Source organism: Mixophyes fleayi, chromosome 7 (assembly GCF_038048845.1).
Source record: "Mixophyes fleayi isolate aMixFle1 chromosome 7, aMixFle1.hap1, whole genome shotgun sequence".
NCBI classification, from domain to species: Eukaryota; Metazoa; Chordata; class Amphibia; order Anura; family Limnodynastidae; genus Mixophyes; species Mixophyes fleayi.
Genome location: NC_134408.1, coordinates 115,957,044 through 116,078,745, shown reverse-complemented (window position 1 = coordinate 116,078,745; position 121,702 = coordinate 115,957,044). Strand labels below are relative to the sequence as shown.

Genomic DNA, 121,702 nt, shown 5'->3' with positions numbered 1-121,702 from the left:
ACTGTTGCAGACATGCACACGGCACAATGTATGGGCGTAAATACACTATTTTAATGTGCAGCTTTTTTTGAGCGTTTAATTACGTCCAGTTTGAGATCAATTCTGCATCTGACTATATCTTTTCTATATATCTCTATCTACTTCCCCTTTATATGTAATTATTATTAATAGTTAGGAAGTAGTTAGTTAGTTGTGAGTCTGGGTGTCCCGTACGTACAGGTGTGTGCAAAGGACGCTCTGTACATCAGCCAGGTGTAATGACTTCATCACACCTGGCCAAGTACCTCCATTGTGTATGTGCCGTCTTTGTGTGCCTATCCAATGGAGCGCCAGTGCGGTACCCTAATCCATGAATCGCTAGATATGTAGGCAACCGTGTTTAATTTGTACCTTTTGGGTAGTTAAAAATAGAATCAGTAACGTAGGGTTTTTTTTATTGCCACCTGAACAACTTAACCAGGGATTTCCTTTCCTTGATTAGATTCATACAGTAATTAAATCATCCGCATAACTAATTTTTTATTCCCTCCTTGTTAGAAAAAAAAAAGAGATGGCAATCCTTATTCATTTAATGATATTTTCGCTGTTGATTTGCTCTATTGTTAGTAATAAGGCCAAATAGAGACATATATTGCTTAAAAAAATACAATTGGAATGACTGCTTATCAAATCAAATCTAAAATCTGATGTTGAATGTCCAGTACTAGTTTATCAATTGGTGTCATGCAATTTTTGTAGACAAGACAGAAACAGGTCATCTAGTGAACGGGTCACAATCTATATAGCCAGACATCATCTACCCCCATGCAAGCTTCCCTCGATCTCGTCCTCCACCCCCTTCCCATCTGTCTCCCTACTGTCATATCTCTTTTAACTCCTACATGTTCTGTCACATGGGAGAGGGCACATGAACTGTTCTAGCTATAACAATCCGATACTCTTCTGTTTTATACGTAGGATTTATTGTCAGTGTTATGTTCTTTTCAGGGATGCAAACATTGATGTTACTTATATCTTCACAAAGCCAACAGCAATATACTGTTGGGATGTACAAAGTACGTAGTACATATAGGGCATTATAACAATTACATCATTTTAGAATTACAGAAGCAAGGAGACAAAATAGGAATGCGAACCCTGCTTAGAAGAGCTTATAACCTATTTACTTGTTTATTGTATATAGGCAAATTATATCTACAGGACACATTACAGCTCATATAACCTTATTTGAACCTTTGTAAATCACTTGAAGCCCAGGGAAATTCCTATTAGATTGTAGAAGCTTAATTTCATTGACTTGATCCTCTCTGACCCAAGCTGCAGTACATCCTTGTGTGGCTCTTATAGACAAATTAATAAGTCACATCTGTAAGCTTTCCTGGGCACTATAATCACTGCCCTTTCTGCCCGCAGAGAATTTTTGCATTTGTCAGTTTGCCTTGTTTTATCCGTGTTTACGCACTTGTACACTGCTACTGAGTATGTTGGTGCTTTATAAAGATAGGTTTAATTTTATGAACAGTGTTAAGTAGCTCTGTAATTAACACGTTATCAGTTAACTATTGGATCTGCTTCATTAACAGCTGAAGGTTAATTGGAAGGTGCAGCATTGATTTGGGATTGAGACAGCATTGTTTCCTGCCCCGAGGATGTGCGTCCTATGACATGTGCTTGGATTCCCACTCTTGTCTCCCCGCTCCCCTTCACGCTCTTCTGAAGGGATTAATGCAACAGCAGCATGTCCTCCTCCCTCTTATAGACCTGACCTTGCTGGGGGCCATGGCAGAGGTTACTTATAGGGTGACAATGAGCAGGGTCTCTAGCATTGGATGCCACCCACCTTGGTCACAGACACAACTGTACATGGTGAGTTTTTCTGCATCTGAATTGTGCTGAATGAGCATATGAGGTCTTCTTCCTTATCTGTTACATGATCTAGATAAGCAAAACTTGTCAGAAAAGTTCACGTTTCTATGAATTTCATTGTTTTATGGCCTACAAATCAGTCTGCAAAGATGAAGCTGAAGAAATCATCTTTAAAATGTATTTTTTTTAACAAAATTGGCAGTCTATTTAAAATGTCAAAATTAGTAATCAATTAAACAATTTGACATTATAAACAATGTTTTATACCATTACAACATTTAACACATAAAAGATTTGTGAATAGATTTGCTGAAAATTGAACTTTTGGTCCAATCTCTTTGGGAACTGTACAGATTGTTATCCCATTGTATATAATTTCTTAGCTTCATTGTCTTCAAAATTGCCCCTAAATTTTTTTATATCCACATTTATATTAACGAACAATATGTAAGTAAAAACGGGTGGTGGTGAGTATTTCTTTTAATTTGGCTAATATGTTTTGAATGGTTAGCAACCCTGGCGTCTAGACGTTTAAGACATTTATCATAATTCATTTTGTTCTATTTGTGCTGCTTTATTGTTAGTTGAACTTTAAATGAGTTGCATGGACCATAAAAGCATCAAGGTGGAAGGCCTGATGTTTTTAGACACAATATGAATTACTGAGTACTTGTTATTTAATTCCTTAAAATGCAAAATTGTTGCTCAAGAATGCTTAAGTGATGACATTACTAAACCATATTTATTTATTTATATGACTCTATTTATATATTAATGTCACGTGTATTACTCTGCTGTTTAGCTATGTTTGCATGCAGTAGACGCTGATGTGGGTGTGGGGTGATTTTAGTAACAGCAGAGTGAGTTTAATCTGGAGCTTTTAATCCTTATTTCTCTCCATCACTAAAACTGAACACATTTGATAGGAAATTCAGGCTGTCTGTTAACTCTTTGCCTACCATGATGGTACATTGCGGACTGTTGTATTTGATTGTGATTTCTACTGGCTGCAGACCTCGCAGGCTTTGTACACTCACATGTCGACAGACAAGCTTTAATAGTGACTTCAAGTTTTTAGCTACACTCAACAATAACTTGTTTAATTGCAGGCATGTTTTGCATTCGCACTCACTAGCTGACAACTTTTATTACCCCCATGTGGAGCTATCACTGTGTATGTGTGCTGCTAAACTAAACACATGTTGTATCATCATAGAGAACGATTAGAGGGCATTAGACCCTCACCCATGAACAAGTACCCATAGACTTTTTGCAGTTATTCTTCTGTGCCTTTCAGATTTTTGTATTCCCCTCTAAAATGTAGGTGTCTGATGAGCTACAGTTCTGTGCACTTGACGTAGGCTAAACCTGTGCTTAAATCGACGATTGACCATCACCGTTATCATGAGATATTATTTTTTAGACTGGACGTAAATTGGGAATTTGCCTTGAATCATTACGCTCTCCACAAACCAGAGATGTGTTGCATGGGGTTTTCAGCCTGTGGCACTTGCCCCATATATGCCTAAATGGAGTCCAGTCACAGCAATCACAAGCAGCTGTATGAGATATTGTGTGAGCACCTACATCAGTGAATCCCATTTACAGAAAACAAGGGATTTGGGAAGAAAATAGGTCACATGCGCAACGCTGCTGGTCATGTGGCTTTTTCGTAGGGCCAATAAGGTTTTTCGGCATTATGAGCTCAGAACAAAACCTCTTTTGGAATTGACTTATTTTTTTCCCCTCAGCATTTCTGATTTTCTCCCAACGGTGAAAGGAATACATCCCCACCATACAGCCTTACCGAAGGGATTCTCGAAAGGTTACCGCATAGGATCCACCACCGGTCTTTTATACGGTAAGGGAATTCGGGCTGCTTTAGTTTGTGGACATAGTCATCAATGGAAATGGTAGTATGGAACGAAGAATATAAATTAAATTAAAATTGTAATATTCCATGAAATATGGAAATTTGAAAAGATGACTGTCAATATGAAGTATACTTTACTGATATATCACAGTTGTTTAAAACTGATATGATGTTATGTTATATATTGGTATGCTATATCTCATTTTTTTGTCATTATATTAGCCAGCATTACTTGTTTGGGGCTTATCTACTTCACAAATGACACAGATAAAACTCGTATAAGAGCGAATGAAATGATTTAATGAATGTACACAAAGGCCAATATACCATAGCAAAATAAATATGTATACAGTAAAATATCTGGGTACATTTGTTCATACACATGAATATCTCAATATATAAATCTAAGTGTACATATTAAATTTGGTCCCATTCTGTTGGAAAACCCAATAATATCATCTCCCTCAGCCCCTAGGCGTCCATTTTGTGAGACAAATCCAGTGTGCATTTTATACCATTTGCTCCATCTCGTAAGCGAGAACTCACCTCTAAAATGCACTCAGTCTTTATAATCGTATTTCAGTTAGGAAAACCCTAGTAGGATAACAACTGAAATGGCTCCATTTGCTATATATATATATATATATAAATAGGAGTCAAATATAATTAGTTCTATTTTACTGTTGAGAGTATGTCATGATTTGATTCTTGTCCAGTTTACATATTTGTGTCCAAATTATAGCCTAGAAAAGCATCCACACGTTATAATATAGCTTTTAGATGGTTTTATTCACTGAAATGGCTTCTTGGTATACCTGTTATTTCTTCCCAATGCTGTTGGGTCCAGCCATTCTATATTCAATATTATGTCCTATCTAATTGTATGTACATAAATGAGAGGGCAATAGATTACTGTGTCTTGAAAAGGACTGTGTATAAATGAAGTAATCGGAACCTGTGAATATGAGGAATAAACCAGTAAATATGTTTATTCTATAGCGTACATTATATATTTTATGTCTGTATCAAGGGGGTATAAAATACAACAGGAGGCAGAATCCCATATCTGTGTATACGCTCATAGGGGATCATTAAGCTATGAAAGAATTGAATATAGCATTTATTTATTTTTTAAATGTGGCTTTTTTCATTTTTTTAATTATTTTTAAACACAGTTCACTTTCTCAAATTTTTCAGTTAAAATTCATTCCTTTTAGATCATTTAGATTTATATTTTGTTTCCTAAAAATAAATATTCTGCCTCAATTCTTGGCTAAATTGACTATTAATCGTTCATCCAGACAACTAATTTTTCATCTAGATATTTAATATTTATCTTTTAGATTTGGTGTAGGCGGCTGATTCATGTTATCACAATCTATAGACAGAAGCATATCAGATGTAGAATCCATAGCTGCCTGATATGACGTGTATCACATACTTGTATCGTCTCAATATTGAAGGGCTTTTGTACTGGTTTACTATGTTTATTTGTTACACCTGCTTTGTATAGTCAGAAATGTGAATACTCTAAAGAGATAATAAGCATATATCATATATTTGAAGACCAAATGACATGCATATTATTCAAGAACCAACAAAGGCTACTATTCATTTGCAAAACAGTACATGTCATGTCTGCAAAAATCATGTTCACTGGACCGTGTTGGTGCTGTGCATGCCATCTGTATATTAAACAGATTAAGAAACCCCCTCCAATGTTTTTTTTTCCAATTACAAATGCATGGATATGGATATACTGTTGGCACATGAAATAAAGATATACAATACTGTACGAGTCTGTCACATCTGTTTAAAGAACACACTAACCAATAATCCAAAAAAGACAGTAATCTCAATTAATAACTGATGTAGATAGGACTGGAGGGAATCTGCAATCTGCCAGTGTGTGGTCATCAGCCGACTTCTCTAATTGGGTTGTTCTGCCTAAGAGCAGAATGGTGTAATATGTGAAGGATCGGTCCAATTTGGCAAAGTCGAGCATCCAGAACTGCTTTCATATGCTTTCAAATTGCATGTAAGAATTAAGTCCATGTAAAATAGATCTTGCATTTTAGTAATAGAAATAATCATCTTAAAAAATGCATGTTTAAAATGAAAGTAATACACAGTAGCCATATTTTTTATTGTCAGTCTATCGTTCATCCCAGAACTGTCCATCCGGGTAGCCTACTTGTTTGTAACATACAGCAAGAGGGCAGTTATCTTTCTGAAGGGTTATTAGAGGACACACTGTGTAAGGGGACAAGAGTACAGGATCACAGGAGGACATATAGTACAGTTAGTGATTACAGCCAAGATGAAACCTTTAGCATTCTGTACCCAAGTGATGTGAAGTATGGGAGGAGCCAACGATTATGTTGTGGAGTGTTGTTCCAATGGAAGTATTATACTTATAATAAGTTAGACATCATATACTAACTTACATATTACTTAATTGTACATATATTTTTCAATCATATATGGGCCTGAAGAGTCAAAAATAAAATTGTGTTTTATCACAGACATACTGCAGTGGCCACTTAAGCTTGGGGCACTTCAATATATTTTATGGCTCGAATATAGTAGTAGTAAACCAAAAATCCCAGTTCAGTTTTCACCCTACAAAATGATTGAATTCATTTAAAATTTGTATTATATTTTTATTTTCTTATTCTTGTAGAACACTAATGTGTCCTAAGTAACATAAGTTCTAGCAGTAGGTTGCTATAATTGTTTGATTGCGTTTGGCACCCACATAAATGCATATAGTGGCAGTGGCGCACGCAGGGGGGGTTTCTGAGTCTCTAGAAACCCCCCCCCACCTGCGCTAACTAAGGGGCCACTGTCCTATACAGCAGCCGCGGCCCTGTCAAAGAAGCGTCAGCGGCGGTGCTGTATTGTATACAGCACCGCCGCAGACGCTTCTTAGACAGCGCCGCGGCTGCTGTATAGGACAGCGCTGGCGTTTGGCACCCACATACAGCCTCGGACTGGCCCGCCGGACAGCCGGTCAATCCACCGGTAGGCCCAGCGGGGTTGAAGCTCCGCCCCCTCCGTTGTTAGGGCGGAGCTTGATGTTGAACTTTGTTTAGATGGCGGCGGCGGTCACATCTCCTGTAACCACACTACCGCGCAGATGCAGAGAGCCCAGGCGCGGTAGTGTGTTTTTCAGCAGTTTGAGCAGGGGAGGAGGACGTCCTGATATCAACATACTGATCCAAGGTCAGTTTGGTCATCATAGGTTCATGCAACACTGGACGCAATAGACCACGCCCCCTCTGACGCTGCAGAGTTTCCCCAGGTTGTCTGAAGCCCAGCCAGTTTGATCGTGGCTGGGATACAGAAGCTGGATACTGCCGTTTGATCGAGGAAACATATGGACTGAAAGATACCTTTTTAACATACAAAATGTGAGTGTTTTTAACCCCATGTTTTAACTTAATAAATAGAGAACGTAAAACACCATGAGATCTTTCTCTGTTCTCTCCCTGGTCTCCCATATGTGCACTCTGGTGAGGAGAAGAAACAGGTTTAGAGGGGAGTAAAAGTACATCGTGGTGGTGCTTTTTGAAGCAAGAGGACACATTATTCAAATACTGTATGGAATAGAAAAGGTCACATTGATGTAAGTTTACCATCTGGGACATCGGTATAGGTGGAACTAGAAGACCAACATCCTTTAATGACTTTGGGACCGTTTTCCCCTTGACTTATTCATTGACCCAATCCTTGTGTTTCTTTACCCTTCCCCCATTTGCGCCCGTCCTTTGATATTTATATTCTCTTTCATACAACACTGGCAGCATACCAGCATATATGGAATAAATGTGACAGGCTTTGGATGGGCTGTATTCTGTTCATTTTTTTGTTTTTTAAAATTTCCCTTCTCAACAAGCATTCATTGGTGAAGTACGCAACCGTAGTAGCACTGATGCTGTGTGTATGGTCTTTGACGAGTGGCATATTCTGTAAGAGTCCTTAAAAAATAATTATAACAAAGAGTCATTTTAATAATCAGACTGTGTATACAAGATCTGGCAAATGAAGGGTGCTTTTCATGTAGTCTAGTATTCCAATTGCATCCAGTTGAAAATATAATCATTCAGGGTTGTATAATATGTTGGTCTATATTGTATGTTAGTGTAGAAAGGCACATGCATAGGAGAACATAATTATATTTATATATTTTTCCTTTTGCCTATTGTGCATTCTTTTTGATGGTTGTCCTGTTTAGAATTTAGGGGTGATATAGTGAAAGTATTATAGGCATATATCAACCGTATTTAAAATGAAATTAGATGGATTTCACTGAGATTAGTTGAGAATTACAATCACTTGTTTTTTTATGAATTGACTTTTATTCCAGGACATGTCACAGCAACAACAGGTTGGTAACCATTGTACTAAAAAATTAATTGTGCAGTTTATGTCTTCTAATTGATGATGTTATTATTTGGTTTGTGTAGCCCTTGTAATGGCTTTTAATAAGCTCAATACATGATGGGCAATAACAACATATGAGGCGAGGGTTGGAGGTAACCAAATGATGCACTTATCATAAGTAACTGTCTTGGTGCATTAGGAGACGACAGGAGCTGGTACTGGAGTTTCTTCCAAACCACAAGTGTTTTATTAATGGGTCCCATGTAGTTCCCTACCAGTAGAATGGGCAGGGTCTAATGCAAAAGGTGCACATTTAAAATAGTGCTATAAGTTGTCCTCCATAGCCTGACCACACCCCCTTTACTGGCCACACCCACTCCTAAAGTTGGCCACACCCCAATATAGTGGGCCCCTATCACTGAATTCCCCCGGTGGGCCCTTCATGCCCCAGTCCGACACTGCCCACATAAATGCATATAGTGGCAGTGGCGCACGCAGAGGAAGTTTCTGAGTCTCTAGGAACCCCCCCTGTGCTAACTAAGTGGCCACTGTCCTATACAGCAGCCGCGGCCCTGTCAAAGAAGCGTCCGTGGCGGTGCTGTATTGTATACAGCACCGCCGCAGACGCTTCTTAGACAGCACCGCGGCTGCTGTATAGGTCAGCGCTGGCGAAACGGAACTGCTCAACATAAAAAAAAGTATTTTAAGATGGTATGTAGTTATTGTTGTACTCTGTATTTTGTTAATGTTTAACTTCTGGTAACCTGTTACTAGATGGTCCTCATATACAGTTTTGTCGAAGGGAGAAACACTGAAAGGATCACAGCAGAAAAATTATTTGTATTTCACTCCTCCACCGTGTGCACAATTGCTCTCTCTTGTCTCTGCTCCCACATTGTGCAGGGCTAAATGGTAATGTTTCCCCATACTAAATATTAGTGATTCCTTTCTGGAATCCAGGTAGATCATAATTTAAACAGTGGCCTCTCTGGTGTACTGTTGCAACAGTGGTTACTGCAGTAGGAAGATTAGCTAGTAGAGTTATCTTACTGGTTCATTTGTAGCCAATCCGCAGCAAGCATGGCTCTTTGTGTGGTGATTGCTCTGTGGGATTTATGTATTTGTCTTAATCTTGCTTTTCTCCCACTTTGACTTGGGATCAGTGTTTTTTTTTAGGTTAGGCAAATGGTTACTTCATGGATATTAATTATTTTCAGCACCAGTCTGAGAATGTTGGTCAGGTCAGTAGTAAATTGCAGGGAAGTGGCAGGAGAGGGGTGTAATTACATGATGCAGGTCAAGTGGTTAGGGCATAAACAAATAACTAGTTCAACTACAGTACTAACCAAGGACAGTGCCACAAGCAGGTAATGTAGTCAAGAGCAAACCGAGCTCATAGGCTCAGACAAACATTGTAGTGACTAACAAGCCAAGGTCAGAGATCAGAAAACAAGATAACATTGGGAAAGTGTAAATACTGAGGGCTAGATTTACTAAGCTGCGGGTTTGAAAAAGTGGGGATGTTGCCTATAGCAACCAATCAGATTTTAGCTTTCATTTATTTAGTACATTCTTAAAATGACAGCTAGAATCTGATTTTTTCAAACCCGCAGCTTAGTAAATCTAGCCGTGAGTCTGAAAACAACAATTTAATAATAGCCACAGGTACACCATAATTAGCTGTCCAAATACATGGATGCAGCTGAAGATGAAGTAATGATTTTTTTTGACATTTTCCCAAAAGGACAGAGGTTCATTTATAAACAAGTGACACATAACAAGTGACCAGAAATTTCCATTTTAATCTAATAAATTTCTGTTTGTGGAATATGGGTCTATGTTTTACTGGGTCATTCGTGGATGTTCTCTGCAAAGTGGTTTTGATTTCAGGGTGAACAATTCTTGCACATGATATTTGATGGTCTTTGGAAGATGTGAGTTGTTCTACATTGCAATGCACATCTCTGCTCAGCTCCTGGACCCAGTGATCTCAACTATCATAACCAGTTAGTTGTGTCTTGTGTGAGCTCCACCCAGCTTCTGCTTTAATCCACTCAGATCTGGGACTCCCCTTCCACAAACAAAATAGCATACTAGTTAGTATTATCACTCCTGTTACCACTTTGAGCATTCAGGTCCTTTGTTGTTCTAATTTAGTACTGAACAACAAATCTACATCTGTGACTTCGACCTACACTATCCAGAGACCTCAATAGACACCAGGCACAGTCAGATTTATCTGTTGGAGCATATGTGCCTCAAATACTTGCTGTAATTGTGACCTCCGAACAATTCAGCACCACTGTACCTGAGCAGGCATGAAGTTATATCTACTGTTGAAGTACTCTCACCATTTGTCTGAGGCTGCAACTTGGGCCTGCTCCTTCTGGCCTACACCATTCCATCTAGAACTCATGTTTGTCTCAATTACTTCTGGGATCTACAGCTGTGGTTCATTCCCCTGGAGGTCTCAACATTCACTGGACATGGATATAATTTTACCTGTTGGCGAATCTATATCCGATCATAAACTGCAAAAGACGCTCATGAGCTCCTGGCATCGCCACATCAGCATTTGATGGCTTCCCTCATGAGGACCACAATGAAGAACAGTCTGCATTATTTTAATGTGACAGCCGTCTGGTACACTGTCCATCCAGTGGTAGCTGGTAGCTTCCCTACTGCTACTGTAAGCTCTTAAGAAGCCCTGAACCCTGTTGCGCAATTCTGGTGCCTAAGTTCCCTGTCACCAATAGTTGCGCAGCCTGTAAAGCACAGTAAGCCTTTCTCTCTACCTTGACCTCCTTACTTCACCAGTCTTACCATCCTGACCCTCTAGTTCCCTGAGCTGCTGACGCTGCTGGGCTGCTCTCCCCTCCGCTCCTGCATTTGGTACAACTATCCACTATGTTTGCTGTTCACCTTTACCAGTTCAACCCTCAAGTGACTCTTCTACCTTTTCCCTCAGACAAGCTACCTATCCTCCAGTTACATTCACTGGACCCAACAACCCTCTGTTCCTTCCAGCATTCCCCTCCAATATCACTTCTAATATTTTTTTTTTCTACATGTACTGTATTCCCTATTTATGGTTATGCTTTTCACTCACTTCTCTTCAGCCTACTATCTATCTATCTATCTATCTATCTATCTATCTATCTATCTATCTATCTATTGTGCCTTCCATTCAATACTCTTTTGTGTCTGCCTAACTGCCCTCCCTCTCCTTCTCTTCCTTTAAGATTCTATCTTCAAGGCCATACATCTCTCCTTTCCCTAACACTTCCATGTTACAGTCCTCCACTGCACCCTGGGTCCCACCTTCCACCCTTCTTTTCCTTCAACCTACCCATCCTCATCCTTGGGGACTTCAATATCCTCATTGATAACCCCAATGGTACTTCTGACTTCTCCCCATCACTTCTGCCTATGGTTTCACCCAGTGGACCTCTTCTTCATCTGTGATATCTCTAACTAAGCCTTCTCTACTTCCCTCTCTCCCTATCCACCTCTAACCCTCCTGCACTCAATACACTGTGGACACTACTAAATCTGTTATCCCAACCCCTCCTGCTTCTTTGCCACCCTTGAACTACTCCTTGTTCCATGTTTCTCCTTATCCTGCCCTAACACAGCAGTCTCCTTTCACAACTCCAACTCAGCAGTCCTGAATGAATCCACTCCTGCCACCACACTTGGTCTCCATCATTCCAAACTACTACCTTGGCATTCCAAGTTCACTCATTACCTGCATTGCTATCGTTCTGCAGAGCAACTCTGGAGACAGTCCTGTTCTGATGCAGAATTTCTCAATTTTGAATTGATCTTGTCTTCCTATTATGCTCCTCCTCTCTCTTGCCAAACAATCCTATTTCAAACCCTTCTCCTCCCAGGTCAACAACCTCTGTTTCTGCCCCGACCTCTTCCACCCTCCACTCTCCCTCACCATCCATGACTTTGCTTTCTTGAAGAGGAAAATTGGTTCCATTCGTCACACCATCTCTCCTTTACGGCTTCCTTCCAAACCTCATCCCATTGCAAACCCCCTGCCACCCTCTCCACCTTCCTTCCTGTCGTGTACTCCAAAGTGCTTTAACTTCTTCACTCCTCTTTTACCCTCAACCTGTTCTCCTGACCCTGCTCCCTCCGCCTCCTCAATCCTCTTTTCACTGTCACTTTAGGTCACCCAGCCCACCCCTTCAACCTTTCTTTCTCTAACAGCTTATGTGAGAAAGTAGCGTGTGGGATTTCTTGTTATCTAAAACATGACATTGTTGATGTCAGAAAAATAATTATCACTCAGGTCAGTGTAGTTATGCTTTGTCACTTCAGACATGCATTTTACTTTGTTTAAAGAGACACTATCAGGAAAAGTTGTATCTACAGTATGTATATGATGATAGTGCCCTTTAAAGAATACACAATAATCCCATAACCATACTGTAGTGCAATCCACTCCCTGATTGTCAGCAATATGTATTATTTGTTCACCTGACATAAACTTATTAATGTCTGTTTCGCACTGACATTTGAGTCATCTATTTTGTATGTCTTCTGGTAAGCTTAGAGCATTTACATGTTTGGCAATCAAATGCATGCATTCTCATGAAACCCTCCTATACTTACCTTGACGTAGTCAAAGGTATAAAAGTTGTCAGGACACATACATATGGTGGCATACAGCAGCAAATAACTAGGCACCACTTTTTCTAGGTAGATTTGAATAGCATGGTTGCACAGTGGTTACCATTGCTCTCTGACAGTGCTGGGATTGTGAGTTCCATTCCCAGCCATGGCCCTATTGGTGGGGAGTTTGTGGGTCTGATTCAAGTCCGAACATAAGTTGTGTTTGAAAAAAGAGCACGGAACTTGAGCATAGTTCCGACCTTATTTAAATCCAAGTGTATCTCAAGCTCGGTCTCCATTTGAATATGGGTGTAAGTACTCTCTGCCTAAATGGTACTTGCCTTACGTAGACAAACATAACAGTCTGCAGTATATGCACAAGATCACATCAGAATTATTATATTTTTAACATTAAATTCATGAAGATGTTTTCCCAAAGTCAGACTTGAACCCCTACAATCTATTATGCACACAGCGGCTAGATTGATTTTCCTTGCAAACCGTTCTTCCTCTGCTGAGCCATTCTGTCAGTCTCTACATTGGTTGCCTGTATTTCAACGAATCCAATATAAACTTCTTCTACTAACATACAAGGCCGTCAACAAAATTGCACCGACATACATTTCCTCACTTGTCTCAAAATATCTCCCAACTCGACACCTCCGTTCTGCACAAGATCTGCGTCTCTCTTCCACTCTCATCACATCCTCCCATTCTCGGTTACAGGACTTTTTTCGGGCTGTACCCACTTTGTGGAATTCCCTCCCACGCACAGTAAGACTTTCCTCTAGTCTCCAAACTTTCAAGCGTTCTCTGAAAACCCACCTCTTCAGACAAGCTTATGATATTCCTCAACCACCACCTTAATCTCCCCTATTACCACCCTCTACACAGCTAACACAAGACAACAACCCTCTGACCTACATTGGTACACACACAGCCCACTCAGTACTTTTACCTTTGCATTCTAGCTGGTCCAGTGTGCAATATGATGTAGCACATGCCCTTGTGTTTCAAACTCCCATTGTCTCATAGATTGTAAGCTTGCGAGCAGGGTTCTCTTACCTCTCTGTCTGTATGTATTACCCAGTATTGTCTTATAAATGTTTGTTCCCAATTGTAAAGTGCTACGGAATTTGCTGGCGCTATATAAATAAATGATGATGATGCATACTGTAGATACAATGTCTTTTTATATTATGTTTTGTGCTATCTAGTGGCACACATACATATAGTTTTTTAAAACAAATAGTATGTCGTGTTAGTCAGCACTTAAACCTGCCCTGTAGCTGATGCAAATATTACGGATCAAACCAAGCATACTTACGAGAAACCAAGGCTGAACGCTCTTACTGTATATGTCTTACGTTAGTCTGCCCCTTCCCTCCCTTCTGCCCCTCAAGTCATTGACTATTGTATCATTTGCATTCAGACATGAATTGCATTGTATACGCTACACAAATGGCCGTACATCCGAACATAAATCACACCCTGTATGTTCTCCCATGTTTGTGTGGGCTTCCTACGGGTAGGATGATTTTCTCCCACACTCCAAGAACAACCTGGTAGGTTAATAGGCTGATGAAATGTAAAATGTACTAACGTACCCTAATCTGTGTGTGCTTGTGTGGTAGGGAATGTAGAGTCTAATCTACAATGGGGCAGGAATTTCTGTAAATTACAAATATTCTCTGTACAGTGCAGCATAATCTGATTGTGCTTTAATTGAACCTTACTCTGTGAGTAGAAATGAAGACTTGATTTCCATTCAACCAATCAAATTCTAGCTATCATTTTCTAAAATGTACTACATAAATGGTAGTTAGAATCTGATTGGTTGCTGTGGGCAAGACCTCCACATTTCCTTTTCAAAAGTGTTTGTAAATTTACCCCCAGGTTGCTAATTTGTGTCCAGTTCAATTAAAATATAATTTGTATAAAGTGGGAATAACATGTTAAATATATTTGTCAATTTATACAAGTTGTGCTGTATAATGTGTTACAGACCTTTTAGCCTCCTTTTAAGGTTTTGGCCTGCTGGGTGAAGTAGTGCACAAATACATGTCTCTAGTTGCAGTTGTTGAAGTGTGAGAAGGACAGGAAGGAAGCAAGCCAAGTGTAACAGTTATAACCCAGAAAAGGAGTATATACAGTCAACATCTCCTCTATGTGTACACTGACTTTTCCCTACCAGTCCATATGAGAAAGAGACTGTGGATGTTTTGGAAGTTGTATTTTAAAGATTAAGGGCTAGATTTACTAAGCTGTGGGTTTGAAAAAGTGGGGATGTTGCCCATAGCAACCAATCAGATTCTAGCTGTCATTTTGTAGAATGCACTAAATAAATGAAAGCTAGAATCTGATTGGTTGCTATAGGCAACATCCCCACTTTTTCAAACCCGCAGCTTAGTAAATCTAGCCCTAAGAGTTGTATTTATGAATGGGTGAAAAGTACAAAATCCACCACATTTAACAAAGCCCCCTAGGTGGAGAAGACTATCACCGGGGCCTCTGGCAAATCTACCTAATGCAAAGCATGGGTAACCCTATTTATTACCTGCAGCGGTGGTGCTCCTTATCTCTACTGCCCTCTTAGGGTGACCAACAGGAAAAAAGGCTTATTAAATTAAATACATTTTTTTTTACATTTAATTAAATACAACTTTATTATTTATTTATTTTTCTTTACTGAACCTGGAACTAAAATCCCAAGTCCGTTATTTCAATTCCAGTGCTCATGCGCAGGTTTTTCCAAGACTGGCCTGGTGAGCGGTACTCTTACTGCTGCCAGCCAGTATTGCCGGGAGCCAGGGCAGGGCTGGCAAATTTCAGCCCGGGGGTCAACACTCAACTCTGCAGTCTGTTATAAAGGAAAGAAAATGCAGATGTCCCAGTGACCCAGCCCAAGGTAGCCCACTATGGGACCGGCCCGGAGGGCAAATGCCCCCAAGCCCAGCCTGCCTCTGCCAGGAGTTGAGCAACGCTCAGTTGCTCCGGCAAAATTTTAATCATAAATTGGGATAAAGCGGAATTTCTTGCAGTAAAAGGTAATCTGCCTTAATCCTGGCTCTACATAAACAGACCCCAAAGTCTCATAAAGCTGTAAAAAGTAGCTTCTTGTGTGAAGCAGCCTTACTACCCAATTCCTCCCATTGGCATGTGCAATCTTCTGCTCCTCACCACATCCATGCACTTTTACAGAAATCTTGGCGGACCTGCACAAATCAGCACCACCAATAAGTATTTTACATTGCTCCTTGGCCGTTTTGTATCTCATAAATGAGACCTATAGCATGCCTCCCACAATATGTGTTAGAACACACATATAATGTAGGCTATAATAAAGAATAGATGATCTATATGGCATATTACTTCTGAAAACATTAAAATTAATTAGTTCCTATGGTTGTTTGCTGGGGTTGTGGCAAGGATAAATTATAGCAGGTCACAGTGTGTACGGTCATCATACTAATGTATTAATTGAACCACACTGAATCGAGATATTTATTTGTATTCCATACGATCCAGCCATTAGTCCCAGATCTGGCCATGTATGGGCACCTTTAGGGTTTGGGCAGAATGGTGTATGTGAATGTGTAGGTTTCAGTAAAATTAAAGAGTTTACATAACCATACACTTTAAACCAATTCAACTCTAGCATGTATCAATATAGTCATTAACATCCCTTTACAACTCTCCCACTTCATACTAGATGGAGTATACATTCTGGCCTAGTGCCAGCTAGTAGATGTCTTACCCTCTGAGCAATGACATTATTGTCAATTGTACTGAAAGCTCAAGGCCCTGAGGGACCATTTCTGTACATGTTCCATTAGTGTACCTTAAAATGGTTAATGTCATTTGTCAGGATGCGAAGTAGAGAAGAGCAATGATTTATAAACTCAAAATGTATGTTGTGTTTAGGCCTCTCTCGGTAGACTGTTATTGGTAATATGTATGTTGTTATCATTGAAGTAAACCTAGCAATATAGAAACTCACAGACGTTGGGAAGAAAAGCCATAGTCATTATGATGTGAAATATACTAACATTAATTTAATACATCTCTTCTTTATTCACAATGGCAATACCACGTATTCCTATGTCTCACAGTGAACAACACAGGGCACTATTCCATGGCTGATATTTAGTTTTATCTAAGCCATGCAAGTAGTGTGGATCCCCAGTAACAAAATAAAATACTTGATATATCCTGTGTTATTCTCACTTTTTGACTATAATGATCGATTAACTAGGACCACATTCAGATATACTGTAGTTCTCAGTATTTCTTCATCTTCAATTAAGAGTTTTAAAGGTATTAAACAGCAACAGTGAGCACCTGGTACAGGAAATGAAAACATTACAAACAAACAATATATTGTTTAGCTAACTCTTTAACTGAAATAATTGAAGATTTTATATTAATTAAACTTGTCTAATGTGTTCTATTGTTGAGAGCTAATAAAAAACAAAACAAAACAGTGTATGTGTACACTTCAACACTGTGTAATGTGGAAGGAGATGAGAGTGTGCAAACAAAACTTTTGTACATCAAAACTTTATAGACACATGGTTTCTGTTACAGTAGGTGACATAAATGCTTTATAACAATGATGGGCAATATGATATCTTTCAGGGGCTGCACAGTTGCAGTTTGTCTTACAAGTGGTCTACACATTATTTTTGCAGAGATATATTAACCTATAGCTGGCCTAACCAAGCTGGTTGGAATATACAGTATAACCATTCAGCCATGGACTAACCTGCTTCATACAGTCCTCCTGTGGCATCAGAATCATTACAGAGTGGACTAAGGAGTCAATATTACATTGCTCATGAATGCTCTCCAACCAGAGTGCTCACAGTAGCAGAAGCTGTAAATGGTCTGGAAAATTGAATGCTCTTTGATTTTTTACCTTTTTGACCTTGCTTAGCAACCATTTAGTAGATGAGTGTAGGCTTTGTGATTTCTGGAAGGACCATTCTCTACATTTCTGCTTTTAAACAATGCTGAAATAGAAAAGCAGGGTAAGGTTCATACTTGATCAATTTGTAATTCATTTATTGAATATGTTACTGTTAGGGTTTAGATGTCCTTTAAAAGTGAGTATATTTATTATGATGTTTTGATGTTATACTGTTCCATAGTTGATGCATTACCCCAGACTTGCATAGATTCATCTACTGAGCAGAAAAGTATTTCTTAAAGATATATTCAAAAATTGGCTATGGAGAGACAATATGATATTCTGAAATGAGTGTTTCACGTGACTTGATTACAAACCAGTGCAGTAATTTCCTTAGTTTGTGGGTGTAGTTAACTGCAACACCCCCCCCCCCCCCTTCTCTTCACATTGTGTCAATCCCAATCTGTGTCAAAGACTAACTCTGAATTATGCATGTAAGCTACAGTCTCTCTTTACATCGTACTAACCGTGCTTCTGCTCTGAGCCGGAGATCATGGAAGAAACAACATAGAACAATTTGTCATGATTACTTATTTATAACGTGGGAATATATCCTGCAGCACTGTACAATGGGGATTTGGCCAGTTACAAATGTTACCTGATATTTACAAACATGGGGAAGTAGGTTTACATTAGATAGGGAAGTATGCAGCTCCATTGTGATACATTAATGAGAGCATCTTAAACTAGCGTTTCTTTGGGATTTTAGACTGAAATCTGTTGACTAGTTTGTGAATCATTAAGAGATTGTGTTTACTGACAGCTGTACAAAAATTAACACATGCCCATTTTTTTAATGTTATTTAAGTAATATTATTATTCTGCAATTCATATGACAATGTATAAAATATAATTGTCAGTGATGTAGAGGACAAAGGGGCTCAGAGATTGTAAATAAGGCTTTCAGAGTATTACTGATGTCATATATTGTAGTGTACACAGATGTCATATTTGTACTCATCACTGTCTTTTATCCCTGCCACTATTAAATGTGCACATGACGCTAGGAATATAGGACAGCGCATGGATGTGTGAATTTTGGTGCAGGTCATTGTATACATCTCGGGCCATTCTCCGATGGGTAAGAAAAGACTACTGTTTCCGGCAGTACAGAGGAACATGAAGCGTGAGTAATCCAATAACCCTGGAAGATCTCACCGCTTCAGCACATGACCCACTTTTTCAGTCAATTGGAAACATTTACACAGGATTGCAGACATGGGAAATAATTGTGTTTCTGTCAGCATGTGGTGTGCTGGATGTAATGTGTGTTATGTCTGTGCTTGGGATCTGTTCTCTTATATTCTGTTAGAGCTAAGATAATGTAACATTTAAACAACACATTCACAATCCTAAGTTACTGGTGCCAGTCTATAGCTTTGTTTGTCGGCCTCGGCTTCTTATTTGTTGATCTATTTATCTATATAAGGGGTTGAACAAATTTCCAGAATAATTCCACTTATTACTAACAAAAGTCAAATGTGACATAGCCAGTGACACTGTGCATACATTTCCTTTCACAGTCTGACTTGCACTAGAACATTCAAAGCTAATTGCAGATTGGTTACTGTGTTAATTAGTAAAAAATCCTCCATTGTGTTTTGTTTCCACACATCATGTATTTAAAGGAGTTGTGCATCTTTGGACAAGCGCTGTTATTTAGGGTCTTCAAGTACCCCGTCTTCAGGCCTACCCAGCCGACATGTAGTACTGTGGCTGTTTGTCAGCTGTGACAGTTGTCTGTGCTGAAGAACTCAACCCACCCGAGCTGTTTTACTTTTAGCATTTAGAATGGGGGAGGAGGGTTAGAACTTGCAGGAGTGGGTGAAGGAGTCTGAACCTTTTGTTCCGTTCTTGCTGCCAGTGCTAACTGCCCTCTGAACTCCTGGCTGTCAGTGTCTGCCTCCTAAATTGACAATATCCTACATTTCTGGCATATTGCAATGGCATGTTTTTGTATATTGTGGTGTTTCGATGTTGTGTATAGCAAGTTTTGGTTTCGATCATATGTATCCAAAAGTCTGCCTCTCTCCCCCCTTCTTCATCACACTGTGCCTCTCTCTCCCCCCCTTCATCACACGGTGCCTCTCCCCCCTTCTACATCACACTGTCACACTGTGCCTCTCTCTCCTCCCCCTTTCTTCATCACACTGTGCCTCTCTTTATCCCCCTTTCTTCATCACACTGTGCCTCTCTCTTCCCCCTTCTTCATCACACTGTGCTTCTCTCTCCCCCTTTCTTCATCATACTGTGCCTCCCCCTTCTTCATCATACTGTGCCCCTCTCTCCTCCCCTTTCTTCATCACACTGTGCCTCTCTCTCCCCCCCTTTCTTCATCACACTGTACCTCTCTCTCTCCCCCCCTTTCTTCATCACACTGTGGCTCTTCCCCCCCTTCTTCATCACACTGTGCTACTCTCTCCCCCCTTTCTTCATCACACTGTGCCTCTCCCCCCCCTTCTTCATCACACTGTGAATCTCTCTCCCTCCATCTTAATCACACTGTGCCTCTCTCCCCCCCTTCTTCATTACATTGTGCCCCCATCCTTCTTCATCACACTGTGCCTCTCTCCCCCCTTCTTCATCACACTGTGAATCTCTCTCCCCATCTTTATCACACTGTGCCTCTCTCCCCCCCTTCTTCATCACACTGTGCCCCCATCCTTCTTCATCACACTGTGCCTCTCTCCCCCCTTTCTTCATCACACTGTGCCACTCCCCCCTTCTTCATTGTACTGTGCCTCTCTCCCCCCCTTCTTCATCACACTTCTCCTCTCCCCTCCCCTTTCTTCATCACACTGTGTCTCCCTCCCCCCCCCCACTGGCGCAGTGATCACATGGATATGTTTGTTTTAATTCTTAACTACCCTGCACCCCCCACCAACGAACTGGGTGGAATAGGCGGAGAAAAAAAAAAATCAGAAGCAAAAAATAATTGGGGTTAAAAAAAAGATAAAAATAAAAAATTCGGCAGTGAGGGCCCGGGCCAGACCCCCTGGCATGTTCGGGCACAGGTAAATAGTACCTCCCCGCCTCTCGGCGTCCCTGGTTATAGGCAACATCTTCACTGCATCAAACTCGTAGCTTGATAAATTTATCCCTTTGAATCTTTAGCAAGCATGTATAGCAAATGTTGACAGAATATCATTCTGGTAGATAATAGCCCTTATATTATAGTATTTAGGAGCAAAGCGAAAAAAGGAGCAAATTTGCTCCTGAGCAAAACCAAATTGCGCTGCTCCTCTTTTTGCTTTACTCTTACCTCTAAATGAGGCCCAATGTGTTATTATTACTTAATGCTTTCCTACCTGTTTAGTTATTGGAACTGTTTGCATGCAAATGAATAGCATTAAGTTTATAGAAGGTAACTTTCTATCCCATTCTAAACTATGATAAAATGTAATCCTTCATGTTACAAGACATTTAACTTCCATTTACGCAAATGCACAGCAAAATACTATTCATTTTTCAGTTTAACGTTGTCTGATAATGCCTGCTATTCAATATGTGACCATTGTTCTGTATAACCTCACTGAATTATATTTATTCTTTCCCACTTTGGGGATGTATGGCACATTGCTAACATTTATGCTGCTCTTTGAAAATGGGGCTTTGGAATATTCTCTTTTTTCTTCCCAAGTTTTATCTTTTCTTTACAGTCTCCATTGTCTCTTTTTCCAATTCTTGTTTTTATTGGACCAGCTACTTCACCGTTGTTTCACTACTGCAACAACAGGATGGCGCTGTTCAAAAACTGAACAATTTTCCCCTACAAGAAACTACAGTTCGGTGCTGGACCGCACAATTTTTTTCTTCATCCCTGTGGGAAAACTACAGCACATGTATACGTTATATATGAATTTGTTGGATTAGTATGATATTTATCTGAAACCCAGAATGTTAGTGAGTGGGAAAATTAAGAAAATATGAACTTTCATTTTTCCTCTTCTAAAACAGCTGTAAAACTGGAAACTGTCAGCGTGTATACTAGATTTGCTTTACTGAATTTTGTGATTTCCTAGTACAGTGTTTCTCATGAATTCACATATATACAGTTCTATAATTTTCCCAAGTTGAATTTCATTTAGTAAAATATTTAATTGATTTGGTGTTTTCCACAGGTGCCCCATAGAACTGTACTTAGAACATGGAATCCAAAGTGTCAGAAGGAGGTTTAAATGTCACCTTGACAATTCGTCTTCTAATGCATGGAAAGGTAAGCGAGTTAGATAGTACCTTATGGTTTACCAGTATTGCTTACCTCGGCGGTTCCCAAACTGTGCGCCGCGGCTCCCAGGGGTGCCATGAGCCAGACATAAAAAAAAAAAACAAAGAACACATAAACTTACCAATCCGCTGGCCAGCTGTCACTGAATATCGACGTCAGTAACAAGCTGCTGCGGGAGAGAGGAGGCTGCTGGGTCCCGGGGCCCGGCGGATTGGTAAGTTTATGTGTTCTTTGGGTTATTTTTTTATGTCTGGCGCGGGGCAGAGGAGTGAGAGGGAGTGTGACAGCGGGCAGAGGATGGGGACAGCGGGCAGAGGATGGGGACAGCAGGCAGAGAATGGGGACAGCGGTGCAGAGGAGTGAGAGGGAGTGTGACAGCGAGCAGACAGAGGGGCACAGGAGAGTGACAGCGGGGCAGAGGAGAGTGACAGCGGGGCAGAGGAGAGTGACAGCGGGGCACAGGAGAGTGACAGCAGGGCACAGGAGAGTGACAGCGGGGCACAGGAGAGTGACAGCAGGGCACAGGAGAGTGACAGCGGGGCAGACAGCGGGGCACAGGAGAGTGACAGCGGGGCACAGGAGAGTGACAGCAGGCCACAGGAGAGTGACAGAGGGGCACAGGAGAGTGACAGCGAGCAGACAGCGGGGCACAGGAGAGTGACAGCGGGGCACAGGAGAGTGACAGCGGGGCAGAGAAGAGTGACAGCAGGGCACAGGAGAGTGACAGCGGGGCACAGGAGAGTGACAGCAGGCCACAGGAGAGTGACAGAGGGACACAGGAGAGTGACAGCGGGGCAGACAGCGGGGCACAGGAGAGTGACAGCGGGGCAGTGGAGGGGGGACATCATGAGAGGGGCAGTGGAGGGGGACACAGCGTGAGAGGGGCAGTGGAGGGGGACACAGCAAGAGAGAGGGCAGAGGAGGGGACAGAGGGCAGAGGAGGGGGACATCGTGAGAGAGGGCAGAGGAGTGGGGACATCGTGAGAGAGGGCAGAGGAGGGGGGACATCGTGAGAGAGGGCAGAGGAGAGGGGACAGGGTGACGGGGAACAGTGTGAGAGGGGGCAGTGTGTCTGGATGCAGAGGGGGCAGTGTGTCTGAATGCAGAGGGGGCATTTTTGCATACAACTAAATAAATATTTCTGTCCAGACCTAAATACTTATTATAATTTTTTGACCCAACTACTTCTAAAACAGGACTGCTCAATAATTATTTTGGAGGGGTGCCTTGAAAAAATTTGGAGACTCTAAGGGTGCCGCGAACTGCAAAAGTTTGGGAACCACTGGCTTACCTGTTAATGGTGTGCACGTTTAATTATGTACAATCACACGCAGTGGAAGAAGTTATTTTGTGGGCTGAACAAATATTTATGACAATGCAACCTATCAATTCACAAGGAGCTAGTGGCACTATTGAAGCACAAATGAATATTGTATAGCACCCTAATATTGCTTTCTCCATTGTGTATATGTGACAACTTTTCAAGCCATTTGTTAGGGCACAAGCCACTAGATGGCGCTGATCCTCCTCTCCAATTCACTTTCATTGTTTATGCCACATTCCTACTCAATCTGCATTTAATTCCCACATTCAACGCTACTCAGTGTCCATTAAAATAGACAATCGACTCCTGAATATATGCATGATGTCATACTAAAGAAATATCCGTAATTTTTCCTGAACCTCTACACCTATGTCATTTTTTTTAATATCATGTAAAGTAAATATATTGGGATCAAAATCTTTATTGATAGTAAAGATTTTCCATAGGATGAAAATCTCACATTCATCAGATGCACCATTTGACAGTGAAACTAATGCATGCATATTTCTCTATTATTCTCTTAAACATAGTGCAAAAAAGACTTTAAGATGAATTTGGCGACTACCTGGAAATTGAGTAGCATTTTATTGTGTCATTAGCTGTTTTCTACTATTATGCTGTTTATTCCTATTGGAAAATTACCATTTGTGAAGCTTGACATTAAATGTATGCACTTTGTCATTTTTTTTTTTCCTAGGAGGTTGGCAGCATAATTGGGAAGGTAAGACCACCCTAGAGAGCAGCTTTAAAAATTTTTTTTAAAACTTCAATGTTCATTAAATGTTTAATGAAATAAAGTTATAATGCATTAGCACAAACACATAGGGAAAGAGTAATGAAATATATTCTATAAGTGTCGGTGGAGATGTTGCCCATAGCAACCATCACATACTTGCTTATTTTGTCAACATTAACACAATGACAGCTACCATCTGATTGGTTGCTATTGGTAAGACCTATTTTTCTACATAGTTATCTGTAAAACAGTTTGCATAACTGTCCCCCAAACAGTCAAACTACAGAAACACAGTACAACATGGGTGCAAATCCAAAGTCAACTTCAATAATTTTGTTTTTTTAAAACAAGTTTATTATGTTTTATGAATTTACAAAACAAATTATTCCTAACAATCAAACTACAACCCAGGTATAAAAAATAAAACTACATTAGATGAATCGCATACTACAATTATATAGACATTACAGTATATCTTAAAGGCCACATAACATCACAACATTTTCCTTATGAACATGTCATCAGGTATAAATAAAGTTACTATGTTAACATTCAGATATTCACATAATCTTAAAGTAATATCTTACTTGTTAATGTTTTTTTTATTATTATTATTATTATTATTATTATTATTATGGAAAGCCCAGGATCAATACTCGAGCAGAAAAAGGGTGCAGAAACAAAAAAGTGCACAGGGTGCACTCCAAACTTCACGCTCTCTTCCAAAAATGAAGGGCCCCTCTATACCCTAACCCTGGAGCCATAGCGACGAAGTCGTCGCAAGGTCAGGAGGGATTCACCAAAGCTTTATCCAGGGTCCATGGTCTGCCTCCACTGTAGCAGGTACTTCAGATGTTATGAAGGGTGGGATCCTCACAGCCCCCCTCCTCCTGGATCTCAGGGATTACAAAACCCATAAGGGCATACTGCACCCCTTAATCCAGTGATGGGCAAACTACGGCCTGCGGGCCAGATCCAGCCCACTTAGAGGTTCTATCCGTCCCGCCAATATTTTAAAAAATTTCATTAAAATATGCATAAAATTATTAGGGCCGATCCTGTGTGTCAGAACCTTCATTTTTATGCCTTCCCAGCTATTTCCTCCATTACACTTCATCCTCCTTCCTAAAAGGACACTTCGTATGTCAATCACTCAAACACCTGCCCACCCCCTAATGGCTGAAAGTCATGTGAGAAGAGATGGGCTGGGCCATATACTAAGGCAGATTTTGATTGGCTGCTGTGTTGTCAGTTAGTGGCTCACCAGAAAGACAAATCTGCACCAACCTGCTGAAATAAGTGCTGTGTCTGTACGATCGCTGCACTTATAGAGGTAACACCAGGGCCCTCTTAACAACATTTTGGGCCCCCGGGCACAGCAGTGCACCGGGGCCCCTATATATACATATATATATATATATATATATATATATATATATATATATATATATATATATATATATATAAAATGATTATATATATGGGCCCTGCAGCCCAGGGGGGCCCGTCGGAGGCAGCAAAAAGATAAAAAAAACCTGGAAAAAAAAAAAAAGACAATGCTTACCTTGCGGTCAGCTGGCGATCCGGCTCCCTCCATGGTCTCCTCCTCCGTTGTGCTCCGCAATGGATGTCGGGCGGGCGTGATGACGTCACGCCCGACATGCACTGCGAGCGCCGTACGGTGGAGGAGACCATGGAGGGAGCCGGATCGCCAGCTGACCGCAAGGTAAGTATTGTCTTTTTTTTTCCAGGTTTTTTTTTTTTTTGCTGCCTCCGACGGGCCCCCAGGCACCTGCCCATTGTTAAAGACGGTCCTGGGTAACACTGCTATATAACACCCTCCCGTCCCATTCAAAAAAACTGTATTATATATTTCGATATTTGAGTTTTTTAATAAATTATATTGGCCCGCCTAAAGTTTTTCTTTTTTATTTGGCCCGCTCCTGAAAAAGTTTGCCCATCACTGCCTTAATCCTTTTGTAATACAACAAATAAGAAGTGACAATACAAAAGAGAACAAAAAAATAGCGCTGAGTGATTACAGATCAGGCCAAATGGCCGGGCTAGTATAAAAATTCTCCTACCCAGCAACAAGCAGGGTCAGAGGAGGTGATGTGGCTAAAAAAAGTGGGATAAAGTGCTCGTACCCTACTGATATGTGAAGCCCTGATTCTTCCCATGGTTTCCTTGCTCCCCTGGGTTGCCCCTCTTTAGGGGCATATATATCTCTGGCTTTCTCCACTGCCGGTCCTTTGGTCAGAGGACCAAGATAATTCCGTCCATCATGAGGTGACAGACCAATCCATGTAAGAACAGATACTACACTTGGGGCTAGATTTACTAAGCTGTGGGTTTGAAAAAGTGGGGATGTTGCGTATAGCAACCAATCAGATTCTAGCTATCATTTTGTAGAAGGTACTAAATAAATGAAAGCTAGAATCTGATTGGTTGCTATAGGCAACATCCCCACTTTTTCAAACCCGCAGCTTAGTAAATCTAGCCCTTGATCTTATCCTACATGAAAACCAAAGAATATGTTTCCTGACTGATGACCTAGCGCTCATACGTTTCAAACAGGACTTAATCCATTAATTTCAAATATGCTCATACTTTAATATACAATTTCTGTTTGTATACACATTTCTCTCATGTCCAAATGTACTACCCATTCCAGGAATTTAGGAGCCTCCTGAGCCAACCCTCACAATACACACATTTGCCAATATAGGGCGATTGATTATATATCGCTGAGTTATTTCATAAGGTTTTTTAGATTTTGACTGAATATACATATCCCAGGATCCCAAAAGGGAAAAGATACCAGTCCTATTAATACACTGATAACTTGCCAAAATCTTCATACTTCCGGACGGTCCCATATAAGATGCCAGAATAACTCCGACAAATATATATATATATGGAATAGAACACAATATCAGATTGGCGCTTTACCCAATGTTTGGATAATAAATACAATGATAATCAAAAAGTGATAATAAACAAAGATATAAATAAACATAAAACATAAACAAAACACCTTCACAAATATGTGTGGCAGCCAAGTCTCCAATATCGGATGGTTAGACCGAAAAGAGGTATCAATATGATAAGTTATGGAAGGACGGCGCCTTCAGGTGTAAAAACAGATAATTGTGTATATATAGTCAGTAAGCTCAGAGAGTCCACAGAATATAAAATCCCGAGAAAATAGTAATGCAGGTGGATATCAGCATATAGCAGCATATATCAGCAAATCAGGTGAGACACTGTACAGATTAATAGTGTAGTAGTGTGCGTACCAGAAATAAGTAAAATAGCAGCTATCTGTATATAGGCTCCTCAGTCATCCCAGGTGGTGATTTCCTTTGCTCGCAGATTCAAGATGCAAATATAGTATGTTCTATCAATAACTGCTGCATCACCGCTCAATAGTAGGAAAGATATAAGAAAGCCATATGGTGTAGTATTTTTGCAAACAATTTATTCAGCAGATTAAAAATATAAAATGCAAACTCACAATGAAGATAATAAATATAAGCTTATCTGTATAATATACAGGCGAGATCACTTGTAATCATATCCCTGGAGGTAGTTAAAGATGTCCCACTATAGGCTCCATACAAAAGCTCAGGAAAGGATGATATCTAAATTTGTTACTCCCAGGGTAGATCAGTGAAACAGGGTCTCAGATAGTACAGTTGTGGGCCTCAACGCGTTTCGTTCAATTTGAACTCCATCAGGCTGAAATATGAATGATGAAGGAGCTTGGGTGTAGATATGGGTGTATTGCTGTAATATTGTAACACATGTGACCCTATGTTTAAAAGCCTAAACTAAAATAATGATAGTGTTCCTTGAATCAGAGCAATTATAATACAAAATACCAGAAAATCGAACAACAGAAAAATAGAGAGCAATTACATTATAAGAGAAAAAAAGATGAATTAATGGTGGGTACAGTAATGCACTAAAGTACAATATAAACATATGCTTCTTATTTTTGTATTTTTAAGCATGCACTCCTATATATTTACCACATACATTATATATTGAGATACATTGAGGATGCTGTATACAGGGGGGTTTATTTACATTGGTCAGTGTCCATAGGTTTACAACATTTTGTACAAATATCAGCTTTCCTATGTCTATTATATTTGTGCCCTATTATTACTTTGGCCCATTTTTACTGTTCCATAAAATACTGGCTAAGTGGTAACCCTAAATGTGTTGTTATCCATGGCAACCAATCAGATTATCAGATTATTGTTATTAAATAAGATCCTTTGTGATGCAAACACAAAATAAATTTGGTACTTGCATAAATAGGAAAGCTGAGGCATATCTGTGTATCTTATCTGCCATCTAGTGGAGGAAAACAGTCTTGCACAGATGTTACACGTAGATTAAAGCTTCCCTATAATATGGTATACTGTTTTATGATAGATCTGCATATAGTTAAACTCCAGCTCAGACTGATCTCTGATAATAAAGGATGTATATAAAGGCCATTTTTATTCATATGTTGTGTGTATTAACCATGTGAAAAGCATCTACTAATTCTAAGACCCTAAATTATACAAAACCAAACCACAACAGTGAAACAGATATGATCAGAATCTTTCATGCAGTGTGAATTTTTAATTTCCTAGCAAAAAGAAAAGATCTGTTTCTATAACACTACATCTACAACATACCGCTCAACATTTATTTCTTTTGGCTCAAACAATTGTGTTTTAACTTTAAGGCAAGGAAAACCTGTGCATCCATTAATACCATAGACCCCAAAATAAAAATAAAGCTTACCAACTAATGTTCCACATAATACCATATAATTTATATCAAAACACCCAAATTTAACGCAAACCACCTAGATGTATACATAACAGTTTTAACTAATGGTAAGTATCCCAAACACATTTTACCCTTTCTACATTTCTAATAAACAGAATAAATTAATAATAAAACCTGTAAGTAATTACTTTCCCAATTCAATTTGTTTTTCACTGCTATAAAAGTACCCTGTAATCACCAGACTGCCAGATGGTTCCATTACACGTTATTATAACATATATGTTGACTCTGTAAAAACAAAATAACAGTTTGACATCAGGCAGCGATTGGGTCAGGTTTGTGGCGATCAGTGAAATGACACTATTTGTTTTATTTTTTTAGAAAGGAGAAACTGTAAAAAAGATGCGGGAAGAGGTAAGTGGCCGCACATCAGTTATATAATGCAGGTACTCGAACCCGTTATTAACAGGAAATATCAGGGCTCTCCACCCTGTAACCTAGTGATTGGATAAAAATACCAGGGTCTTGTTATCACTCCTAATTTTCAGTAAAAATCATAACCTCTACTGTACGATACCTTCATTTTATGCGGGAACGGCCTAAGAGCATCATTGAATCTCAAAAATAAAAGCTACTGGTTCATCTCAGAGCTTACGGTGCATTACATTATGGAAAAAGATATTAAGAGATAGGCTGGAGAAAGTATATGGATGCACCCGGTGTGGAATGGAATGTTGGAGGAGGTGATAGAATTCCACCGCTTCTAAGAATGTATCAGGTGCTGCAGAGGAGAAGAGCACATCATAAATTCACCATGTATGAAGGTGATGTCATGTACGTACCAGGTTAATGAGAAAAAGCTTGGTAGTGATAGGCAGTCAGCATTGACAAACTTCATGCATAGCATTTTGGAGTTGTATAGACAGAATGTGATGCAGATTCCTGATGACAATCTATAGAAAGAATTCCCTTATCAGAGGTGAACCAAACTTACCCTTACTTCTATCATGAGGGGCCTCTGTGATGAAGCTGGACCAGAAGGGCTGTAATCATCTAATGTATAGTGCAACAGTGCTGCTAACAGAGTGCTTAAAAAGTATATATTGACTAATTGTAAACACTTTTATTAAAACACAAATAAAAACGTACATATTGCTATATTTTGTTATTATATTCTGCCTAAACAATTCTCCCATTAAACCTGGGGAGTTACAATGTTTGTTTGCTGTGTATATACAGAAAATCTAGATATATTTATTATGCATTCAGATTTGAGGAAGTAACAAAGTAGTCAATCCACAAATAGCAAATGGTTATGCAGCAACATTAATATCATCTCAGTATAATATAATCCTTTACAGCTGGAGCACTTCCATTTAATATTCCAGCCGAGAGTGACACAGTAATATCCATAAAAACAAGAAAGTTAATGCAAAGGGCTTATATTGAAATTCACAAATTGAATTAAGCCACGGACCCAGACAGACATAGTCAGAGTGTCTTTCCCGTTGTTCAATCAAAATGATCAAAATACTGTATGTTAATTGCATGCCATACAGATTGTTATTATGCACAGTGTAATGTACATCAACTATAAATTTAATATTTTTAGATTTCTTTTAGAAACTTGGCTAGTGTTAAACAATTACTTCTTTATTTTTGAAAAGCAATCAAGCTTTGAAGCATAAGCCTTAATGTGCTATCAGTGGATATAATGAAATGTTGCTAGTGTTACTATTCTTTTGTTTCCAAAGCAACAACAAATTGCACAATGGAGATACACATACATTGATTACAATACAAGATTGCAATAGAACATGATTTGGGACAGATGGAATGAGGACCCTGTTTGCAAGTGTTTCTAATCTGAAAGAAAACAAGCGAGGGATACAGAAGGGACAAGTGCAAGCTTCTGAGCAGTCGACCACCTACCTATGAATGTATAAGTTGTAGAGTTGGGAATCAGCCACACAAATAAATGTGCTTTGGGATTACATTGGAGAATCTGCAAGATTAGGAGATATAGTATAAAGAGGTTAATGTGGACTTTATGGTGCTGATGCAGAGTCAGTACAATGCTAGTTTGCGTAGCATATCTTGAGTGAAATTGCACCCATGCAGATTTGCGTGATTCTGACAGCGCTGGAGAGGTGTGCCGAGGTGGGATGGGAGCGTTCTAGGACCCCAGTACAGAAAGGACGTGTTAATGAAGTTACGAACAGATGCAGACTGGGGAAAATATGCATATACACCTGAGAAAGCCATATTATTCGCTGGTGTTCAGGGTCTGATGCGGATGATGGTGATGGTCTCCACTACTAGAGAACCACTTTGCGGTTTCAAAGCGCTGATGCCAATTTGTGCTTTCTGCATCGGTCAGGCCTATATAATGTTTTTGTGCGCATGTTTAAGCAAAACAGTTTTGTGTACACAAAATGGGGAGGTGTTTATGATGTATGAGTTTTTTTTTTAGTTTAAATAATGAATGCATTTGTTGCATATAAAACAAATGGATAAAAACTTGGGCGCAAGTGGGACGTGTGCCTGCTGTAAACTGGGCAGCATTAATAGTCGACCTGCATGGACCTTAACATGCGTACTGCTCAGCATGTTGACATAAATATGCACATTTTTTACGTGCAGCTTTTTTGAACACCCAGTTTGCTATCAGCTGTGCATCAGGCCCTATGTGGCGAAATATAGGCAGAAAAGTATTTGCGATGCACTGTCCTGCCCTGAAGAGATTAGTTTTAAGGGACCACTTAAAGCGCTGAAAGTTAGGGGACAGCTTGATAGAACTTGGGAGAGTATTCCATAAGATAAGTGCATGGGAGAAGTCTAGTAGGTGGGAATGGGAAGTGGTGATAATAGAAAGTGAAAGGCTTAAGTCTTAGGCAGGACAAAGATCAGGACATATATGAGAGAGGAGACATAGGCAGGTCCAGCATTGTTTGAAGGTGAGAACATGAATTTGGAATTGACAGAGCCAATGCAGTGATGACAATGATTCTTCTCTCTGTCATCACTGATTACAATTAATATTTTCTTTTGTGTTTTTGTCATTGAAATGATTGTATACAAATTGATTTTTTACCATCTAGAGTGGAGCTAGAATTAACATCTCAGAAGGGAATTGTCCAGAGAGGATCGTTACAATCACCGGACCAACTGATGCTATTTTCAAGGCCTTTGCTATGATCGCTTATAAGTTTGAAGAGGTAAGAGTTTAACATCATTATCAGTGGTGTCTAATCATAGCCCAGACAATAAGGGGAAATCATAGTTAGAGGTGCCATCAATGTGTAGGACAGTGGAGGTCTGTGCAGAACATCGGTACAAGCATCCAGTAATACAGAGACCGATGTGTTCAGTCTAGTTCACATGAGCTGCAGGGAATTACATTTGTTTTGCGTAAATGCATATTATTTTTGATACCTATATTTCATTTTTATTATTTCTATTACTGATCAACAATGGTATTCCTCGTGCTGAGAGAGGTATTAGTCAAACTTTATTTAGTTACTTTGTAACTAATTGCATTGTAACTAGAAATATGATGTCTTTATGAAGCAGAATGCAGCCAAGGAGCAGCACTCACTACACACTTTGCGGGGAATTCAATTCATCATCATCATCATCATCTATTTATATAGCGTCACTAATTCCGCAGCGCTGTACAGAGAACTCATTCACATCAGTCCCTGCCCCATTGGGGCTTACAATCTAAATCCCCTAACATACACACACAGACACAGAGACTAAGGGCAATTTAATAGCAGCCAATCAACCTACCGGTATGTTTTTTTTTTTGGAGTGTGGGAGGAAACCGGAGAACCCGGAGGAAACCCACACAAACACAGGGAGAACATACACACAGATGATCGGGAATCGAACTCATGACCCCAGTGCTGTGAGGCAGAAGTGCTAACCACTAAGCCACGGTGCTGCCCACAATTCAATTAGATGCAAAGTGCTGTGATGTCTCCCGCACATTCTATGAAGATGTATCACAGCTGAGATTTTATAGAGATGTGAGGGATAGTGTGTGGAGATCTCTGTACCAAATTACCTGGAAAAGTGCGTAGCTGGACATCGTGGAGATGTCTGGCAGCACACCGATGGCAATTGAATTCCCCCCTTTGTGGAGCGAGATTATTTAAAGGATTCAAAAAGTGGGGGAACGCTGCATTTTTAGGAGCGTTACTTGCTTTGTGTCTGGGTGTACAGTCATTTTTAAGAGGACTTGAATTTTGCACTAACTCTGGGCTGGCAGAGATAGGGTCTCATCCTATACTTTTAATGGGACACATTTATTTGCAATTCAGGGGGAAGCACATTCTAGGCTCACTGTAAACACATAAAAGTGTTACATGCAATGAAGACTCAAGTGTACACTCACTATTCTGTAGGTGATGTCATTACTAAGCATAGCAATGATTATATTTTAGTTAGTGTAGGGTTTAGCCACAACAGGGATGCCAGAACTTAGCATTTTGTGGAACAAGGCGATTTGCGATGGGGGAGTGGTGAGGATCGATTTACTGTTTGTGTTATGTACAACATACGTTCTGGAGAATTTTCACCAAACTTTATGTGTAATCACAATTCAACATTTCTATAAAGTAATGAATTGCAATGTTAAATTTTATTACAGTATATATAAATATATTAACATAAGTGAGCCCTGGGGTTCTGTAATGTACCCAGCTTATGGATTATGATCTGTCACTTTACATAACAAGCATGATATGGTATATTCCCAATATTGGCATATATTCAGTTGCAGCAGAGAGCAGTGTAGTACCTTCACGGAGCATAATGTTTTAGGAATTGATGTACTCTACTTGGAAATGTTACACAGGATAAGAAATATCCTTTCTTCACAGGACATCATAAACTCGATGAGTAACAGTACAGCAACCAGCAAACCCCCTGTGACGTTAAGACTTGTGGTACCGGCAAGCCAGTGCGGCTCCTTAATCGGAAAAGGTGGCTCCAAGATCAAGGAAATTAGAGAGGTGAGTGCAATAGGAGCATTACATTGGGTAACAGACCTTACATGGATGTTGGGCAAAGAATGGCATGCTAAGGCCATAAAAACATAAAGATATATGCAATCAGGGCTGCCATCAGAGATCATGGGTTCTCCTACAGCCTACTAAGCAGGGCCTGTCCAACCCCTCATTACAATGTTATACTCGCTGGTGACCTGCATACAAAGCATTGCCATTCTGGTGGATGGTATACAAAGAAGATCTTAGTATGGTGATTAGTGTTTAAATACAGAGGCTGACAGTAGAGCAGGACCTCCGATCCTGTGGCTAGGGTATGGCAGGACCTCCGATCCAATGGCTAGGGTATAGCAGGACCTCTGATCCGGTGGCTAGGGTATGGCAGGACCTCCGATCCGGTGGCTACGGTATGACAAGACCTTCTATCCGGTGGCTAGGGTATGGCAGGACCTCTGATCTGGTGACTAGGTTATGACAGGACCTCCGATCCGGTGGCTAGGGTATGGCAGGACCTTCGATCTGGTGGCTAGGGTATAGCAGGACCTCTGATCTGGTAGCTAGGTTATGGCAGGACCTTTGATCCGGTGGCTAGGGTATGGCAGGGCCTCTGATCCGGTGGCTAGGTTATGGCAGGACCTCCGATCTGGTGGCTAGGGTATGGCAGGACCTCCGATCCGGTGGCTAGGTTATGCCAGGACCTCCGATCTGGTGGCTAGGGTACGGCAGGACCTCCGATCCGGTGGCTAGAATATGACAGGACCTACGGTTTGATTGCTATTTTATAAAACTCACCGCCTATCTGGATAACTAGTGTATTGCAGGACCTTCAAAGTAGTCGTTAGGGCAAGCCTGCCAACTTGAAAAAAATATTTTATAGTGAGATTAGACAGGAAGACGTTAGTCCAACTTCCACCAATAACCAACATAGTAAGAAGTAACAGCAGTGTGTTGTACAAAACACGCTGCTTTAATGTTATTTTGTCACTATGCCGCAAAGCTAATCTATTACATTAGAGGAAAACAGTTAAATGAACATGCATTTAGGGCAAAATGATATATAAAGCCCTGCACATGGGAGATGCAACTCTCCCAGGTAACGTAGGAAGATGCTCCCAAAAGCTTACAATTGCATATTACAAAAAGCAAAATATATACCTGACATGCAGATTTTGCAAAATAGACATACATTTTGCAGTATAGAAGTGGATACTTAACATGCATGTTACAGTGTAAAAATGTGCATGACATTGCAAAATAAATAACATGTACATCAGATGTAAGTGTCCCTTCAAATACCTTCATATAGCTTTAAATACCTAAATATAGCCATGCCTCACATGTTATATATTTAAATTTTTCCCTTTATAGCCATTATTCCCCTATAGTTTTATGTCCCCATACTACTGTAATTGTCGTGTACGGCGCTGCAGACTTTTTGTGGCGCCTTGTAAATATAAGATAATAATAATAGTAGCATATTGAATCATGTTAGACTATATGATATAGACTAAGGGGTAAATTTATCAATTGGTGGTTATTTAAACCCGATGGGCTTTGCCTTAATAAAATTGTTGTTTTAAATAATGACGGCAAACCGCCGAGAAACAGCAGTTTTAAATAGCCGCCGATTACCCAGAGTGTACCGACCTCCATGTTGCTGGATCCAGGCCTCAGTTACAGCGTTCAGTGGCAGTGGTAGTTTTTGCTCCTCTTGACTTCTCCTCCTATCTCTTTCTGTCTCCGCTCCTGCTTATTTAAAAGCAGAGTGTGGGACTCTATTGTGTCAACTACAGTAAGTGTTAGTGACAGCTCCCAGCGGTCTTCCCTTCATGCAACAAGAAAGTGGGGCCTGAGATATCATCAGTGAAAGGGGGACCAGCACTACTAAAGTGTCTTCAACCAGCCTCTTGGGCTCCCTCCTGTAGCCCCCTGATGGCAGTCCTGCATGCAATAAAGAGAACTGGTTTTATACTATACTTTACTAGCCTTCCTCCTTGTGCAGTCTACAGGGGCTCAGGTACAGGTGGCTGGAGACATGCTACCCAACTCCACAGAGCGGGCAGTAACCATTTCGGGCACTCCTGATGCCATCATCCAGTGTGTGAAGCAGATCTGTGTGGTGATGCTGGAGGTACAGTGTGTCGGAGCAGCGGTAATGTATACACAGCCAATCCACACCTTATTTAAAGAACTTCCTCATGAGGAAGACAGCAAAAATAGAATAGTGTAGGTAGTTTGAGATACAGTGCCCCCTATGGGACTGGAGTGAGCTTAGTGCACATGGAGCACATCTTACAGTGGTCCTTGCTGAAAGTGTTCAGGACTTGCACATCACACATAACACTACACCCCATGGGAACAGTCAGACTACATAACACATGAGGTAACAGCAGATTATTAGGGGTCAAATACATCCAAATGTGCCTTTCCAAGTGGCACTGAGACAGGAAGCAAGCATAGGTAGTTGCCAATATAAAAGGAGAATGGTAAACTAAACAGCAAATACATTATGTGTGTGGAATTAATAGCTTTCCTAAAGTGTACCTGTTGCCTATACAATGTGGAAGCAGCCATTTTGTGAGTTTACTAAGAAGTGGTGACATCACTGAAGTGAATGCATAGGTTTCATGAATATTGGTTCATCCAAACAAAATGGCTGCCTCCACTGTGAGTAAGATAGACAGGTACATTTTAATAATTTATGATTTAATGGCATTGAATTATTTCCTCTTATTTACATAGTACATGTTTTAAAGTATTACATTAGCAATCAAAATGTAAAATCATTAAGAAACGGAAGCTACAAATATTTCCTATGCTTTCTATCAGTTCTCATGTAGAAAAATTAGTCTTACACACAGTGGACACAAGATATAAATGCCTTGGTAATTGTTTGGCACAAGCATATTCAAAGCAAGAGCTTCCACTCAGCTGGTATACACTTATTTCCACCATTTGCTGATGATGACTTCCTCTCAGACTGTCATGCTGTTATCATCATATACAACATTTCTGTGTATTAGAAAATGATCTTGGTCACATAAACTTCCAAGACAACTAACCACGTAAACCCCATTTTCAAAGGCTTATTTAAAGCCTTGTTTTACAGCCAAGCTTTATATACTATATAAAGCATCTTACAACACATACAAGAGGCCTAATAAAAGGTTGCAAAGGTGGACTTGGTGGACAGGAGGAGAGAAGCCCTTCTGAGAGAGCTTACAGTTTAATAGTTACTGGTCAGCTTAGTGGTTAGCACTTCTGCCTCACAGCATTGGGGTCATTAGTTCCATTCCTGACCATGGCCTTATCTGTGTGGACTTTGTACGTTCTCCCTGTGTTTGTGTGGGTTTCCTCCGGGTGCTCTGGTTTCCTCCCACACTCCATAAAACATACTAGTAGGTTAATTGGCAGCTATTAAATTGACCTTAGTCTCTCTCCATCTGTGTGTGTGTGTTAGGGAATTTAGACTGTAAGCTCCAATGGGGCAGGAACTGATATGAGTAGCGGAATTAGTGGCGCTATATAAATAGCTGATGGTGATGATGACTCCTTATTACCTCCTGACCACCTGTAATATAGAAAAAACAGTCCTTTTTTATGTTTGTCCTGTACTTTGAATAACTGCTCTCCCTGGGCATTCTCATAAATGTGCTCTCTCTCTCCACCTTTTGAATTTCATACAATTATCTCACCCACAAAATGAAGTCTAGCTTTTGCATATGGGTACAGTACAAGGTTTGTGTGTGTCCAGTCTGCATTTCGCTAGAAATGCTGCAATCCACCCTATCTTGATGCGTAGATACATGTGCTTGCCGTAAAAGTCGTATACATTTTATGTAAAAATAGGCACATGACATCACAAAACCACATGCATGCCGGGGGGATTTTTGCAAATCAATAACTGACCCTTAGTGACTTGTCCACCAGTGTGATTGTTAGTGTTATAAGGTTAGTGTGACAGGGACAGTGTCATGATGGGAGGAGTGGAAGAAGAATGCAGGAGGCCACAAACTGAAATTTCTATAGTAGAAGGAGCAGATTCCCCTAACACCACAGAGTAACGATGTGAGGTTCAAAAAACAAATTTCATACAGCTGACTTGCTTTTTTCTGTTTCATAGATTCTAAATTACTCTGTGCACATTTCCAATGTGTCTCTACAAGAAACTTACACAACACGTTTCACTTTGCAATATCTAAACCCAATTAGCATAGCTCAGGCTGCCTCAGCTATAGGCAAATTACTTATCTGTTGCAGAACAGTGACATAAAGCACACTACTGATAACAACTTCAGCTCCACCAGGTATAATATTTATTAATCAGTAAAACATGAGACTTTAGTGTAAAATGTACAGCTCTATTAAAATTTAAATATGTCCACACAAAACACACCTATGTACAAGACCTTGCTTTGACTATGTATGATGTCAATCATTTAACCAGGTTTTGGTATGTTTTTTGCACCCACATTTATCTCATTTTAGAATGTGTGTACTAAATAGTAGTAGTCTGAAGTTATTTTACACCTGGTTACTGTTGTCTGTTTCTGGGGGGTACTCTAATATTATCTCTTCCTCTCCTGTCCCTTTTCCTAGTCCCCACCAAAAGGTGCCACCATCCCTTACCGTCCAAAACCCGCCTCCGCCCCTGTCATTTTTGCAGGTGGTCAGGTAAGAGCGGACCCACTGGGTGCCTCCACTGCCAACCTCAGCCTATTGCTGCAACACCAGCCTCTGCCCGTTAGTTTGCAAAGATTTTCTTGCATGTTCTCTCATCCTGCTAATTATCACTCATCTGACTGGAGCATTAGCCCTGAGACACTGCCGGCCTAGTGATCACGACGCAGACAGCACAAAGCTGATGCACAAAGAATGAACAAAAGGAGACGTTACCCATGAAAATGTACTTTACCTATAAAGTTCATTATTTTTAACACTTATTTCCAGCCACAGGTTAGAGAAAAGTAGTAGTTGGTACTTATCTACTATTCTTTTTGATATCCAGTTACAAACTACTAATAAGTGACAAGCAACATCATTAACAGACAACCCAACAAGTAATCAAAAGATCAATGAATTTATTAACCCTAGACACAATTTGATCCATTTTATTGTTTTGAAGTCCACGCTATAAGCACTAATAATGTGGGGCCTGATTCATTAAGGATCTTAACTTGAGAAACTTCTTATTTCAGTCTCCTGGACAAAACCATGTTACAATGCAAGGGGTGCAAATTAGTATTCTGTTTTGCACATAAGTTAAATACTGACTGTTTTTTCATGTAGCACACAAATGTCAACTTTAAATTTCAGTGTACAAATATGCTATCAAGTATCTGTGTGCTACATGAAAAACAGTCAGTATTTAACTTATGTGCAAAACAGAATACTAATTTGCACCCCTTTGCATTGTAACATGGTTTTGTCCAGGAGACTGAAATAAGAAGTTTCTCAAGTTAAGATCCTTAATGAATCAGGCCCGTGGTTCTCATTGTGAGCTATTGATTACTTTTTTTTTAAAATTGATTTTAATCTAATTCTATTTATCCTACGTTCACATTCTGGTGAATGCAGGGTAACGGACCGTGGCAATCTCTGCAACCACCCATTAGCGGACACATCATGCATCATTTATTTATATGGTATACTGATTATCTGATACTGCTTGCTCATGTCACATAATATATTCACAAGGGACATGTTGCTTGCAGATTTAATGTGTAGGCTTCAAGTCCTAGAATCATTCAGATGTACATTCTTGTGGCCCTTTGATGATAGTACTTTAATGTACTTTTTAAAAAGGGGTCGGCAGTGATATTCAGAGCTAATGGTCACTCATCCTATGCATGAACGGGAGGGTAAATCTAGCTGATTGATCTGCTCCTAATTTATCTAGGGGAGTAATGGGAGTTATCTTTATTACAGTTTTATCTAAACAATGTCTAGATTGTAATTATCCACAGATGTTTGGGAGTTTCAGACAAGGCGAGAGTTTTAAGTAGTGTAGAAACAGCTTGTATACAGCAATAATTTCATGTTAAAGGGCCGAGTCTATAGCTATATGTATCTCTTTACTACAGATTCAGTGATGGGCATCAAAAGTTTGTCTATTGAAACATGCAAAGTAATATGACAGATGTCCCATATATTTGAAACCAGTGATGTATTAAAGCTATCATTAGCCCTAGGTGTTAAAGCAATGGCCTTACACCAAATATCTCCCCCTCCCCCCATTGAAGCTCATACTTCCTTAACGAATGTCGCCTACAAGCCCCTTCATCTAAATTTAATATATGAAGCAACCCCTGTCTTTCAAGAATGTTTTTGTAATAAACTGTAATGTCATTCCTTAAGTTTGTTGCCATTAACAGCCCCAACCCCAAGCTTACGTTATCTTTTGTCAAGGTCATACTTTAACTATGGAGTTGATTAGCGATGACTTTGCACCCACTGAAGTCCTGGGAAAACATCCCAGATGCCCTATTATAATCTGCCAATCTTTAACATAATATAACAGGAATGATTTGCAGCTCTGACACTGGTAATTTGAATTCTGAAAGTGCTAATACAGGACAAAGCCAGGATCGAATAGAGATCCGTAAGAGAAATTTTACAGTGGAGTTGCCTGTGTAGATCCCTTAAAGGATTTATACTCCCCCTGGCCAATCACAACATTTACCACCATGGCCCGGGACAGAATGGTGCATTCTTTATTTTAGAGGGGTTTATATTATTGGATGCAAGCCTGATGTGACCGCCCCACGTCCAATAATGTGACACGTTCTTCAGTCTGGAACATCCACTGCTTCAGTCTCTCCTGAGCAGTAGCGGTAGTGATGCTATCAGCCCAAGTGGCAAGTCCAATACTTTTAATGAATATCTTTAGAGACTCTCTTGCCCTGCTCTCTAAATAAGAGTAACTTGAATTCCTTGGTTTAAATGCCCTCTTCAGCGAGGGTCTAATTTGGATCCATTGACAGCTTTATAAATAAATAAAACAGATATAGAACATATATTTTTTTCTAAATTTACTAAAAAAGGAAGCATGGTTGATATTTCTTTTGATCCCCTACTGTAATTTTAGCAAGGTTCAGGATGATGTATTGTACTTCCCTGGGTTAAAGATATTTAGATATTAATAGTCTCCATTCACTTGTGTCTATGGATTTGTTCACATGTTTTCTACACCACACTGACATTCATTTATTTCCCCTTCTGTTTCAGGCTTATTCCATCCAAGGACAGTACGCAATCCCCCATCCTGATGTGAGTTCTCATCTCTAATTTTCTACCACCCTCCTCTTCCTTACACTTTCTACCCCAGCATGCTGGTGTTACTGATAATTAATATTAGACCATAATATTAATATGTCTGAGATGGGAGCTCTGTATCTGTTATACTGTGGGCAGCCATGGGATGTGTCACAATAGAAAGAGGACTTGGTTTCTCCATTGCTGTTACACTAGGTTTATACCATATATAGTCTAGGAGGTTATTCACAATGGTCACTTACAGGTCAGGATTTCACCACAATTACATCAGTCAAAATGGTTGGTAAATGGAATTGGAAGAATCTTCAGCACAAAAAAGTGATCGTCAGAAATAATAAATAAAATATAATAATTTATTTGGTCATTAAACGAAGCAATGTGGGACAGAACACACCCGACACATTCTAAGCTGGGAAACTATTCATAAAGTAATCAATATGATTGATTTTTTTGCTTAATTTACCCGTATGTAATTAAGGTTAATTCATTTTTTCATATTAAAGAAGACAACATGTGAAAAAATATGGTCTTTGCTAACAGGAGTGCTACTTATTTTTTTGTAAGTAAACATTTTATTGATGGTATGTAAATAATGCAAATTACTGTGCCAAGACCATACCTTAAATTACTGATGTGTTTGTATATAAACTGCAAGCTGTTTTAGCCTTTGACATAGCTGCCATTTTTAACAATCCAGTATAACCTTTCCTATATACTTTCCCATCGTGTGTAGAGTAGAAGCATAGAAGTAACAGTGGCCAGTGGGTAACCACTCTATGCAGAACTGGGAGCTCTTAAGATGTAAGTCGTAGTCTCTGAAAGTTACTAGCTTGTACTGTATTGAATGCTATAAAGTGGGCTGGTATACAGTGGTATGCCATACAGCCACTGGGCTGGTATACAGTGGTATGCCATACCGCCACTGGGCTGGTATACAGTGGTATGCCATACCGCCACTGGGCTGGTATACAGTGGTATGCCATACCGCCACTGGGCTGGTATACAGTGGTATGCCATACCGCCACTGGGCTGGTATACAGTGGTATGCCATACCGCCACTGGGCTGGTATACAGTAGTATGCCATACAGCCACTGGGCTGGTATACAATGGTATGCCATACCGCCACTGGGCTGGTATACAATGGTATGCCATACAGCCACTGGGCTGGTATACAGTGGTATGCCATACCGCCACTGGGCTGGTATACAGTGGTATGCCATACAGCCACTGGGCTGGTATACAGTAGTATGCCATACAGCCACTGGGCTGGTATACAATGGTATGCCATACAGCCACTGGGCTTGTATACAATGGTATGCCATACCGCCACTGGGCTGGTATACAATGGTATGCCATACAGCCACTGGGCTGGTATACAGTGGTATGCCATACCGCCACTGGGCTGGTATACAGTGGTATGCCATACCGCCACTGGGTTGGTATACAGTGGTATGCCATACCGCCACTGGGCTGGTATACAGTGGTATGCCATACCGCCACTGGGCTGGTATACAGTGGTATGCCATACCGCCACTGGGCTGGTATACAGTGGTATGCCATACCGCCACTGGGCTGGTATACAGTGGTATGCCATACCGCCACTGGGCTGGTATACAGTGGTATGCCATACCGCCACTGGGCTGGTATACAGTAGTATGCCATACCGCCACTGGGCTGGTATACAGTGGTATGCCATACCGCCACTGGGCTGGTATACAGTGGTATGCCATACAGCCACTGGGCTGGTATACAGCGGTATGCCGTACCGCCACTGGGCTGGTATACAGTGGTATGCCGTACCGCCACTTCTTCTACTGCTTTGTTTGTAGAGCTATCAAATTTCATTCACTTAAATTTTCCAGACTTCCACTTCTAAATTTCCACTGTGACCACTGATTTCATGTATTACCATTTTTTAAGTCTTTTTCTCTACACATACATCTTCCAGACCATTTTAGGATGACTAAATATGAGAGTTTCTAAGCAGCATTTGGTCCATCGTTCATTCTGTTTCCAGGTCTTCTAATCTACATATCAGAGAAGACAACAGCAAGCTTACTGACTACTTATCATGACATCACGTATTGATCAGCACTAATGAGAGAATAGGGTTTTTTTGTTGCTGTAGCAATTAGAGATAGGAATAGGCAATATGAAGAAGTGGTTGGAATCACAGATAACTGACTGCTGTAATGATAGGCTGACTCAGTTTGTTCTTTTATCTGACATTTGTGACATTTTTCTGACACAAAACTTGCAGGATGTAGCCAACAGTCTTCAACTTGCATGCAGGAGCCCATAGTGTGGCCCAATGTCTCAGTGACATTAAAATAAAGCCACTTTGGGACATAGCACCTTTGTCTGTTTTACCCAGTTTGTTTATTAGTTTAATATGTTTGTCCCCAATTGTAAAGCGCTACGGAATATGTTGGCGCTATATAAATAAATGATGATGATGATGATAGTATTCAGTATGTTAAAGTTTGGGTATTACTGTGCCTAAACCATACATTAAATTACTGATGTCTTTGTATTTAATCTGCATGATATTTTAGCTTTTGAGATAGCTGCCTATTTTAAAAGCCACTTTAAAATGTGCTTCTGTATCTTCCTTTGTAGGCTGACAGTCTCCTTTGTAACAGAAATGCTTTGCACAGACTACTTACATGTGGAATCATACACAGGGCCAGTAACCCATAAAAAGTAATCAGGCATTTCCTTTTTTTCTATTTTGTAATGTGAAAGTAAGGATTGAATTAATTAAATTAAATAATAATTTTTTAACATATATGCCAAAATCAGAATAAAAAATTACGGCAAGATTGAACAATTTATTTTAACTGTATGCTTCATATACGAATTGCAAAGTTGGTATTTAATTGTTCTTTACATACTATCTTTATATAATGGCTGAAATTAGCCAAATATTTTTCCATAGAATTATTGTATTTCAGGATGACTGTAAGGAGAATCTATTATAAAAGTAAAATAGTGTAGTATAATATTAGTAGCTATTATATACTTTGATTTATTGCCTGAATTTAGGGTTATCATCTTCCCGTCAAATTCTCTTTGATCCATTCCCACTACTGTCACTGATGACACCACCTTGTAAATATCAACATTTTAGTACTGCATAGTGAATAGTCAATAATACTTATGAGGGAACTAATGTTATCAGCAATTTCCCTGATTGGGATTGATATATACTAACCTATGTGTACTTGGAGTTTGCCTACTAGTTTGATGTACACATTAATAAGCCTATAATGTCTTACATGTTGAGGAGCAGTATTAAAAGTTTTAGGATCTGTAATTGCAATGTGCCTATGGATCTTTCTTTACGAAGTTATCCTTTTAGGCTGCTGTAACCCTGAAGTTTTAGAATGCTTCATTTTTCCTACCTTTCCTATGTACTGCGTTATGTCACTATGAGAGCTCAGAAAGCCAGACTTTTTGTGCAGGAATAGCCCTGCTTTTTTGACAGTCTTGTTTGATACCATCCCATGGGTACTTATTAATGACTAGTATAACCTACCTATAGTGCATTAACCAGGCTATTCACAGCCTATTCACTGGACAAAATAGGGATCAGCTGATCATTCTGACATAGGACTTGTTGCGTTCATTGTCTGTCTGGCATTAGTTCCAAAGTCACAGCATATGTTCACCTTCCAGTGAACATGGCTCAGAAGTGACAGTACATACCCTTAGGCTTTGCATCCTGCTAATGCTATGTAGCTACCCATCTTGGCTCTGCTCATGCCAGCTTAGTATCCTGATATTATATGAACATCTGTCTTTATTGTCTATGATTTATGATTATATTTCTAGTTATTTTTTGCTATTATTCTTGTATTTTTTAAATCTTATGTTACTTCTATGAGGTGGAAAAGTAACAATTGCAATAACAATGTTATATGGCAGAAACACATGTGAAGCACTTAACAATATATCTGTCTTGCAATGGAACAGAAACAGTTTATTCTTCTTGCATGTTCCAACCAAACAACACTCTCTTCTGGGTTAGTAGAGTAGGTTTTAGCAACTGTTTTTAGGCTTCCTCCAACAATCCTTGATTTATAGTTTTCCCTGAAAAATGTGACAGTCAGTAATTGTTTAGCTTGTGCTCTTAAAACATAATAAGCACTGTGGTGCCTGAGTACATTCCCACTTATTAGCCACCTTTTTTCAAAGATATAGTTTGAATACACCAATGGGTATATTTACTAAACTGTGGGTTTGAAAAAGTGGAGATGTTGACGATAGCAATCAATCAGTTTCTAGTTATTGTTTATTTAGTACATTCTACAAAATGACAGCTAGAATCTGATTGGTTGCTATAAGCAACATCTCCACTTTTTCAAACCCGCAGTTTAGTAAATATACCTCCTAGTCCTTTTAACTGCGATGATCACTAACTCGGGCATCCTGAAACTGCTCAATAATAGAGCAGTACAACATAGGACACAGTTTTCCATTGCTCCTGTCAAATGTAGTCAACAAGATCTATCTTGGTAAGAAATGTGATTTACGGTAGAAGGAATAACTAGAGGCCTCAAGGTCACATCCTCTATGTCCTTCAAAGCAAGTTCTCTCTCCTCTAGATTGTGTGCATGTCCCATGGCTCCCTGGTAATTTGTTTTGTTTTATTTTATTATTTGATTCTGTTTTCTTGTGCCAGTGACTTCTTGTACTCTCTAACAATAACCTTCTTAGTTCTAATGTCCCTCCTACCCCTCAGCAGTTGACCAAGCTCCACCAGTTGGCCATGCAGCAAACCCCCTTTACTCCCCTCGGACAGACCACCCCTGCTTTCCCTGGTACGTACCCAACTTTCCCGTTCTAGAGTCTTCCTTCTATTCTCTTCTCACGTCTCAGGCATTTCACTTTTCGTTCATTTATGGTTTTTATGCACTAATTTTCGTTTAAAAGTACTACAGTTAGTAATGTTTTGATAACTTGATCAAGTTGCACTCCATATTATATGCTTGGGTCTTAGATCATTTCTGTTGGTCATCTTTGATAGACAAAGTCAAGCTTCTACAAATACTACTGTACTTAATACTTTTCATTATCAATTTCTGAGCTTTTTTAGACGATGTAAAACATGTTAACGTTCTCAAGGGCAAGATAGTCAAATATATTTCTTCTTTCTCCTTAGGAGAAAAGCTGCCCTTACATTCCTCTGAAGAAGCTCAAAACTTGATGGGCCAGTCAGCAGGTAAAATACTTGTAGCAGGACTAGATACATTCAAATAGATGTCTTGTTATATCCACTACTTTGTGCGTAGGAGATCAATAACTATTACTTAAAAATTTTATTTGCATCAAAAGAACACTCCAAACTTCTGGGTTGGGCACAAAAACATTAGTCAAGTCATTAGACAGTAAACTGTGGTAGAGCCATTCACATGATTTATGGATACTTATGTAGAATTACCTGTCATTCATCTATTAATCACAGATTCCATCTTGTGCATCCTGCACTAATACAACCTGAATTTGTGCTGTTACAATCAAACTATCTCTACGTTCCACTCCACTTCATAATCCTTTTCTGTATTCCGTTTTCATTGCACAAATTGAACATAGCCATGATCATACACCCACATAATACACAAACTGTCGATCGGGGAACTCCTACCTTAAGCACTCCAGCTGTTGTGGCTGAGGACCATGGACGATGTAGTCCAGGCATAGTTTAAGCTGATTGTTTAGAGTTCTTTTTCAGCAAAAACATACCTATTGCTTGGAAACGACTGAAACATTGGACAAATGTGATGACTGGAGAAATGACTTACACAATATATAGATTACATCATAACTGCAAAACAAATCATATCTACATGTCTTGCCTTTCCTTTAATAAAAGAACTTATATGTAACTCATTCATATGTACATTGAGTCCAATGTGTAATATTTGTACCATAAGCCGAAGTGTCTGAGTTAGTTGACTGGTCCACTGGGATGTTTGTAAATTCTTGTCTGTGACACAGATGTGTTATTTGCAGCTGTTCTAAGGGTGCTTTTAGTCATGCACAGTAAGCAAATCTGAGATCATCTGCTAGCCACAAGCAATGGATTAACTATATTCAGCACCCTGACTGCCATGTATTCTCCCAAAATTAGAAAAATATAGATCTCTGTTGCTGAGATGTAATATTTTACTTCGAAATAAAATAATTATACTATATTAAGGGTAATAAATCAATCAATTTGCTATGTTTATGTTCTTGGCTAGGTTTGACGTTGGGCAACATTCTTAAGTTCATCTCGGTTGTTTTGAATTTGGGCTCAGATCTTTGAGATACCTGTTTTTTATACCAATGTTATTAGGTTATCTTTGTAAAGTTCTTACTTTTTTCTATATTTTAAAAATATTTCAAAAAGTGTTTTTGTTTGGTTAATCAGTTATTTTATATTATTCTGTGTTTACTCTATGTTTTGCTTAGAGACTTGCTGCAATTCATATAAAACATGATTTATGAATTTTGGTGTTCGTTTTATATTTTAGTTTAAAAGTACTAGCCTTGGTTAAGCAGATAGGTGGTATGTTACTGATTTATAGTTGTGAATTTAAGTTGTCAACCATTTGGTAGTTTGACTTGAGTTGTATACATGATATAAAAATGACACCACGACCTACCAAAATACATAAATAATGTTCAGGTAAGTAGCACTTGAGAACCTTCAAGATTTCAACCTGGAACTCTCTGCATAGCTGGGGTACACCTGATATGTTTTATTAAGGTGAGTGAACGGTGAGACACTTTGAGCTCAGGGCTAAGACAGTATGGACTGCTGATCTCAAGTAAGCGACAGTAGGTATCAAGCACAGTTGAGATACAAATGGGATCTACTTTTTTGTACCTTACTCTAATACACTTTCTTCACATAATAGGTATGGATGCCAGTCCCCAGGCAAGTACTCATGAACTCACCATACCAAATGATGTGAGTACAAATCTTCCCTGCTCAGTTGCTCTGCTGTCTGTTTTTACCTATCTAAAAGCCTAAATTTTTATAAACTATTGTTATAACTTTTGAAATTAAAAACTCACTTCTTATTACTGTTTTAGAACCACAACTTCTTATTACTGTTTTAGAACCACAATGTAGGAGACTGATCTGTAAAATGGAAACCTCCAGCAGTTCGATTTTGTTCATACTCCATGCAAACAAGCATGTAGATCAGCCTAGAGTGCACCAGTTGTGAGCATATTAACATTGTAATGTTTAGAGCAAACTTTCCTGCTAAGTTAGGTTGCAGAAGTGGGTTACAGTTTCTCTTTCCCATTTACAAATAATATTTAAAACTTAAATGTTGGTTTTTTATTTAGTTTTTTAATGTGGGTTTTGCTTTTGCATGTTGCTTTGCTATTTTTACAGCTACTAAAATATGTTTGTTTCAGTGGTAGAAGTGTATAAGGACAACTTTTATGTGAATCGTGTCTTATCACCCTACTTATGGGGTACAAGTAGCCCTATGATACATGCATAGGGTACATATTGTTTAGTAGACGTGCACATATAAATAACTTGCCTACATAAAATACTTTGCATCCATCTGTGCAATGTTATCCCACTAAGTGGTGTTTAATAATAATGAATAAACCTTGTTCACCACTTTATTAAATATAAAATAATATCTTGTTTCTCTTGGATCTATCGTAGTCCAAATGGAGAAGACAAAACTAAACAGTTCTGAGAAAAAAACAACCAAATCTGCTCAACATAAACGACTGACATGAAATTTATATAACTGTGAGCTAATGGGGGCTACCTTCATAGCCAGCCAATCACGGTCTTAACACATGATAACCCATACATGCCAACTTTTAAGATTTCTCCCCCGAGGAAAAAGTCATCATGGGACATGGAGTAGGAGGAGGGCGTCACCACAGCCCCGCCCCCACTATAAAAAGCTGAAATTTACAGCATTTAATGGAGGGGGCGGAGCTTAATGACACAATTAAGACCCGTCCCTCCATTCACTGCCGTGAAGCTCCCGCTTTGCCTACTCTTCCGGGAGTCCGTGAGGACTTCCCGAAATTCGGAAGCCTCCCGGGAATTCTGGGAGCGTAGACAAGAATGTGATAACCCCTGGTGTGATGTACATTCATACAGAATAGTGGATAATGATCCTTTTGCCCAGGCTGAAACAATGGCCTAGTCTGCATGTATACACAAAATAAGAAAACCATGCTGCCTGAGATATTACAACTTAAAAATACAATATATCAGTTTAAATATGATTAGCAAATACGGGGAAAAATAGGGATAGAAAAAAGATGTATTTATAGTCCACCCTTTGTGAGAAACAAGGTGTAGACTGGTTAAGGTGATATTAATACGTCGTTTCATCACACATGTGCTGCATCTGTATTGACTGGCGGATTAGTCAATGGGCTGTTTTTCTTGATTTAAATGCTGTAATTTATAGTACCCCTCTAGGAAGTAAGCTTTAGAATTTGATTACTAAGCACAGTGGTAAATTACACTTAAAAGTAAAAGATATTTTACCTCTATAAATTATTATTGTGTGTATCCCTTGCTATTCATGTACCGTCCTACCCTTGGACATATTTCAGCTGCTCTCATTTTCCAGCTAATAGGCTGCATCATCGGACGCCAAGGGACCAAAATCAATGAAATTCGACAGATGTCTGGAGCACAAATCAAAATTGCCAGTGCCATGGAGGGGTCAGCAGAGCGTCAAATCACTATCACTGGGAGCCCAGCTAACATCAGCCTCGCTCAGTACCTCATCAACGCCAGGTAAGCAGAGTCTGCACAACCACTGCAAGTCACTATGCAGAGGCCTCATATAAACATACAATGCTCCTTTTTTATATCAATGGGAAAAGAGAATATCAAATGATTGTAATATAAAAATAAAACTTTTTAACCATATAACAGTAACTCCTTTTGCAGGCAATACATTTCAGGACCTAAAAGGCTTTACTACATGTTCTGCAAACTACATGATCACTGCATTAATCTTGATAAGTTATGCCCTGGGTAGAGGCGTTGAGCACATGGTTAAGCCAAGGGGCTTTAACCCAGTAAGAACACAAGCTGCTCTGAAGCCGGTCTCATAACAATAATAGTTCTGTTATTGTGGCAGCACACGTTGAGCTGGCTGGGAGGCAATTACATTACTATTGTATTACTATTATTATTATTATCATCATTTACTTATAAAGTGCAAATATCTTACACAGCGCTCTACACTGAGTGGGTCATGAAACAAATAAATAACATACAGTGACGCGAAACAGAAGGTAAAGATTGCCCATCCCCAATGAGCTTACAATCTAAAAGGTGTAAGGAACAACTGAGCTAACGATGATGTGGTATGGTTGGAAGAAGGAGAGACAGTGGAAAGTGGAGATATGAAAGATGAATTAGTCATTGCAGAAATCACAAGACAGTCAGCTGCTGACAACTGTGATTGTCCTTCATCATTTATCAATATGTAGTCTCCTTCCTCTTCTGGCTCTATGAAAGGCGTTCTGCTAGCTTGGAGTAGCTGTGTGCTGGGTATTCTTCTGTGGCATCATGCTCGTTACTGGAACCAGGTCCAGGACTGTTGTTTTCCATATTTGCAGAAGTTGGCATCAGCTCACCAGAAGAGGAACAGATGCAACAGCAATTACAGTTGACCCCTGGATCCAGACTGAGATGGTGGTCCGCTAGATCTTTGAAACCACCCTGTCCTTCCCACTACCTTCATAAATTGTAATTGTGAGAAGATGATTATGCGGGAGGTAGAGCACAGAACTAATCTAAACGCAGCCATTTCTAACCGTCGTTCACATGCCAGGTACTAGAAAAATGCCTGCAAAATTAGTCCACAGTAAGTGACTGTGAATGTAAGGTCCCTGCAAATCCTGAGCAAATACCGATGTCAAGTTATTAAACTTACACTTGCAGAGTTCCACTGCATTTACATTGTGTCCAATATGGCAGAACTGCTGAGGGACTGTTTCAGACCAGACTAGATACAAGCCGAGGAAAAACTCATTAAAACTTGACACATAATATATGAATAAATTCCCTGATCAGCAGCGGCTTGTGGTTGTTCCAAGGTCATTACATGTAATGTACTATCAAAATATCTGCCAGACTAACTCCCGCCTACAACTATGGTATCCTGTCCCATTGCCTTTGCTTGCTCTGGAGAAGGTTTTTAAATTGTTCACCTTAATCACCTGTTCATCAATGATCTTGTTGGGAGCAGTCCCTGTGCTCTCCCCTGTCACAGGGACGGATACCTTCTCTCCCCAGCAAGTGCATGCTAGTCACCTAGCAATGGGATGCGACTTGTGGGTTTTCAGTGTATGCGTACCCGTTGCTAGGCAGTGGGACACGTCTTTTGTTTCTGGCACTACTCCATTGCCAGAGTATTAGATCACATTAATCTGCTTCTGGTTCCTGTGTGCCACTTAGTTCCATTGGACTCACTGGCTCGTCTCTAGTTTTGATTTCCTGCTGCTGACTTCTTGTTCCTGACCAATCTATTGCTGCTAGATTCTGGTTCTGTTTCGGATCTCCTGGTTATACCTCGGCTGCCCCGACTATTCTTCTGTTTCACATATCGGCTTCGCTTGGATCTCCCGGTTCTGACCTATGCTACCTTGACTACACTTTATTGGTGTCTCCAGCTAGCACATACTTGCGGGGTTCCCTGTTGAACACTGGGGGAGTGTTAGACTCCATACCTCTTTGCCAATAGGGGCAACTACTAGCAGGTAATTTCTCCATCTTTCCAGTGTTTGTGACAGACCTGGAGCATTGACTCCAATGAACAGTTATACAAAATGCAGAGGCAAATGCCAGATTGAATAGATTAGCTTAATAAAGCAATGAACAGAGGACATTTAAATTTAGTGAGTGGAGACTGATGGAACGTGTCCTTCATACTTGAACTTAAAAAGGTCCAACACTGTCTTTCTATCTACCACAATGGGTCAAACATAACAAATAATTGAACAAGTTTACATTGTTAATCTCTAAACAACTGTTTAAATACAAAAGAAAGTATTTGATTTTCCCAAACACAATCTGAGGTCCAATAAGTTGAATAATCTTGGTAATCGAACCATGGGAAACTCATCTCTAATCATACCAAGCCTTGTTGTAGGCATACTATTTACGTAGACATAGTATTAACTTCATTCTTTATCCACTACCTTGTTACTGTGTAACTGGACGAAGGAGAAGACTCTCTTTTCTCTTTGTGTTTGGAATTAAGTAATCGTGTTCTGATGCAATGAGGATTCTGATCCTCCAGGCTAAGGAAGACCCTGATAAGGTCTTGCCAACACCTCAGAGAGCCTACTTACTTACAAGTTTTGCCCTTAAAGGCATTGCCGTTTTAAATTTAGCTGTCAAAGTAGCCGAATATCGGCGAGTTGCAGAAATCGGAGTGTAATACATTTACCCCCAGGAAGTGGGTGGCTCCTTAAAATGCTCAGAGTGGAATTAGTAGATACATTTGCGCACATAAAGAAGCATTATGGGTACATATGTTCTGCTGTTAGCCCTATCATCTCATCTACATAAAACCGTTTCAAAAAGAAAGAAATATAAAACAACTTTAGATGTATCATAATTTAGCGAGAAATGAAAACAACCCAATTGTCTTGCAGCCACAATGGTCACAGCAGTGCCACTTGAAAATTCAAGCTGATTTCTTTTAATGCAGGGATGTGTGGAATTTGGATAAATAACTGCATGACTGGCCATGATATTTCTGAGAGTCAACCTGTCTAATGATCTCCAAATATTTATCTGGTTAGATAGATAAACTGTTGCACAGTTTTTAATGTGTTACATAATTTTCCAAATAGTCTCTATTTTTTTCATTGCTGATCACAGCTCACTTTATCCAAATGCGTCACATTGTGGCACAAACACAAACGTTAATAAAATGCTTAAACTCTGTGAACAGAATGTTATATTTCAATGCATCTAGGCTTTAATGCTCATCAGAAGTATAACAGCACGTGAGGACACAGATCTAGACCCTAAATTTATGACATGACAGAAGCCTTCACAATTTATTCACATCTTGTTCTAATAATTCTTTTTAACCCTGCCATATTCCATGTCCATGTCTTCTTGTGATTTTAAAATACATTCCTATATTACTCAAGTCACAGTCTGTTCCCAATTGTGATGGAGACCCCCTGTCAGCAGGGATGTAGGAACCAGGGGGGCAGAGGGGCAATGACCCCCCCCCCATGATTTCTGTTGGGTGGGCAAAAACTGTGTCTACACAGTCTACACAGAAGCCTTCATGCTACTTTCTGAAGTCATGGTATCTGCTCTAAACTTGTGAAACTGTTTTAAATGATAGATTGTCTTAGTATAACTACCACATGTTCTTTAATAGAGATTGCCTTAGTATAGATTCTATACAGATTGATTGAATTGTTTATTTAAAAAAAAAGTGTTTATTTAAAAATAAACATATAATAAATAACCTGTTTTGGTGATGAACAATTTTTCACTTTACTTTTACCATAAAATTTGTCCGGTGCTTCCAGTAACAGACATGTGATACAGCAATTTAAATTTATAGCACATATCATAACCAGAGAGGCAGTAACTGTAGATTTAAAAATACTCCCAATCCAATGAGATTAGGCTGTCAACGAATAAAAACTAGGTTAACGACTATGAAAAACGTACATTTTTAAGATGAACAGTTGAATTTATATATCTTTCTAACAGCTATTGTACTAATTGGTAGTTAATATTAATAATATTTAGTAATGTATGAAAACATTTTTGGACAACCCCTCAAACAATGCCAAAAATTAACATAGGATTGGGATATCTACAGTCACTGTTAAAACTGTCGTAAAATGAGATACCAAAAGCAAGAAAATGGGGCTCCAAGCCCTAGAGTAGTCCTCGGCTTTTTGCCCCCCATGAAAATGTTCATTCCTTAACCCCTGCCTGTCAGTTAATTGTTTCAGATAGTTGTCCTTCTGGTCCACATACAGTATACAGTACATAGACTGTATCCTTTATTCCCTCACATGGAATTGGCTCATGTTGACCATGTTATTTAATTTGAACTATTTTCCTTTAATATGAAATTTCCTTAATTAGTGGTTAAGCTCACAAGACGTCTGCTAATATGTGTATGTGACAGATGCACGTTTAAATTCACAGCAATAAACATCACAATGTGTTTTACTCCACCAGATGTGTTTAAAAAAAAGTGATGGCAGCAAACAAACATTTGTTGCAATTATGGCTTTTGTGGTACGTTGTTATAATATCTCTCAACTGTCCTTTTTTTTGGAGGCGCAGTACTCTTGGACCTAACTCCTTCTATCGCTATTTTGGGTTTGTTGTATATGTCAGTGAAAATAAATTTAATTATTTGCAGAAAAACTATCTGAGGTGTTTCTGGTTTTCTGTGAGCTCATGAAAAAGCATATTTTACCTTTACATAAATTGCTGTTATAAATCCTGCCGGCAAAATGACTGGAAATCAGCAATTTTACAACACAGCAAGTTAATACATTTACCTCTGTAACTCATTATGACAGACAAGGAGAATATAATTATGACTGGCAGTGAAAGAACATATCTAGTGTGGGCAGCACGGTGGCTCAGTGGTTAGCACTTCTCACAGCACTGAGGTCATGAGTTCAATTCAATGGCCTTATCTGTGTGGAGTTTGCATGTTCTCCAAGTATTTGCCTAGGTTTCCTCAAGGTGTTCTGGTTTCCTCCCACACTCCAAACAAAAACATACTAGTAGGTTAATTGGCTGCTATCAAAAATTGACCCTTGTCTCTCTCTCTCTCTCTGTCTGTGTGTGTGTGTTAGGGAATTTAGACTGTAAGCTCCAATGGGACAGGGACTGATGTGAATGAGTTCTCTGTACAGCGCTGTGGAATCAGTGGTGCTATATAAATAAATGGTGATGATGATGATGATGATCTTGTGGGACCTGTAACACAGAACCTAAAGAAGCATAAAGAGCAGGGCCCAAGTAAAAATATAGTGAGAACACACTTGTAAGTCAGGCTGTACCCAGATTTTACTAATGGTCATTTTTGTATGGCAATTTTATTTCTGCATTTATTTCTGTAGAAAGTCCAGAAAATGTGAAAAAAATTTAATATGTAATCATGTTATTTCAATTGCTTGATAATAAAAATCAGTTTAGTAATATCTTGTTTAAAAATTTCAAGAATATAGAACAGCTGTATTATAAGAACACAGATAGTCAAAAAGATTTATTTGATCAATATGTTAATAAGCTGGTTTTAGTACAGAGACATTCTGTCACTTGGCAAGTTTGCAATATTTCATTCATTGGATAACATGTTGTTATAAATGCTTTAGATGCTTTGGCAGAACAACTCCCATCTTTGCAGTCATGTTTGGAAGCATGACCCATCCTATTTCATCTTTTAGCACCCTGTAAAAAACGACAGCCATCAAAATCTAATTTTTAAATATTATGCAAAATTAACTAATGCATTTTTTAAAACTTATTTTGTTCATAAAATATTTTGATTTTGGTCTCTTAGGCATCTGAATGTTCTCAGTTCAACAGATGTATATATATATATATATATATATATATATATATATATATATATATATTTTTAAACAGTGATGCATATATATGGCTAGGGAACAGTATATGATTAACAATAATAGCCTTAAGTCGATTAACTTTTTTTTAATTAGGTTCATGTTAGATAATACTTTTTAAAAAAAAAAACATATAACAGGTCTCGCAAAGGTACATTTACTGATATTAAATGTAAATAATAATGCATGATAAAGCCAAACTATGGCCACACTTTTTGCTACACATTTAACAAGTATAGCCCCCCACTCCAAAAAATACACCCAAGTACGTCATCTTTCATTACACTTATCCATGGCTGGCACACATGCCATATTGGTTCTGCGAACTGAGCAGATAGTCTCTGCCTAGTGATTGTTATGTTACAACTTCTTGCACATGACTAATGCCATCTTGTTCTCGATGGAAGCCATTTTGGTTGTACATGGGGTCACAAAGGCAAACAGCCATGCACAATGATTATGGGTGAGATAAACACTGTGTAAAGAGCAGTTTGTGCCCAATGTGTTTTTTTACCTGTGTTGGTGAATTGTGAATAGTGCTTAAATGTTTTTTACTGCTAAAAATAGACGACAAATAATGATTAACATTTAAAGGCTGTTGGTGAGAGTGATTACTTGCTGTCAGCACCATCCAATCAGACAATTGCTACAGTCATAATGCAGCGTAGGAGGTGTTGTTGTTACTTTATTCTACTATCACTATTAACTGTCTTTCTTTCTCTCCCTCAAAATCCTCATCCATCCATCCCCCTATGACTTAAATGTTGTATTTTCCTATGTTTGTTGTTCTTCCATTTGTCTGTTAAATACTATCAATGTTCATGCCATGTGCTTGCAATTGTGTTTTCCTCTGTCTTGCCATATTTTTTCTATTCTCCGCTTCTTTTTTCCATCTTACAATCTCTGATTATGTAACTACTCCAAACTCTTTGTTCTTTCCTGTACCTCTTATGATGTCACTCCCTCCCTACGCCTGTTTTCCATCTTCTCATCTACTTGCCCCTTTCCTCTCTATCACTCACTCTCCTCCTACATGTCCTCTTCCCCTCCATGTTCTTTTTTTCCAGGCTGACGTCTGAGGTTACTGGAATGGGCACGCTGTAATTTCCTCTAATGAGTCTTCCTTCTCTGACCCTTCTGGCCTCTGCCGACTGTCTTCAAGAATTTTTACTTTATTTCATCTTCCCTACTACACTACAGACCTGTATGATAAGCGCAGGACTTGCCAAAGCTGTTCAAATGATCATGTGTGTAATTCCATGTAGCTCCAGCATGTGGCACTACAGTCACATAGGAATCCACTCACAACTGGTCAGACTGCATTACATTACAAACAGACCTGCACATATGTACATCTAAGAAGTATTGCAATACATGCATGATAAGTGGTGATCTTACAATAACATACAAACCACTACATACTGGTCACTACATATATGTTCTAGCTAGATTCAATATTCAGCATATTTAACATTACATTTGGTGTTCACGCAGCAGCACATGCATGCGACATATATTTTGATAAAGGACTATGCATCCTCTTTGCCTAGGGCATAGCATAATTATAGGGAATTGGAAAGTCCATTGTCCTCTAACGAATTATCTGCTGCTGTTTCATTTTATTTATTGTGTTAATTTTGAATGGATTGATAATGTGATACTGAACGTAAATGGATTTGTGTTTAGTCATTTGGTAATTAACATGTTCACATCACATGTAAAGTCAATAGGGCTTTCTTAATAAACTAGTACAAGTAGTTCGCTTGTTATAACCCATAATGACCATTCAGATATTAGCTTTTATTACATTACTTTACACTGCCAGAAACTGATATCTGATTGGTTGTTGTGAGTTCCAGTGAATGATTACTCTTTGCACCACATTGTTCACTAAGGCCCCATAAAATGAGGTTATTCTGTTCAAGTTTAAGAGGCCAGAAACCATCCAAAGACAAAAGTAGTAGACACAGGATGCTGCACACAGAATATGCTCTTGTTTTCAAATGGTGTACACGAATTACAACCTCCCACTGACGTTCCTTGTGAATTCCATCAACATATCTTTACAGAGGTTAAATGTCTTTGAAAAACCCCTGCTAGTTCGGCATTCCTCCCCTCATGTATCGGGGAGGGTCAAAGACAGACCTCTCTCGTCTTATATCTGTCAGCACTGCAGGACCTATGGCTGCAATCCAATAACAATGGGGATCCAGAGAAGGAAGCCCCCCCATAAAGTACAGGGGAGAGAGGTTTGCATAACTAACAAGGAGGTGTACGGTTCCTCTAACACTGGGCTCTTTTGCTATTTATAAGGCACAGCTCAAAACAAGTATAAACAGGATAGTACACTTAAAACTCAGAATCCATCTTAAAGTAGCAAAGCACTACAGACCCTCCCTACGATCTCCTTCATATACAACCCTCACTCTTTTACTGAAAAGATATAGCCCCAGGCATCTGATAACATATTTTCTTCTGTATAAATTATATTCTTTCTTCAGACTTTAGATAACAATCCCCAAACACCACCTATGTACATAAGTATCTCTTGCTTAAAGTCATATAAAAATGCTTCCCCCATTACCTCAGTACACAGATTATTTTGCTTCATATTCCATAACATGTATAATTCCTTTGCTCCAGACACATCTGATTTTACTGTTTCTTGTTTCATTATTGGGGCTCTCTTAGCTTCTGGTGTTTCCGTTGTGGAATGAAATTTAGTTCATTTAAGTATGATAATGTTGTCTTTCTTCTTTGAGATTGATGTGTATGCAATAATTATTTATTCAAAAAGTCTAATATAAATTATTCTGTGCACGTTCAAGACTCTGTCTGCTTATTTCTCAATGCAAATATATTTGGAAAGTTGTAGGAATCCAAATACATGGTGTAAAACTATAATCACAATATTGGCCACCTTCCACCTCAATCCACTTCTCAATAAGATGCTGTTGTATACACATTTGTCAAAAAACAGCAGTCATCTGAGTTTGTGTAACATGTGTGTGTGTGTGTGTGTGTGTGACACAAAAGGTTAATCACAGCAAACCCGCCTGGTCTGTCTAGCAATGATTAAAATCTCCTCTTTATATCACATGCTTACTATTAATCCCAAACTGCCACCAGAATAAAAATTATAATGGAAAAGAAAATAATTCATGTGTAAAATAATTTCAATCAGTTTCATCATGAAGCCACATGGATGGCCACATTATTCTGTGCACGACTCAATAGCACCTTTACAGGCCAATAGTCCCAGATTGTGTGGAATATTGTTGTACAAACTAGCAACATCCAATGTCACCAATTGTCATCCATCTTCTAACGGACCAAGAGAAGACAAACATCTTATAACATCGGTGGTATCTGAGATACCACCAGATTCTGCACAATAGGCTAAAGATATATATCAACAAATTGTGATATCGGTTGGCACAAAGAACCCCTGGCTGAAATTATAGGCCTCCCCGGGGCATCCACTAAACTTTTGTGGACGTTTGGTAACGTACACAATATCTGTACCTTCGGGTGTTTCTCTGTAAGAAAATAAACCGTTTCCTGTTCAATATTAGCTGTGATGATGAGTCCCAGATTAATAATCTTATCGATATCACTTTTAAATTGTTGAGTGGGATCAAAAGTACATTTCTGGTAACCAGATACATCAGAGTTGTTGCAAAACTTTTCTGGAATAGCTATCAAGATCCTGTAGGACGATCCCACAACCCTTTGTCAGCAGAGCGGATAACAAGGTTTCTATCAGCACTTAATGTTTTAATGGCTGCCCTTTCGTCAAAGGACAAATTATAATAAGAGATCTTTTGTCTTTTAACATAGGTGTTTGTGTCTCTTTTTAATAATCAATAAAAGTATCAGGCAATACAATAGTGCTGTTAGGGTCAAAGGTGCTACTTTTAGTTAACAATTGTGTTCCTCTTTGTGGTGTTGCTGTTAGTTTGTTCAGAAGGAAAGAAATTGTGAAGTCTTTAGAGGCATCCAAACTTATACGTGTCAATCATCCAATCAAAATCATTTTGTTCAATGGTTAGGAAAAAGGACAAGCCTTTATTCAACAACGAAATCTCTGCATTAGAACAAACATGCAGTGATAAATTGAAAATCGCTGTACTCTCTACATTTATGAGGTCTCTGGTTCCTTCTTCTTTCTATATTTTGTCTGGAGAGTTTTTTGGTTCACGCCGTGAGCGATTAACACAAGTATTGCCAAATTGAGATCCACTACATGGAACCAATTCATCAGCAACATTTGAGTCACTTGCAGAAGTTTGTGACCTGCTGTCCAAATCGGAAAAAGGGGCCGTAAGATTGCGCTTAGATTGGCGTGGAAAAAGGTGTTCACACACCTTCAATGTGACAGCATAACAGAGTTGGTGTCTTTGGGCCTGATTCATTAAGGAAAAATAATCAAAATTAAGCAAGTAATGATGGACAGCTGATCAATATAGTTTCTAATGGTCTCATTTTACAGTATGCATCCTCCCATTCCCAGGACTGCCCATTGACTGAAAATGACACAGTGTAGAATGTTATTACATACAATCAGAACTTTCAGATATTGTTCTGTCACATTCACCTGCTCTTCCATTGCCACAACCACTAGTATCTTTCAAAGCAAAATGTTTTTCCTACTACACACACATCCACTAGCTCCACCCATATGGCAACTAGCCAAGAGGTTTGTCACACCCACCAGCCACATCCATTTCATCACACATGGATGATATAGGGGGGGGGGGGTCATTGTGACACTATTGTTACTTGACTTTATAAAGGGAGATGTCTGGCCATAAGACGTGTTTACTACAAGCAGAAAGCAGTAGGACCTGACAATGTGAGGGCTTTGACGAAAGGGTGAGGTGATAACTTGCTTTTCAGGGAAAAGTCATCTGGATTCACGTACCTTGGGCAGGTAAGGAGCTGTGTGGATACTCTGGTGTGTATTTCTGCTCCAGTCAATAGATACAAGCCCTTCTTATTGTCTGTTTGCTTATTGACCTTTTTTAATTAATTCTCATTCCGGCTACTCAAGGAGAAATTAGTGTAATTCTCTTTTAATTTTATATTTTTAATACAATTGTACTGCTTCAGAAAAGAAAAATACACTATTGATTTAAGAGTAAAATATAGATCTAAAAGAGGGCTTTCCAAACAACCCCTTCTGGTTTACAGTTTGCTTATTAACCCCTTTTTTCAAGGACAATTAGTCTAATGGAGGTGTAAACAAGCCACAAGGATAACAGAAATTGATACATTTTCTAGGTCTTGTGATGCATTTTTCATCTTCAACTAGAAGCACAACTGCAAAAAACATTTAACTAAAGGAAGGGTAATTATAGAGAACAAAGAGGTGGGAGAAGACCATTGTGAGGATACCGGGCTTAGCGTAACCTTCTGGGGTGCACAGCTGGCCTACCCGGTACCTATCCACGGTTCAACATCACCCAGGCAAATATCCGAAAACAACACAAATAAGTTTATTTAAAAAAAGGGTAGCACAAAACCGCAACAACAGATGTAAATAATAATAACTTGCAACAAATATCATCATTACAGTCTGGCATAGACAACATACAGGGTATAATAAAAACACCTCAGCGGTATCCTTGTTACTTTAAGGGACTGCTGCCTCTCTTTTTTAAGACTAACAGCAAACGTAGTGGCCCAAAGTAACTGTCACTCCGCTTTCGGCGGACACAGAGCTCCCCAAGCCCTGGAGAGGTAGATCAGGGCACGGCAGTACTCCAGGGACCGATTGTCCCTTTCCTGTCAGGGGCAGAGATTAATATATCTCAACGCCAGCCTGACCTCAGCTATCACTCTTAAGTGAATGCCAATTTGCTGTCCTCTAGAGCTATCTTTTAAACCCAGAAATGTCCTTATCAGCAATTCCAGGACCAGCCTGATTGGTCCTTTGTTTCCTTTACCTTTTCACAGGTAAACATACAGACCAGGAGATAGCAGACGAATCATTCCTGATTTAATTAAGAACAGATATTGTAATGTGGCTATACAGCAAAAATTGTTTAAACAGAGATCAGGATCCAGACACCTTTACATTTAAATACACAATGCCTTCCTCTGTAATTAAACCTATAGCTCTGTCTGTAGACCCATTTCCCATGCTAGCACACTTAGATCCACAGCTAATCGAAGACAGGAAATCCCCTAGTGTGATGTCCATTCATACAGGACTGGTGGACAATAACCCTTTTGCCTAGACTGAAACAATGGACTAGTCTGCATGCTAAAGATGCAAGCTGGTAGTTACTTCAAAACAGAAGAACACGCTACAACGATAATGGGTACATACTTCTAGGATAACTGATACATTTTCTAAGGCTCCTTGTACATTTTTCAACTTCAAATACAACTCCTCAAATATTTTAAGCACAGGAAGGAGGTGTAGAGGAAGAAAAAGCTACAATGATAACGGGTAAGTGGTATCAATGGGGATTTTGAAATCTAATAAAGAGGTAAACAAGGGATTTGGGGGAGTTATTAGTGGATTAACAGAGCCTACAAGGATTAACAGCCTACATGGATTAGTAACCAAGGGAACTGGCTGAAGAACAAGCTACAAGGATAATGGGTACATTCTTCAAGGATAATTGATACATTTTCTAGGTCCCCTGGGGCATTTTTTATCTTCAACTACAACTCCTGAAAACTTTTAAGAACAGAAAGGTTAAGTATAGAGGAAGAAGAAGTGGGAGAAGACGAGGTTGAAGAAGGGAGCATCATGGTGAGTGGGAGGCTGTGGGGGAGACGAGCGTACGGAGATTAGAGGCAGAGGTACGGAAAGTGGCATCAGTGGGGATTCTCAAATCTAATAAAGAGGTAAACAAGGGATTTGGGGGAGTTATTAGTGGATTAACAGAGCCTACAAGGATTAACAGCCTACATGGATTAGTAGCCAAGGGAACTGGCTGAAGAACAAGCTACAAGGATAACGGGTACATTCTTCAAGGATAATTGATACATTTTCTAGGTCTCCTGGGGCATTTTTTATTTTCAAATACAATTTCTCAAAACTTTTAAGAACAGGAAGGTTAAGTCTAGAGGAAGAAGAAGTGGGAGAAGAAGTGGTTGAAGGAGGGAGCATCATGGTGAGTGTGGAGTTTGAAATCTAATAAAGAGGTAAACAAGGGATTTGGGGGAGTTATTAGTGGATTAACAGAGCCTACAAGGATCAACAGAGCCTACAAGGATTAACAGCCTACATGGATTAGTAACTAAGGGAGCTGGCTGAAGAACAAGCTACAAGGATAATGGGTACATACTTCAAGGATAACTGATACATTTTCTAGTGCTCCTGGTAAATTTTTCAACTTCAACTACAACTCCTCAAATCTTGTAAGCACAGTAAGGAGGTCTAGAGGAAAATCAAGCTACAAGGAAAACGGGTACATTCTTCAAGGATAATTGATACATTTTCTAGGTCACATTATTATTATTTTCAACTACAACTTCTCAAAACTTTTAAGAAAAGGAAGGTTAAGTCTAGAGGAAGAAGTAGTGGGAGAAGAAGAGGTTGAACGAGTAGGCATCATGGTGAGTGGGAGGCTGTGGGGGAGACGAGCGTACGGAGATTAGAGGCAGAAGTATGGAAAGTGGCATCAGTTGGGATTTTGAAATCTAATAAAGAAGTAAACAAGGGATTTGGGGGAGTTAGTAGTGGATTAACAGAGCCTACAAGGATTAACAGCCTACATGGATTAGTAACCAAGGGAACTGGCTGAAGAACAAGCTACAAGGATAATGAGTACATACTTCTAGGATAACTGATACATTTTCTAAGGCTCCTTGTACATTTTTCAACTTCAACTACAACTCCTCAAATATTTTAAGCACAGGAAGGTGGTGTAGAGGAAGAACAAGCTACAAGGATAACGGGTACATTCTTCAAGGATAATTGATACATTTTCTAGGTCTCCTGTGGCATATTTTATCTTCAACTACAACTCCTCAAAACTTTTAAGAACAGGAAGGTTAAGTCTAGAAGAAGAAGAAGTGGGAGAAGAAAAGGTTGAAGGAGGGAGCCTCATGGTGAGTGAGTATTTTGAAATCTAATTAAGAGGTAAACAAGGGATTTGGGGGAGTTATTAGTGGATTAACAGAGCCTACAAGGATTAACAGAGCCTACAAGGATTAACAGCCTACATGGATTAGGAACTAAGGGAGCTGGCTGAAGAACAAGCTATAAGGATAATGTGTACATACTTCAAGAAAAAACAGATACATTTTCTAGTGCTCCTGGTACATTTTTCAACTTCAACTACAACTCCTCAAATCTTGTAAGCACAGGAAGGAGGTCTAGAGGAAGATCAAGCTACAAGGAAAACGGGTACATTCTTCAAGGATAATTGATACTTTTTCTAGGTCTCCTGGGCATTTTTTATCTTCAACTACAACTCCTAAAAACTTTTAAGAACAGAAAGGTTAAGTATAGAGGAAGAAGAAGTGGGAGAAGAAGAGATTGAAGAAGGGAGCGTCATGGTGAGTGGGAGGCTGTGGGGGAGACGAGCATACGGAGATTAGAGGCAGAGGTACGGAAAGTGGTATCAGTGGGGATTTTGAAATCTAATAAAGAGGTAAACAAGGGATTTGGGGGAGTTATTGGTGGACTAACAGAACCTACAAGGATTAATAGAGCCTACAAGGCTCAACAGCCTACATAAATTAGTAACCAACGGAACTTGCTGAAGAACAAGCTACAAGGATAACGGGTACATTCTTCAAGGATAATTGATACATTTTCTAGGTCTCCTGGGGCATTTTTTATTTTACACTACATCTCCTCAAAACTTTTAAGAACAGAAAGGTTAAGTCTAGAGGAAGAAGAAGTGGGAGAATAAGAGGTTGAAGGAGGGAGCATCATGGTGAGTGGGGATTTTGAAATCTGATAAAGAGGTAAACAAGGGATTTGGGGGAGTTATTAGTGGATTAACAGAGCCTACAAGGATCAACAGAGCCTACAAGGATTAACAGCCTACATGGATTAGTAACTAAGGGAGCTGGCTGAAGAACAAGCTACAAGGATAATGGGTACATACTTCAAGGATAACTGATACATTTTCTAGTGCTCCTGGTAAATTTTTCAACTTCAACTACAACTCCTCAAATCTTGTAAGCACAGTAAGGAGGTCTAGAGGAAAATCAAGCTACAAGGAAAACGGGTACATTCTTCAAGGATAATTGATACATTTTCTAGGTCACATTATTATTATTTTCAACTACAACTTCTCAAAACTTTTAAGAAAAGGAAGGTTAAGTCTAGAGGAAGAAGTAGTGGGAGAAGAAGAGGTTGAACGAGTAGGCATCATGGTGAGTGGGAGGCTGTGGGGGAGACGAGCGTACGGAGATTAGAGGCAGAAGTATGGAAAGTGGCATCAGTTGGGATTTTGAAATCTAATAAAGAAGTAAACAAGGGATTTGGGGGAGTTAGTAGTGGATTAACAGAGCCTACAAGGATTAACAGCCTACATGGATTAGTAACCAAGGGAACTGGCTGAAGAACAAGCTACAAGGATAATGAGTACATACTTCTAGGATAACTGATACATTTTCTAAGGCTCCTTGTACATTTTTCAACTTCAACTACAACTCCTCAAATATTTTAAGCACAGGAAGGTGGTGTAGAGGAAGAACAAGCTACAAGGATAACGGGTACATTCTTCAAGGATAATTGATACATTTTCTAGGTCTCCTGTGGCATATTTTATCTTCAACTACAACTCCTCAAAACTTTTAAGAACAGGAAGGTTAAGTCTAGAAGAAGAAGAAGTGGGAGAAGAAAAGGTTGAAGGAGGGAGCCTCATGGTGAGTGAGTATTTTGAAATCTAATTAAGAGGTAAACAAGGGATTTGGGGGAGTTATTAGTGGATTAACAGAGCCTACAAGGATTAACAGAGCCTACAAGGATTAACAGCCTACATGGATTAGGAACTAAGGGAGCTGGCTGAAGAACAAGCTATAAGGATAATGTGTACATACTTCAAGAAAAAACAGATACATTTTCTAGTGCTCCTGGTACATTTTTCAACTTCAACTACAACTCCTCAAATCTTGTAAGCACAGGAAGGAGGTCTAGAGGAAGATCAAGCTACAAGGAAAACGGGTACATTCTTCAAGGATAATTGATACTTTTTCTAGGTCTCCTGGGCATTTTTTATCTTCAACTACAACTCCTAAAAACTTTTAAGAACAGAAAGGTTAAGTATAGAGGAAGAAGAAGTGGGAGAAGAAGAGATTGAAGAAGGGAGCGTCATGGTGAGTGGGAGGCTGTGGGGGAGACGAGCATACGGAGATTAGAGGCAGAGGTACGGAAAGTGGTATCAGTGGGGATTTTGAAATCTAATAAAGAGGTAAACAAGGGATTTGGGGGAGTTATTGGTGGACTAACAGAACCTACAAGGATTAATAGAGCCTACAAGGCTCAACAGCCTACATAAATTAGTAACCAACGGAACTTGCTGAAGAACAAGCTACAAGGATAACGGGTACATTCTTCAAGGATAATTGATACATTTTCTAGGTCTCCTGGGGCATTTTTTATTTTACACTACATCTCCTCAAAACTTTTAAGAACAGAAAGGTTAAGTCTAGAGGAAGAAGAAGTGGGAGAATAAGAGGTTGAAGGAGGGAGCATCATGGTGAGTGGGGATTTTGAAATCTGATAAAGAGGTAAACAAGGGATTTGGGGGAGTTATTAGTGGATTAACAGAGCCTACAAGGATTAACAGAGCCTACAAGGAATAACAGCCTACATGGATTAGTAGCCAAGGGAACTGGCTGAAGAACAAGCTACAAGGATAACGGGTACATTCTTCAAGGATAATTGATACATTTTCTAGGTCTCCTGGGGCATTTTTTATTTTCAAATACAATTTCTCAAAACTTTTAAGAACAGGAAGGTTAAGTCTAGAGGAAGAAGAAGTGGGAGAAGACGAGGTTGAAGAAGGGAGCGTCATGGTGAGTGGGAGGCTCTGGGGGAGACAAGCGTACTGAGATTAGAGGCAGAAGTACGGAAAGTGGTATCAGTGGGGATTTTGAAATCTAATAAAGAGGTAAACAAGGCTTTTGGGGGAGTTACTAGTGGATTAACAGAGCCTACAAGGATTAACAGTTTATAAGGATTAACAGCCTACATGGATTAGTAACCAGGGGAACTGGCTGAAGAACAAGCTACAAGGATAACGGGTACATTCTTCAAGGACAATTGATACATTTTCTAGGTCTCCTAGGGCATTTTTTCTTTTCAACTACAACTCCTCAAAACTTTTAAGAAAAGGAAGGTTAAGTCTAGAGGAACAAGAAGTGGGAGAAGAAGAGATTGAAGGAGGGAGCATCATGGTTAGTGGGAGGCTGTGGGGGAGATGAGCGTACGGAGATTAGAGGCAGAAGTACGGAAAGTGGCATCATTGAGGATTTTGAAATCTAATAAAGAGGTAAACAAGGGATTTGGGGAAGTTATTAGTGGATTAACAGAGCCTACAAGGATTAACAGCCTACATGGATTAGTAACTAAGGGAGCTGGCTGAAGAACAAGCTACAAGGATAATGGGTACATACTTCAAGGATAACTGATACATTTTCTAGTGCTCCTGGTACATTTTTCAACTTCAACTACAACTCCTCAAATCTTGTAAGCACAGGAAGGAGGTCTAGAGGAAGATCAAGCTACAAGGAAAACGGGTACATTCTTCAAGGATAATTGATACATTTTCTAGGTCTCTTGGGACATTTTTTATCTTCAACTACAACTCCTAAAAACTTTTAGGAACAGAAAGGTTAAGTATAGAGGAAGAAGAAGTGGGAAAAGAAGAGATTGAAGAAGGGAGCGTCATGGTGAGTGGGAGGCTGTGGGGGAGACGAGCGTACGGAGATTAGAGGCAGAAGTACGGAAAGTGGTGTCAGTGGGTTGTTTGAAATCTAATAAAGAGGTAAACAAGGCATTTAGGGGAGTTACTAGTGGATTAACAGAGCCTACAAGGATTAACAGTTTATAAGGATTAACAGCCTACATGGATTAGTAACCAGGGGAACTGGCTGAAGAACAAGATACAAGGATAACGGGTACATTCTTCAAGGACAATTGATACATTTTCTAGGTCTCCTGGGGCATTTTTTCTTTTCAACTACAACTCCTCAAAACTTTTAAGAAAAGGAAGGTTAAGTCTAGAGGAAGAAGCAGTGGGAGAAGAAGAGGTTGAACGAGTAGGCATCATGGTGAGTGGGAGGCTTTGGGGGAGACGAGCGTACGGAGATTAGAGGCAGAAGTATGGAAAGTGGCATCAGTGGGGATTTTAAAATCTAATAAAGAAGTAAACAAGGGATTTGGGGAAGTTAGTAGTGGATTAACAGAGCCTACAAGGATTAACAGCCTACATGGATTAGTAACCAAGGGAACTGGCTGAAGAACAAGCTACAAGGATAATGAGTACATACTTCTGGGATAACTGATACATTTTCTAAGGCTCCTTGTACATTTTTCAACTTCAACTACAACTCCTCAAATATTTTAAGCACAGGAAGGAGGTGTAGAGGAAGAACAAGCTACAAGGATAATGGGTACATTCTTCAAGGATAATTGATACATTTTCTAGGTCTCCTGTGGCATATTTTATCTCCAACTACAACTCCTCAAAACTTTTAAGAACAGAAAGGTTAAGTATAGAGGAAGAAGAAGTGGGAGAAGACGAGGTTGAAGAAGGGAGCATCATGGTGAGTGGGAGGCTGTGGGGGAGACGAGCGTACGGAGATTAGAGGCAGAGGTACGGAAAGTGGCATCAGTGGGGATTCTCAAATCTAATAAAGAGGTAAACAAGGGATTTGGGGGAGTTATTAGTGGATTAACAGAGCCTACAAGGAATAACAGCCTACATGGATTAGTAACCAAGGGAACTGGCTGAAGAACAAGCTACAAGGATAACGGGTACATTCTTCAAGGATAATTGATACATTTTCTAGGTCTCCTGGGGCATTTTTTATTTTCAAATACAATTTCTCAAAACTTTTAAGAACAGGAAGGTTAAGTCTAGAGGAAGAAGAAGTGGGAGAAGACGAGGTTGAAGAAGGGAGCATCATGGTGAGTGGGAGGCTGTGGGGGAGACGAGCGTACGGAGATTAGAGGCAGAGGTACGGAAAGTGGCATCAGTGGGGATTCTCAAATCTAATAAAGAGGTAAACAAGGGATTTGGGGGAGTTATTAGTGGATTAACAGAGCCTACAAGGAATAACAGCCTACATGGATTAGTAACTAAGGGAGCTGGCTGAAGAACAAGCTACAAGGATAATGGGTACATACTTCAAGGATAACTGATACATTTTCTAGTGCTCCTGGTACATTTTTCAACTTCAACTACAACTCCTCAAATCTTGTAAGCACAGGAAGGAGGTCTAGAGGAAGATCAAGCTACAAGGAAAACGGGTACATTCTTCAAGGATAATTGATACATTTTCTAGGTCTCTTGGGACATTTTTTATCTCCAACTACAACTCCTCAAAACTTTTAAGAACAGAAAGGTTAAGTATAGAGGAAGAAGAAGTGGGAGAAGACGAGGTTGAAGGAGGGAGCATCATGGTGAGTGGGGATTTTGAAATCTGATAAAGAGGTAAACAAGGGATTTGGGGGAGTTATTAGTGGATTAACAGAGCCTACAAGGATTAACAGAGCCTACAAGGATTAACAGCCTACATGGATTAGTATCCAAGGGGACTGGCTGAAGAAGAAGCTACAATGATAACGGGTACATTCTTCAAGGATAATTGATACATTTTCTAGGTCTCACATTCTTCAAGGATAATTGATACATTTTCTAGGTCTCTTGGGACATTTTTTATCTCCAACTACAACTCCTCAAAACTTTTAAGAACAGAAAGGTTAAGTATAGAGGAAGAAGAAGTGGGAGAAGACGAGGTTGAAGGAGGGAGCATCATGGTGAGTGGGGATTTTGAAATCTGATAAAGAGGTAAACAAGGGATTTGGGGGAGTTATTAGTGGATTAACAGAGCCTACAAGGATTAACAGAGCCTACAAGGATTAACAGCCTACATGGATTAGTATCCAAGGGGACTGGCTGAAGAAGAAGCTACAATGATAACGGGTACATTCTTCAAGGATAATTGATACATTTTCTAGGTCTGTGGCATATTTTATCTTCAACTACAACTCCTCAAAACTTTTAAGAACAGTAAGGTTAAGTCTAGAGGAACAAGAAGTGGGAGAAGAAGAGATTGAAGGAGGGAGCATCATGGTTAGTGGGAGGCTGTGGGGGAGATGAGCGTACGGAGATTAGAGGCAGAAGTACGGAAAGTGGCATCATTGAGGATTTTGAAATCTAATAAAGAGGTAAACAAGGGATTTGGGGAAGTTATTAGTGGATTAACAGAGCCTACAAGGATTAACAGCCTACATGGATTAGTAACTAAGGGAGCTGGCTGAAGAACAAGCTACAAGGATAATGGGTACATACTTCAAGGATAACTGATACATTTTCTAGTGCTCCTGGTACATTTTTCAACTTCAACTACAACTCCTCAAATTTTGTAAGCACAGGAAGGAGGTCTAGAGGAAGATCAAGCTACAAGGAAAACGGGTACATTCTTCAAGGATAATTGATACATTTTCTAGGTCTCTTGGGACATTTTTTATCTTCAACTACAACTCCTCAAAACTTTTAAGAACAGAAAGGTTAAGTATAGAGGAAGAAGAAGTGGGAGAAGACGAGGTTGAAGGAGGGAGCATCATGGTGAGTGGGGATTTTGAAATCTGATAAAGAGGTAAACAAGGGATTTGGGGGAGTTATTAGTGGATTAACAGAGCCTACAAGGATTAATAGAGCCTACAAGGATTAACAGCCTACATGGATTAGTATCCAAGGGGACTGGCTGAAGAAGAAGCTACAATGATAACGGGTACATTCTTCAAGGATAATTGATACATTTTCTAGGTCTCCTGTCGCATATTTTATCTTCAACTACAACTCCTCAAAACTTTTAAGAACAGGAAGGTTAAGTCTAGAGGAACAAGAAGTGGGAGAAGAAGAGATTGAAGGAGGGAGCATCATGGTTAGTGGGAGGCTGTGGGGGAGATGAGCGTACGGAGATTAGAGGCAGAAGTACGGAAAGTGGCATCATTGAGGATTTTGAAATCTAATAAAGAGGTAAACAAGGGATTTGGGGAAGTTATTAGTGGATTAACAGAGCCTACAAGGATTAACAGCCTACATGGATTAGTAACTAAGGGAGCTGGCTGAAGAACAAGCTACAAGGATAATGGGTACATACTTCAAGGATAACTGATACATTTTCTAGTGCTCCTGGTACATTTTTCAACTTCAACTACAACTCCTCAAATCTTGTAAGCACAGGAAGGAGGTCTAGTGGAAGATCAAGCTACAAGGAAAACGGGTACATTCTTCAAGGATAATTGATACATTTTCTAGGTCTCTTGGGACATTTTTTATCTTCAACTACAACTCCTAAAAACTTTTAGGAACAGAAAGGTTAAGTATAGAGGAAGAAGAAGTGGGAGAAGAAGAGATTGAAGAAGGGAGCGTCATGGTGAGTGGGAGGCTGTGGGGGAGACGAGCGTACGGAGATTAGAGGCAGAAGTACGGAAAGTGGTGTCAGTGGGTAGTTTGAAATCTAATAAAGAGGTAAACAAGGCATTTAGGGGAGTTACTAGTGGATTAACAGAGCCTACAAGGATTAACAGTTTATAAGGATTAACAGCCTACATGGATTAGTAACCAGGGGAACTGGCTGAAGAACAAGATACAAGGATAACGGGTACATTCTTCAAGGACAATTGATACATTTTCTAGGTCTCCTGGGGCATTTTTTCTTTTCAACTACAACTCCTCAAAACTTTTAAGAAAAGGAAGGTTAAGTCTAGAGGAAGAAGCAGTGGGAGAAGAAGAGGTTGAACGAGTAGGCATCATGGTGAGTGGGAGGCTTTGGGGGAGACGAGCGTACGGAGATTAGAGGCAGAAGTACGGAAAGTGGCATCAGTGGGGATTTTAAAATCTAATAAAGAAGTAAACAAGGGATTTGGGGAAGTTAGTAGTGGATTAACAGAGCCTACAAGGATTAACAGCCTACATGGATTAGTAACCAAGGGAACTGGCTGAAGAACAAGCTACAAGGATAATGAGTACATACTTCTGGGATAACTGATACATTTTCTAAGGCTCCTTGTACATTTTTCAACTTCAACTACAACTCCTCAAATATTTTAAGCACAGGAAGGAGGTGTAGAGGAAGAACAAGCTACAAGGATAACGGGTACATTCTTCAAGGATAATTGATACATTTTCTAGGTCTCCTGTGGCATATTTTATCTCCAACTACAACTCCTCAAAACTTTTAAGAACAGAAAGGTTAAGTATAGAGGAAGAAGAAGTGGGAGAAGACAAGGTTGAAGAAGGGAGCATCATGGTGAGTGGGAGGCTGTGGGGGAGACGAGCGTACGGAGATTAGAGGCAGAGGTACGGAAAGTGGCATCAGTGGGGATTCTCAAATCTAATAAAGAGGTAAACAAGGGATTTGGGGGAGTTATTAGTGGATTAACAGAGCCTACAAGGAATAACAGCCTACATGGATTAGTAGCCAAGGGAACTGGCTGAAGAACAAGCTACAAGGATAACGGGTACATTCTTCAAGGATAATTGATACATTTTCTAGGTCTACTGGGGCATTTTTTATTTTCAAATACAATTTCTCAAAACTTTTAAGAACAGGAAGGTTAAGTCTAGAGGAAGAAGAAGTGGGAGAAGACGAGGTTGAAGAAGTGAGCGTCATGGTGAGTGGGAGGCTCTCGGGGAGACGAGCGTACTGAGATTAGAGGCAGAAGTACGGAAAGTGGCATCAGTGGGGATTTTAAAATCTAATAAAGAAGTAAACAAGGGATTTGGGGCAGTTACTAGTGGATTAACAGAGCCTACAAGGATTAACAGTTTATAAGGATTAACAGCCTACATGGATTAGTAACCAGGGGAACTGGCTGAAGAACAAGCTACAAGGATAACGGGTACATTCTTCAAGGACAATTGATACATTTTCTAGGTCTCCTAGGGCATTTTTTCTTTTCAACTACAACTCCTCAAAACTTTTAAGAAAAGGAAGGTTAAGTCTAGAGGAAGAAGCAGTGGGAGAAGAAGAGGTTGAACGAGTAGGCATCATGGTGAGTGGGAGGCTTTGGGGGAGACGAGCGTACGGAGATTAGAGGCAGAAGTACGCAAAGTGGCATCAGTGGGGATTTTAAAATCTAATAAAGAAGTAAACAAGGGATTTGGGGGAGTCAGTAGTGGATTAACAGAGCCTACAAGGATTAACAGCCTACATGGATTAGTAACCAAGGGAACTGGCTGAAGAACAAGCTACAAGGATAATGAGTACATACTTCTAGGATAACTGATACATTTTCTAAGGCTCCTTGTACATTTTTCAACTTCAACTACAACTCCTCAAATATTTTAAGCACAGGAAGGAGGTGTAGAGGAAGAACAAGCTACAAGGATAATGGGTACATTCTCCAAGGATAATTGATACATTTTCTAGGTCTCCTGTGGCATATTTTATCTCCAACTACAACTCCTCAAAACTTTAAAGAACAGAAAGGTTAAGTATAGAGGAAGAAGAAGTGGGAGAAGACGAGGTTGAAGAAGGGAGCATCATGGTGAGTGGGAGGCTGTGGGGGAGACGAGCGTACGGAGATTAGAGGCAGAGGTACGGAAAGTGGCATCAGTGGGGATTCTCAAATCTAATAAAGAGGTAAACAAGGGATTTGGGGGAGTTATTAGTGGATTAACAGAGCCTACAAGGAATAACAGCCTACATGGATTAGTAGCCAAGGGAACTGGCTGAAGAACAAGCTACAAGGATAACGGGTACATTCTTCAAGGATAATTGATACATTTTCTAGGTCTCCTGGGGCATTTTTTATTTTCAAATACAATTTCTCCAAACTTTTAAGAACAGGAAGGTTAAGTCTAGAGGAAGAAGAAGTGGGAGAAGAAGAGGTTGAAGGAGGGAGCATCATGGTGAGTGTGGAGTTTGAAATCTAATAAAGAGGTAAACAAGGGATTTGGGGGAGTTATTAGTGGATAAACAGAGCCTACAAGGATCAACAGAGCCTACAAGGATTAACAGCCTACATGGATTAGTAACCAAGGGAACTGGCTGAAGAACAAGCTACAAGGATAATGAGTACATACTTCTAGGATAACTGATACATTTTCTAAGGCTCCTTGTACATTTTCAACTACAACTCCTCAAATATTTTAAGCACAGGAAGGAGGTGTAGAGGAAGCACAAGCTACAAGGATAAAGGGTACATTCTTCAAGGATAATTGATACATTTTTTAGGTCTCCTGTGGCATATTTTATTTTCAACTACAACTCCTCAAAACTTTTAAGAACAGAAAGGTTAAGTATAGAGGAAGAAGAAGTGGGAGAAGACGAGGTTGAAGAAGGGAGCGTCATGGTGAGTGGGAGGCTGTGGGGGAGACGAGCGTACGGAGATTAGAGGCAGAGGTACGGAAAGTGGCATCAGTGGGGATTCTCAAATCTAATAAAGAGGTAAACAAGGGATTTGGGGGAGTTATTAGTGGATTAAAAGAGCCTACAAGGATTAACAGCCTACATGGATTAGTAGCCAAGGGAACTGGCTGAAGAACAAGCTACAAGGATAACGGGTACATTCTTCAAGGATAATTGATACATTTTCTAGGTCTCCTGGGGCATTTTTTATTTTCAACTACAATTTCTAAAAACTTTTAAGAACAGGAAGGTTAAGTCTAGAGGAAGAAGAAGTGGGAGAAGAAGAGGTTGAAGGAGGGAGCATCATGGTGAGTGTGGAGTTTGAAATCTAATAAAGAGGTAAACAAGGGATTTGGGGGAGTTATTAGTGGATTAACAGAGCCTACAAGGATTAACAGCCTACATGGATTAGTAGCCAAGGGAACTTGCTGAAGAACAAGCTACAAGGATAACGGGTACATTCTTCAAGGATTACTGATACATTTTCTAGTGCTTCTGGTACATTTTTCAACTTCAACTACAACTCCTCAAATCTTGTAAGCACAGCAAGGAGGTGTAGAGGAAGATCATGCTACAAGGAAAACGAATACATTCTTCAAGGATAATTGATACATTTTCTAGGTCTCCTGGGGCATTTTTTATCTTCAACTACAACTCCAAATAACTTTTAGGAACAGAAAGGTTAAGTATAGAGGAAGAAGAAGTGGGAGAAGAAGAGATTGAAGAAGAGAGCGTCATGTTGAGTGGGAGGCTGTGGGGGAGACGAGCGTACGGAGATTAGAGGCAGAAGTACGGAAAGTTTTGTCAGTGGGTATTTTGAAATCTAATAAAGAGGTAAACAAGGGATTTGGGGGAGTTACTAGTGGATTAACAGAGCCTACAAGGATTAACAGCCTATAAGGATTAACAGCCTACATGGATTAGTAACCAGGGGAACTGGCTGAAGAACAAGCTACAAGGATAACGGGTACATTCTTCAAGGACAATTGATACATTTTCTAGGTCTCCTGGGGCATTTTTTATTTTCAACTACAACTCCTCAAAACTTTTAAGAACAGGAAGGTTAAGTCTAGTGGAAGAAGAAGTGGGAGAAGAAGAGGTTGAAGAAGGGAGCATCATAGTGAGTGGGGATTTTGAAATCTAATGAAGAGGTAAACAAGGGATTTGGGGGAGTTATTAGTGGACTAACAGAGCCTACAAGGAGTAATAGAGCCTACAAGGCTCAACAGCCTACATGATTAGTAACCAAGGGAACTGGCTGAAGAACAAGCTACAAGGATAACGGGTACATTCTTCAAGGACAATTGATACATTTTCTAGGTCTCCTGGGGCATTTTTTATTTTCAACTACAACTCCTCAAAACTTTTAAGAACAGGAAGGTTAAGTCTAGTGGAAGAAGAAGTGGGAGAAGAAGAGGTTGAAGGAGGGAGCATCATGGTTAGTGGGAGGCTGTGGGGGAGATGAGCGTACGGAGATTAGAGGCAGAAGTACGGAAAGTGGCATCATTGAGGATTTTGAAATCTAATAAAGAGGTAAACAAGGGATTTGGGGAAGTTATTAGTGGATTAACAGAGCCTACAAGGATTAACAGCCTACATGGATTAGTAACTAAGGGAGCTGGCTGAAGAACAAGCTACAAGGATAATGGGTACATACTTCAAGGATAACTGATACATTTTCTAGTGCTCCTGGTACATTTTTCAACTTCAACTACAACTCCTCAAATCTTGTAAGCACAGGAAGGAGGTCTAGTGGAAGATCAAGCTACAAGGAAAACGGGTACATTCTTCAAGGATAATTGATACATTTTCTAGGTCTCTTGGGACATTTTTTATCTTCAACTACAACTCCTAAAAACTTTTAGGAACAGAAAGGTTAAGTATAGAGGAAGAAGAAGTGGGAGAAGAAGAGATTGAAGAAGGGAGCGTCATGGTGAGTGGGAGGCTGTGGGGGAGACGAGCGTACGGAGATTAGAGGCAGAAGTACGGAAAGTGGTGTCAGTGGGTAGTTTGAAATCTAATAAAGAGGTAAACAAGGCATTTAGGGGAGTTACTAGTGGATTAACAGAGCCTACAAGGATTAACAGTTTATAAGGATTAACAGCCTACATGGATTAGTAACCAGGGGAACTGGCTGAAGAACAAGATACAAGGATAACGGGTACATTCTTCAAGGACAATTGATACATTTTCTAGGTCTCCTGGGGCATTTTTTCTTTTCAACTACAACTCCTCAAAACTTTTAAGAAAAGGAAGGTTAAGTCTAGAGGAAGAAGCAGTGGGAGAAGAAGAGGTTGAACGAGTAGGCATCATGGTGAGTGGGAGGCTTTGGGGGAGACGAGCGTACGGAGATTAGAGGCAGAAGTACGGAAAGTGGCATCAGTGGGGATTTTAAAATCTAATAAAGAAGTAAACAAGGGATTTGGGGAAGTTAGTAGTGGATTAACAGAGCCTACAAGGATTAACAGCCTACATGGATTAGTAACCAAGGGAACTGGCTGAAGAACAAGCTACAAGGATAATGAGTACATACTTCTGGGATAACTGATACATTTTCTAAGGCTCCTTGTACATTTTTCAACTTCAACTACAACTCCTGAAATATTTTAAGCACAGGAAGGAGGTGTAGAGGAAGAACAAGCTACAAGGATAACGGGTACATTCTTCAAGGATAATTGATACATTTTCTAGGTCTCCTGTGGCATATTTTATCTCCAACTACAACTCCTCAAAACTTTTAAGAACAGAAAGGTTAAGTATAGAGGAAGAAGAAGTGGGAGAAGACAAGGTTGAAGAAGGGAGCATCATGGTGAGTGGGAGGCTGTGGGGGAGACGAGCGTACGGAGATTAGAGGCAGAGGTACGGAAAGTGGCATCAGTGGGGATTCTCAAATCTAATAAAGAGGTAAACAAGGGATTTGGGGGAGTTATTAGTGGATTAACAGAGCCTACAAGGAATAACAGCCTACATGGATTAGTAGCCAAGGGAACTGGCTGAAGAACAAGCTACAAGGATAACGGGTACATTCTTCAAGGATAATTGATACATTTTCTAGGTCTACTGGGGCATTTTTTATTTTCAAATACAATTTCTCAAAACTTTTAAGAACAGGAAGGTTAAGTCTAGAGGAAGAAGAAGTGGGAGAAGACGAGGTTGAAGAAGTGAGCGTCATGGTGAGTGGGAGGCTCTCGGGGAGACGAGCGTACTGAGATTAGAGGCAGAAGTACGGAAAGTGGCATCAGTGGGGATTTTAAAATCTAATAAAGAAGTAAACAAGGGATTTGGGGCAGTTACTAGTGGATTAACAGAGCCTACAAGGATTAACAGTTTATAAGGATTAACAGCCTACATGGATTAGTAACCAGGGGAACTGGCTGAAGAACAAGCTACAAGGATAACGGGTACATTCTTCAAGGACAATTGATACATTTTCTAGGTCTCCTAGGGCATTTTTTCTTTTCAACTACAACTCCTCAAAACTTTTAAGAAAAGGAAGGTTAAGTCTAGAGGAAGAAGCAGTGGGAGAAGAAGAGGTTGAACGAGTAGGCATCATGGTGAGTGGGAGGCTTTGGGGGAGACGAGCGTACGGAGATTAGAGGCAGAAGTACGCAAAGTGGCATCAGTGGGGATTTTAAAATCTAATAAAGAAGTAAACAAGGGATTTGGGGGAGTCAGTAGTGGATTAACAGAGCCTACAAGGATTAACAGCCTACATGGATTAGTAACCAAGGGAACTGGCTGAAGAACAAGCTACAAGGATAATGAGTACATACTTCTAGGATAACTGATACATTTTCTAAGGCTCCTTGTACATTTTTCAACTTCAACTACAACTCCTCAAATATTTTAAGCACAGGAAGGAGGTGTAGAGGAAGAACAAGCTACAAGGATAATGGGTACATTCTCCAAGGATAATTGATACATTTTCTAGGTCTCCTGTGGCATATTTTATCTCCAACTACAACTCCTCAAAACTTTAAAGAACAGAAAGGTTAAGTATAGAGGAAGAAGAAGTGGGAGAAGACGAGGTTGAAGAAGGGAGCATCATGGTGAGTGGGAGGCTGTGGGGGAGACGAGCGTACGGAGATTAGAGGCAGAGGTACGGAAAGTGGCATCAGTGGGGATTCTCAAATCTAATAAAGAGGTAAACAAGGGATTTGGGGGAGTTATTAGTGGATTAACAGAGCCTACAAGGAATAACAGCCTACATGGATTAGTAGCCAAGGGAACTGGCTGAAGAACAAGCTACAAGGATAACGGGTACATTCTTCAAGGATAATTGATACATTTTCTAGGTCTCCTGGGGCATTTTTTATTTTCAAATACAATTTCTCCAAACTTTTAAGAACAGGAAGGTTAAGTCTAGAGGAAGAAGAAGTGGGAGAAGAAGAGGTTGAAGGAGGGAGCATCATGGTGAGTGTGGAGTTTGAAATCTAATAAAGAGGTAAACAAGGGATTTGGGGGAGTTATTAGTGGATAAACAGAGCCTACAAGGATCAACAGAGCCTACAAGGATTAACAGCCTACATGGATTAGTAACCAAGGGAACTGGCTGAAGAACAAGCTACAAGGATAATGAGTACATACTTCTAGGATAACTGATACATTTTCTAAGGCTCCTTGTACATTTTCAACTACAACTCCTCAAATATTTTAAGCACAGGAAGGAGGTGTAGAGGAAGCACAAGCTACAAGGATAAAGGGTACATTCTTCAAGGATAATTGATACATTTTTTAGGTCTCCTGTGGCATATTTTATTTTCAACTACAACTCCTCAAAACTTTTAAGAACAGAAAGGTTAAGTATAGAGGAAGAAGAAGTGGGAGAAGACGAGGTTGAAGAAGGGAGCGTCATGGTGAGTGGGAGGCTGTGGGGGAGACGAGCGTACGGAGATTAGAGGCAGAGGTACGGAAAGTGGCATCAGTGGGGATTCTCAAATCTAATAAAGAGGTAAACAAGGGATTTGGGGGAGTTATTAGTGGATTAAAAGAGCCTACAAGGATTAACAGCCTACATGGATTAGTAGCCAAGGGAACTGGCTGAAGAACAAGCTACAAGGATAACGGGTACATTCTTCAAGGATAATTGATACATTTTCTAGGTCTCCTGGGGCATTTTTTATTTTCAACTACAATTTCTAAAAACTTTTAAGAACAGGAAGGTTAAGTCTAGAGGAAGAAGAAGTGGGAGAAGAAGAGGTTGAAGGAGGGAGCATCATGGTGAGTGTGGAGTTTGAAATCTAATAAAGAGGTAAACAAGGGATTTGGGGGAGTTATTAGTGGATTAACAGAGCCTACAAGGATTAACAGCCTACATGGATTAGTAGCCAAGGGAACTTGCTGAAGAACAAGCTACAAGGATAACGGGTACATTCTTCAAGGATTACTGATACATTTTCTAGTGCTTCTGGTACATTTTTCAACTTCAACTACAACTCCTCAAATCTTGTAAGCACAGCAAGGAGGTGTAGAGGAAGATCATGCTACAAGGAAAACGAATACATTCTTCAAGGATAATTGATACATTTTCTAGGTCTCCTGGGGCATTTTTTATCTTCAACTACAACTCCAAATAACTTTTAGGAACAGAAAGGTTAAGTATAGAGGAAGAAGAAGTGGGAGAAGAAGAGATTGAAGAAGAGAGCGTCATGTTGAGTGGGAGGCTGTGGGGGAGACGAGCGTACGGAGATTAGAGGCAGAAGTACGGAAAGTTTTGTCAGTGGGTATTTTGAAATCTAATAAAGAGGTAAACAAGGGATTTGGGGGAGTTACTAGTGGATTAACAGAGCCTACAAGGATTAACAGCCTATAAGGATTAACAGCCTACATGGATTAGTAACCAGGGGAACTGGCTGAAGAACAAGCTACAAGGATAACGGGTACATTCTTCAAGGACAATTGATACATTTTCTAGGTCTCCTGGGGCATTTTTTATTTTCAACTACAACTCCTCAAAACTTTTAAGAACAGGAAGGTTAAGTCTAGTGGAAGAAGAAGTGGGAGAAGAAGAGGTTGAAGAAGGGAGCATCATAGTGAGTGGGGATTTTGAAATCTAATGAAGAGGTAAACAAGGGATTTGGGGGAGTTATTAGTGGACTAACAGAGCCTACAAGGAGTAATAGAGCCTACAAGGCTCAACAGCCTACATGATTAGTAACCAAGGGAACTGGCTGAAGAACAAGCTACAAGGATAACGGGTACATTCTTCAAGGACAATTGATACATTTTCTAGGTCTCCTGGGGCATTTTTTATTTTCAACTACAACTCCTCAAAACTTTTAAGAACAGGAAGGTTAAGTCTAGTGGAAGAAGAAGTGGGAGAAGAAGAGGTTGAAGAAGGGAGCATCATGGTGAGTGGGGATTTTGAAATCTAATGAAGAGGTAAACAAGGGATTTGGGGGAGTTATTAGTGGACTAACAGAGCCTACAAGGAGTAATAGAGCCTACAAGGCTCAACAGCCTACATGATTAGTAACCAAGGGAACTGGCTGAAGAACAAGCTACAAGGATAACGGGTACATTCTTCATGGATAATTGAGACATTTTCTAGGTCTCCTGTGGCATTTTTTATTTTCCACTACAACTCCTCAAAACTTTTAAGAACAGGAAGGTTAAGTCTAGAGGAAGAAGCAGTGGGAGAAGAAGAGGTTGAACGAGGGAGCATCATGGTGAGTGGGAGGCTGTGGGGGAGACGAGCGTATGGAGATTAGAGACAGAAGTACGGAAAGTGGCATCAGCTGGGATTCTAAAATCTAATCAAGAGGTAAACAAGGGATTTGGGGGAGTTAGTAGTGGATTAACAAAGCCTACAAGGATTAACAGCCTACATGGATTAGTAACTAAGGGAGCTGGCTGAAGAACAAGCTACAAGGATAATGGGTACATACTTCAAGGATAACTGATACATTTTCCAGTGCTCCTGGTAAATTTTTCAACTTCAACTACAACTCCTCAAATCTTGTAAGCACAGGAAGGAGGTCTAGAGGAAAATCAAGCTACAAGGAAAACGGGTACATTCTTCAAGGATAATTGATACATTTTCTAGATCTCCTGTGGCATTTTTTATTTTCCACTACAACTCCTCAAAACTTTTAAGAACAGGAAGGTTAAGTCTAGAGGAACAAGAAGTGGGAGAAGAAGAGATTAAAGGAGGGAGCATCATGGTTAGTGGGAGGCTGTGGGGGAGACGAGCGTACAGAGACTAGAGGCAGAAGTACGGAAAGTGGCATCAGTGGGGATTCTGAAATCTAATAAAGAGGTAAACAAGGGATTTGGGGGAGTTATTAGTGGATTAACAGAGCCTACAAGGATTAACAGCCTAAATGGATTAGTAGCCAAGGGAACTGGCTGAAGAACAAGCTACAAGGATAACGGGTACATTCTTCAAGGATAATTGATACATTTTCTAGGTCTCCTGGGGCATTTTTTATTTTCAACTATAACTTCTCAAAACTTTTAAGAACAGGAAGGTTAAGTCTAGAGGAAGAAGAAGTGGGAGAAGAAGAGGTTGAAGGAGGGAGCATCATGGTGAGTGTGGAGTTTGAAATCTAATAAAGAGGTAAACAAGGGATTTGGGGGAGTTATTAGTGGATTAACAGAGCCTACAAGGATTAACAGCCTACATGGATTAGTAACCAAGGGAACTGGCTGAAGAACAAGCTACAAGGATAATGGGTACATACGTCTAGGATAACTGATACATTTTCTAAGGCTCCTGGGGCATTTTTTCTTTTCAACTACAACTCCTCAAAACTTTTAAGAAAAGGAAGGTTAAGTCTAGAGGAAGAAGCAGTTGGAGAAGAAGAGGTTGAACGAGGGAGCATCATGGTGAGTGGGAGGCTGTGGGGGAGACGAGCGTACGGAGATTAGAGGCAGAAGTACGGAAAGTGGCATCAGTTGGGATTTTGAAATCTAATAAAGAAGTAAACAAGGGATTTGGGGGAGTTACTAGTGGATTAACAGAGCCTACAAGGATTAACAGCCTACATGGATTAGTAGCCAAGGGAACTGGCTGAAGAACAAGCTACAAGGATAACGGGTACATTCTACAAGGATAATTGATACATTTTCTAGGTCTCCTGGGGCATTTTTTATTTTCAACTACAATTTCTCAAAACTTTTAAGAACAGGAAGGTTATGTCTAGAGGAAGAAGAAGTGGGAGAAGAAGAGGTTGAAGGAGGGATCATCATGGTGAGTGTGGAGTTTGAAATCTAATAAAGAGGTAAACAAGGGATTTGGGGGAGTTATTAGTGGATTAAAAGAGCCTACAAGGATCAACAGAGCCTACAAGGATTAACAGCCTACATGGATAAGTAGCCAAGGGAACTGGCTGAAGAACAAGCTACCAGTATAACGGGTACATTCTTCAAGGATAATTGATACATTTTCTAGGTCCCCTGGGGCATTTTTTATCTTCAACTACAACTCCTGAAAACTTTTAAGAACAGAAAGGTTAAGTATAGAGGAAGAAGAAGTGGGAGAAGACGAGGTTGAAGAAGGGAGCATCATGGCCAGTGGGAGGCTGAGGGGGAGACGAGCATACGAAGATTAGAGGCAGAAGTGCGGAAAGTGGTATCATTGGGGATTTTCAAATCTAATAAAGAGGTTAACAAGGGATTTGAGGGAGTTATTAGTGGACTAACAGAGCCTACAAAGATTAATAGAGCCTACAAGGCTCAACAGCCTACATGGATTAGTAACCAAGGGAACTGGCTGAAGAACAAGCTACAAGGATAACGGGTACATTCTTCAAGGATAATTGATACATTTTCTAGGTCTCCTGGGGCATTTTTTATTTTCCACTACAACTCCTCAGAACTTTTAAGAACAGGAAGGTTAAGTCTAGAGGAAGAAGAAGTGGGAGAAGAAGAGGTTGAAGGAGGGAGCATTATGGTGAGTGGGGATTTTGAAATCTAATAAAGAGGTAAACAAGGGATTTGGGGGAGTTATTAGTTGATTAACAGAGCCTACAAGGATTAACAGAGCCTACAAGGATTAACAGCCTACATGGATTAGTAACCAAGGGAACTGGCTAAAGAACAAGCTTCAAGGATAATAGGTACATACGTCTAGGATAACTGATACATTTTCTAAGGCTCCTTGTACATTTTTCAACTTCAACTACAACTCCTCAAATATTTTAGGCACAGGAAGGAGGTGTAGAGGAAGAACAAGCTACAAGGATAACGGGTACATTCTTCAAGGATAATTGATACATTTTCTAGGTCTCCTGTGGCATATTTTATCTTCAACTACAACTCCTCAAAACTTTTAAGAACAGAAAGGTTAAGTATAGAGGAAGAAGAAGTGGGAGAAGACGAGGTTGAAGAAGGGAGCGTCATGGTGAGTGGGAGGCTGTGGGGGAGACGAGCGTACGGAGATTAGAGGCAGAGGTACGGAAAGTGGAATCAGTCGGGATTTTGAAATCTAATAAAGAAGTAAGCATGGGATTTGGGGGAGTTATTGGTGGATTAACAGAGCCTACAAGGATTAACAGCCTACATGGCTTAGTAGCCAAGGGAACTGGCTGAAGAACAAGCTACAAGGATAACGGGTACATTCTTCAAGGATAATTGATACATTTTCTAGGTCTCCTGGTACATTTTTCAACTTCAACTACAACTCCTCAAATCTTGTAAGCACAGGAAGGAAGTGTAGAGGAAGATCAAGCTACAAGGAAAACGGGTACATTCTTCAAGGATAATTGATACATTTTCTAGGTCTCCTGTGGCATATTTTATCTTCAACTACAACTCCTCAAAACTTTTAAGAACAGGAAGGTTAAGTCTAGAGGAACAAGAAGTGGGAGAAGAAGAGATTGAAGGAGGGAGCATCATGGTTAGTGGGAGGCTGTGGGGGAGATGAGCGTACGGAGATTAGAGGCAGAAGTACGGAAAGTGGCATCATTGAGGAATTTGAAATCTAATAAAGAGGTAAACAAGGGATTTGGGGAAGTTATTAGTGAATTAACAGAGCCTACAAGGATTAACAGCCTACATGGATTAGTAACTAAGGGAGCTGGCTGAAGAACAAGCTACAAGGATAATGGGTACATACGTCAAGGATAACTGATACATTTTCTAGTGCTCTTGGTACATTTTTCAACTTCAACTACAACTCCTCAAATCTTGTAAGCACAGGAAGGCGGTCTAGAGGAAGATCAAGCTACAAGGAAAACGGGTACATTCTTCAAGGATAATTGATACATTTTCTAGGTCCCCTGGGGCATTTTTTATCTTCAACTACAACTCCTCAAATCTTTTAAGCAGAGGAACGAGGTGTAGAGGAAGATCAAGCTACAAGGAAAACGGGTACATTCTTCAAGGATAATTGATACAGTTTCTAGGTCTCCTGGGGCATTTTTTATTTTCAACTACAACTCCTCAAAACTTTTAAGAACAGGAAGGTTAAGTCTAGAGGAAAAAGAAGTGGGAGAAGAAGAGGTTGAACGAGTAGGCATCATGGTGAGTGGGAGGCTGTGGGGGAGACGAGCGTAAAGAGACTAGAGGCAGAAGTACGGAAAGTGGCATCAGTGGGGATTTTGAAATCTAATAAAGAGGTAAACAAGGGATTTGGGGGAGTTATTAGTTGATTAACAGAGTTTACAAGGATTAACAGAGCCTACAAGGATTAACAGCCTACATGGATTAGTAACCAAGGGAACTGGCTAAAGAACAAGCTACAAGGATAATGGGTACATACTTCAAGGATAACGGATACATTTTCTAGGGCTCCTGGTACATTTTTCAACTTCAACTACAACTCCTCAAATCTTTTAAGCACAGGAAGGAGGTGTAGAGGAAGAACAAGCTACAAGGATAATGGGTTCATACTTCAAGGATAATTGATACATTTTCTAGGACTCGTGATACAAGGGCTTTTACTGAAGATTTTCAAATATTTTATATAAGGAAAAATAATTAGAATGTTTGTCTTGTATATTTACCAATGAGTTTCAAGACAACAGGAGAATCAAGATGTGAATGAAGCAAAAACGAAAAGTTTTACAGAATCTTTTCAAAAAAAGTCAATTGTGAATCTATTCAATAAATTGAATTTAAAGTTAAAGATTGTGTCCAGTGTGTTTTTTCTTTAGAAAGTAAATGGTATCGTATAGACCAATTACTGGGCAGTTCTTGGCGCATTTATATGTCATGTATTGAGGCACAGAGAGTCTAGGATGGGGGAAGGTTATTTATAAATCAGAGGATCCTGTAAGAATATTCGGGTTTCATGTCAAATGGTCTTATGAAAGCACCTCTGTATTTGTTCTTTAAAAGGAACCGATAGTGTATTGTGATATAGCTTTCCCAGGATTTAAAGATTTTCTGTGTATATTTTACTTTTTGAAGAGATGCCTCCTGCCAATCCATTCTCATAATGAAAAGAGATCCAGAGATCAAGTGTGGGGTGTTCTGTAACCACATGTGGAGAATGCATTTTCAAGCTACTGCAGACATTGCCAATATTAATTCTTTACCATGTTTTGAAATTCTTGTATATATGCAAGATGCCATGGATTGCCCATTCATCATAAACAACACATCATTTACCAATCTGCTGTTGAAAATCTCATAAAAAAAGGATCCGGAAGCTCCAGTGGAACAAGTCAGCTAAAAGCTCACTGCATTCTGGACAATCTGAGTTACTAGAAAATGCAATTTATATGTCTACAGTGGGGATGATATTAAGGAATGTTTCCACATACAAGGCTGCAGGGAGTGGTGTAATAGAAATACTTTAGGAGAATTTTCCAGGCCTCAGACACTATTTCCAAAAGTTGAGGAGAAGGTGGGAAAAAAAACACCTGCTTCTTTTGTCTTTTAAAAAGGGAAAAGCTAGATGATTCTGCAAACTCGGTTTCCACAAAACCTAAGGACTGTCTACACCAAAAATTAAATTATCTACACAATGGGAAGAGAATGTATCCTCAGCACCTAAGGAGTCTTCACCCTCAGAATCCTAAAGCAATTCCCCATTTTCACCAGAAAAAAGGTCAGGTCAGGGTTAGGAACCTGAATAAAGTCAGAGACCTGGCGTTTTCCAGATGACGTATGGGAGGCTCTAAGCAGGAGTTCCAGAGAAGAGGAAGTTCTTACTAGACCATGGGCAGATTCAGCAAAAGATACTACCAAACCTGCTTCAGCCTGGTCAGACCCAATAACGGGTGGTACCTGGCATGACGGTGGAATGTGTGGTGCATTTAAAGAAGTAGAAGAGTCACCTACCTCTATTGATTGAAACATTACCTGAGCAAGTTAGGCTATGGAAGTCGCCACTGATCTAGCCCAAGCTGGTTGCTTTGGTACCGCCAGTGCCGCCACACATAAAAACTGATGACGGGATTCCGCCTCACATGCTGCACACAGGGTTTCTGGGTCAGACAGTCCACAAGATAATTTTTGTCACAACTGTACGTTGTGTACCTGCTAGCCTTGACGCAACTTGGAGGGAAGGTGCGGAAGCTAACGTGTCCCTGGTATTCACCAGGGACCACCTCAAGAAGGTATGGACTTCGCTGCAGGAGGCACGCAGGTCGCGGTCCTTCCCCAAGTTTGATAGTGAGACACAAGAGAGGGATGGTCAGGCAGGCCGAGTCGGTAACGATGCTGGCGAACAAGGTGTACAGGGAATATCCAGAAGGGAGGTCAGACAAGCTGGGTCGGTAACAGTCTGGTAATGTGGTACAAGGGGAAATCCAAAAGAGTAGTCGAGACGGTCCGGTTCGAAAGGGCACTGGAAGGCAGGGTAGTCAAAAGGCAAGCAAAAGGTACAGGAATGCTGGAGCAGGCAATGAGACCTGATACTCTAGCACTGGAGGCCTGATTGAAGCTGCCTTATAAAGTCTGGGCAGCCAATGAACAGGGAGGGGGCGGTGGCGCTGTCATCAGCCACCGCTGGAGGTTCATAGTAGCGTCCCGTTGCCCAGCAACTTGTTCACGATGGGAAACGATCTTTAGAAAACACCAATATGTCATCCAAGTAGACTGCAACGGAGGTATACAACAAGTCCTGAAAGATATCATTGACAAATGATTGGAAGATGGCGGGAGCATTACAGAGGCCAAAGGGCATCACGGGATACTCGAAATGTCCGTCCCTGGTATTGAAAGACGTCTTCCATTCGTCACCCTTTTTAATACGAATTAAGTTGTAGCCCCCCGAAGGTCGAGTTTGGTGAAAATTCGGGACCCACTGATTCTGTCGACAAGGTCAGAGATAAGGGGTAACAGGTAGCGATTCTTGATGGTGATGCGCTTGAGGGGATGGTAATCAATACATGGGCGTAGTGAACCGTCCTTTTAAACAAAGAAAAAACCCGCCCCAGCAGGAGAAGCAGACTTGCGGGTGAAGCCACGTTTCAGGTTCTCAATAATATATTGGGACATGGCAAGTGTCTCAGGTCGGGACAATGGATAAGTCCGACCCTTGGGAATGGGTTGACCAGGAGTTAGCACAATAGAACAATCCCAGGGGAGATGAGGTGGCAGGATCTCAGCTTCAATTTGGCTAAAGTCATCCTGGAACTCAGCATACACAGCAGGAAGTGTAGAATCCATTAATGTGGAATGGGCTACCACCCAAGGCCTAGGGGAAGGAACTCCGGACATGCATCTGTGAAGACATTCCGACCCCCATACTGTAACCTGAGCACGATCCCAATCCATTTGTGGTGAATGCATCAGAAGCCAGGGTAGCCCCAAGATAAGGGGATTAATGGACTTAGGCAACACCAGGAACTGAATCGTCTCACTATGAAGAGCTCCTACCATCAAGTGGGCGGGAGAAGTGACGGAGGAGATGGAACCCTTGACACCACGATTGCCATTTACTGCCGTAAGTGATAACAGTTGAGGCAAAGTTATTAAAGGAATTTGGAGCCGCGAAGCGAGAGCTGCCGAAAGTAAGTTCCTGGAGGAGCCAGAATCCACAAAGGCCGTGGTGGGATAATATCCTTTAAGGGTGCGCAGGGTGACAGCAATGAGGAGTTCTGAAGAGTTTTTCGAAAAGGGAGCAAATATGGATTCTCCTAAAGCGGCCTCCCTGCTACCGTTTAGGAGGAGGGGTTTCCCGATCTCTTAGGGCAGTCTCTGAGGTGGTGCCCGGAATCTCCACAGTAGAGGCAGAGTCGTTGCTTGAAACGTCTCTCCCGTACCTCCGGAGACAATCAGGAGAATCCAATTTGCATCGGTTCTGCCTGAGGCAGGATTGGATTTTGAAACTGAGGTGCAAGACATGGAGCAACCCACCTGGTAGTAGAGCGTTCCTGCGTGCGCTCTTGATAACGCAGATCCACCTTGAAGCAGAGGGAAACGAGGGCATCAAGATCCGAAGGGAGGTCCCTGAAAATCAGCTCGTCTTTGATCTGGTCAACCAGACCTTACCAAAACGTTGCCACCAAAGCTTCGTTGTTCCACTTTAATTCTGACTTCAGGGTCCGGAACTGAACCGCGTATTGACCCAAGGAAAGGTTACCGGGCATGGCGCTATCATGCGGTAAAATGCACACACTCTCGCACTACAACATTTGGTTATTTATATATTTCATATTTATTAAAGGTTCCAATCCACATTCATTTATTAGTAGAATGTATTAGATTGTATATTTATTTATATATAATACTGTAGTAAAGGTTTTTATGGTTCAGGTGTTTTAAAAGATAAAGTTTGGTCTCATATTAAAGCTTATTTCACCAGCATTAACCCGGTGTGGATGGAATAGCGATCGCATCTAGCGATCGCAAGATACAAGCAATATGAGATTAATGCTCTTAAATACTTTGATTTGGGTCAGTTTGAACTGGTCATTCAGCGTCAAATCATGGGAACAATAGGGTGGGGGATGTTCCCCTCACCCTCTGTAAGGATCAAATGAACTGACCTATAACTTGCAAGGAACTGGAATGCCATTAACCCCCGGACCAATGAAGAACTTACTAAGTGTTAGCTGGACAAGTATACACAAGCATGTTGGCTTTTGTTAGCTCTCTCTGAACGTGGCTACATGTGAGCATGGCTGTGTTCCATTGTCCTCGGGGGAGCTCTATAAGGAAAATATAATGTATTTGGTGTTTTTATACTTTCCTGTTTTAATGTAACATCTTTAATAGGTATCATGTATCGGCTATATTGTACTGTATTGTACTTATTTATTGAACTTCTAATCAAATTGCTTTTGCTAAATAAATTGCTTGTGCTTCGGAAACATAATACAATCGCTTGGGCAATGCTTATTTGAAAACGATAAAATTACTTTAATACACAAGTGTCTTAAAAGTCCCTTTCTCAGATATATTGATGTTGCAATAACAAAGGGAGGTATTCAATTAAGACGGAAGATAGCGGCTATGCGCAGCTGCACACTTCCCGTTACCACAACACAGCGGATTTCCCATAGGGTTGTGAAGGGCCCCAATGGGTCCAGTGTTGGTATGCTTTTAAGTTGCCAATGCTCTGCTGGTGAGTGCTTAACGGAATGGGTTTCCATGGTTGAGCAGCTGCATGGAAGCCTCACATCACCAAGACCAATGCCAAGCGTGAAAAGGACACCTAAACTGGACAGTGGAGCTGTGGAAATGTGTTCTGTGGAGTGATGAATCAGGCTTCTCTGTTCGGCAGTCAGATGGGCGAGTCTGGGTTTGGCGGATGCCGGGAAAACGTTACCTGCCTGACTGTATTATGCCAACTGTGAAGTTTGGTGGAGAATGGATAATGTTACGGGGCTGTTTTTTTTTAGGGTTTGGGCTAGGCCCCTTATCTCCAGTGAAGGGCAATCTTAATGCTTCAGCACACAAAGTCCTTATGGATAATGCTATGCTTCCAACTTTGTGGCAACAGTTTGGGGAAGGCCATTTTCCATTCCAACATGATTGTGTCCCAGTGCACAAAGCAAGGACTACAAAGACATGGTTTGACAAATTCAGTGTGAAAGAACTTGACTGACCCGCACAGAGCCCTGACCTCAACCCCATCGAGCACCTTTGGGATGAACTGGAACAGTGATTGCAAGCCAGGCCTTCTCGTCCAATATCAGTGCCCGACCTCTAAATACTCTACAGAATGAATGGGCACAAATTCCCACAGAAACACTCCAACATCTTGTAGAAAGCCTTCCAAGAAGAGTGGAGGCTATTATCACTGCAAAAGGGGGACCAACTCCATATATGTATATATGTATATGTATTTGAATACAATGTCATTACAGTCCCCATTGGTGTAATGGTCAATATTTGAATTGGTGAATTTGTCATTTTACTGCAGAGATTTATGTGTCATTTTAACTGCCTTTTATATTCTGTTTAGTTCATAAGTGTGACAGTGATGGGTAAATGTGAAAGGTTCTTTTCCAAATCAGGGTATGTTATCTAATTTTTTATATTCCATTAAGCCAAGAATAAGGAGAGTAATCTTTTTTTTAACTTGTTTTGAATGCCTTCATTCACCATAATGTAAAAGAGAGCTGATGATTAACTGCTGTCGTTACTGTCATTGTCCATAAGAGGGTGCTGTTTGTCCACATATCTGTCCTTGACAGATTCTGGACTGTATTGGAAATGTATATATATTTCCACTGTATCTGCCCAATAAATTCCTATAATTAAATCATTTCAGTGCTGCTATTTCTGGCAAAGTTAATCTCCCTCCAAGTTCTACTCATAGCCAGATATTATAGTTTTTCTGCCATGCAGTGGTACAAACTTTATAATGACTTCTGTAACAGACTAACTTTATATGTGTTATATTTTATTGCCACACCCTACTCTTCCTTACCACTACATGGAACTCTGCCTGCTGAACTGGGACACACTCTAAAACCACATTGAATGAATCATAGCCTCATCCTGACCATAACTGGAACATTGTACCCAATACATCTGTACTCTGACCATTATGGACACAGTGTAACCACTACAGTTCCACCCTAATCATACATCTCATATTAAAACAAAATCCCCAAAACAAGGTTTACATTTAAACATCACTGTAGTATTATACTGTATACATAGTGGTATACTGCATTATAATCGGTGTTCCAATGTGCTATTATAGTGGCTTTCTATCCGTTTAATGTGTTTTTATGTATGTATTTTTCTTCACACAAATTAACTGTACTTTTTATTACAGCAAATTGTTTTTTTTATATTATTTGAACGAATCGGCCAGGTAGTGACACAGTCCAATACAGCTATATACAAAGTGAGGATTTTAGGCATACTTGCTGACTTTTCATAGCTTATCTCCGGGAAATGTGGGGAAAAAAGTATTAAGGGAAAGGTGGCCATGGCTTGATGACTGCATTCTTTATGAAGTGACATTACTCTCTTGCCCATTCAGGGGCTGATGCAAAGTTGGTCGCATAATGGGTGTAAATAAGTTTAAAACGGCATACACAAATATAGCGCATATGCAGAGATGTATACATCTCCGCCTCAGCAGTGTATGCGGCGGATTTACGCCAAGTTAGCATCATCAGAGCGTATTTACGTGCCCTCTAGTAGGTCCAAAAAATAAGCATCCCAACAAGTATATGCATGTTTCTGCATGAGCCCCATTGGTATGAACATACCCTTTTTGTAATTGGCCTGTGTTTGCACACCCCTTATGTGTCCATTCTTTTTTTGGGCAAACCCAATGTGAATTTCAATACTTTACATTACGCAAACTGGCATAAGTTCAACTCTACATCAGCCCTCTGTATTCATCGTGCAAGCAGGTAAGTGCTCTTGCGGAAGAATTGCTTGCCGTCTTGGGAAGTCTCTCGAACATTCTGATAGAGTAGACCACTGATTTTATTAATATCTGACTCTTCTCAGTAGTAAGGACCCCAACCCAACACCAAGCTCTGGATTCTTCCATTGACAGCATTTGTTAATAATATTTGACTTTATTATTATATACTCATAAATGCAGCACAGATGCATTAAGAATTATCTACTATCTACAATTGCAGCCAATAAGTCCCATACATCAGACTGCATATGTGTTTTCTATATGACTGTATGCATCAGCTTGTAATTTGCCGCTTGCGACTACTTTTCATTTAGGACCAACTTTCACTTCCATTCCAGGAGATTTGGATGTGAGTTGTCACAAAATCGTGTGAGCTCAAAATAAAGTGACAGTTATGCCACGTTACACTACTTTTCAGTAACAATATGTCTCAGCTAACAAATCACTGTTGTAACTTAGCCCTGGCACACATTAGACTGATTTAAGCTAATTTATGTGGGTTTGGAGACATATGCACTTGTGCTCCAGTTAGTTAATTATAACCCTTAGCTATTAATACAGTAGTTCAATTTAAAATAATTAATTTCACTGAGACAAACTTCCTATGTACCTGATACCTGAGTGAATATAACAAAAATGTTATAGCAAAGTGCACATTCAAATTAACATTCAAGCACGTGTCACCGTCAGGAGAAGTAACATGTTTCCATGGAAAACCAAACTTCATCTTTTATTTGGGGAGGGGGGATAATCTGCCTTTGAGCTCACTATGAAAAGTTTCTGGTATCTGTTCATTTACTCAGTTCTGTGGAAGTAGTGCAAGTATGTTCCACAGCAATAAGAGTAATTTCTGTCCTCGTTAATAGAAAAATAATTGCTTTCATCCAATAGTGGAAAAAAATGTGCATGTCAGTGAGAGAAGAAGTCACAACCCAGCAGCTGAGCACAGGGAACATAAACACACACTTGGCTTATGTAAATTGTTGCTAATTTCTGTCTTCTGTCCACTGTTTAATACAGAACCCCCCACACTAAATTTACTAAATAAAACCACAGGGATTGTGCTCCCAGGGACTATTTGCTAGGATCTAGGGGGGTTGGAAAATCTTTTAAGTTTTTTTCCCCTCCAGATTGTTTTAGTTAGGCTTTCCAGATGTTATGTTTAGTGTATGTTTCTCTCCTAAAATTGAATAAATAATGTATTGGAAAAAGCTGAGTGCCCCCCACCTTGCTGTCACTTGATTTGTAGACACAATATTTCTTACAGGTTTTTAATAATAATATTCAGGCCGGGCTCAGTTTTCAATTGCCCCTTTCCCCCAGGCTTCTTTTTCCATTTGCCATGACATCTCCCTTCTGGCTCCTCTCTCCTCATTATCCACAACACTATCCTCAGTTGGTTCACCTTCTATCTCACCAATCACTCCTTCTTTGTCTCTACCCCTGCCTCCACCTCTCCTCTGCCTACCTCTCGGAGTCTGTTCATAGCCCTCAGTTCTTACTCTACAGTTTTTCCCTTGGTAATTTCATTAGCTCTTTTGGCCTACAATATCACATCTATGTTGACGACACGCAAATCTAACTCTACTCCCCCGATTTCTCCCCACCACTCCTTTCTAGTGTCTCTAGTTGTCTATTAGCCATCTCCTGTTGGATGTCCCAATGCTTTCTGAAGCTGAACATATTTAAGATTAAACTGTGTTCCATACCTCCAGGCAGGGGCAGGCTGGGCTTGGGGGCATCTGCCCCCCGGGCCGGTCCCATAGTGCACTACTTTGGGCTGCGTCACCTGCATTTTTCCCTATTAAAATAGGCTGCTGAGTCAAATTTTGCCCCCCCCGGGCTAAACTTTCCCAGCCCTCCTCTCATCCTCCCTCCTCCATTAGCAATACCACCCTCTGCCCTGTTCCTCACTTCTGCTGCCTGGGACTTGGGGTCCTGTCAAAATGTGAAATATTGTGAGCGTGTATATATATATATATATATATATATATATATATATATATGAAAACAGGGATACTCTGCACTCTCCAAACACATAATTAATGCTATACCAAGTACTGTTTTATATTAAAAACAGGGAATGCTAGTTCCACATATTGCAATATATGTTAAGCTGACCAACTTACGCCAAAGTCTTCCCATTCTGGTCAGTCCTAACATGATCAAATACTATGCTATTTTATCTGGGCTTAAGGCTTACCTGCACACAGCTTTTAAAGGCAAGTCTTTCCCTAGCACTAGCAGCCATGGGAGACCTGGGACTCACCTGACACAAGTTGGAATTAATTAATGTAAAGAATGGGGTGCAAGAGTCATGGGACTTACATTGTATAAACAAAAACAGACATAGGTCCTCTGCACTCACCATGTACAGACTGGGGTGCAAGAGGGGGTTGCCCACATTGTATAGACAAGAAAACAGGGATACTCTGCACTCTCCAAACACATAATTAATGCTGTACCAAGTACTGTTCTATATTAAAAACAGGGAATGTTAGTTCTACATATTGCAATATATGTTAAGCTGACCAACTTACGCCAAAGTCTTCCCATTCTGGTCAGTCCTAACATGATCAAATGCTATGCTATTTTATCTGGGCTTATATATACATATATATCAGGGTTTTAGTCTATTACTACATTGCCTAATGATTATAATTATTGTTAATTTATTTCCTATATAGTTTTCTTTGATAAGCCGAGTAGATCTCATTTTCTTATTGTATATTATTTATGATTATGCTCTAAACTCGCTATTAACATACTGTATTATTTATTCCTAATTATTGTATAAAGAATGACTGGGTTCAAGTTGTAAGTACCCCTGTTACTAACTAGGACATCCTTACAGCAATATATATTGATATATATATTTCATCCTTTTCTTTATATACTTTTCCCTTTTTAAAAATGGCCGACTACAAATGTCCATAATACTGCATGCCCTACATAAAGATGGCCGCCATAGAAAATGCACGAATATAATGCACATAAGAGGAAAATAGTTGTTTCATTCCATTGCTCAATCGTTAACAATACTCTATGGAAGGTGTTCGTCTTATAAGCGAGTCTTTAAAGCTGCTAAAATAGTATTTGCGGCAATTCACGAGCCGCACCTGCACAATAAGTCCAGCGCAGTGCGCATGCGCAATATGGCGGCGCCCATCACTATAAATAAAGGAATTGTTAGACAGGTTGCATGTCAAGCGCCGTCTCCGCACTGACACTTGGTGCAGGAGACAGACGCCGGCACCTTCTCGGCAGCCACGTCCCATTTCCTAGCAGCAGGACGCTATCTCCGCTCACCTGTCAGCAATCGGCATGTCTGACCGCCAAAATATCCCTAACCCTATCAGGAGGCAACTTATGTATATAAAGCAGCCTCTGACACATGTCTAGTGCCAGAGTATTGGTTCACTCCTGCTCCAGCGTTTCCTGAACTTCTGATCCTGTGTTCTTCAGTTCTGACTCGGCTTCCTGTGACTACTCTCCTGTGTTTCATTTTGGTACCTCGCTGCCCGGCTGGTTTGACTATTCGGCTTGACCTGACTTCTCTCTGGATCCTCCCTTGGTACTGCACCGCTCGGTTGTCTCTGACCCGGATTGCCTGACTACTACTGCCGCTACAACAGTGACTGTCTTGAAGAACCGGGACCTGCGTACCCTCTGTAACTAAGCCCAAACTCCCTTGAGGGGATCCCTGGTGAATACCGGGGGTACGTTAGACTCCGCGCCTCCCTGTTCAGTTGCGCCAATACTGGTTAGCGGCCATCTCTGCAATTCCGTGACATTGCACATCCTACTGATGAAGTCTTTGTAAGACGAAACGCGTAGAGATACGGTAGTACAGACCGGAACCCTCTTCTTGGCATCTGTTTCCAGTTTACCATCATCAGCATCCTATGACATTTGAGCCCACTGACGTGGAGATAAGCATAATACTTGGATTTCAGATAAGCACTGTTTTATATATTCTATTGTGAGTCTGTATTTTTACAGTTAATAAATTTGTGCTGTGTTTGAATATATTACACTATATGGGACTTTTTATTTTTGCTTGCCTGTCCTGACCTGTTGATGGAGTGAATTGAGCGAAGGAGAGCTCCAGCTGCATAAAACAAACAATACAGATAAGCGCTATCTATTATATTTCTGGTACACACGATTCCAAGTGGCTGGGTTCATACTGGTTATATTTCTTTTTCGGTACTGCAGTATTTGGTTCTTTCTCCTTTTTATATGAGCATACACAGAGCCGTAACTAGGGAGGTGCGGGCGGTGCCGTCCCCCCGGGCGCAGCCGCCCGATACCTGCCTCTATGCCAGGCTCAATCGCTCCACACAGTGCCACAAGCAACAGCTCATTCCCTGCATCAGAAGCAGTCACCGAAAGAAGGAAGTTCTGCATTTGGAACGCAAACTTGCGAGGTGAGTGGCTGTTGGTATCCTATAAACGACATTTGAGATACTGGGGTCTATTTATAAATTGGGCCCCCAGTTCAGCGATATGTAGGAGTTTTATAGCTGTAAACTATACTAAGTGTTTAGGGCTTTCAGTTACAATACTGTGCAAAAAATAGGTTAAAGAAATAGATTAAATTTAATAAAAAATATATATATTTATTTTAAAACCTTTCATTAAAAATGTTTTATTCAAAGAATAAATTGTCTTCAAACTATATTAATCTGTTGTCTCCATCCTGTGATGGCAATAACAGAACAGGTATTGTGGCGGTGCAATTACCACCACGATGCTTGTTAAATAGGCTTCCCCTTACAAACATTTGGAACCCCCCTTTTGAAATCCTGCCTTTGCCCCTGCTCCCGGATACAACTTTCTAATTTACCGGTACCAGTAACTGCAATAGACAACTACTGAGGCTGGTACTTGTTACCCAGAGCCGTAACTAGGGTGGTGCGGGCGGTGCCGTCGGCCAGGGTGCAAGCCCAAGGGGGCGCAGCAGCCGCCCGCTACCTTCCCCTCCGTGCCCTGGCTCAATCAAGCACTTTTCTTTCAGTAAAGTGCTAGCCACACCCACACATTAGGTTGGCCCCACCCACTTATCAAATGCCACTCCCACTTAGATGGGGGGCGCCGGTGCCCTGTCTCGACCAGGGCTCTAAAATGTCTAGTTAAGGCACTGAGTATACAAGACTGTAGTGGATCTACATGGTAGCAGTGGAGTAACCCAGGCTTCTTGTATTGATTAGCACGCTTTCAAGTATATATCTGGTACGCATATGCACACACTGGTTTCTGGGACTGCACTCCCTAAAATACTACACCATAGGCGTCTTTCCCTTCCGTTTTGTTTTGTAGATTTGATTATCAGCTTCACCACCCGAAGTTTGAGTGGAGGCTACCACTTTGAATGAAGGAAGTGTCTTGGTGTGAACTATCATTGAACTATTTCTATATAAGTTCGAACTGAGCACCATATTTATTGACATTTTCATCTGTATATATATATATATATATATATATATATATAGTTTTCATACTGTAGGGGAGTTTCTGCCAACAACAGCAAATCTGTAAACATTTAACAAATGAATAACAGGTCCAAAACCACCTATACGTCACCATGGTATTCTCTCTGGGAGTGAAACAAGAAATATTTTGACCCTTTCTAGAGCTACATCTCCTGCCATTGCACTTTGTAAACAGGAATAAATGGACAATTACAACAAATACTCTGGTTTTAGCAAGAGAGTTATTAAATGACACAGCTGTACTTTGTAAATAACCTCCACAGTCAACTAGGGTCATTTGATGTTGTACCAATGCTATTTTGCTATATTATCACCATATTTTCCAGTGGTGTCTGAAACGAGGAAAAAGAGGTTTACGTCAATGTAAAATGTGTGTGCTGAAGTACATTAGTAAGGGAAAATTAGAATAGAATGGTAAAATTGTATGGTTTCTGTATGTTTCTGAAAACAACTTGACTTTCATAAAACATTACATTTGAACATTCCAGTCATTTTTTTTAATAAAATTGTAAAAGCAAAAAATGTTCAGTAACAGAGAGAAGTAACCAGAACTGTTCTACACTAAGCCAACAATTTCTACCTGCTATAAACCACATCTACCACAAATCCTACCCTTTACTTCCCAAGGTCCCTGATTTTCTCCAGTCATTAGTTTAGTGCATTACAGTCCTGCAGAACAGCCCTCCCTAGTGTGGGATCCTTGGGGACACTGTGCTGTACTGTTAAGAAACCTGTCAGTACCAATGTACTTCCCCAAACTGGAAAAAATAAGTCAGGAAGTCCAAGGAGCAAGGATGGAAACCTGTAAAATAAAAAGGAAAATAAAGCTAAACTATAACATATAAGACCCTGAAACATTCCTAATGGAACGAAGGAAATGACTTCACTTGGGATGACCAGCAACAGGTGAGTCATGAGTAATTAAGGGTGGGGTCCATGCCAACAATTTCTAAGGACTCAAAACCTAAGGACTCACCAGAAATAGTAGTATTTACTTTGTAAGGAAAATAAAACGAATGCTATTGCTTGTAACTTTGCTATGTTCTGTAAGCATTCACATGCTTCCAAGCAATATGGCTAGTACTTCCACATAGACTAAGGGGATTCGGGATTTGTAGGTAGAGATATGTTAATGATCATATATTAAAGTTATGCTTGCATTAGGTCTATGCTGTCAAAGCTGATAGAACATAATGGGCCTGATTCATTAAGGAAAGTAAAGCAAAAAAAATGAGTAACTTTTAACCTTGGCAAAACCAAGTTACAATGCAAGGGATGCATATTAGTTTATTTTGCACATAAGGAAAATACTGGCTGTTTTTTCATGTAGGACACAAATACTTGATAGCTTTATTTTTACACTGACATTAAAAGTTGATCTAGGACATGTTCTACCCCAATTCTAAATTTTTCCTCATATGTTAAATTCACCTCCCCTTCCAATACAACATGGTTTTGCCAAGGTTCAAAGTTACTCTTTTTTTTGCTTTACTTTCCTTATTTAATCAGGCCCATAATGTAAGGGTAGCATCAGGAAAAGAATACACTTGCATTTTAAATGCAATTGCTCATTTTTTGACCGAGTGATGAATTGAGTTTCTGGATCAGTCATCAGTGACTGATCCAGAAACTCAATTCATCACTCGGTCAAAAAATACCCTACAAATGTGTGCAAAAGTAATACTAAAAATAAAATACTTCTGAAAGTTAAAAGGAATCTTTTAGTTTAAGAGACATCAGAGTGTTCAGCAATCTACTTAATAGTTTGCAAAAGCATCTTCTCCAAACTTGTAAAACACTGCAGGTCCCGTAACAGGGACACAGCTTTTTGCTCAGCTCTAGTCGAGGAGCAGTATTTGGAGAATTTTGAAAATGAGTGGGGCTTGTGCAGGTTGTTAAGCCTTCGCTGATTGGACACGCTGCCGAATGCCACAGCTTGTCCAGTCTGCAGCAGTTCGATATAAGGATTCTCCTAGGTTAACACATTCTTACACACATTTCAGATGATTCAAATATTCAGCAATGAATCGTATGAAAATACTTGTTATGTATCAACCTATTTCTCAAATAACAACCAAGTGACAAACTTAGTCTGTTATGGAGACATATAAATGTGGGAATCACTGCCATAGAACTCTTGGATGTTTATAGAAAAGTTGTGGACACAGAAAAACTTGAAATATGGCACATTTTCTGCCAGTTGAACACCTGGTAATGATCACTACAACCACAATCTGAGCATGGTCATCTCCAGGATAGGGTCTACAGCGATGCAATTAGAGAGGTCATTGAGGACCAGGCGCGGGCTGACGGACGTCGGCCCGGGGGGAACACGCCGCACAGGCGGCCGCATCACATGACACGTGATGCGGCCGCGTCATCAATGGCATCACATTTATATTACTTCCGGGGGGGCGGCCGGCCCTAACAGCCGTGATTGTGAGCGGCCCGGGGGGCCGATGCCCCCCTGCCCCCCGGCCCAGCCCGCCCCTGTAGAGGACTTTGGGCCTGATTCAAATCGGAATGCGACTTGCATGCAACTTTCGGTGTAAAAAAGAGCATGGATCATGAGCGTACTTCCGACCATATTCAAATCCAAACGGATCTCAAGATGCTTTTCGATTTAAATCTGTCTGTAAGTACATTATGCCTAAATATTACTTGAATATCGTGCAGTATATGCACAAACTTCTGTGCAATATAAGGTCACATCAGAACACATACAAAAAAAATTGATATTATAAAATAAATAAAAAACTCTGAACAGTATAATCATTAAAAATATGGTTGGTTCTGGACTCTGGCGAGCTCTTCTCCTACTCACATCTCCGTGCCCTGTATTCGTTGCCCAAAGGCGATTTCTACAAATACCTCCAAATCAGGCATCTGTTAACTTCGCCACCGTTGAGAAATATGACAATAGGTCCTCCCCTGGCCACGTATTACTCCCCATTGACTAAAGGTAGTAGTAGAGCCAGCATTACCCTCTGGTATAAAACGTTACTGGGTCTCCATGCCATATCTAAGTCTAAACCTCAGATCCAATGGGTATCAGACCTCCAGTTAGAATTGTCAGAAGAAGACTCCGAACATATTATTGCCAACTCCTTTAAAATGTCCAAGTGCCTTAACCATACTGAGATGCTGGTAAAATTATTGAATAGAATGTACGCCACCCCAGACAAACTTCATCTGGCCTTCCATATCTCCGCTATGTTGGCGCAACTGTTCTGAGCGTGGTGATATTTTCCATATATTCTGGTCATGCCCTGTAGTAAGGCCTCTATGGAATAAGGTCTTTCAATTGATAAGCTCAGTCCTTTGTCACTCAGTCCTCCCCACGCCAGAATTAGCTTTATTGCAATACTATCCCCCTACTCTTCCCAGTTGGGATAGATACGTGACAGGCCAAATATTGATAGCAACCAAAGCAGCTATAGCTCAGGCTTGGAAGCAGCCTCTCCCCCCACCCCTGGCCAAGGTGATCTCTAAAATCAACTTCAATTTTGAAATGGAAACCCTGGGTGTCCCATATTCCACGTCAACATCGTCCCCACTGATTAAGTGGAGAGCTTGGCACAATTATGTGACAGATGGGGAGGGAGCCCCATCACGCTCCCTACTCCCGCCCTCTAATGACGCTGGTGAATGATCTTTTATTTGTTGATATGTAGTGTATTAGTCAAGCTTAATGTATACAGCAAGTAATCAGATAATTTTGATTTTGATTCTGTATGCCTTCAGGTGCATTGTGTTTGTGTTCCATCCCCTTTATGTACCCTTCCCCCCTTTTTTTTTTCTTCTGTACCCCTTTTGAAAAACTTTAAAAATCAATAAAAATTTTATTTGTTAAAAAAAAAATATATATGGTTGGTTTAAAAAAAAATATTTGTAATATTTTTTTTACATTAGATACATAAATCTACTGACCTTTGCGGCACAAACTAAGCTGACCCTGGTTGTAGTGTACTACTCTACCTGTACTATCTGCAATGCTCACACTCCCGAACACACTGTGTCCTAGTTCATGGGGCTTACTGTGGAAGCTAACTCTCCACTGTCTATGAGGTGTTCACTCTCTCCTAAGGGTCAATAGACAGCTCAGTCGAATAAGGTGCAGTATGGAACAGCACAGCGCAGTCCTCACCTGGAACTGTCAGCAGCAGCTACCACAACTCATAATGATTATCTCCTACACCCCATAGAGAGCACTGCCTAAATTGGAACCATTGGGTACTTCGTCAAAACTCCTCAATAGACAGCCCGATTGGAACGCAAAAGGAGTTGTGCTGCACTGCCAACTGGGAGCCCGCCAGACAAGGTCAGCCCACCTCGGGTCACTAACAGGCCACAGGGGCTTCACACTGGCCTTCAGGGGTATATGGATGAGGAAATTACAGCTACTGTTCTCAGGGGACTATCAAGGAGACACTGAAACCAATGATATATATCTATACTAATTGCTGATGTTAACCCCAAAAATGTCTGTTAATGGAATACACAAAATGGCTGACTACTAAGCTCACTTACTAAAGAACCACAGGTCTGATATCAAAACTAGTTGGGCCACAGGACTAGAGCCTGAACTAATATGAGCCACAGGCCTGAATGCAATTGGTGCAACAGGTTTACAGCCTGAATCTATTTATTGACACAGGCATAAAGCTTGAATTAATTACTCCCACGTGCCCAAAGCCTGAATTAACTTGTTCCCTATACAATCCTAATGCTCCAGGGCCTTATGACCACTACTGCAGCTCTGGCCTAGTGGTCGGATATAGCCAAGGGCCTTGGGCTCAATGGAGTAAAGAAGGGATAGAGTGCAGGCTCAAACCTAAAAGAGGTATTCCTCTCAGCTTTGTTACCAGAACTCCTGCTTCCGCCGTCCTCAATGCTGTGGTCCATCTTAATCATGATCAGGGCTGCCATCAGAAACTGTGGGGCCCAGTACTAATTAATCTGGCAGGGCCCCCCCCTCCCTGGGTCCAGTACTAATTAATCAGGCAGGGCCCCCCTCCTCATACATGTGCACCCCTCCCCATACATGTGCACCCCTCTATCTTTACCATACATGCGCTCCCTATCCCTCATCACAGTACATTCCCCCCTACTTATCAAGTAAATGTTCCCCTCCCCCAAAGTAAATGTCCCCCTCTCCCCTCCCCGCAATCACAGTAAATGGTTACATTTTAAAATAAACAATACGTTTCAAATATCTGTATTAGGCAATACAAGGGAGTTTTCTGTGTACCATTTTTGAACAAACTTCTTTCTTTTTTCATCTAATCACTTACAAAAATATACGCAGCTTGCATACTATTCCATATGTCCATAGATATGTGGATCTTGGAATATGAAGTAAATTACTGGATGCAATTTATGCTTATGCTGTAAGTGTAAATTGCATCTAACGCTACATGAGACCCTTATTTTCATTCTAGGTATTCTGAGTAGAGTAATCTGAAATCATCACTCCATGGTCTGCTATCTTTGTACAAAGAAACAGTTTAATTTTATGTGCATTTGGGGCTATATTTCCCCTTTAAACACATTACACAGTTAATTCATAACCAGCTGTGTGCAGTATGCATTTCTTTGTTTTTCACACATGGAAAAGCTTTGCCCAACATACATAAATAAGACACATGATATGGGAATTATCTTGTTTTTTTTTTAACACTTTAGTGATCAGAAGAACTTTCTGCCGGAATTTTATTGGGACATACATTTTAGCGTTTATAGATTTTGGCTGCTACTGTATTTATAAAAACATTCTATTATTGGTTACATAGCTGTGGCTTGTTGCTTTGTGCATCCAATCAAAACTCATTACACTGCATGACAATTAGCCATGGTGCCTGCCAATGTTCCCTCTAATTTTGATGCGTGAGAAGAACTTTGTTTCCAGTGAGAAACATTTTGTAGGTGTATTAAGGGTCATATGACATGCAATGTGCTGCAGAACTGTTAAAGTATACATGTACTAGAAAGCACAGCAGTGCCTATGGCTGCTACTCTCCTAAACAGCAAAGTACTATCATTCCCCTGCACAGCAAATTAGCCACATTCTACAGCACAGCAAACGCCTGCCATTCCCCTGCACACAAAATCTATGCAATTCCCCTACACAGCAATTTAATGAAAAATTTCCTGCACTGCAAATTAATGCAATTCCCCATGCACAGCAAATGATATCCTGACCTGCAAATGTCTTCAATCTTCATGCACAGCAAATACTCATATTACCATACTTACCAACTTTGTGAAGTTGGCTTCCGGGAGCCCACCGGGAGAGCTGGTTGTGATGGTGGGCGGGGCTACAAAATTGGCGTCATTTTGGACCCGCCCCCGTGATGTAATGATGCAAATGCGTCATTTTACAGCAGGGGGCGGGGCCAAACACCGCGATTCCTGGTGAATCGCGGCATTTTGAACCTAAGTGGACAGATGCGGGAGATTGCCACACTCTCCTGGGAGTCCGTGACACTCACGCGAAATGGGGGAGTGTCCCGGACATTCCGGGAGAGTTGGCAAGTATGCATGATATTACTCATGAACCAATCTCCATTATCATCATTATAACTCCTTCCTCCTCCGGGTATGCCTTGTGACCTCCCTGTACCATGTAAAGGAGGTAACGTGATGCAGAAGTCACATGACCTCATTTATATAAGATCAGGAGCAGACAGCTGTGGGAGCCCCAGCTTAGGCTCATTGGACCGCTGGTGGCCTCAGGGCCACCTGTTGCCCACTGTTGCTCTATAGTCTAAATGAATAAAGTGTTAGCAGATTTAACTTTGAAGTCACTTTTCACTCATTCCACAATGCACATTTTAAGGTGGACCAGAAAACCAACAACACTATGCCCTGATTCATTTTACAGGTGCAGATACAAGTACTGTGAAGGGGATGTGCAGACTGAAACGCCCTGGGCAGACAAGTGGATGGACTTGCACACATAAAGAAGCAGTGAAGGACCGTACTTTTCTCTGAGTCTTTCTTATAGTCATAGTTATATGTATATATTAGGAGGCAATATACACAATGCCGTTGTCATCAGCAAATTGTCTATCCCAATGCATATTAAAAATGTATATTGAACGTTATTTTGTACAGGACATGACTATATTGCAACTTGTACGCACTATGTAGGACTCTGTCCCCCAATTTCCATTTATTGGACCTCTGGACAAACTGATGTGATCCAGTATCGCTGCTCACACATGTGGCTAAATTGGAAACAGATGCAACCATTTGGATGTCAGGAACTGATAGTATCTGGTTTGTTGCGTTATGATAGTTTATAAAGTGAGACACCAGAAAAGAAAAACAAATCACTAACAAAAAAGTTTTAGATATTTTTATTTTAAAATTCCTGTCTAAAATAGAACAGTACACATTTTAAGAAATACTATTCTATTTAATTTATCCAGAAATTCCAAAGAAGTATCGAACTACACCTAGATGAGATAACTTAGTTTCAGTATTAGACTAAGACACAAAATTATATCTTTATCGTAAATTATGACACGACAACATAACAATCCTAAGCAGTCTGAGCTTTCGTTTTTGGCAGCAGAACTTACTGACCCCTCCTAATTGGTTCCTCATAATGATGGATATCTACAGACTGCTGGAATTGAAGATTATCTTAAACTGGGACATCTGTTCTCCATCAGTGTTTTTTTTACATACAGTATGTTACATGATGTTGTTTTACATATGTGAAATTTGGCAATCAATGGCGCAAACCTCACATATAACTCAAACCTCCACTGATAAGCGTTTTGGGTTTTGTCAGAGTTTAGGCTGGTCAGGCACAGGATGGTCCTGCCAGAGGATCACTCTTATTTGCCTACACATGAGTGGCCAGATTAAAGGCACGGGTCACTATCAGCTTACAATGGAGCTTTATTGTGTGGTTGCAGGGAAGCACAGTGGCCAAGTGGTTAGCACTTCTGCCTCACAGCACTGAGGTCATGAGTTCCATTCCCAACCATGGCCTTATCTGTGTGGAGTTTGTATGTTCTCCCTGTGTTAGTGTGGGTTTCCTCCGGGTGCTCCGGTTTCTTCCCACACTCCAAAAACATACTGATAGGTTAATCGGCTGCTATCAAAATTTACCCTAGTCTCTCCCTGTCTGTCTCCCTCTCTGTCTGTCTGTGTGTGTGTGTGAGTGTGTGTGTATATTAGGGAATTTAGACTGTAAGCTCCAATGGGGCAGGGACTGATGTGAATGAGTTCTCTGTAAAGCGCTGAGGAATTAGTGGCGCTATATAAATAAATAGATGATGATGATGGTTGTAAGATGACCACACACAAGCCGCTAGTGGTCATCTTCTGACAGTATTTCCCAACATTTCCGATAATGATCCAATACATTTCAATAATAGTTGAAGTATCACCAGTTATAGTATGTGTGGCCAGCTTTACATATGTAGTCTGACCCATCCCTAATCCATATATCTCCAACTGTCCCAGATATCTCTAAAACCTTTTGCAATTTGGCATTCCTATATGTAATTAGAGCAGGATGGTTTAACTATCACTGAATTAATTTAGAATAAAAAAGCTGTACCTGCGAATTGGCCTATTTTACATATTACTGGAGTGTACCCCTTACGCTATGTCCTCCATTTTTGCAAAACAAAAGTATAACTCCGTTACCTTTCACAGTACTGTGAGTTTATTCCAGACCCCAAGAGATGGTACGAAATGGAAAAACAATGAAAGAGCGATGGGAGAGAAGTTTCCTGATCGCTAGTTACACTAAGCCAAAATATACAATCCCACACTTACTTTCCACTGACACATCCCAGCCAAACTGTAAGAATCATTAAAGAATAAACTTCTGTGCAGAGTTATTTTTGTATTGTCAGTTACTGAGATCATCCTGTGACGCTGTAACCGTTCTTACCATGAGAATGCCTGGCCAACATGGGTGCAGGGAAGAAATGTGTAAAGAAACTAAAGAAATAAAACAACAATTTGACATTGTTAAGATAAATTCTCAGTGATGTAACTTTAATGTGTGATGCATTCAGGGGCAGGCTGGGCTGGGGAGGCAGGTGGGCATCTGCCCCCCAGGCTGGTCCCATAGTGCACTACCTTGGGCTGGGTCACTGGGCCACCTGCAATTTTTTCCATTGAAAATAGGCTGTTGAGTCAAGTCTTGCCCCCCAGGCTAAATATTGCCAGCCCTCCCCTGGATGCATTATATTGTTTATCTGCTTCAAGTATGGTTTATTTATTATCATTTATTTGTATAGGGCCACAATATACACAGCGCTTTCCAGAGAATATTGAATTGATCAGTCACAATCAGGGCCATCTTTTCCATTGGGCACAATGGGCAGGTGCCCGGGGGCCCCACAGGCAAGGGGGCCCCATAGGCAGGGCTCTTAATGAGAATAAATAATCCTGCAAAAGAAAAAAACCTGCAAAAAAAACCTTCAAGGGTCACTGAGTAAGTACATCTATCTATCTATCTATCTCTATCTATCTATCTATATCTATATCTATATCTATATCTGTATCTGTATCTCTATACATCTATATATATATATATATATATATATATATATATATATATGTAGGGGCCCCGATGCACTGCTTTGCCCGGGGGCCCATAATGTTGTTAAGATGGCCCTGGTCACAATAATTTAAAAAGGAGCACTCATAACTCTATCTGTAGGTCGCATACACACATATCATCCGGTAAGTATACTTTTTCCCATGTTCATACACTTAAATGCTTCCACAATCATGTTTTATTGTACCAAAGCACATCGTATTGTTTCATTTGATTTTATAAATTGACTAAAAAATCTCTATAAACGATAGAACGATGTGTGTATGTATTCACAACCAGGAGTGTCCATAGATCTCCATAGAGTTTACAGTGTTACAATCTTTTCAGCAGATGATTATGACAGATGAAGAGCACAGGTAAATTGTGTAAAATAGTGTAAAATTGTGTTAGTGTGTACGCATGAATCGGCATGCTGATCAGGATCTTCAGTCGATGGTAAAATTGTTAAAAATCTCATAGGGAGAAATTTTCTGTAGTGTGTGCTTAGTTTAACTAGTGGGTCAATGACTAGACGGAGTGGCTGTGTTAGTCAGCGCTAGGGTTGCAAGGCTCTTTGTCAAGGATAAAAGGTTCATATTTTTTGCCTAACTAAATGAAAATGGGGTTGTGAACCAACTGAGCTGTGACCTGTCAAATACCTGATGTCTTTATCACGGTGGTATTATCGTTGGATACTCAGGAAGTAAAATTCCGCTTCCCTACCCAGCAACCAGTTAATATGGAAGACATTTTCAAGACTCTTGTGAACCTGGACAGTCAATAGCCCCTTTCTGTTTCCAGTGACTGTCCTTGTAAATAAAAATTTCTAGCTCTGTGGGCAGCCGGACTGGTAATAGAACAATCAATCTGTGTCGCTGCTGAGGGATGCCATAGATAGGGTCTCCTCGTTTCCAGGTGAGAATCCTGACTGGTCAGTAATAGTCCTTTCAAACTTCTTTTGCAACAGGGTGCAAAAGAACTAAATATTGTTCTATTTGAATCACAGTTATATGAAAGGATAACAAAATAGGTCCCTTAGTCCAACAACATGTTCAAAGTGCTCAAAAATAGCAAAAGAGGAACTATGATAAGTCTTCCATAATTCGGGCCTTTCAGTCAGATGACAAAATTCTGGTACTGATGCCAACTCAATAGAGTTTGCTCACTATCAAGGCCCGTATGAGGTATAGAGGTATAACAAAATAAAAAAAAATAATGAATCAACTGAGCTGAGTCCTATCAAATACCTGATCACATAACATCACATAATATTTTAATTATTTATTTATTTTATAGTTCAGCTGTGTGACTAAACTGATTAAGGGAACATCATATTTTGATGACCAACTCCTGAGTTTTAAATAGATATTATCTTTTATATAAAAATCCTTCGTCTGTCTGTTTGTCTGTCCGGTTATGCATTCGGACACCCCTGCACCGATTGTGATGAAACTAATGTGAAGTAGTCCAGTTGGATCCTGGGCAGGTTTTAGGGCGGTTAGGGTCTTTTTCACGACCTCTCATTGGTGTACGCTGGTCAGAACTTTGACCTGGTGAGCCTGTTCTGAGTCTGCATTCGGACACCCTTGCACCATTTGGTCAATACCCTCTAACCCTAACATTAAATTAAGTTCATTGTCATTTAGGAGCAGTTATCATCATATAATAGGTATTTATTCAAATACCTTTAGAATTTAAAACATTTTCAGTTTTCTAGTAGCATTTTCTCCCTCTTTCCTCCGGATATCTTCTCTCTTTGCGGTGTTTATTAGTAAACTCTCGGAATGATTTTTGTGTTTCCTTATATTATTTATATTCCGTATTCTTGTCTCCCTCCCGCCCTCTTAGATGTACCTCTGACCTTCATCTTGTCTCATTTCTGGTAACCACCTCTCACTCCCACCTACAAGACTTCTCCCGTGCTGCTCCCCATTTATGGAGTTCCCTACCACGCTCAATCAGACTTTCCCACAGCCTTCATATCTCCACTCTGAACCACATTTGCTCCTTTTTGTTTCAGCTGTGTCCTCTTCTACTTATAATGTAAGCTCTCTATGAGCAGGGTCATTCATGTCTGCATTTATTTTGTCTACCTTGTATGTCCCTGTTTTATGTATGTACTGTTTTCCCTACTGCACGGCGCTGCGGAGCACTGTGGCCCCTTAAAAAATCTACGATAATAATAATATTTGTGTTTGAAGTGCTCTATATCCTGTTCCTGAGGTAAAAAAGCTTTTGTTTCCTGAGACAGTTTTGCATCTTGTGATTTGGGTCAAGCACCTGTATAGTTATAATCTATTTTGGTTCTTAGATTTGCCTCACCTATATTCCTCTGTGGCATTAACTATATAAACTTTCTTATCTCTAGTCAAAAATGGGGAATCTATTTATTTGCTTCAATGTTTGATGCAACCCATATAACTGTAATGTTGCTATATCCAAAAGTTATATTACAAAAGTGCATTTTACTTACACATAGCTATAAAAGCACAACTTATTGTGCATACCTCTTATTAAAAAATCAAAAATAATTTTATAAGTTTAAAATGCACAACAGTTTATTTGCAAACATAAAATGAATAGTAAATATTATATGGAATTGAAAAATACCAAGGTTGTGCTGGCCTTAATAAAATGGCAATTATATTGCTCATAAACATGAAACAAAGTAATAAATACACATTGGAACTAACTGTTTCAAAAGTGTCAGGGAATAATTATATTGAAAATCATCCAAAAAAACAAAGTCCCTCTTTCTAGATTACATTGCATATTCTCCAGATATTCAGACAATAATCAGAAGCTCCTTAAGCTTCTGAAAGCTTCTGAAAATTAAATAACAGAGATCTTAAAAAGAATATGGAACAAAAATCAATGTCCCTTAAGAGTAAATAGATCAGCACTGTGTAGATAATCATGTAGCCTTTGTAGGAATCAGTGATCATAATAAATGAATGGCAAGCTCAAAGTTCATCCATTCAATGTGGCACTTGGCACTGGAATTCCAAACATCAGTGCAGACTGGGTTATGAGTCTCGTCGTTTCAATGTAGAAGTTGTTATGATATTTTCAAAATCTTTAGATAAGCATAATCCACATATAGAATATTCTGATGCATTTCTCCACAAGGTAATATAGTGTTTTCATCTGAGGAGAACGTCTAAGTTAAATAAGACCATGCAGTATATTTACTAAATTGCGGGTTTGAAAAAGTGGAGATGTTGCCTATAGCAACCAATCACATTCTAGCTGTCATTTTGTAGAATGTACTAAATAAATGACAGTTTGGGGTTAAATGTATCAAGCTGCGATTTTGGATTTTCAGCGATTTTCTCGGGCGAGATTAAACTCGCTGACGTATTAAGATGCAAGTTGATTGAAAATTGCCAGTAAAGTCTTTCAATCAAAATCTCCATTTACAAAATCGCAGTCCCGTCATTTTGCCACTATAGCATTATAAATCACAAAATGTATGACGCTGTGATTTTGCAAAGTCTCCCAAGTTTGAATTGAAAATCGTCAGAATCAACACGCTGCTTTCTATAGGAGAGATTAGCAAACACATCACTGTTACACTGCTGGTCAATATAACAGGAGGCACAGTGTAAGTTTTAGTAAAGCGTGATTTTTGTTTTAGAGGGGCAGAAATTATTATTAATTATCTTACTGGGGACATATTATTTTATGAATAAATTAGTGGGCCAAATTTCATTAATGATTATATGTAACGGATTTTTTTTAAAATGTATTATATTATAGTGGTTTACTATTTCATTACCAGTGAGGCAATAATTATATTTTTATGATGTGACAACACTTAATATTTCCAGATGGGGACACATGAACACAAGTGGCACTTGTAGCCCAAAACTTATTAATTGGCAGAGATCCTTGGGTACAACATCAGGATGCACGGGCAGTATTACCGCATCCCAAGTGGTACCCTCCAACTCGCCAATACCAGCAAACTATTAATGGCTGTTGAGAGGGTGAGACTGGGCCAATCAACCTTATTAGTTCACAAAAAGTAAGGTATAAAGAGAGAAAATTAGAGAGCTGATAACCAGCCTTAAGGAACCCCAGCAAATCGAGGGAGTAAAGAGGAGGATATGACAGCAGTAGAGACATTGAAGGAGCATTCAGAAAATAGCAGGTGAACCATAAGAGATCTGCTGTGAAGACCAAAGAAGTGCAGGGTATCGAGGAGAAGAGGGTAATCAACTACATCCAGGGCTGCCAAGAGGAATTCAGAGTCCCGGTACAACAACTTCATGGGGCCCCCCTTATAGTTGAGAATGTAAAAAAAAATTCAAATTATTGTGTTCATACAATTGGGGGCGTGGCTATGCATCATTGGGTGTGGCCGGGCCACCCTCCTACAGAAAAAAGCCCCTGCATTGTTGTGTACACCATTGAACGGTCACCAAAAATTGGGATTGTCCCACTAGAATCACAACATTTCACACTCTCCTGCTCTCTCCTACCTGTTCTTATCACTTTCACCACCTGTGGCTGCAGGTTTCTTTAGTGGCGGCTTGTCTGGATCTTGGAATGTTGGGGGCCCTATTTGGAAAAAATAATGGGTACATTTAGAAAATTACAGCCAGCCCCGGGCCTTAAATTAATACCACCCACGATTAATAATTAGGCCTTCCTACAGCCCCAACATTAAAATAATAGAATTCACATTTAATAAATAAACCTATTTCCCTCCCTGCAAACAGCCCCAGCATTAAATTAATAGTATTTACATTTTAGAAATATACCTATTTCCAGCAGCCATCACTGCCATTAAATAATTCATAGGCATATTTAATAAAGATACCTCATTCTCCCCAAACTCACCCCCACATTCAGTAGCCCCCAAAACCACCCCATCTTAAATTAATAGTCCCCACTATTAAATTGATCCACCATCACCCCACAGAAAAAACTGCACCCATTAGCCACCACCTACCTCACACTACATTGCCACAAGCCCCCTGTGCCATCACATGCACACACTGCCACAAGCCCCCTGTGCCATCACACAGACATTACTGTGCCCCTTCATCACCACATTGTGCCCCCTTATGATAACACTGCGCCCTCCATGCTGCTTTTCTCCCCTTCACCTGGCCCCCCGTCATCACACTGTGCCATGCTGCTCCCCTCCGACTTCATCACACTGTGCCATGCTGCCCCCCCTCTCCTTCATCACTGTGCCATGCCGCCCCTCTCTCTTTCATCACTGTGCCATGCCGCCCCTCTCTCTTTCATCACTGTGCCATGCTGCCCCCTCTCTCTTTCATCACTGTGCCATGCTGCCCTCCCCTCTCCATCACTGTGCATACATACCGTCTTCAACACCTTTATTGCTAACCGAGATCCAGGAGGGTCATCTTCTTTGTTCAAGACTTCCAATCCAAAGGGTTTAAATGCCCCTGTTATAATCCCTCACTGACCATATTGTAGTTATTGTTATGTTATGTTATGTTTACGATATAAAATATTGGGCTACTTAGAATTTACTAGCTTTGAGTCTATAGCAGGCCCTTGTAGCCGCATTTACCAGACAAGCCTGCATACCCTAAACCTACTCTGCTGCTTTGTAAGTGTTCTGTGTGTGTAGTTTTGCTTAGATCATGTTTTCTACTTGCATAAATAAACAGAAAAAAAACTAATCACTACAGTACACCATGTCAGATTTAATACTCACTAAAACATTAATGCAAGATCTGTAAAGCATGCAAGTAGCTTTATCTTTATAGACATTGTAAATTATGTTGCTTTGAAAGGGAAGGCGCAACTGACAAGAAAGTATACACTATGACAAAAGTTGCTTTGAAAAAGTCATGGATCCAGGGCCACTTCTCAGTATTCATGGCAGATATTAAATAATAGTGATAATACTGAATTGTGTAGATTGTGTCTGATCAAGTGCAAACCTGTGAGGTCTTGCCCTATTTCGGGCGTCTCCCAGGCAACCTAGCCCACCACCCCACCCCCGGGGAGCAAGCGACTATTGAGTTAGATAACACTACCCATTTAGTACTTTAGTTGTGGTATCCTCACTATTACCTGTAATTAACCATTAACGTAGTGATTGCAGATAAAGGAGTTAATAGGATGATAAGTGGAAAGTGTATGTGTCACTTGATTGGACAAGAGCCACAAACAATCAATATTATGTTGTGCAAACACACCATCCTAGCTGCTTGAATAGCTAGCATTGGTTCAGTGCTATACATCTGAGAGCAGCAAGAGAATTGACCATTATCAAAGCACCAAGGGCATGCAGCTGGCTATTCTGCTTGGCACTGGAGGTAATGGTGGGGTGTTACTGAATACATTTATTTGAAGCTAGAGTTCCTCTTTAATCCTTCCTGCAAACAAAGCAGCCCTCCTTCTGTCTACACACGGCCCACCGTTTTATTGAAAAACATCATGAAATGTTTCTGCCTAGTGTCCGAATAAGAAATGGCAAATATAATACAGTGTTTGCAGTCACATGTGAGATACTCAAGTGGTTCCTCTTTTGTCTTACTTGTGACTTTGGCTGCCTTGCCTAATTTTGGAATCATAGTCTTACCTTTTAAACTTGACTGAAAAAAAGCAATGCAGAACAAATTATTAGAGATCCACTAAAGGACAATTTTCATTTGCCTAATGCATGTATGAATATTTTTAGAATAGTTAAGCTAGGTTTATAAATGTACATGAATGGCATGTTCTTTTAAAAGATTATGTAATTAAAATGATCAGTTAGATGAGGAACTGTATAATGTAATGTCCTTTTTCAAGCATACAAAAATACTGTACTGTATGTGCCATTTTGAGTCCATTTCACAAGATTTTCATGGATCTGAGCACTCCCACTCTGTGTGTGTGTGTGTGTGTGTGTGTGATTTTTATATGTGTGCAATATTTAGCATCTGATCGTAGGTAACCAGGCAAATCGTTTTTTCCTTGGTAAATGCAGATTTAGCTTATAAATGTGTCTTGGACCAGGGAATATAGTGTAGAGGTTCTAAAACATTTTTGACCCAGGATCCAGATTTGGGTGCACTTTGGTACCGATGATTACTACTTAGATGCTTAGTTGTTCTTAGTTGGATGTACACAAACATTTTGCAAAATAAACGTTTCATGGGGATACTGTCAGGCGCCGCCTCCACACCCCACGTAGGTGCCGGAGACGGTCGCCTTCAGGCACTCTCTCCCGTCCTGTTGCCTAGCAACGGGATGTCCTTCCGGCCTCCTGCTGCAGTGCACATGCGCTGAATGACGCATCCTTGTTGCCTAGCAACGGGACGCCAGCTCCGACGATCAGCTGTGTCTGATCGCCGGAGATTACCGGCTTCCTTCCTCCACTATTCAAACCTCACTCTGGCATTAGGGTGCCAGAGTATTGGTTCCTACTCCAGCATTCCTGTGTCTCCATTGTGTGTTTGGTTACTGATTTGGCTTGCCTAAACTCTTCTCCTGGATTCTCCTCTGTACCTCGTTCCCCGTATTGGTTTTGATCCTGGACTGTTCTGACTATTCTCTCGCCTATCCTCCGTTGTACTGCGCCTCCTTGGTTCTGATCCGGCTTGTCTGACTACGCCTTCTACGCCGCACTGGTGACTATCTGGGAGAACCGCGACCTGCGCACCTCACGCAGCAAAGTCCATACCTCCTTGCGGGGGTCCCTGGCAAACACCGGGGGTGCGTTAGACTCCGCGCCTCTCAGTTTAGTAGTGCTAACATCAGTCGGTGGGAATTCCTGTGATAATGTGACAGATACACTCAATATGATTGGTTCAAAATCTACCGTTTCCCATGGATAGAACCAATAACATGACATGCTAAATCTAACAGGTATTGTCACATAGAGGAATGTTTATATGAAGAAAGGTCTGGGGAACCAGCTACAAGATAAGATCAGCATGTCATCTATGGTTGCTGTGTCTACAGAAGACAATGGTTGAGGATCTCTTGCAAGACTTTATGTTATCTCCTATGAAGAAGATACATCAAAACAAACTTTTAATAATCCATGTTTTGGGAGATCTTTATAGCAATCTGTAATAAGTGAAGCAAGCTACGTGACCTGTGTCAACCATAAATACCTGTCCAATAGAGAAAATAGAGACATGTCTTCCTGAAGAATCTATATTTCCTAATTATGTTTCATATATCAATGTAAGGGCAGCACGATAGCGTTTTCAGTTTACGGCGGCTTAGTGGTTAGCACTTCTGCCTCACAGCATGGGGGTCATGAGTTCAATTCCCGACCATGGCCTTATCTGTGTGGAGTATGTATGTTCTCCCCGTGTTTGCGTGGGTTTCCTCCAGGTGCTCCGGGTTCCTCCCACACTCCAAAAACATGCTAGTAAGTTAATTGGTTGCTATCAAATTGACCCTAGTCTCTCTCTCTATCTGTCTGTCTGTTTGTGTTAGAGAATTTAGACTGTACGCTCCAATGGGGCAGGGACTGATGTGAGTGAGTTCTCTGTACAGCGCTGCGGAATTAGAGGCGCTATATAAATAAATGATGATGATGTAAGTAAATTCATATTCTGTTTAATGGAATATTTATTAAAACACTGATATGTTTTAAGAGAGAAAGATATTCTAATTGGAGAATGCATAACTAGAAAAGTGAGCATTAAAGGACCATAAAACCAATCGTAAATCAAATCTGCATACCAGCACATCTCTTTGAGTAAGGTTAGAAGGTAGAGGGGATGATGTGTAAAAAAAAGTGAAAACTGTAAAAAGTGATCAGTTCTTGGGGGTCGGTCTGCTACTGAGGTCCTGTGTGTGTTTCTCTTTTTAGCCTTGTTTATGTTAAGAAATTGTTTTGTAATTGTAATTTCTGTATAACAGCTTTTTATCTTTTTCTATACTATATGCATTGTGGCCTTCTTTGTCATATTAAACTCAATTTAATAATGTTCTGTCTTTGTGTTCAGATTAATGTCATTTAGCCATCAGATATAGTAGGTATGGGAAATTTGTTATACACAAAACATAACACTGAGCTTAGATAGATAACATTATTATTATTATTTTATTATTATCTTTGACTTATAGGGCGCCACAAAGGGTCCGCAGTGCTGTGCATAAATATACAGAAAACAGAGAACCAAGACACAACATGATACAAAAATATATACAAACACAGGTGACAGGGTTAAGCAAATCAGATTATTTCTGGGACTGATAGTGAAAGGGATGGTAGAAATCAGTGAGAAGTAGGTCAAAGCTTAAGAAAACAGGGAAAACAGGGCTAGGGAAGCAGGCCAAGAGGTACAGAGGGTGATGGAATAGTAGAAGGAGCACACAAGGAAAGAGGGCCCTGCTCATGAGAGCTTACATCCTGAAAGGATAACATGCTGCAATATGATACTGCATTGTATTATAGATGTTGGTGTATATATATGTCAGGAGCAAAGATGCATAATATCTAGAATGATACACTGCGCATAAGTAGATGACATAAGGATTGCCCAGCTCCATTCAGTTCTATGTCATTAATTGGAGAAGCTCCCAAAGGAGCAGTTGCGTGCGTGTTTCACATTGTGACAGTGGTACCCCACAATTCAGATCTCTCTATTATAGTATGGCCAGTACAGCCTGAGAAAGCCTCACTTGTTGTCCCACTCGGGAGGATGGGCAAGCTGTCTGTTTTACTTATCTATTTTTCAATGGGAAATCTAGTTATATTATATATGGTGATAGAAAATAGCACTGAGAGAATGGACTTGATATTTTGGGAAACTATAGCAAAATGATGCATGGCAGCATGACATACTGGTTAGTTAATCCAGTTTGTTACACATAATTACCTGTATGTAGATACATTAACAATTAACATAATCACAGACTATATAGGATTACCATAACAGTTTTTATTTCAAATTTATGTACCCTGTCCAGCACTGTGTGCCCAGAAAGTGGAATTAAAATCCAGATTGACAAAAGTTTTAGTGAGGTAGGTCATAAGGACATTGTAACTTAAGTGCATGTAGTGTAGAGATCTTTAAAACTATAAAGATGACGTTGTGATTAATGTTTCTGAAAAAAGTTCCAAGAGATGGTGGTTTATGATGAAAACTGAGACAAAGGACAACTATACAGATTAGAGAGGTCACTGAAATTACTAAAGAGATGATATCTAACACTACTTGGATTATTAAAGAAATAATCATTATATTTTTCCAAATGGTGTCTTATTTTGCCATTAAAATTATTTGGAAGTTTTTCAAAAGCTTTATGTCTTCCAGACATTCTGATCATGTGGAGTGAGCCATGTGTGAAGCTCCAAACATCTTTCCATTTTCTAATATTCGGCCTCATAAATCACTGTACCAAGTACCTCATGTGCTTCTTCTCCATTAACAGATTACATTTTATGGAACATTCATAGACAGTGAATAAAAAATTCAAGGTTTTGTAAAACTAAAACCTAAAATTCCTGCAGTTTCAGTTAAGGTATACCATTAGTTTTATATGGTCTTACACTATTCCATTCCAATTCTCTGCAATGTGCCACAGAGTGGCTCCGAAACGGTTGTGAAGGTACTTAGCACCAAAAAGAGCCAATTTAGGAACAGAACACAGTTCAATAAATATAGGCTTCACAGTGTTGACATTTTAACCCTGTCGACTTAATGAACATATCGACATTCTGAATGTCGACCTTTTAACTGTGTCAACATTCTGACTGTCAACATTATAATGTCAACATTCTGATTGTCAACATTTTCATTGTTGACATTTCAACCTCATGCCCTCCCTTAGAGATAAGTGAGTTTTAAATGATAATAGGAAATAGAATGTATGAAGGTGTTCTGCAGCTTATACACTTTTTTCAGCAGTTTCATATCCCAAATAAAGTAAAAATAATAAGAGTAAGTGTGACAGGATGGACCGCCTATGCCACCATCTGTAGTTGCTGGGAACCGGCTGGGCTTACTTTGCCACCGTCCTCTTTCGTTATCCCAAATGAGCCCTCTACCCGCATTAGGAGGGGCTTACAAATACTGTCACCACTGGACTCTTTACCATCATCCAGAACCAAGTTCCTTCTGGGTAACTGTCGCTGCTAGTGTACCCCATTGCTGATGTACATGGGCTGGTACCCCTGACCTCTTACTATGAATAAGGGTTGCTGTGGATGGATCCCGCCTGGCCTATCACACTGGCCAGAGCTGCTTAGTAGCGGGCAGATCAGTGGTGCTGAAAAGCTGGGTCCAAACCTCAGACAGCTGGGAACGGATTAGATTTTGGGTCTAATCTGTAGGTCACAGGAATTTCAGCATGGAGAAGTTCTCAAGCAGGTCTTTGAAGCAAGTGATGTTTATTTGCTCAAGTAGTCCTAAGAAGGACAGTTCACATGCCTGTCTGTGGTACTAGCGATATTTCCAGAAGTATAGATGGTACAAGAATGATACATTCAGTATAAACTAGAGATGCTCAATGACCCACGTGAATGGTTTTGATTTTGGTCTTGGATCTGGATTAGCTTCGTGTTTTAGTTTTGGTTTTGTATCTGTATTTTTTTTAGAAAAATTACTAAAATATGCTAAAATTACATAATAATAATACTAATTTCAAGTCATTTGCAATATTATTTTCATACACTTTCGGACAAATACTGGCTGAATGCTAAGCGACAGAGCAATGACTCAAACGCAGTTTCTAACATATCTAGAACACATTGGCACACAGCAGTGGCAGAAAAGAAAAATTGTACTAGATGGAATTGTCCCACCCACCCTTATTTTGGATCTTATAAAGGACATGCACACTTTAACAAATCAAGCACTTCAGCCACAAATGTGCCACTCCTTGTGGCTGAAGTGCTTTGTTTGTTTGGGCCCCCACAAAACAAGGTAATAATGGCCTTAAGGCACCTAAGGTAACAGTGCTGTTAATGAACTCTACTGTGGCAATATGTTGTTGTCATCATCGTCGGACTCATCCTCACCCTCATCAGTGTGTACATCATTCTCACAAATTCATCACCGCTAGAATCCACCGTTACAGAAGTCTCAGTATTTTGATGTACTTGGCGGAAAAGGCCTTCCTCATGGAACGTGAAGTTCATTTTTATGGACATCATCTTTTCCACATTTTGAGGAAGTAGCCTCCTACGCCGATCGCTGACAAGGTTCCCAGCTGTGCTAAAAACGCTGTCTGAGCACACACTGGAGGGTGGGCAGCTTAGGCAGTGCAAAGCGAGTTGGTACATGGGTCTCCAAAGTCCCTTTATTTCCTCCCAGTATGTAAAGGGACTGTCTGATGTGTCTATTTCTATGCTGTCGTGAAAATAATCGTTCACCATTCTTTGGATGCTGATAGTAGGGTCAGGTGTCACGTTTTTTGGTCAATTCTTTTAGACCAGACCAGATGTTAAAATTTGGTGCAGAGTCATCTGCATCATACCTGGGTCTCTTGGGAAAGCTAAGTTTTTTCCTAGCAGCAGTTGAGGGAGAAACTGAAGGAGGAGACGCCGTCCTGGCACGTAACACTTGAGCTGTCATCTTGCTCACCAAAAGTTCCTTGCATCTCTTCAGATCTGGGTCAATTGAAAACAAAGAGAAGACATAGCTCTTAAACCGAGGATTAAGCACAGTCGCCAAAATGTAGTGATCCAATTTCAAGATTTTGAAAACTCTTGGATACTGGCGAAGCAAATAAAGTACTTGATCTACAAGTCTGACATACTTAGTGGAATTGCTTTGTTTAATCTCATCCTTCAGTTTCTCAAGCTGCTTTTCCAAAAGTCTAATTAAGAGAATCACTTGACTCAAGCTAGAAGTGTTTGAACTCACTTCACAGGTGACTACTTCGAATGGTTCAGCACCTTGCACAACACGGAAAGTATTCTCCACTGCACTTGACTAAAATACGTTCCTCCTCCTTTCCCAATGTAATGGCTTGTGGAGTAAGCGTGGATAGCTTTTCGCTGTTCCTCCATCCGCAGAAGCATATACAGGGTGGAATTCCACCTTGTCACCACCTCTTGCTTAAGTTGGTGACAGAGCAAATTAAATTGCTCTTGCAGCTACTGCAATCTCCTACACTCTGTTGCCGAATGCCGGAAATGTCACTATATTTTACGGTCCACAGACAGCATCTCCTGCACGTCCCTGTCATTTTTTAAAAAGCTCTGCACCACCAAGTTTATTGCATGAGCATAACAGGGAATGTGATAATGTTTTGCCTCATTTTCGATTCCGAAATAGCGCGATAGTAGCGAGCCGAATATGCTAAGTTCGGGTGTTTTGGGTTCTCGGGGAACCGAGCCGGTGTCTTTGAGTTCCAGCGGTTAGTCCAGTAGTTCCAATTTGGACAGTGTGTTCTGTGGGGTACTTGAAGTACTTGACTTGAGTTCTGGCAACAGACACTGACGGTTCCAATTCGGAACTCCTCACTCTACATTGTGCTGTTCCTGATTGGCCCTTGCTGGACTGGTGTCAATCAGTCCTAGTAGAAAGTGAGCATTTCCTAGTCAGTGGAGGAATAGCCTCAATGGTAAATTCCGGGAATTAGGACTCATTCTCACCTGTGATAGGGATTGTGGTACCTGGTCGTGCATAATTTGGGGTTGTGTGTGTGTTTTAGATAGTACCGGTAGACTAGTACACGACACTCAGCTAATTTGCACTGCAGAGGTCAGTTAGTTCCTGACGTCTTTCCCTTTAAGACCATGGTGGATCAGAGGAGCATTTAGGAGGTAAGCTTGATGTTTTTCTATAGGCAACCCTCAGTATCGATAAGTATTGTTATGTTCTTGCCCTTAGATTTGCCCTCATTCAAGATGGTCGTGATTGCCTCATGAAGTTTCCATCTTGGATCTCTGATATGAACTTGCCCTTACAATAGCCCTTATCCAAGATGGCCAGAACTGTCTCAGGAAGATTCCATCTTGAATCTCTGTTTGGGCCTAGAAAAGGCACTTCCTGTTATGCAGCCTTTGCTCGAGTATTGTGTTTGTGTCTGAACCAGATGCTTCCACAGAACCTTGCTCCCTTGTGATTTGGAATACAATTACTTGGTACCTCTACAGGATATTTATCCTGTTGATACTTTGGACTTGCTTGCTGGACATTTAAGATTTATTTCTTTATCAAAATAAATCCTGTTTACTACAGTACTACCTGGCTATTGGGTTCCGTTTGTAATACCAGAAGTGTGACAAGTATCTAGGGTGCTAGATAGTGATTGCTTGGTTTTGCCGTCTCTCCCTCGTAGGCACCTTTCATGGTGTTTGAAACGGGTTGGGTACGCTTTAACGGTGCTAAAAATGAAATCGTTTTTTCATAAATTTCGGATTTTAGTTGTAGGTCTCCTCGGTGTCGGAACTGTGGTAATCGTGAAAATGATTACCAGCGTTTGAAACTAAGGCCTATATTTATTGAACTTTGCTCTGTTTGATTCAGTACTAATGTGATCTTATACTGTGACCTGCATGAACTTGTTTTACTTATGTGCTTCTAGTTACATAAAATCCACATAAAATACTGATGTTCTTTGAATTGTCTACTGCTTTACAAGAACATGGACTGTGCATATCTTGATCTGTATTTTTTTTGCTTTGGATTTTTCAAGTTATTATTTATTCATTGTGATTCAACTG

General features: G+C 40.1%; 1 protein-coding gene across 18 annotated transcripts; it reads left to right on the top strand.

The window, feature by feature from the left end:
* Nucleotides 1-1,598: 1,598 nt before the first annotated feature.
* PCBP3 (poly(rC) binding protein 3) lies at nucleotides 1,599-58,544 on the top strand. Of its 18 annotated transcripts, none has more exons than XM_075180470.1 (15): nucleotides 1,599-1,866; nucleotides 3,618-3,727; nucleotides 21,842-21,936; nucleotides 23,970-23,993; nucleotides 29,184-29,216; nucleotides 31,904-32,020; nucleotides 33,689-33,820; nucleotides 35,817-35,966; nucleotides 38,414-38,488; nucleotides 41,042-41,083; nucleotides 45,838-45,913; nucleotides 46,255-46,314; nucleotides 47,996-48,048; nucleotides 49,703-49,872; nucleotides 56,792-58,544. In XM_075180470.1, the coding sequence occupies exons 3-15, from the start codon at nucleotides 21,868-21,870 to the stop codon at nucleotides 56,826-56,828; spliced, it is 1,038 nt and encodes a 345-aa protein (XP_075036571.1). In that variant the 5' UTR covers nucleotides 1,599-1,866; nucleotides 3,618-3,727; nucleotides 21,842-21,867; the 3' UTR covers nucleotides 56,829-58,544. The 18 variants fall into 18 exon arrangements, with proteins under 18 accessions (XP_075036571.1, XP_075036570.1, XP_075036575.1 ...); XM_075180469.1 differs by having other exon boundaries at nucleotides 45,835-45,913; XM_075180464.1 differs by having other exon boundaries at nucleotides 1,600-1,866; nucleotides 38,414-38,557.
* Nucleotides 58,545-121,702: the final 63,158 nt, after the last annotated feature.

Coding starts and splice junctions, on each gene's coding strand:
- PCBP3 (XM_075180461.1), top strand. CDS start 21,868: ATGGAATCCAAAGTGTCAGAAGGAGGTTTAAATGTCACCTTGACAATT. Junction 35,967..38,413: donor TACAGTGTGTCGGAGCAGCG/GTAATGTATACA, acceptor CCCTTTTCCTAG/TCCCCACCAAAAGGTGCCAC. Junction 38,558..41,041: donor TGCAACACCAGCCTCTGCCC/GTTAGTTTGCAA, acceptor CTTCTGTTTCAG/GCTTATTCCATCCAAGGACA.